The sequence below is a fragment of the Agelaius phoeniceus genome, chromosome 30, assembly GCF_051311805.1.
Source record: "Agelaius phoeniceus isolate bAgePho1 chromosome 30, bAgePho1.hap1, whole genome shotgun sequence".
NCBI lineage: Eukaryota > Metazoa > Chordata > Aves > Passeriformes > Icteridae > Agelaius > Agelaius phoeniceus.
Window position 1 is genome coordinate 4,915,682 of NC_135294.1, and position 107,054 is coordinate 5,022,735.

General features: G+C 49.5%; 2 protein-coding genes across 2 annotated transcripts; both read right to left on the bottom strand.

Annotated features, from left to right (window-relative positions):
- Positions 1-320: 320 nt before the first annotated feature.
- On the bottom strand, positions 321-52,970 carry ZMAT4 (zinc finger matrin-type 4). The gene is made up of 7 exons (XM_054650620.2): positions 52,797-52,970; positions 38,355-38,456; positions 24,756-24,845; positions 19,020-19,176; positions 12,440-12,667; positions 7,397-7,493; positions 321-771 (listed from the first exon to the last, which is right to left on the bottom strand). The coding sequence occupies exons 2-7, from the start codon at positions 38,454-38,456 to the stop codon at positions 756-758; spliced, it is 690 nt and encodes a 229-aa protein (XP_054506595.1). The 5' UTR covers positions 52,797-52,970; the 3' UTR covers positions 321-755.
- A 32,623-nt stretch (positions 52,971-85,593) lies between these two features.
- SFRP1 (secreted frizzled related protein 1) lies at positions 85,594-101,136 on the bottom strand. Its single transcript, XM_054650615.2, has 3 exons — positions 100,464-101,136; positions 95,431-95,508; positions 85,594-89,539 (listed from the first exon to the last, which is right to left on the bottom strand). Exons 1-3 carry the CDS (start codon positions 100,996-100,998, stop codon positions 89,217-89,219), a joined length of 936 nt encoding a protein of 311 aa, XP_054506590.1. The 5' UTR covers positions 100,999-101,136; the 3' UTR covers positions 85,594-89,216.
- Between the last annotated feature and the right edge of the window lie 5,918 nt (positions 101,137-107,054).

Here is a 107,054-nt window from a genome sequence, read left to right on the forward strand (position 1 = left end):
TGAGCCCCTGTCCAGCCTTACCTGGGAGGGCCTGGCCAGCTCAGCCTGTGGCAAGGCTCTGGTGGCACCTGCAGCTCTCCGGTGGGCACGGCAGCGTCCGGCCTCGCAGCAAAGTCAATCCAGCAAACGGCTTCTGCTGGGCCTGCAGGAATCCTACCGGCAGGAAAAAGAATTCACACTTTCTTTTCAGTGTTCTTTACTCATGGAACCCATTTGTTTCTTTAGAGACAAAGAGGGAAGGAAGGAAGGAACTCATCCATTACACAATCCCCACGGTTCACTGCTGCTGCTCTGTATGTGTTGACACAAACCATGCTGGAGAAGGTGAAGGAAGTGTGTTTATTTCTGATTGAAGACTGATTACATCACTATCATGGATAATGTAGTAGAATAATCTTATACTCTTGGGAGGAATCTAGGAATAAATATGAAAAAGTAAAATAGTTTGTTTCCACTGTCCCTGAAGATGACTGATGAGTAAGTGCTGTATTTACAGAATAGTTATCATACTCTAGACTCTGTGCTGAATAAATATTGTCTTGAAAGGGTAAAAAAATCCATCGAAATATTTTAACTCACCACAAAATTAAAAAAAAAAAAAAATAATCCATGTACTTGTCCAAAGCAAAGGTTAGTTACATGTTAATTATTGAATCCACATAGGATCACTGTCCAAGAAAGCTTCCTCTCCTGCTGACCTGCTCCCCTCCACAGAAGCAGCATTAGTGCTTGTCCTCTTCTCCACTGATGAGCCACTATTGGTTCTTCAGGCTGCAAGAGAGAAAAGAAGCCCAAGTCATGCTCCATCCTGGTGTGTTTCATGAAAGAAAACCACCACAGCAAACTGCAAAAAGTCTCCTTTCTTTAGGTCTTAAATTTGAATTTAAGAGCCTCACAAATCCTGCCCAACTGGCCTCCTCCACGGCCCAGCAGAGCTCAGCTGATGAGGAATTCCTCATGGGAATTGGCATTGGCAAGCTCAGGTCTGTGCTTTGAGCAATTAACCCAGTGTTTGGGTTTTACATTGAAATGATTAATCTGTACACCCCAAACCACCACACAGAGCTGTACAGGCTGTTCTGGGGCTTTCAAATTATGATCAAAACAGAAGATATCAGAGATATCTTCATTTTCACTTACATTAAAAGGGAAGGGAGACAAGTCAGATCTATAATGAGGGGAAGTATTACATTCCCTTTCTTCACAGGCAGTGTAATTATTCAGCTGCTCCCTGGAACTGAAACTATGACAAATTAAAATGCCTATCAATTCCATCTACCTTTTGTAACTATTCATCTTCTGGAGTTGTTAGTGCTCTAAAGGTTCCTTTACCATAATCCACTATATACTGCAAAAAGCACATGGAAATGCTACTATTCCCAAGTGTTACTGTAGAACAAAATCACTTGGCTTGGGTGTGAAGTGCACAATACAACTCTAAATTACAGAAATTTACAGGAAATCTTCTGTCAGAGAACACCTTCATCTTGAGTGAGGATGTCTTGGGTTTCTGTGGTTGAGAAAGTCTTTTTTCTCCCAGCCCCACGACCAAAGAAAAAGCCAAGAATCGTTGGTTTTGCTTTTCAAGGCTGTTTATTTTCTCTCATCTATTCCATTCTTTCTCTGACCTGCTGAGCTCTGTCCAGCAGGTCGGGTTGTGGCACAGGCCCTGCCCTTGGGGTGGTGTTGGCTTTTTATACTAAGAACTGCCTGTGCTTTATTTACAATAACTTCCCAATACCCATCACCTGTGTTAGACAGTCTGTCTCTGCTCTAAACCAATCCAAAAGTGGCACCATCACAGCAGAAGATGGAGGAGAAGAAGGAGAAGAAGACAAAGAAGACGAAGACAAAGAAGACGAAGATGAAGAAGAAGACGAAGAAGATGGAGAGGAGGAGGAGGACAGGACACACCCAGATTCCTCCATCTTGCCTCTTGAACTCCCATTCTAAATCCCCAAAATTCTACTTTTTCACCCTGTGACAAATTCACTGTCATTCCACTCAAACTCTTGTGGCTTGTAACTCCTCACACAAAGTTGGGAATTGTTTCCATGGGCTAAAATCAAAGGCACAGGTGTTTGTGACTCTGTGCCAAGGGCTCTGAGCCCCTGCCAGGGTCTGGAGCCCTCCAGGGCAGCCAGAGCAATGTCCTGGGTTCTGACAAGGATGTGCAGAAGGAGCCCCACCCTGCTGGCACCAGGGACAGGGCTGGAAGCATCCAGGAGAAACAGAAACAGCACTTGGCACAAAATCTGACCCAGGTGGAGCCGGGCCAGGCAGCCCCAGAGCTCCCCACGTGTTGGCTGTGCCAGACACACAGACCCTGGGACAAGCTTCAGCCACAACAGGCTGTCAGTGTTTGTTCACACCTTCTTAAATAGATGGGAAAAGCGATGTAAATGCAACCACAGGAAAGGGTGACATTTCTCCAGACATGATATTAACAATATTTTGATTAGCTCATGCCTGAATAGCCAAGCAGCTTATGTTGATAAATACCCTGTTCCAATTAGACATCTGTGTTCTCAGCCTGAAAATAAAAAAAAAGGAAAGAAAAGAGGAAAGAGCCTGCCCAGGCCCAAGCCTGCTGCCTCTGCTCCTCAGCAGGACAGCAACCATCTGGGCTTCCCCAGGGTACAGCCCAAAGCCTGAGAGTTGGGCAGGAAAGGCTGCAGAGCCTCCTCCCCTACTGGACATGACCGCTCTTAACCCCTCAGAATTAATTTTGACCATTGAATTGGTTTAACACCAATGATGGCTGCAGGATTTGGTCCTCTCTCTGCAAAAATCCCACAATTAACCAGCAAGCCTGAGCCTGAAAGGGAAACCCTTCCATGTATTAGCATCTATGAAAGTGCAAATGAGCGATTATAAAAGCCTGGAATACATTTGTGAGCTCTGGATGTGGCAGAGAGGTCTGGCTGATCAAAGAGACAAAAATGAAGGCAAGAAGACAAAGTTCTTCTTTATGGAAGTGGGAATGGTTGTCCCCACACAGCCAGACTGTTAATTACCAGGGCTGGATCTCAGCCCTCCGTGGCTGCCAGCCCGAGCAGAGGAGCCCAGAGCTCAGCTCTGACTCTGGCACGTGTGACAGACCCACAGCTGGCCCAGGGCTGACACCCACCCCAAACCTGAGTCTGGGCTCTCTGCCCTGCCAAAGGCACCTCTGCTCCCTGCACCCACACACCCACGGGTGTCACAGGCATCTTCCATGGAAATTCCTTTCCTTAGGAGTTTTCCTCCTGAGAAGCTGAGAGGCCTCAGGAACAAAATGTAAGCAATGGTTATCTGCTGCTGTGGAATGCAACAGGTGCATCTGGGATTGGCCTCATGTGGATGTTTCTAATTAATGGCCAATCACAGCCCAGCTGGCTCAGACAGAGCCGAGCCACAAACCTTTGTTATCATTCTTTCTTTTTCTATTCTTAGCCAGCCTTCTGATGAAATCCTTTCTTCTATTCTTTTAGTATAGTTTTAATGTAATACATATTACATTAAATATATAATGTAATATATATGTAATAGATATCATATATATATGCATATATACATATATATATACATATATACATATATATATACATATATACATATATATAATAAAATAATAAATCAGCCTTCTGAAACATGGAGTCAGATCCTCGTCCAAGAACCCTCATCCTCGTCCCTTCCCTCATCCAAGAACCCCTGTGAGCACCATCACACCCCAACACCTGCCCTGTGCCCACAGCCAGCAGCATCACCCAAGGGAGCCTGAGCTGAGCCCTGCACTCCCCACACATCCAGTGGGGCATTTCACCTTAATTTTCAAATTGAACTCAAGTACCTGGAGAAAAAACCCAGGAGCTGGCAGATATATCTGCTTTGTGCCTGCACAGCTGGAGGGATAAGGACCAGCTCAGTATTAGCTCACTCTTCCTGCATCTTTTATTCAACACCAAAATACCAGCCAAGAAACCTCCAGCTTCCTTCCTAAGCCCTATTCCCCCCTCTTTTGGTCAAACAAATGCATTTAAAAGCACTTGGGGTAGCACCTGAGGTTCCTATGAACTGTTAATTTCTCCTGGCCACACCACTCAAGGAAGAACAGCTCAGCTGCTGGGTACAAGCCTCAAATTGTGCTGCCCATGGAGCCCCAGCCCTCAAAATGTGCTGCCCATGGAGCCCCAGGACCCCCAGCCTTCAAACTGTGCTGCCCATGGAGCCCCAGGACCCCCAACCTTCAAATTGTGCTGCCCATGGAGCCCCAGCCCTCCCCAGGGCAGTGCCAGGCTCCTGGTTAACACAGCTGCCAGCTCCTGGTGAGTGTGGTGGGTTATTTAAGGCACCTCTAACTGGGGCTCTCAGCTCTGCAGAGCTCTCAGGAGCAGTAATAAATAACCACAATGCAGCTCATGCCTCATAAAAGTTGTGAACTCCTGAAGCAGCTTTCCAGGAAACTCATCTGCCTGGCATTTTTTGGGGGGGTATCACTTCCATCCTGCAATCACTGTTCCCTGTTTTGCCTTTTGTCCCAGAGCAAAATCCCTGTGTCCCTTCACCCCAGTCCTTCACTAACTGCCCCTTTCTCCAGGTTTGTTTAGTTTTTAACTGTGAATGAAGTAGGACAGCTACAGAAAATGTTTTGTTGCCTTGGCAACTGCAGTCCAGGGGCTTCAGCCTGAGTTAGGAGGCAGAGGACAGCCTTGACATTAAGCAGCAATAATGAGAGCAGCAGAAACCAGGGGGAACACTGGCTGAGGAGTGAGCAGGGGATGATCCTCACCTGCCCCAGCACAGAGCACACCTGGGAGCCACAGTGCTGCCATGGGACACCCCAGCTCTGGGAACCCAGCAAAGGACCAGCTCTGCATCCCCAAAGTCCCTGTCTTTGTTTGGAAGAGGCAATTGCTTGGAAAAGCCAGTGAGACGTAGATGCAGCCCAGAATCTGTTGTTTGTGCTGGACCAGGCACCCTTCTGCTGTGGGGGATTGGTGACACATCTTCCTCTGCACATCTCTGTCTCCCATCCATGAGGCTGCTCTGGTTTGAGATAAACAGGCTGAGCCCAGGGCAGATGTGTCATCTGTCACTCCTACCACAGTCAAAGCACAAATAACTTCCCCAGGTGTTCATTCACAGCAGTAGAAATTAAGATTTCTTAATCTCTGCTAATTGCAGGAGAGTGCACAACAGGGCAGAAGGTGTGGGGGTAACCCAGAGGGCCAGGCACCCTTCTGGTGTGGGGGATTGGTGACACACCTTCCTCTGCACATCTCTGTCTCCCATCCATGAGGCTGCTCTGGTTTGAGATAAACTTCTTTATCCTTCACAGCAATACCAACAGCAACCACAGCAATAATCACACAGACTTGGAAGGACTGGAAAGGGAAGGATAGATGACAGCTCTGGGCCAGGGCAGCACAGCACAGATGCTGCCATTCCAGGTTTCCAAGAGGAAGAGCTCTCAGCCCTGTTTTCCAGCAGTGGGAATTTCTTGCACTGGGTGTGCCTGTCCCAGCTGCTCCCACATGACCTGGCTGGGCAGGGATTCCCCAGCAGGGAGCTGTGCTGAAGAGCAGGAGATGGAGGCAGCCAAGCTCACAGGTTGTTCATGGAACAGCCCAAATCCACACCTGGCTCACCCACCTGGCCCAGCCCCCTGCTCCACAACACACCTGCACTGCCAGCTGTGCTGCATCACTGCATCTGGAAGGCATTCAAATAAATAAATAAATAGAATAAAGCTAATGTGAATAAATACCAGGAGCCTGAGAAGGTCTGACAGCAGCTGGGGAAGGGCTGGTTTTATCCTTTGCTGGCCTAAGCAAAATGAGCAGTCATTGCTAGTTCTGCTCATCCTGCTCACTTTTCTGAGTACCCTCAAAGGTACCTGAAGCACTTCAGGTATATCCCTTTATATTCCTCTCCTAATCTGGGCAGTTCCAAGTGATTCAGCCTGAAACAGTTCCCAAAGCTCACATATAAGTGCATTAAGAGCAATTAGTTCATTAATCTAGTCCCTGGTATCATGTTTCTCCATCACTTCATTTTAATAATTTGTAGTAATTGACAGAGCAGACTCCCCCCAGTTCTCATAGCTGGGTAATGCATAATTAGTCTAAATCACAGGAAAAAAATTATTTCACTGGGAAACACCTAATCCCCTTAGGCTCATGGTGTCTCTTCTGAGGTTCCACACATGAAAGAAGCTGCACACTCAGTATCATTATCCACAAGTCAGTGGGACTCCAGCAAGCCCATGTGGGTTCAAGCCCTGTATTGGGATATCCCCAATATTGTGGATGGGATGTGCCTGAGCTTGTCTGGCCCTTGGTGCTGAACCAAACAGCAGCAACTGTGGTGTTTCACCCCACAGACACTTTGGGCTGCCTGGGTGTGTGGTGTTTCACCCACAGACACTTTGGGCTGCCTGGGTGTGTGGTGTTTCACCCACAGACACTTTTGGCTGCTGGGTGTGTGGTGTTTCACCCCACAGACACTTTGGGCTGCCTGGGTGTGTGGTGTTTGACCCCACAGACACTTTTGCCTGCCTGGGTGTGTGGTGTTTCACCCCACAGACACTTTGGGCTGCCTGGGTGTGTGGTGTTTCACCCCACAGACACTTTTGCCTGCCTGGGTGTGTGGTGTTTCACCCCACAGACACTTTGGGCTGCCTGGGTGTGTGGTGTTTCACCCCACAGACACTTTGGGCTGCCTGGGTGCTGCAGCTGGGCCCTGCAGACAAGTCCAGGCCTGCAGGAGCTCTGGTGCTGCTGGGATGGAGCTTCCCCCCATACCAGGGGCTGCCCCTCAGGTTTCCCTCTGTGGAGAAGCTTTCAGGCCATGGTGAAGGAAAGGAGTCGGTTCTGAGGGAGGCTTTGGATCCAGAGCTTTATTCTGGCCCTCAGGCCTCTGAATGCAGCACCAGCTCCCACAGAACTCCCTGAGCCCGTGGCTGCTGCTCCTTTGAAGCCCGGGGAGAGGGGCAGGGAAGGGGCAGGGAGGCACCAAGCAGGGACAGGAGGGGAGGGACAAAGGGACAAAGGACACCTGGATGGCCCAGGGCCCCCCAGGAGTAGAGGGCATCCTTTGGATCTGCCCAATCACTCGAGGCCCTTCTGGAATGCCAGGACTGACAGACAGTGCTGGGAGGGGAAGAAGAGGTGACTGACACACCTGGCAGGGAATTATCAGGGGAGGGACCCGAGGTTCTGGGGTAAACCCTGAAATCACAATGCAACAGCCCTGCCTTCCTCCACCTGGAGGTGCCTCTGGTACCTGTGCTAGCACAGGACTCCTCTGCTGGGGGGCAAAGCACTGTCCCAGAGCATCCCACCCTGACAGACAGACAGACAGACAGACAGACAGACTGCAGCCCCCTGGCAGAGAGAGGCACAGTGCCACTCACTTGGTCTGGTGTTTGGAGCCCTTCAGGTGTGCATGGTACTGCTCTATGGAGTTCAGGGTGACGTTGCAGATGTTGCAGGTGTAGCTGCGCTTCAGGCCTGTGAAGAAAGCCAAAAATTAATTAATTATTAATTAATTAAGTCTTGGCTGCACCTGTGCCACATGGTGAGGCTCAGGGGAGCACAGGCTGCACCAGAGGGAAACACTCTGGGTTACAGACTGTTCAAAATGACAGCTAGGAATTACAAGTAAGTGAAAATGACTGAAGAAAGGGGGAGAAATAGAAAAAAAAAAAAGCAGTAACCTGTGCTCCAAGCCAACTTCTAGTCAATTAGAAGGTACTTGGACCCCACATTTCATTTCCACTTTCACAGACATTTCTCTTTACAGTGACCCATCTATTGACTTTTCCAGGCCAGGCTACCCAAGCATTAGAGAAACCTAAAGGGGTATTTTTAGAACTGAGCAGAAGAAAGCCAGGTTCAAAGGCTCATTCCTCCTGAGAGTGTGGTGAATCTCTCCTGTGCTCTCCTCAGGGCATCATCACTGTGCTCACCCTAACAAGCACTCCAGGCACCATTTATCCCTCTGGTTTCTGGTAGTGCTCATAATTCAGAGCAATTCCCTGTTAGCACATTCAGCAGCCAGATCACTTAGGAGCTCTCTTTTCCCCAGAGGGATCCACTCTGATTTATCCACCCAAGTGAACCAGCCAAGCACAGATTCTGCTCTCCCAGAGCCTCTGGCTGAAGGTCAAGGCTGGCAGCCCCAAAAAGCCAAAGCAGGAGCTCTCTCACCTGCTGGGTTCTCTCTTGGCTGCAGTACAAAGGCTCTGCTTGAAAACACTGGAGATTCCTAGCAGGGATTGCTGTGCTCCTCAGCAACACTCCTAATGTTCCTTGTAATAGTCTCTTCTGGCTTTCTACATTATTATTCTTTGCCAAAATGGTTAGAACGACTCATTTAGAACAAATAACGTGTGGCATTGTCAAATTTGATCAGTCCACGCTCACCATAATTAACTGCACAGGTCATAAACACACTGACTCCTCCCCAGCTGGACCTGCCTTTCTTCTTTTCTCAAAAAATCCCTTGTCTTGTTCTGCACTAGGAACCAGCTACACCAACAGCCCCACTTTTCTCAAGCACTTCATAATATCTCCCACCCAGGAATTTGGCACAACATGAAAATCATCTTTAAATAATATTCCAAAATCATTCAGATGAGTGCTCGAAAACAACAAGCCAGCAACTGCAGAGGTATTTAAGTAGTTTCTGTATTTCTGTGTCACGACGTGGCACAGAACAAAAAATCAATTTGCAAATGTGCATATGGATTTTTCTCCTTACAGAATTTATTCTTGATGAAGAAGTGATGATTTTACAGTCATGCCCTTTGTCCTGTTGGCAGCTCCTGTTTTCATTTATTCAACCAACAGGCATCAGAAGCCACATGAACCTCCCAGAATGCAGGAGAAGGAATGGGAAGGGCAGGAATGGTGTGTCAGTACACTGCAGCAGAACTTGGACCCCACCAGGATCTCCACATCAGAGTGGGACTGGAGAGCTAAGAAACAGGTAATTCTTTAATTTAAGGTAATAAGGTTCTGCTGCTCAGCCAATTTAGCAGCACGTTAAGAGCAGCCTCAGTGAATCTTAATTACTGGTGTAGGTGGAAACGCCTTCAGCAAAGCAGCTCCTAAGTGGGGATGATGATTTTCTCCCTCAGCATGTCAAGGCTACTCACAGAGATGAACCAGGGGGAACCCTGCTCCCCCTCCCTGTGCAATCAGTGCTGCTCCCAGCTCTTCCCACAGGCTGCAACATGCAGCCCCAAGCTGGGCAGATTCCATGAACTGGGATGGAGATGGAGGAGGAAAGCAGCCTGAAATGAGCAGCAGGATGAGACCACAGGGGCAACAGCCACTTCCAGGATATAAAAATTACCACAATTTGACCTCGCTGGAGCTCATCAAAGCTGCTGCTTGGCTGAAACTGGTTTCATAAACTCCCCCAGCAGTGCTCTGGGGCTGAGCTGAGCCCTGCAGGCCATGGGGTGGTCCCAGCCTGAGCAGTCCATGCTGGCAGCTGCTGGGCTCTCCCTGTGTTCACATCCCCTCCTGCATCCTCCAGACACATCAGCACTGCCTCCCCTGCAGCGTGACACGCATTCATGTAAAACTGAATGCCCTCCTATCCCCATTAAATAAAACACTAACAAGTCAAGTTATTAATGTCATCCTGCATAAAATGAATTAAAACCCATTCCAGGGGAGTTCTTGTTAAGCTGCTTCTTACTAACCACAAGTGACAGCACAGAATGAGAGGTATTTATAAGGCATACAAAGAAATTATGAGCTGGGATGAAAAAGGAAACACAGCTCATTGCCTGATGCTGGTGCATCTGCAGCACCACCAATTTACCTGGGAACACAAAGGCTCCAAGTGACATCATCTCTGTGCCCCTGTCCATCTGTCCTGCAGAGGCTGCTGTGCTTTATTTTAGGGATTCAGAGCACTTGCTGCAGGGCTTTTTAGGGATTCAGATTTATTTTAGGGATTCAGAGCACTTGTTGCAGGGTTTTTTAAGGGATTCAGATTTATTTTAGGGATTCAGAGCACCTGTTGCAGGGTTTGGATGCAGGGTTTTTTAGGGATTCAGATTTATTTTTGGGATTTATTTCAGGGATTCAGAGCACCTGTTGCAGGGTTTGGATGGCCCCCAGCACCTTCCAAACCAGCTGCCACTGCAGAGCCCACCTGCCTGGGAGAGGGAACAGGAGAGCTGGGCCATGGGGGACACCAGCCATGAGCTACAACTGGTGAGATGTGACTTGATGGAGCAAATTGAACATTCCTCCTGTGCCTGGGACAGGCTGGGGAGGGTGAGAGCTGTCAGATGGAGCCCAGGGCTGCCTCCACCTGAGCCATGGCCCCTTTGAGCTGTGGAATCTGGGGGTTGGTACCCACCAGGTTTTGTCTTCCTATGACAAAAGCTGCAGGGGATGCAGCTCTGCAGGAAGAAACCTCTCAATTCCTTCCTCTTTCAGGGATTCCAGGTCAGCCACACAGCAGGATGGGTCCCAAAGCTGCTCTGTGCCACAGCTGGAAAGCCCCACAGAACTGCTCTGAGGGTGGGCTGGACCCTGCACCCCATCCAGCCAAGGAAAAGGGACCTGTGTGCCCTGTGCTGCAGCTTTAACTCAACACAGACTGCAGAAACAATGCTCATTTCTCCTTTTTTTCCCCCCCTCTCCTCATTCTTATTTCTGAGAAGAAAATAAGACTTCAAAATTTCAGGATGAGCACTTGGTGAGAAGATCAATGTTTTTGTTTCCTATAAATATCAATTGTCCAAAAATATATCTCTATTCTTATTTCTCCAAATATACGTTCATATTTATCAATAAATATTTTATTACAGCCATTATCAAAACATCAAAGGCTGCTGAAATGTTGTACTTCAACTGACACTGCCTATTCCAGGCTCACACAATGCATCAAATGTTCATCTCCCACACTAGTCAAAATAGAATTAATATTTAAGCTGTGATGGGAGAAGCCACCGGGGATGCAGGGGAAGGAGATGACTTTGCAATCCAGGGAAAACTGAGGCAGCAAAGACAGTGTGGGGCAGGGAGAGCGTGGGGATGGTGTCCCCAGCACGTGTCCTGCTGCCACTGCTGCCCTGGAGGCAGAGATGATGGAGGCCACTGCAGAGACTGCTTTGCTCACCTGTCAAGATCTGCTCTGATCTTGCAGGTAAATTCAGCCAGGAGAGCATCTCTAGACGGACACAGCCAGATGCTCACAATCTGGTTAGAAGAACTGAAGGATTTCCCCTCCTTGGCTGCCTGTGCACCTGGGCTGGTGCTGTGGAGCACGGGGCACTGCAGGCTGAGCCCCTGGAACACCTCCCTGAAGTGCCCATCCCTGGTCCCCTGTACCAGGCTCTGCTGTCCCCTCACCACACTGGATCCAGTGCAAACCCCAGCCATGCACAGCACCACCGTGAAGGTAAAAACCAGCAGCTGACCAGGCTGTGAAGGCCTCCAATTTCAACTCTCCTAGGAGCTAAATGAATAAAACACTTCCCAATTGATTTATTTACATTTAATGACATCCTCAGCCACTCCTGAGCTTGGCACAGCTCAAAGTACTGAGCACTTCCATGTTATTGTCCCAGGTTTTATTCCCACATATTTCCAGCAGCGGGCAGTGACTCAGCCAACATGAATCATTGATGGCACTGTGAGTCACACTAGGTAGCACAGGAGGATCAAGATAACCATTACAAGGTTTATGGGAGACCAAGAAATGCACAATATACTGTACAGTCATTAGCATCTAAAGAAAAATTATTTCATTTAGCAAGGAAGAAGACCCAGTGTATCAAAACGTTATTGCAAAGCCTCACTGCCAAACCAAAGCTCTCACAGCTCTGAATCAACCTTGTCCTTCTTCCTCAGCTCTGAATCAACCTTGTCCTTCTTCCTCAGCTGTCTGAGTCAGTCCTTGTGTGCACAGGGGATTGTGACCCTGTGCCTACAGCCCAGAGCAAGCAGGTACTTGTCACAGACATCTTGTATGAAAAATCCTTTCCTTGGGATTTCTCCTCCTGAGAAGCTGAGAGGCCTCAGGAACAAAATGTAACCAATGGTTATCTGCTGCTGTGGAATGCAACAGGTACATCTGGGATTGGCACATTTTGGATGTTTCTAATTAATGGCCAATCACAGTCCAGCTGGCTCGGACAGAGAGCCGAGCCACAAACCTTTGTTATCATTCTACTCTATTCCTAGCTGGCTTTCTGATGAAACCTTTTCTTCTATTCTTTTAGTACAGTTTTAATGTAATATATATCATAAAATAATCAATCAAGCCTTCTGAAACATGGAGTCAGATCCTCGTCTCTTCCCCAACCCAAAAACCCCTGTGAACACTGTCACAGGTACTTGTCAAGATTCAAATGTTCATCTGGACATTTGAATCAAATTACTAAATCAAACTGCACCTCTCCATCACCAGCTCAAAAGGGCCTCACCTCGCAGCTCCCCCAGGTCCAGGGTCTTCCCCAGCTGCTCCAGGAGGTCGGCCCTGGCCGCGTTCTTCTTGTGCTTTTTGCCCTCGTAGTGCTGCTGTGCCATCAGGGGGTTGTTGAACCAGGCTGTGCAGAGCTGGCAGTACCTGTCCGAGTCCCGGCGCTGCGGCGGCGGCGGCACGGCCGCGGCGCTCTCCGTGTGCGCCGGCTTCAGCGGGCCCAGAGCAGCCTCTGCAGAAGGCAAAGGGGACACATCAGCTTTGCTGGGCTCCTGAGGAGCGCCAGAGCCTGAGGCAGATCCCACAGCAGACACAGGGAATAGTCAGCTGCAGTTACAGGGTTCCTGTGGATATTTTGGATGGTGCTGTGTTCCAGATTGCAAGGTAAGATGTATTTATTACCATCTCAATGGCAGTTGGCTTTTGTCAAGTGGGCAGTTTTCCTTATCTGTTACACATCCACTCCTCCCTCCAGGGGGACATCTGCTGATAAGAGGCCATTGAATGTCCCTGCATGGCTGATAAGAACTGCAGCATCCCATTGGGAGATGTGAGCCCAGAGGGAGGAGCCAAGCATTGCTACCTGGATATAATCTGGAGATTCTGGAACACCAGCCAAGCATTCCTACCTGGATATAATCTGGAGATTCTGGAACACCAGCCAAGCATTCCTACCTGGATATAATCTGGAGATTCTGGAACACCAGCCAAGCATTCCTACCTGGATATAATCTGGAGATTCTGGGACACCAGCCAAGCATTCCTGCCTGGATAGAATCTGGAGATTCTGGAACACCAGCCAAGCATTCCTGCCTGGATATAATCTGGAGATTCTGGGACACCAGCCAAGCATTCCTGCCTGGATAGAATCTGGAGATTCTGGAACACCAGCCAAGCGTTCCTACCTGGATATAATCTGGAGATTCCTCCACTGGATTTCCCAGAGGAACAGCAGTTGCCTCTTCTTCCACTGGATAGTCAGAGGAAGACTGCACCCTTTCTACAGGATCCCTACTCCAGGAGGGCTGCAGCCACAATTCCAATGGTTCTGCTGCCCACACCCTGACCCACAGGGTGTCAGGCTGGGTTCTGACTCTGGCAGTGTTGATTTAGTTCACTGCATTGTTTATTTTATCCTTTTATTTTCTTCCCTATTAAAGAACTGTTATTTCCTGCTCCCATTTTTTTTTTTTTTTGCCTGAGAGACCCTTAATTTAAAATTTATAGCAATTCAGAGGGGGGAAGGGTTCATTTTCTCCATTTCAGGGGAGGCTCCTGCCTTCCTTAGCAGGCACCTGTCTTTCCAAACCAAGACATGCTGCTTGGAAAGCTACCATTTCTCATTAAGAAAAGCATCATGAAAGGACAGCCCAGGACTGTTCCTCAGCTTTCTGCATTTCACTAACTGGGAAGAAGGATGCTCTCAGTGCAATTACACATCTTATCACTGTTCTGACTAAATTTGCTAAACTTATCCTGCTTGAATTGCTACTCCCAGGAAAAATCATCAGTGGAGAATAAATACACCATGCAGAGCCATCTCCTTCTCAGGATAGAGAGACATATTTATCATTATCTCAGGATTCTTATTTTTCAATTTACTTGGTCTCAGAAAGAATGGGAAAGCCACAGTCACTGCAAACTGTCACAGATGAAAAAAAAAAATACTCAACAGTCAGTCCCATCCTTCAAAGACCTTCACATTGTGAACTGTCAGATAACAGCAACACACAACCTTAATTTAATTCTATTTTCCTTCAGATTCATCAAAAGCCATCCAGGAACACAAATATAACCCCCAAATCATCCCAAAGAAAAGTGAGTGATTAGTCTTTATATAATGGAATGCACTTTGTTCAACAGAGTTTCCCAACTTTGTACAATACAAGTCACAAACCCATGGAAAAAAAGAGTTTGAAGTAAAATAAAGTTCAGGTAACACTGGGATACAAAAATATACAAGGACTAGCACTTAATTATCACACTTCATTCAAAAATTCCCTTTTATGTGGCTTTCCTTTTCCTTTCTTTTCCAGATGAAATGTCTGCTCTTTAAATAATTAACAACCTGCTCTCTCCATGGTACTGGAATAGGCACATTTGGAGGTGTGTGGTGGCTGTCTTTGATCAGGAGATGATCCAGCTGAGCCCTGATGAGCGCACAGGGCAGCAAATGCCAAACCCACCTCAGTGTCTGACACCAGGAACAGCAGCTCAGGGATATATTTAGACATATAATTATGCCTGGAGCCCACTGTGATTGACTCCTTGGCTTGAGAAAGTTAATATTGTTATAAATCTTCTGCTGACCTGCTCAGTAAGGGACACCTTCAAGGAAATTCTATCTTACATATAACATTACTTACAACCTTATCAATTTCCAGGGGTTTATAACCTTCTATTGTTTTTGATGATGACTGCCAAGGTATCAGAGTTCCAGCAGTGATGACGCTGCCTCTGAAGAGCTGCTCCAGGCAGGGCCAGGCAGGGTCTGGCTGGATTTTGCTCCTAAAAAAAAGTCTTTTCTATGGTTCCAGCAGGAGAGACACGGCCCAGCCCCTCCAAGGTGCATGCAGCAGAACTGCCAGGGTGAGCAAAGAGCAAAGCCAGCAGCCAGCACAGTCATTAGGAAGAAAATTAGGGAATTGCAGTATTTCCTGGTCAAACCGGGGTTACACAGACTTTGCACTTGCTTGACTCATGAGAAGCAAGCACAGCTGGCTTCCTGCTGATGTGTTCCTGATGCTCCTGCAGGAAGGGTCCATGCCCAGAGCCCAGTGATGCCACAGGGACTTGGAACAGCCCTGGTGAGGCCAGGACAGGGCTGAGTCCAGGGAAGCAGACTGAGCTGCAGAGAAGTTTGGAGCATTATAAACAAGCAGCAATTTCAGCAGCCCAGGAGCTCTGCACCAGATCTGACTTGCTGTTCCACAAGCCCCAGGCTATAAAGTGAAATCTATCCAATCTTCTGGCCAGCTCTCTCCTTGTTTCTATGCACACTGCTGCCAGAGGGGGACCAGGCAGGCTGAAGCTCACGGAGCTGGTGATGTCCACAGGAGTTACATCTCCTGCTCGCTAAGGAAACCTGACAGAGGCATCTCTGCTGCCAGCCCCTGGCTGTGCCTCTGAGCCCCTGAGGCTGGTGCTTTGTGCTCCCCCAAACTCCATGCAGGAGGGATCTGGCAGTCCAGCTGCTGGGGATGGCAGCAGAGCCCCCTATGCCCACCCCAGCCCTCCTCCACAGCTGGCTCCCATGGGACCATGGGCTACAGCTCCACAGTAGAGTCCCTGCATCACATGGGGGCTGCCACGGGCAAGGATTTCCTCTTAGCACTCACAAAATGCCAAAATATTTTCTTTAAAGTCACATTCCTCAGGTCCCACTGACAACCCCCACCAGTCCTAAGGTGTGCTGAGCCCAGCCTGGAAATTAATGAAAGCATCCCAAGTTTACCAAATTCTCCCAAAGAGAAACAGATGAAAGTTGACTTCTCCACAAATGTGAATTTATCATTTTGATATGCACTACATAACTCCTGCAGAACAGCAAATGCCATCATTCCCTGAGCAGTGACATGAAAATTAATAATAAACACTCACAAAACGTCAAAAGTTAAAAATGTTTCTCCATCTAAAACACAAACATAAAAGCTGCGAGTTTGACTATTTCAAGTATTTCAAAATGCTAAATAGCTCATGACAGTCTGCCTTACGTTCCCTTTCGCTGTGGGAGGGAAGTGAGAAAGTCTTACTTTGCTGCAAGAGGCAAAATACAAAGTTAGAAACACTTTAGCACTCCGGCAATGAACTAATGTTTGACTTCTTTCTCACATCCAAAGCTTTTTATTCCAAGCTGGATTTAAATGGCACCCAACTTCTTCCATTGGCACACTCCAGAAACTCAGCATGAGGACAAGAAACTAAGTGAGCCACAACAAGGAGGCACTGGGAAACTCAGTTTTTTTCCAGAAGAAATCCCAGAAATCCAGGACTAAGACTCCAGCTGCTGCTGGACAGATCCTAGCACCCAAACCAAAAAGCCATTTGCTCAGTCCCTTTTGATATCCCAAAGTCTCTACCCTCAGTAATTTACGAAAAGTTGTATAGCTTTGGAATGGAGAAGAGTTGAAGCGTTCCCTTTTATCTCCACATCTGACCCTTTTTAATATCTTCCATGTCGTTGAAGTTTTCCTCTCAAAATGGCCTTGATTTAAATCCTATTGAAAACAATGGAATTCCACTTAAAATGCATGCCTATGTCTTGATTATCACAATGCGACTTTCCAAGAGGCAGCTGAAAAGAATAAACAGGGCCACCACCACTTTCCTGGAATGATGCCTGCAGGTCCTCACACTTGGATGATGAAGACAGCAGGTCTTGCCCACAATCCTTTGGTTTATAACTCGTGGTGATGATGGGATGCAAACTGACAGGGGATGCTGGAAATGACTGGAGAAATTCATCTGCAATAGTGCTGACATGAAGCCTCTGAGGGCTGCAGCCTTGTAGAGCAGAGAACAGGAAAGATGACAACTATTTCTCTGTCATGATGAGACATGGCTTTTGTGAGAAACCCAACTGTTGGGCCACTTCTTCTCCTGAAAGCACCAGCAGAGAACAGGACATCTGTGCTCCATCTGGATGGCAACTGTGAAGGAGAACGTGGATCTCCCTAAGGGGTCTAAGAATAGATGTGATTTTCTTTGGGATTGATGAGACAGAAACCCCAGAATATCCAGCAGCAGAATCTCCTCCCCAGAAGCATCCAGCACGCTCAGGGCTGTGCTTGGCTGGCTCTGAGGGCTCATGAGCAGTGGAGTCTCTGCTCTGAGAGACTTAATGCTCCCTAGTGCCAGCCACAGAGGACTGGGACAAAAACCCAGTGAAAATTGCTGGGTAGGAAGCCCAGAAAAATGCTGTGTCCAAAGGGCAGATTGCTGAGGACTCCTGGAGAGCAAGGAGGTGCTTATTAATGTATTCCTGAGCTCAGCTTCATCTTCCAGATCAAGTGTCTGTAAGAGCTGATGAGTCCTTGAGCTGCTCCTTCCCAGTGATTAGGATGGCTGAAGAGCCCATTACCCCAGAGCACACAGCATGGCTCACTTAGAGCCTTGTGAGGCTGATCTAGATGATTAAAAAGTGAGACAAAAGCCACAGTGCAAGGCTGCAGCTCTCAGCAAGCCCTGCCTTGGCCAGGCCCTGCAGCTAAAGGGTGAATCCAAGCTGTCAGTGTAACACAGGATCAGCACTGCTGTGAACATCAGCTCACCTGGAGCTCACTGGGAGTACCAGGGTTTGTGGCAGGTCCTTTGGTGCCAGGGGAGGAGCTGCTGGCAGGCTGCACCTCGAGGGATGGGGCTCCAGCAGGGCCTGACACACAAACACCAAGCCTGAGTCTGTGCCAGCTGTGTGCCAGCTGTGTGCCAGCTGTGTGCCAGCTGCAGGAACAGCCTGAGGAGCCCCACATGAGCCAGGTGTGGAGGACCATGACAGCTCAGGGAGAGCCTTCCTCCTGGCTGCCATGGCTTTACCTTCTCCTCCACAGGACACGCTGGTGCCCCAGCATGGCCAGTTAAACCAAGCCTAACACAAACAGCCTAACCTAAAGCACCACCTAACACAATTCCCCACGCTCCCTCAGGCAAAGGGGCCAACAGCTCCCATGCCCACCCTGGGAAGGCAAGCCCTTGTCTTCCCAGTCCCTGGCAAAGGACAAATCACACCCTCTGTATCAGCATCTACAGTCTGTGAAGTTAAAAAGGCCACAAAACCACACACACAGAGTGTTAACCCCCGTTATCTAATCACATCTACAGCACACACAGCTCCATTTGTATTTTGTGCTGAAGGAAGTGCCACTGGCAGCAATTCTGGGTCACATCTGTCTGCAGGACCTCAGCAATCCTTCCTGGAGAAAGGTGAGTGATTTGTTCAAGCATTTTCTGCTTCCACAACACAGAGGAATTTTTTTTTTTCACAGATTATTAGTGGTTTTCAAGGACTTTATGGTTAAGCAAACAATAAGATGGTTAAATTGTCCAATTTCAACATTTGACTTTTTAAATGTGAAAGTTAATAGGCTGCATTACTAGAACCACTGTGGAGGAAAGCACAAAACCCATCTGGGCAAAAATCAAGAGACAATCAATCCAAGGGTTTTTAAAGCCTGGCTTTCCCTCTGTGGTAAGAGCAGACGATGCTCTGTACTGTACAGTAACACCAAAGGTTTATTAAACATATTAGCTGGGCTGATAATTAAACTGCTGATAATTAAAGCCAGGCTTGGCTATCTGCACCCAGTGGAGACATTGCCCTCCACTGAGAAAACACTTTGGAAGTGTGGAGCTGGAGATAGGGCTCTGGCACCAGGGCCAGTCCCAGCTGATAAACCCTAATCTACATAAACAAAGCAGACAGTAATGAGCATCAGGAGTTTCTAAAGGTTGTTATGACAGCAACACAAATTAATAGCTGCTTCTGCCAGCCCAGCTTTCCACCTTGTTCCCATTTTCTGCCTGCACACACCGAGCCAGCCCCTTGGCCAAGCCCCCACACCCCTCTGCACCAGCCCCTCTGCACCTACCTGTGGCCTTCAGTGCTGGTTGTTCCCCTAGCAACAGTTTTAACCTTTTGGCATGGATTTTCCCTTGGTAATGCGATTCTGCCACCACTGCTGAGGTAAAGGACATGTTACATAGTGTGCAGCATTTGTTCTTGTCCACTGAGTCACCATCACTGCCCTGCGTGGAGACAAAAACACAGACAAAACAAAGAGGTGTGTGAGCACAGCCCCAGAGAGAAGGGAAGAGAAGAACATGAGGGAGGAATCGAGGCTGTCATGCCAAGGGGTTTCCCTTCCTCATCTCTCCAAGCCTTGTTCCTGCCTCATCCCAGCTGTGTCCAGCTTGGGGACACCTCCAGCTGCCCAGCACCTCCACCCTGCTCTGCACTGGGAGCTCAGCCTGTCCCCATGGCCCCCAGCCTGTCCCTCACCCTGTCCCCATGGCCCCCAGCCTGTCCCCATGGCCCCCAGCCTGTCCCTCACCCTGTCCCTGTGTCCCTCACCCTGTCCCTGTGTCCCTCAGCTTGTCCCCATGTCCCTCAGCCTGTCCCCGTGTCCCTCAGCCCGTCCCCGTGTCCCTCAGCCTGTCCCCGTGTCCCTCAGCCTGTCCCTCTGTCCCTCAGCCTGTCCCCGTGTCCCTCAGCCTGTCCCTCAGCCTGTCCCTCAGCCTGTCCCCATGTCCCCCAGCCTGTCCCTCAGTCCCTCAGCCTGTCCCCGTGTCCCTCAGCCTGTCCCCATGTCCCTCACCCTGTCCCCATGTCCCTCACCCTGTCCCCATGTCCCACGTGGCCCTGGAGCTCCTGGCACACCCCGAGCCTCCCTTCCCTCAGCCTCTGCTCCTCCTCTCTGGCTGATGGGGTCACACAGGCCCAGAGCTTTCCCTGCCATCCAACACTGGTGCTTCCTCCTGGAGCACTTTTTAAGAGACCCCAAAACATCTGGGGGGACACATCTGGAGGGCACAACCCACTCTGCAGGTGGGAGAAATAAATGAACTGTCTGAAAGCTCTCAGGTCCCTCCAGCAGGATCCAATACAGAGTGGACACCTGACCCACCAATGAAGGTCATTTCCTCCCCCCCCAAAAAATCCACTTTAAGAAAAATGACTGATTTTCATCACTTTTTTGTTGTTGATAACTGTAAATCAAACCTTAGGGAGGAATCTCAAGAGGTGTTTAGTACTGTTCTGAGTGTAATTTGCACTTCTTTTAAATAGCTTTCTCTCATGATATTTTATGCCTTCAAAGGGAAATCACTTGAAAGTTAAGAGCAGAGTAGAAAATTTCCAGTATCTATTGATCATCAGTGGCAACACATAAAGAGCCTCCAACAGAGCTCGTTTGAAAAGCTGATACACTTCAGTGTTAATGCACCAGGGTCTCTTCCTCTGCCAGGCCTGCTCTTCAGTGACATTTTTTCCTTTTCAACCTACTTTCTCAGCCAGACTGCAATTAAAAATAAAAAATTAAAGCCCCCTCAAAGAGCCCTCCAATACCTCACACAGAGCTCAGGGTCCCACAGACATGGACCCACAGTTGGCTGTGCAGCTCATCTGGGTACCCCCAAGTCTCTGGGCCAGCACCTCCATGTGTGGCAGCCACCAGCAGGACAGGGGTGTCCCCAAACCCTTGGTGAGCCCCTCCAGACATGCATGACAGACTAGGGAGCAGAGGTTTTATTTTCAGAGCAGTTTTATGCACCAACACGAGGAGGAATTTGGGCTGTGTTAAGAATTTCCCCAGGTCTGGATCATCCCTTAGCAGCATCGCTTCCCTTCCCTCCTCCACCACCCAAAGCCCTGCACAGAGCCAGAGGTGCTCCAGGTGATCCAGCCCTGAAGGGTAATTATGCCTTCTCATTTGTCAGGGGCTGTTTTACCTGAAACCCAAGAGGCCCGGGGGAAGCTGATCCGGGTGTCTTTTGTCACCTGCTGAATGACACGGTGACAAAAGACACCCAGGGCTGTGCAGGTGCTGCAACCACACGGCTCAGCTGGGCCACAGGGCTCTCCAAGGGGCAGCTGGCTGCTCCCTGGGGTGTTCTGCACCCCAGCCCACTCCTGTGGCATTCACATTCTCTGGAAATTCCCTTCACCCAGGATTTTTCTCCTGGGAAGCTGAGAAGCCTCAGAGAAAAAGGAAAACAATTCTTATCTCATTTGCTTCTCCTGTGTTTTGCTCGTCTGGAATGTGTTTGGAGATTGTTTACCCACAGGTGATTGTTTCATTGGATTCTGGTTGTTTTGACTCTTTGGACAATTGGTGCCAAGCTGTGTTGGAACTCTGGAAGAGTCATGAGTTTACATTATTATCTTTTTAGCACTGTGTAAGCATCCATTCTGTATTCTTTAGTATAGTTTAGTATTCTTTAATATAATATAGTATCATAAAATAATAAATTAAGACTTCTGAGAACATGGAGTCATATTCATCATTCCTCTCTGCCATGGGGCACCCCACAAATACAAAACAGTGACCAGTCACTGACAGCTCTGGTCTGTAAATCCACCAGCAGCTCCTTAACCCCCTGCTGCCAGACCCAGCCAAGGGATATTTCTACATTCTGCTTCTGCAGCTTCCTCCAGCCCCTCCTGCCTGGCAAACCTTCACTACAATGCAGCACAGAAGCCACTGGCTTCACACAAACTGAAGCACAACAGAACACATCACTAGATGTTGGGGAAGATGAAACAGGAAAGCCTTATAAATATGATTGCCTGGCAAAAGATTTTGAGAATATGGAAACTGTGAGTGAGATTGAAATGAAAGCAAGCTTTGAGATTCCTCAGTTACTGAACAACTGGAAAACAATGGTGTGGCTGGCTGAAGGTGATCCCCTTTTGATGGAACAACACCCTCTGCCTGCAGACAGCTCCAAGGGGCAGAGCAGACCCTGCCAGCTTGGCAGAAGGGGCCCAAAGAGGAGTTTGTAGGGTTTAAAATGGAACACAGGATGGTGATGTAATGATTCTTATAGGCTGTATGGAAATGCTGTAGGATTTGTATCTTGTACTGGATTGGTTAGTGAGAATCAGAATATTCAACACAGAAGAAGATTTATGGTATTTGAACGGGAACCTCGCTTTTTTCCCTGTTGCTTTTATTCTTCTCTCTCTCTCTTTTGGGCTCCCCTCTCAGTCCTGCTCTGAGCTGTGCCTGGCAGCTCCCAGTAGGTCCCCTGCACTCAGGCCCTTTGCAATAAACCCCAAATTCCAAGCCCTGGCTGCAGAGATCTCTCCTCTCCATCCGTCCTACCCCCATCACTCCTACACCTGGAGTTACAGCATCTATCTCCCAGCACTGACATCTCCACTCTTTCCATGCTCCAGCCTCATTTACAGAGCCTCTTTTTGTAATATTAGGAACTTCAGTCTCATATATCCAACAGAATTAACCTCGGTTATTTGGCTGCCTGTTAACAAGCTGCTAAAGGACGTAATCCTCACACAGGCCATTCCTTAAGCAATCCACAGGAAAAGCAAGGATTTTCATTCCACAGACACAAATCTGCTGTCTTCATTTCCCAAGTTTTACTAAGAAGAAAAGATTATACAAACCCTAGAACACGGCAGTAAAAACCACAGCACTAAAGTGCTGTAAAGTAACTTTGAAATTTGAATTCATTTTTGGTGCATGAAGGTGCTGCTGTAAAGAGCTGCTTTCTGTGCTGCTCCATAGGAAATTCAGGTCATTTCTGTTCTGGAGCCTGTTTTTGTCATGGTACCAGCAAAAAGCAAGTACTAGTTCATGGAAGGTCAAGACATGAGGGTTTTCCCCTCCTCCACACCAAATCAAACCAATAATGAAGAGCACAATAATTGAGTAATCCATGGGAAGGTTACTTGTATAAGGCTTCTACTTCAGGGGTGTTTTGGAAATACAGGTTTTTTTGCAATCCTCAAACAGCAGCCAACCCCTCCCTTGGCCTCACAGAAAGGTCAGGAAGCAAATTCTGTCTCCAACCCCATTGCACTGAGTACCCACAGCTGCAGCCACCTCACCCTCCTGCTGCCACCTGGCAGAAGGACAGGGTGTTAGTTCTGTGGTCAGCAGAACACAAACCCAATGGCACTCAGCCATCTAACAGTTTTGATGAAAAAAAAAAGGCTAATATTCCCTTTTTAGCTGCAGCTGCCTCTACACAAATTTAATTGGTTTTCATGGATTGTTTCTAATTCTCATTAAAGTCTCTGTGCCATGGCCTGAGTGACACTGCTGGGGTTGGGCACTGCACTGCATGTGCACGTGGTAGGGATCTCATTGTGCAGCATTTGAGACATCCTGAATAGTTCTGCTCACTCTAAATGCAAAGGCTTGTATAATATCTGATCAGCAACAGGCCTACTCTGAGCTGCAAATGTTGGCAGATTTTCCCTGCTATATTTTTACAACACAAATAATTTTAGCATTTAGGTCTGGCCTAGCCTGGCATTCACCTAGAACATGAGGACACGTTAATCCACCCCCACTAGGGCTGCCCTTGGGAAAAGCATCAGCAAACACAGAATTACATTCCTTCTCCACGTTGCCTTTCACAAAAGCAGTGGGAAATGGTTCAACTTTGACTTATTTGAGGTTTGATTGGTTCCCTGTCCTCCACATCCCATGCTGAGGTGCCCATTCAGTATGGGGCTCCTTGTTAGTCATAATCCCCTTAGAGGACCCTGTTCCCCATCTCCATGTACCTGTCCATTGTAGTGCCCACACTGTTATTAATGACAGCAAAAATAATATATTTTAAAATATATTTATATATTTTAAATATATATAAATATAAAAAATATATAAATATACATATTTTTAATATATAAATACATCAATATATAAATTAATATATAAATTTAAAATATATAAATATATAAAATATGTATAAATATATGAAAATAGAATTTTTAATATATTTTCATTTTTATATATTATACACAATAATATATTTTATTTTGTTAATAAAATCACTGCAAGGTCCTGCTGTGGAGGGGCAGATTGCATCTGCAATTGGCCTGTGTGCAACAGAAAAGTTTCAATTTTCTGTGTGCAACAGAAAAGTTCACTAGAGTTTCAATTACTACGTAAATCAGCTTTCAGATTCCTTGGGCAAAACTTGCATGATTCTCCCTTTAATTACAAGATATCACACTGAATATCAACAGCACTCAGCCCCAGTCACACTGAACTGGTTTGGGAACCTCACTGCAGCAGAACGTGGGAAGGAGCCAAATGAATAATTCCCCATGAAGCCATCTCTTAAAAATTCAGCCTCCTCCTATCCATTGCCTGACAAATGGCTCTGAGCTGGTCCAATTCCTCACCTCCCTTTGTTTATTAGAACACAGCAGAAGAAGCCAATGGCCAATCTTTAAACTTGCAGACTGAGAGCAAAGGTGAGTGAGGAGCCTTTGGATAAAGCACATCAGCCTGGAGGCACTGCCCCTGTCACCTGCCCCAGCTGCTCACCAGCAGACTCAGCCTGGTCTGGGAGAATTGGAAGAAATGGAGCAAGCCCTGAGTATTTGCCATTAGCACATTTTTTCCTATGAAAGAACATTCAAATAACTAAAAACACAATTACTGCTGCCGAGGCGCATAATAATTCTTGTGCAGTTTATTGAAAATTATTTCCAGTTACTTTGCGTTTCAGCTAATCTAAATGTTACCTCTGGGCACCTGATCAGCTGTGGTTGCAAGAGAGACAATGTTGTAGGCCAGAGTCAATGATGCACAAAGAAAGTGAACAAACAGGGCTGGGATTGTACCCACGTTTTCTGAGCGCAGCTTTTTGGCCGGGCAGCCTCCATCCACGGGGTGAAGCATGTAGTACAGGCGGACTTTGCTGGCATGCTTCCGACTCTGGAATGCAAAAAAAACACCAAAACTGGAGTTACAAGGAGCAAGAGGCTCTTTTGCTGTGCTCACCACACCAGCCCACAATTAGATTTCACCTCCCCCTGACACACATATGCACCACTGGGGAAGAAAAGGCAGAGGGATCCAGGTGAGGAGCACCTGCACTTCTCAGAATTTGCACAGAGCTCTGCACCCACCTGAAACAAGCTGTGGGATGAAACCTGCTATTAGCAGAAGAAAAATGGCCCATCCTGGCCCCTCTCCAAGTCCTGTAGGTCCTCCAAGACACAGAGGGAGCAGACAGCCAGGGAAGGACAGCATTTGTTACCAGAGCATTTCTATGGAGGGGCAGATTGAAAGGTGGGGGTTACTGAGCTTCAGCCAGAGACACAACAGCACCCTGCAGTGTCAGAGGCACACACACAGACCAAACCCACAGCTCCTAAGCTCCTGGAGTGATAAAACATTAGAGGGGCAAAAAAATCTGTGTGTGAGTTGCAAAGATGCCAAGAGGAATCATTTTTATGGTTCTGCTCCGTGGCACTCAGCTGGACCAGAAAGGGTGCCCAGATGTCAAGAGTTAAAAGACAGCAAAGCTTCAGCCTTCTGTAAAACACCTCTCACCTTTCTCTCACCAAGACACAGAGGGAGCAGACAGCCAGGGAAGGACAGCATTTGCTACCAGAGCATTTCCATGGGGGGGCAGATTGAAGGGTGGGGGTTACTGAGCTTCAGCCAGAGACACAACAGCACCCTGCAGTGTCAGAGGTACACACACACACACACAGACACATTTTATGGAAAATCCTTTCCTTAGGATTTTTTCTCCTGAGAAGCTGAGAGGCCTCAGAGGAAAAGAAAAACAATGATTATCTGCTGCTGTGGAATGCAACAGGAGCATCTTTGATTGGTCTCATGTGGTTGTTTTTAATTCATGGCCAATCACAGCCCAGCTGGCTTGGACTGTCTGGTCAGTCACAAGATTTTATTATCATTCCTTTCTATTCCTTGATAGCCTTCTGATGAAATCCTTTCTCCTATTCTTTTAGTATAGTTTTAATATATCATTTTTTTAATATAATATATATAATAAAATAATAAATCAGCCTTCTGAAACATGGAGTCAAGATTCTCGTCTCCTCCCTCATCCTGGGACCCCTGTGAACAGCACCACAGGCACACACACAGACCAAACCCACAACTTCTATGCCTCTAGAGTGATAAAACATTAGAAGGGCAAGAAATCTCCTGTGAGGGAGACACGAGCAGGTTTCAGAGCTGGAGCTCAGGGGCAGGTGAGGGTCAGAAGAGACAGGAGCTCCCCTGGTGACCCCAGCAGCAGCAGCCAAAGCAAATCCTTGGGACTGGCAAGACTTAAAGGAAGACTTTAAAGCTTCTACAGCAGGAGCACAGACATAAACCTTGAAAACCCTGACTTACATCAGGTCTTGTCTTCCAGCAGATGCAGGGGGGAAAAGCCTGCAGGCACAAAACAATGCACCCAGCATATGGGCAGCAGACACATGGGGAGCTGTTACCATGTAAATGTTTCCTTTGAATCACCCTTTCCAACTGCCCCAGAGAACAACAGCACTGTAATGTCATAATTCCACATCACAGAGCTGCAATTTGAAAATATTAAATTACCATTAGCATGTTCTGGAACATTCTTTTTCCTGTGGTATAAACTTGGAGCTAAATTTGCAGGGAGCTATATTTGTATTCGCATGCAGAAATGTGACTGTGCAATAATTTTTTCCACAGAGCAAATCAGTCAAGATAAATAATGTCAAATATCTGTCCCCAGCTTGTCTTCCTGCTGCATTTAGCAAATGTGACCTTCCATGGTCAGAGCTAAGTGCAGGAAACCCCAAAGCTCCAGCTCTGAGACGAGCAGCCCAGACAAGCGACTGCGTAATTAGAAAATGACCAAATAAATGTTTGAAACGCCCAGGACAGAGGTGCAAAGCCACTCCTGAAGCCATGCTTGGCCTTGCACCCCACAGGGCCAGCCAGACACGCTGTGAAGGCAGCGTGGCCAGGGTTTCTCAGTTGGATTTCTTGCACTGACACCCTGCAGAGCAGTCAGCCTCCCTCGAGTCATCCTCCCCAGAGTCACGAGGCTCTTCCCTCGCCTGGCTCCATCCAGCACGTCACCGTGCCCACGCTCACACAGCCACAGCCTGCTCTGTTTGGAGGGCAAAAAAACCTGGGAGGGGTTGCTGGGCGTGTGCAAGCTGCAAAGATGCCAGGAGGAATCATTTTTATGGCCCTGCTCCGTGGCACTCAGCTGGACCAGAAATGGTGCCCAGGTGTCAAGAGTTAAATGACAGCAAAGCTTCAGCCTTCTGTAAAACATCTCTCACCTTTCTTGGGGCAATTGCTTGGATTTGTGAAAGCCAAGGTAAAGGAATGACTTATGTTTGGCATAATTTAAAACTACACAGCTCCTTATGCAACCTTATTATCTTATGATCATAAAAGCGGAGCTTAAAATCATCCCCGGCCTCTGTGTGTATGTGCTGAGCATCTCCTTCCCTCTGCAGAGCAGAGGAAGCACAGCCCATTTGTCATCCACTTTATCTCTGGCATTTTCTACATTTACATGTGTATTTATCATCCCAACACCCCAGCAGGAGCACGGCAGGAGCACAGTGATTATTCTGAGCGTGCTGCTGGCAAACAGCACTGCGGGTTATCCTCTCCCTGCTGAAAACCTGCAGCTCCAAGGCACAAGGAGGGCAAGTGCCAGACACATGAGGGGACAGAGGAAGAATCACTAAAAGCAGCCAGAAAACTGGGATGAACTGGGATGAACTGGGATGAACTGGGATGAACTGGGATTAGGGCACCTCCAGCTCCCATTCTGACCCATCTCACAAGCTTTAGGAAAGACAAAACCTTGCCACATCTGTAAATCCACAGGATTTCCATGAAATGAGCATTCATGGCTCCAACAGCCACCACAGCCTCATTCTGGGTGCAAAAAGGGGGTTTCTGTGCCCCTGAATATTTCTTTTGTACTAAATGTTACACCAAAGGCATTCTCACTTTCCTGTCTCTAGCGGGAATAGCACCTGTGGAAGAACCACAAAAAGGAGCTTGAAAACTGGGATAAACTGGGATAAATGGCATGAACTGGGATTAGGGCACCTCCAGCTCCCATTCTGACCCATCTCATCCACAACTTTTAGGAAAGACAAAACCTTGTCACATCTGTAAATCTGTTATCCTCTCCCTGCTGAAAACCTGCAGCTCCAAGGCACAAGGAGGGCAAGTGCCAGACACATGAAGGGACAGAGGAAGAACCACAAACAGGAGCCAGAAAACTGGGATGAACTGGGATGAACTGGGATGAGGGCACCTCCAGCTCCCATTCTGACAAACTTTAGGAAAGACAAAACCTTGCCACATCTGTAAATCCACAGGATTTCCATGGAATGAGCACTCATGGCTCCAACAGCCACCACAACCTCATTTTGGGTGCAAAATTCTGTGCCCCTGAATATTTCTTTTGTAGCTGTACAAAGTGTTGTGCCCAAGGCATTCTCACTTTCCTGTCTCCAGTGGGAATAGCACCTTTTAAAGGCACTAAGTCTGGTTTAATACTGCAGGCTTGAAAACCAGCCCTGACTATGCAGGGAGCTCAGTCTGTTTTCACACAGCTGCTGCAGAGTTCTGCATTGCAAGCTCATTTGCTACTGTAAGGCTCATCAATAAAAGTAAATAAACGGATCATTTCTATCTCTATCAAATCTACTCCAGTACAGAAGATCGTGGCAGAGACAGCAAAGTTCTGGCAGTTCAACCCTAAAACATAAAAGGGCAGAGCAGAGCGAAACTGTGCTATGAAATGCAATTTGGTTTTGCATAAATTGGGTTTTGCAGCACGCTGTGCCTGGAGCAGGCAGTGAGGTCCCTGTGGGAGCAGTGGCAGCTGGCAGGACCTGGAGCTGGGGCTGGTTTGGGACACAGCCCTGATGCCCCTGTTTGATGGAGGGGCTTCTCATCCCTCATCCCACCCTGAGCAAGAACAAAATATGTTGTCAAAATTCTTTTTCCTTATTTGCATTAATGCCTTGAGCAAGCAGAGCATCTCTTAACAGAAATATGGATTTTTTTGATGTTGGAATGGACTTTATTGATCATCCAATTCCAGCCCCCCATGCTGCCCAGCCAACCTGGCCCTGGATGGAACCAGCTCCCTCTTGTAGGACAAGCAGGGTACATTCAGATTTCCTGTCATTTGGCTGCATGGCTGGAAAAGGACAAAAAGGCTGAAATTACAGATGGACCAGTGGCTCTGGGGAGGACTGACCCATCTCCCTTCACTGAGGCATTACAGCCCAGGGGTCAGCAGGCTACACAGACACACACACAGCTCTTCCCTGCTGGGGTCTGGGAGAGGAGTCCCTGCACAGCTGAGGGGCTCAGACCCCACCATGGCCCCAGAACTGCTCCCACTTTGCACCACGATTCAAGCAGATCCAGCAGTCTGAAACACTTTGCTTGTGAGAGCCCTCTTCCTGTCTCCTGCCATCAGGCTCAAATCAACTATCTCTGCAGCTTCCCTCAGGCTGTGCTAGCACATAATCTCATTTCCCTGTTCCCCATATATCCCTTCATCAATCCTTGCTCCCTCCTGTGCTGGCAGCTTGATGGTTTTGGGCAGTTTAGCTTTCTTCTCCTGCTCCTCTTCCCCAGCCAAAGGCCAGGAGCACGAGCACCAGCAGAGACACAGTCCAGAGATGAAGGAAGGAACCATGGCAGCCCCAATGGCTGCAGCTTCTCTTAGTCTGCATTAAGCTCTTTTTCAGAAGGCCATTGGTTGGGTTTTAATCCTTTTAGTGTACACTGTGTTGGTTTTTTTGTGTGCTGGCAGCTTCTTAATTAAATTGCCACGCAACACGCAGCCACGTGATTATACCAATTTTATTATCTGTATTGGCCCTACTTGTAATCTCATCAAAGGAGAGAAAGTTATTTTGGCTGGCCCACAAACCTTGTGCAGAAACCCAGCTCCATGGTCCTGCAGCCCCTTTTCCTGAGCATGCTGTGCCCAGGAGCTGTGCCAAGCTGGACTCCCTGCACGGCACCCCTGGCACTGCCATGCCTGGCCCAGTGCTTGCTTCCTCCTGGAGTCTTCCTCCTCTTTCCCATGCCCCCAGGGTCAGCAGTGACAGTGCACAGCACGTGGCCAGCACACTTCAAGCACCCACTTGTGAATTACTGGACCTGCTAACCTAAACTACATCATTCTGGAATTTGTAATCGCTGCCTAACAACCTCTTCCAAATTTCTACTGGAATGGAACCAATCTATTTCTTCCTCTATGATATAACAACATCCTCTGCGTTTTTTAAATAGACAGGAGAAGTATTTTCAGCAAATGCCTTCCCTTTTCTGCCTCTACTACCCACACAACAAACATTGTCAAGATCCCTGTGGTTCGCTGCAGAGCTGAACTCCCCGGCTGTTATTCCAGACACTGCTGGATGCCAATGTCCTTTTTCTCCCTTTGTAATTTTTGAAAAGCCTCATTTATAATTCATGGTCATTTCTATCAACCTCCCCTTTTTCCTCCACGAGTTAATTTTTTAAAAAGTGTTTGCTCATGCTTTTGCCTTCCTGGGCACACAGAAATGTGTCTGCAATTCCCGAGTGCTCAGCTGAATTTGCACCCCCATCAAACCAGCTGCTCCAAAGCAAAGAGAGACACATTACTCCTTTGGACATTGATTTGTTTACACATTAAGGCAACTACTGAGGATCTATTTAGCCAAGCAATCACTAGCTCCACTTCCTTATATCTGCTTATTCCTGATAGCATTCCACCTGGACGGCCAGGCTGACTCCAAGTGGGGATCCTACACATGAATTTTCTGTCTCAGGAATCACCATTTCAGCTGTGATCTTTACCTTTACTGCTTCCTATATTGGGTTTGACTGTAGTCAAAGTATCCCTTGTCCAACACACTGCTGGGTACCCTGTGGAGAGGAAATCACTCTCCTTAGAGGCTGTGGTCAGAGCAGCATGGCAGGAGCAGCTGGGCTCAGCACCTGGGGCCACCACAGGCACCTGCTCCTCCCTAAACCCACTGCTAGTCCCTCCTGAGCCCCTCACATTCCTTCTGCAGGTGGATCTTTACATCTACACTAATGCAACCATGCATTTAATCCGTTGGTATTATGGGATTTTTCCAGGCAATGTACCTCCCTGAGCAAACTGATTGAGCTGATGGTGTCCCTGCTCTTGGCAGAGGTTGGATTAGACCTTTAAAGGTCCCTTCCAACCCAACCCATTCCAGGATTCTCTACACATGCCAAGGGAAAGGGGATGCAGGGATAGAGTGAGCAGGCTGGGAACTTCTGATATTGTAAATCAAAGGCGACTCCGACAAAGGGGAGAGAGAATGATGCATCTGACTCCATGGATATCAGAGGGCTAATTAATGACTTCATTATACTATAATATACACATTTCATCTAAACTGAATCTGCCCTGCACTCACTCTGCACACACTGCACAGAATCTTTTGACTGTCCCCTGACAGTCCTGACACACACCTGGACCTGACAGGCCAAGGAAACAAAACATCCTCACTTTGGGCAAACAATCTCCATATTGCATTCTACTTTGGCACAAACACAGGCACAGCAAGTGATAAGAATTGTGTTTTCCCTTTCTCTGAGGTTCAGAGAATGTGAATCTCAGAAATCCTTGGGAAGAATTGTGCCTTGCTTTTCTCTGGGAAGAGAAACGTGGCAACACTTCTGATATGTGCTCCCCACAGCAAGCTCAATTCCTGCTGCTCACCTGCAGCTCGGGTCCCTCATCCTGGGTCACTCCTGGGGGCTGATATTCGAGGCGTGGGTGGATTCCACTGTGGGTACAGCCCCCCATCCCAGCAGCAGCAGGCAACAGAAGAGTTAACACAAACCCAGTGCACACGAGCTGCCCCCCAGCCCCACGGCAGCAGCGCTGCTGCTCCCATCCCATCCCCATTTGATCTGTGTGGAACAAATCCCTGCGTCAGTGCCAGTCACTCCTGAGCGCCCGAGCGCACGGGGGCGGGTCTGTCACAACACACACAGAGCTGCAGAACTGCTTCCAAACACCCAGAACCCTGATCCAAACATGGGCTGGGAGCTTCAACAATGAAGACAGGCACGAGTGAATACCTGGAACAAAGAGGTGCCCTCCTGTGCAGCAGGATCAGCTAGAGATGCTGCAGGAACTCATCTCCCAGGGATGCAGGCCAGGGTTGAGCCAGTGCAACCTTTCTTTGTTTTCATTCCATGTAGCTTTAATGTGACATCCCTTATGCCTCCCCACTACTGCTAACCCTGGGCTCCCAATTTCCCAGTGTGTTTTACTGCTGCTCTGAAGGACCTTTTAACTTCAGCTATTTTTAGACAGCAATAGGTCTCTGTGTGCAGAGGTGCCTGGGAAGGGAGCTGTGCACAGGGCTTCATCTGCTCTGCTACCACTGCTGTTTAGCAATAGATTCTGACACTGGGAGTGCATTAAAAATAATGCTCAGCCATTAATGTTGACAACAGAGCAGTAACATAGAGCCTTGTAAAGTCCCATCCTGTCTCCACTGGCTTCCAGCATGATGCAGGCAGCAGCATGCAGAGAGAAGCATGAGCCTTGTGCCCTAAAACCCTGGCACCCACCTATCTCCCTAACACACAATGGGTGGCCACGTTTTCCTCAGTATATTTTAACTGGGGCTGTCACCACTACACAAACCACCAAGGAATATCCATTCCTGCATGTGCACACAAAAAAAAAAACAACAAAACAGAGCAGCACCTTTGTCATCTCTGCAACACAAATGTGCCCCCTTTAGCTTTTTCTCCTCCAGCCAAGGTTCCTCTATCCAACACCAGCAGGATCTGCAGGGTAACAGCAGTGTCTGAGTACCCACCAAAAGCTGTGGCAGAGCAGATTCCAGCAGTGGTGGGGAAGGACATGGCAACAACAGCCACCACAGCCTCATTCTGGGTGCAAAAAGGGGGTTTCTATGCCCCTGAATATTTCTTTTGTACAAAATGTTACACCAAAGGCATTCTCACTTTCCTGTCTCTAGCGGGAATAGCACCTGTGGAAGAACCACAGCAGTGGTGGGGAAGGACATGGCAACAACAGCTGAGGTGTCCCCTCCTCCTTCATCCTCTGAAGGATTTACATGTCACTGCCACCAAAAGCAAGACAATATGGCAGGTGAGCAGCAACATACAACAGAGACCATGGGCAGCAAATGTCACGTTCCCTTCCATGATCACTGACACACAACAGCCCTGTGCAGCCCTTCCCTTCAGCTAAAGCACATCCTTTCCACTCCTCCACCCTGGAAATGCTTGCAGCATCTCACACAGGGAGCTGGGAGCAGAAACATACCCTTCCAGCTCCTTGCTTTCTAGCACAGCATTTATTTTGTTAAATAGGGTATGTGCTCCTTGCAGCACATTAATATTTCAGACACAGGATTGCCTCTCTGAGCACACACATCTTGATCCTTAAGGCACTAATGTGCCAATAGTAAACAATGTTTATTATTCCTTCAGACAAGCCACTGCTTTACACGTTTCCAGCCAAGGACAGCCCAACTGGAGGCAGATTAACCCCAGCACCACTCCAGCCCCGTGCACACAAGGAGCGCTGATGAGGCTGTCGATAGCACTCGCCTGCTTTGCTCTGGAGACAGAGTGAGAAATTCCACAGGGCACAAGCTCCAGAGAGCAGCCAAAGGGCATTGGCACTTGATTTGTTCTCCCCAGTTTCTTCTGCATTTCAATTTTCATACGCTTTGCCCTCCCCTGCTGCTCCACCACAGGCATTCAAGCAGCATTCCCCCATCCCATAAGGTGACACTTGCACGGGCCCCTCCTGGGCTGCTCTTCCTCCAGACCTGGCATCTTCCTTCATTTAAAATGGAAAAATAAAGCACTCTCTGAACACCTGAAGCAATAAAGATTATGGAGGAAATGGAGAAGAGCATTACAGCAGCTCGAGGAGCAAATGTGGTGATGAATGTGCAGCTCAGGGTGAAATCTGAGAGCAACTTCGTATATGAGGTAATTTTCCTGCAGGATTTTCAAGGGGAAACATGAAAATAAATGGTAACATCTTCCTAATGGCTGTGAACACTTCCACATAGAGATGAGGACTCAGAGCTAACTAAGAAACCTTAGCTCTCTTTGTTTCAGCTTTTTAATTTACAGAGCAGCTCACCAAAGTGATTGAAACAACCTCTCTCAAAGACAGAACTGGAAGGAAGTGTTAAATTACAGGTAATCCAGAGGGAATCCAGTGCCAAAGAGGCTGGAAGCTCCAGAGGACGGGAAAGATGCAGAGATACAGAAAAGAAAAACCTCATTTCTGCAGCACAGACTTCCAATGGCATTGCAGCAAGCGCAGCGCATTGTCACCCCTTGGACCACAGGGTGTGAAATACCCTCAGGTGTGAAATACCCTCCCTAAACCCTGCCTGGCCACCTCCTGCAGCCATCCAGCACCTGCAGCACATGCATTCTTCACCAAACAGCCACCCTGCTCCCTTTTGTTCCTCCCGAGGAGGAAAGGGCAGCCAGGGGAGCTCAGGGATACCTGGCATCCAGGGATTGTCTCAGGCATCCGTACTTCCCCGCTTTATTCCAGAAACAGAAGCGGGGAGAGAGTTTTCTGATACTTCAGGGGACAAATTAAGGCAGTAATTTGCTTGCAGGATTAAAATATGCAAATGCACACTCCGTTGGGCACCAACAGTAAGGTTTGCCTCATCCCTCACTCACAGCTGCTCAGCAGCAGCCCCTGGAGATACTCAGAGCACTGCAGAGTGAGCTGGGCTCCTTAATTTGGGAGCCAAATCAATACCCCAAGGCTCAGCTCTGTCCTGGGGTGAACCCTCGAGAGGAGGGCAGGACCTGGCACTTTGAGCAGCATGGGAAGGAGAGCCAGGGTGTATCGGACACGTCAGACACAGCCAGAAACACAGTTGCATGAGGCACATGTAATAAAGGCAGTTATTTGCTGTGTGTCAAGCTGGAAGCACAAAGTGCTGCAAACACTCTGATCCTTTTGTCATTTTTCCACTACGCTTGCCCTTGGAAATAATATCACTTAATACTGCGTGACTGACATAAAATCATTTTTTTATTCCTGGCAAAGTAGCAGAGGAGAAAAGTTATTGGTTGGTGATTTGGAGAAGGAGATGAGACAGCGATTGGAACTGACTATTCCTGTTTGGCAAGATAAAAACGTCCCCCTTTCATAGGCTGCTTCCCTCTATTTTCTTACAGAGAAATGTCTTATTTTGCATGCACAGAGAGCCAGGATTCCAGTCCCTGGCACAAGGGCTGCAGAGCTCACTTGACTGCGCTAGTGAGGCAGTGGATCAATTCCCTTTCTCTCCAGGCTCTCTCAGGAAGGATAAGGGCACTGCTGACCAAAACAAACCCAGACAGAGCCCTGCACCCATGGGTACCCAGGGTGGCCACCCCCAGGGCTCCTGGAAAATGATTTGCACAAAATTCAGTCTTCTGAAGTTGATATTTCCCCTATGAAAATAATCAGTTTTTAACTATACGGCACTTTCTAAAAGTAAGAAGAAAAAAAAAAAGAAAGGTGTGAAAATTGTGACCAGCTACTTTATAATTAGAAAGAAACAGTGAATTTTACACTCCTGCTATTAAGTAATGGCCTACAGCAAGGGCTGGCAGTCTCAGGCAGGATGGAGCCCCCAACTCCACCTCCCTGGAAAACCTCAGAGCAGGTTTTCAGCCTCTCACATGCCTGTGGGGCTCTTGGGACCAGGGTGCCAGAAAGTTACCACGAGAATGAGCATCACACTTGGGAGTGGTGACCAGAACAGCCGCCCCAAAGGGACACTGAGAACAGCAAAGTGTGGCACAGCCACAGGGCAGAGGCACTCCCAGCCTCTGGGCCACAAGAGGGGATCCTAGCTAGTCCTTACAGCTGTTCTAGATTGCAAGGCAGGATGTATTTATTACCATCTCAATGGCAGTTGTCTTTTGTCAAGTCAGCAGTTTTCCTTATCTCTCTGAGTGACCACAAACACTCCTCCCTCTGGGGAGGGGACATCTGCTGATAAGAGGCCATTGAATGTCCCTGCATGGCTGATAAGAACTGCAGCATCCCATTGGGAGATGTGAGCCCAGAGGGAGGAGCCAAGCATTCCTACCTGGATATAATCTGGAGATTCTGGAACACCAGCCAAGCATTCCTACCTGGATATAATCTGGAGATTCTGGAACACCAGCCAAGCATTCCTACCTGGATATAATCTGGAGATTCTGGAACACCAGCCAACCATTGCTACCTACATATAATCTTGAGTTTCTGGAATAACAGCACGGCTTTTCTCCACTGGATTTTCCAGAGGAGCAGCAGCTGCCCCTTCCCCTGGATCTTCAGAGGAAGAGACTCCACCCTTCTCCAGGATCCCTGCTCCAGCAGAACCAGCCCTGGCACTGCAGGAGGGCTGAGCCACAATTCCAATGGTTCTGCTGCCCACACCCTGACCCACAGGGTGTCAGGCTGGGTTCTGACTCTGGCACTGTTGGTTTAGTTCACTGCATTGTTTATTTTAGCCTTTTATTTTCTTCCCTATTAAAGAACTGTTATTTCCTGCTCCCATAGTTTTTGTTGCCTGAGAGCCCCTTAATTTAAAATTTATAGCAAGTCAGAGGGGTGGGGTGAGGGGGGCTCATTTTCTCCATTTCAGGGGAGGCTCCTGCCTTCCTTAGCAGGCACCTGTCTTTCCAAACCAAGACAACACCTCACTCACTCCAAGCCTCCTCTCTGTGTTATGTAACCCAGCAGCAAGGTTTGGGAATGACATTATTGTGCCCAACATCTCAGCGTCTGCTGGGATTTCACAGCAGATGACAAACGAGCACAACACCTCACACTAAAATATACAACAGAAAACAGTGTTGTTTTCCACATTTCAAAAACATCTGCTATGAATTAATGATTCAGCTCATACCTACAGTGACAGGCGCAGAGGAGACGAGATTGGCTGAGCACCCTGAGGCTCACCAGGAGCTGCTCCTGTGTCTGCAGCACTGCTCCTGCCTCCTGCAGGCAAAATTTGGCATCCACGCTGCCCAGTATCAGATCTGGAAGGTGTCCCTAAAACTGCAGCCTTCAACTTCACAGAGTTGCCAGGGATCTCTGCTGCACACAGAGGGCAGCCAGAGGAGCAGTTACAGAAGAGCTCCTAAGAAATTCACCAAAACAGACACGTAAAGTGCCCTACAAGCACACGTACATTCTTGTTCCCATTGTTAATTAATGCAGCACAGCATCTTCAGATCATGTACATTAAGCTTCCTGCACATCCTCTGCTGGCCACACAATTGTCTCCCTCGTATAATAACTGCAAAACACACAAGTCAGGCCTGGGGTAACTTCATCTTCCAGGTCCCTGTGCACAAATTCTGCATCTGTTGGAACTCTGCAGACACTGGGAGTCTCCATGTAACCAAAAACAGAAGCAAAGCACTCCCCTGAGTACAGAAATCCCTCATCCCCCAGCTCATCACACAGAATCACAGAACCATTTAGGTTCAGGAAGACCTCCATGACCACCAAAATCAAATTATTCCATATTATCCAAATATCTGTATTATCTCTATTTTATATATTATGAATATACAGAGTTAATATAGTTTATTCTCCATATAAAAACTATGTTTTATAGATAATGCACACATGCATCACTTCTGGAGTCCTCCAGGACAGGCTGGAGCATCTCACATGCTCCCAGGGGAGGACAATCCCTTGTGCACAGCCACCACACAGTGACCCTGCACCTCCTCTGCATTTGAACCTGAGAATCTCTGTTCAAAAAGCCCCTCACCCTGGCAGGATCTACACCCAGGCAGTGAGTTTCCTTCCCTGAAGGATTTTACAGCATCATATCCTTCCATAATTTCCTTCTGGTTTAATAGGAATGTATTTAAGTTTGTTTTGAAGATATGCAGTGCTGTTAATTGCTGTTCTAACATGTCTCTAATAATCCATCCTTTCTAATTATTCATTGCTCACTACCTCTTAAGTGCTTAAATACATTCACAAATTCTAATCTATTCTCTGCACAATCAGTGATTCCTACTCACCAAACCACAGTGCAGCACATTTAATACAACCCGAGCTTGTTTTTGCTGCACTCTTAATTGCTCTCCTTGCTAACTGTGCTTCCTTCAGTCCTGATCAAATTGCAGGCTGACTTGGCAAAAAACAGAAGAAAAAAAAAAAAGCCAGACATGCAGCAGACACCGCTGCAGTGACATCATCACTGACCGAGTAAGCGGAAAAACAGGAAAAACAGGAAAAAAAAAACCAGGAAAAACAGGGAAAAAACCCCAGGAAAAACAGGGAAAAAACCCAGGAAAAACAAACAGTAAAAACAGTTCTTCAAATGCTGAGTCTTCCAAGCAGAACTGAAACAGTGGAGTGAGACACCAAGAACATCCTACCTCATAATGGGCCACGCGCTGGGACTCGGAGATCAGCTGAGCACTGCACACCTTGCAGTAACTTTCAGTGAACAATTCTTGGTCGATGTCAGAGGATTTCATCTGTGCATGACAGAGAGAAGAGACAAGAAGCAGAATCAGTCACACAAAGCAGGCAGATGTGTCTGACAAGGCTCCTATAGAGCCAAGGGCAAGGCAACAGTTGAGCCAAAGCAGTTCTTGTCACCGTGACGGAGTGAAACCAATGTTGTGCAGGTGTAAATGTGACACACAGTCATATTTTCTGGAAAAATCCCTTCACCCAGGATTTTGCTCCTGGGGAGCTGAGAAGCCTCAGAGAAAAAGGAAAACAATAATTATCTGATTTGCTTCTCCTGTGTTTTGCTGCTTTGGAATGTGTTTGGACATTGTTTATCCAACAAGTGATTGCTTCATTGGTTTCATGTGAATTGTTTTGACTCATTGGCCAATCAAGGTCAAGCTGTGTTGAGGCTCTGGAAAGAGTCACGAGTTTTTATTATTATCTTTTTAACCTTCTGTAAGTATCCTTTCTGTATTCTTTAGTAGAGCTTAGTTTAGTATTCTTTAATATAATATAGCATCATAAAATAATAAATTAGCCCTCTAAGAACTTGGAGTCAGATTCATCACTCCTCCCTGCCACAAGGGACCCCACAAATACAAGTCCCCCCACATCCCCAGTCCCTCCCATTCGGAGTCCCCAGGTTTATGCACCAACAACCCACGTCAAGTGCTCATTCCTCACCCCAGGCAGTTCCCAGGGACCAGAGCAGGGCCCCTTTGCTGCTGCAGAGGGAGACACAGGTGTGCCCAAGCACCAACCACCCTCTGAATGCCACAGACACAGCACAGGTTCCTCAGCAGGGCTGTCCAGCCCTGACATCCACAGGTGAGCTACTGGGGAAGGGTTGCTCTTCATCACCTTTCCTGTCTAGGAGCGCCAGGCACAGAACCAGCTCTGACAGAGATCCCTCATGGCACAAAACACGCCTGACCATTTGTTATACAACAGTAAAAGAACTTATAAAAGCTTTTATAGAGAAGGCAAACAGCATCACAACCTGGAGGAAGGTGGTTTTAAGCTGGAAGAGCGCTCTGTTGTACTTCTCAATTTAGATGTGGAAGAGAATTGTTTGGATGATTTACTGGGCTGTGCTGTTCCCCAGCAGCCATTTAAATATTTATGTGCTCCCCAGAACTTTCTATGAGGACACTTGCACCTTTAAAACCAGCTTGCAGAGTGCTCTGATTCACAGGAACACATTGCTCCTCTGTCCATAACCTCCTCCTTGTGCCACTGCAGGTGCACAGATCTGAACTCACAGTCAAGGGGTGGATCAGGAAGGTTCAGGCTTAAAACAGTCTGAACCCAAGCAAGAAAGGCTTAAAACAGTCTGAACCCAAGCAGAGCCAGAAAGCAACAGAAGCAGCTGCATAGAGAGAATATTCAAAATCAACCCTCCTATGCAAAGTAAGAGGGAAAAGAGAGGCTGGTGCCTTCTCATTAATGCCAAGATAAAATCTATTAATTCACAATCATAACAAACCTGAGCATAATGAAGACTGATAATACAGGTTTTATAGAGCTCATTCCACTGACTGGGAAGAAAAATAACATGGAAATGAAGAGGCAATGAGATCTCATTAGCAGACAAAGCCAGGTGCAGAAGGGCCAGTCACTGCTGGGCTGTGCAGCACAGCTGGAGGTGCTGATGCCAAATCCCAGCTTCCTGCCACCCCCCAGTTATTGTTATTTATATTTTATGAAAACAAGCAGCTGAGCTGACACCAGAGACTGCCAGCCTGGAGAGACCAGCTGGCCCTGAGCTCCAGGAAAAGGTTTGCTCAGGTGTTCTGGTTTACCAGACAAAAACACTGATCTCAGAGCTCCTCTGCTGCTGCACTTGCTCTTTGTTTGATTCTGCAAAGACATTTCCTTGTTTTCTCTTGCTATCTGCCTAGTTTTAATCCTCATTTACTCTGTCCAGAGAGATGTTGCATTGAGAAACTTTCAAAGACACCAAAAGACCCTTTTAGGAATACAAGAAGTGTTGCAAAATTGCATCAAAGGCAAAACAAAGTGGGAGGAAGAAATCTCACTTAACTCCAACAGATTGACACAAAGCCAACCAAAGAATCTCATTAAACTTCAATCCAGCAACCAAGCCAGAGACAGGTAACACCACCTTCATTTGCATGCAGCCTGCAATGCTAGTACAAGCCCTCATTGCAAAAATCAGAGTAAATCAAAAGCTTCTCAGCATTAGTTCAGCATTCTGTGCCCTGATAACAGAGCCAAAGTCTATTTTTCTCAAATGGAATCGTGTGTCCTCCTTTATAGCAGCAGGGGCTGAACAGGCTTATCCAGGAGCTGCATCTCAGGCATTTTCTCTAAGCAGCAAGTTCTGACACAGGTGTGGGATGTGCTCCCCTCATATCACAGGCTCAGCACCAGGAGAACACGGTGGTTCTGCTGATGGGGTGACTGTTGTGCACCACGATTCATGTGTAAATATTCAAATTACCTAATAAAAGTCTCTCTGGAATGGGAGAGCCTCACATAACACACTCAGAGCAGAGTTACATGTGACAGAAGCTCCCACTCTCCTGCCTAACCCTTCTGTGGGTTAATCCAAGCAGTGATTTATTAACTTCTTCTGCCTGCAAGTGTGATAAAGGGAGTTCAGAAGCAATTAATATTTATGTATTTCTAATCACTTAATACCACTGTGACTCTCTCCCTGCCCACACTTGCCTAACTGCTCCAGGACTGACCAGCCCTCGGCTGATCTCCCCTCACAGCCCATCTGTCAAAAGGCAGCAGGGAAGGGAGGGGTTTCCCTGCCATCAGCTGTGAGGGACATTCAAGGGCAGCCACAGGTGCTGAGCAGGGTGGGACACGTCCCTGAACACCCTCAGAGACTTTTCTGGCTGAGAACTGAAGAACTAACACGGGGTCCATAACCTTGGCACTGGGACACAGACTGTCAGAAGCACTTGAGGTATAAATATCTGCAACTCCTAGCATCCTCTTCCTCAGGTGGGGCCTCTCCCAGAAACGACAATGGCTTTGTGGGGTTTATTATGGCCTCGTGTGCCACACTCCAGAGCCAAGTCCCCTCCCTGCTCCAGATCCATGGCTCTGCACATGTCAGCTCAGCGTGTCACAGGAGACCTCGTCTGCAGCACCTTGTGCCATATGGTTGCAATTCTTCTCAGCAGTTTCAGTGACTGTAACAGCTCAATGAAAAATCAATTTCATCAGACTGACGCCAGGTTTTGGCAATGTCCAAGGAAGGTGCTAACTAAGCTGCACTAAATTTTAGAGGATAGCAACTCACAGCTGACATCAGAGACATGTGCAAAGCCAAATTCCTTTCTAAGGAAATGCTTTGCACCAGCTGAATGCCTCCAGGTGGGGTCACACGCTAAATGTGTCCCTGTCACACAGGAGAGTGCTGGAAGTGCCCTGGAATTCCTGTACACATTCATTTTTTCTATTGCCCAATCGAGGACAAGGAGTGCCACAGAAAACACAGGGTTCAGCAAGAGGAGAGAAGAAAAATGTGGTCTCTTATCTGATTTACTCTTGAAGGGCTACAATCACTTTTTCCAAAATTAACAGCCTCCAAAACCTCCACCCCAGAGCACAAGAGAAGCAGCAACTGAGCATGTGCACAAATGCCAAATGCAAACAACAAGCCAAAAATCAAATGTCCTGATTTTCATGTTATGAATTATTTGTGGCTTTTGCTGCTGCCACTCTCCCATGGATTAACATCTCGTGTAACACCTCCTGTTTTTGTCTGTTGTTTAATTTGTCTTGCAATAAAAAGAAAAAAAGCCTTTACTAATAATTAATGTGCTTTGAGCAACTCTGTCACTGCACTTACATCGAGGCATCTGAAGAAATGCAAAACTGCCTTTTGAAGTGCCTGATTTCCCAGCACGACAAGACAATGGCTGAGCCTGTTCCATGAGTGCAGTTCTCCTCCTGTTTCTATTGCCTTGAGGCAGTCTGGGTGCTGGAGGCCACAGCAGCCAGGCAAAGGGCTGGGATGGGGCAGCCTGGGCCAATTCTGAGCTGCTGGTAGCCACAGACAGGACAGGACAGGAGAGGCCACCCCAAGGTGGTGACAGGGCTCTGCAGCCCACCCTGAGCTGGTGCAAGAGCCCAAATTCACAGCCATGGCATCTGCAGCCTCAGCCTGTACCAGCACCTGAATTTCCTTGCTGTCCCAGACAGGTGGAGCAGGGCAATAACAGAGCCCAGACAATCCTGTGTCCCACAGGTCATGGCACTGTGTCCCTACCCACAGAGAGCTCCCTACAAGCCACATCTCCAGAGGATGTGTGGGCTATTTTCACTTTTTCCCATTCTCCTGCCAAACCAAAGATGTTCCACGTCCCTCCAGCTGTGCTGAACATCTGCTGTCTCTACCATGCTTCACCTTCCCTGCAGTTCTTGTTTGGTTTGGGGTTTATCCCAACTCCCTCCACTCCCTAAATCCTCCACAGAGTCAATTTGCTTCACTTCTGCACTGAGCCTTTGATGCATTTGGACACGCTTTATTGGAGCCCTGAAAATCAGAACAAGATTGTGTGTGGCACGAGCTGGGGAGCAGGAGAGATCCTGCACGTGGCTGCTGCATGTGTCAGCACCGAGAGGAGAGGTTGTGGAGAACAGCAAGGGGGAGACACAGCCTCAGTGCACGCCAGGCTCAGCCTCAGCATCCCAAATGTGCCTCACCCCACATGATTTCCCCCAGTGTAAGCAGGCAAGTTGCTCATTTGCTGGGCTGCTTGATAGAAGTGCCCAAGGAGGCCAGGCTGGATGGGCCTTGGAGAAACCTGGGCTAGTGGAAGGTGTCCCTGGCCACAGAGGGGAATTGGAACAAGGTGATTTTTAAGTTCTTTTCTAACCCAAACCATTGTGGGGTTCTGTGTTTGCCAGGACTAAGAAAAGCACAGTCACACAACAATGGACAGAGATGGTGGTTTTGAAAAGAGCCTCTCAGCTTTCATGCCACTGTGGGGAGGAAATTGCCAAGGATGTCCCACTGAATCCCCAAGACTCATGAGCTCCGGGCTAGGGGAAAGCTGCCAGATGTTCCCATCTCCTCACCCAACCATCAAGGTCCCACTTATATAAACTGAACCAAGCAAGGAAAGAGCCTGATGAGCACATCAGGAGAAGGAGTGCTCTGTGGCAGGCAATACCCTACTACAAACTATGTGTACCTTATTTACAGTAATTTTCCTCCAGGCAGAGCAACAGCAGGGCCACATCTCCAGGTGTTCCTCTGCATCCCTCACCTGCACCACAGCACCCACCTGATGGGGGAGCAGAAGCAGGAAACTCGAGCTTATGGCACTAAAATCCAGCTGGTGACTTTCTGACCGGCCTGTTTGAAGGGGAACAAAAGGCAAGCAAGAGAAATTACAGGCACACAGAAGCAGAGAGCAAAGGACAGATCTGGGTGTGCAGTGGAGACGAGCCCTCCGTGCCCCAAAGTGCCTCAGGGGACATGAGGGAAGGCCACTGCCAAGTTCAGAGGGAGCCACGCTGCAGTTCTGGGAGTAGCATCATTCCCTCCCTACAAATTCATTAAGCACATGAATTTTTCTAATTATTCACACTACATCGTGTAGCAGGGTTTAATTGCAAACATGTGCTGATTTGAATAAAAATACATTTTAAAAAAGGGAGATTGATATATTGTGACTGGTTTAATACAGTTTGCAGGAACTCAAGGCAGAGCAATCAGATTTTGTGCTGCAGGACTCTGTGTCCAGCACACTTCAAGGACAGGGCTCTGTCACTCACTCCAGCATGGCCAGGTGGCACAGCTCAACCCTTAGCAGAGGGGAAAGCCCAGAAACCTCCTGAAATAAGCATTAAAACAGATCTGTGCAGGCTTTGCAAAGACTACACTTGGGGTAGAGGGGCTGCTGGAGGCAGAGGGGAGGGAATCACCTGCATTAGGATGTTTAGCAACACAGGGACCTTGACCTGGCTCCCATCTCCCTGCAGGAGCAGGTTCTCCTTGACTAAGCCCAGACCTCCCCAGGCTGGGGATGATGCCTGGTCCAGCACAGCCTGGTCCAAAACTCTCGGGTTTCTGTGGTTGAGATGACTTTTGAGATATTGGAAAATCTTTTTTCCCAGCCCCACGACCAAATAAGAAGTTGAAATTCGTCGGTTCTGCTTTTCAAAGTTATTTTCTCTCATCTATTCCATTCTTTCTCTGACCTGCTGAGCTCTGTCCAGCAGGTCGGGCTGTGGCACAGTCCCTGCCCTTGGGGTGGTGTTGGCTTTTTATACTAAGAACTGCCTGTGCTTTATTGACAATAATTTTCCAGTACCTATCACCTGTGTTAGACAGTCTGTCTCTACTCTAAACCAATCCAAAAGTGTCACCAACACAGCAGAAGATGGAGGAGAAGAAGAAGAAGGACAGAACAAGCCCAGATTCCTCCATCTTGCCTCTTGAACCCCCATTCTAAATCCCCCAAAATTCTACTTTTTCACCCTGTGACAAATTCACTATCATTCTGCTCAAACTCTTGTGCCTTGCAAATCTTCACACAAAGTTGGGAATTGTTTCCATGGGCTAAAATGGAAGGCACAGGTGGTTTTGACTCCTTGCCAGGGTCTCAAATCACCCAGAGGAATGTCCTGGGTCGCGACACAAAACCCTGGTGCCCGCTCCCACGTCCTGGTGCTCTCCCCATCACTCTTGCTCCCATCCCACCACCACCCAGGGGTGTTTTTGGCAGCTCTGGGTGCCCCTAGCCATGAGCAGGGACCCTGGCGGGTGTCAGGGCGCCTCGCGGGCTCACACACCACAGCCAGGGCTACCATGTGATGCTCACTGTTGCCATGGAAACGGTGGCTTCTCACAAAAAGACACATAAATAGCCTCAGCACTGGCTGAGCCTGGGCACAGACAGGCTGGGGCACCCCTGGAGCCGGGTCACTGCTGCCTGGCCAGGCCCAGCACAGCCCAGTCAGGAGCACACACTCATTTTTGGATGAGCAGGACCTACTTTTTCCACGGCTCCCTAATAACACAGAAAATGGCAGGAAGCGAGGCAAGCTGAATCCCATGCAGGCAGCCCGTTGCCTCTGGTACTTTGCATAATCAGGGCCTGTCAGTCCCCATCAGCTTCAGCTCAGAAATCCAAGAGGAAAAGCCATGTAAGGTGGCAACAGACTTAGAAGAAGCCTCCAGAGAACAAATCTGTCCATCGCTGATGGGGGATTATTTTAATTCTGGATCCCTGATAAAAGGCTGCATGCTTGGCTGGCTGGCTAAGCTAAAGCACCTCTTCCCAAAACCACAATCAGGCTCAGCAGCACTAACCCCAGATCAGTTTACTGTCACTGCTGACAGCTCTAAACGCTCCCTGCCCAGCTGACATCAGCGAGGTAGAGAGAGCAGAGGCAGAGATGCTCCAGGTCATCCATGAGTTTTGGTGCAGCAGGTGGGCTGAGCTCCTCTCCACTCCCCAGGATGGCTCCTCTCCCACCCTGTGCTGCCAGCCAGAGATGACTCACTGCCTGCCACCTGCTGAGGATCTACAGGAGCTCGGGTGCCACCAAGGCAGTGAGAAACTCCAGCCAGGAACCCTCCCTGCCCGCGATGAGCGATGGACTCTGCTCCCGCCAGCCACAGCACAGCTTCTTGTCATCAATGAAATTATTTAGAAACAAGGTACCAGGAATGCAAATGTGTCCAGAGTCCTCCAGTTAGCACACAGCAGCTAAACCTCTGGCCTCATTAAACTGCACATCCAAATTCCACATCCTCTAAAGGGTATCAGCAGATTTCATTAAACTCCTTCTTATTATCATGTAATCTGTCTATTAGCTTTGTGAGCACCAGCAAACAAGGAGCTTTATCTTAAGTAAAACATAAAACATTTACATCCTTCCTACAGCCCTTTCTTTATCTTTGCCCATCTTTGATTTAAAAAAAGAAAAAAACCAACCCCTCCTTTTGTTTGCATTTGCTTTCTTCTAAGAAGCAGGAACATCTCCCACTCTCAGCCACACTAAACAAAAGCGTGCTGGACTTTTATGTTTTATGAGTTTTTTGGTTTATGTTTTTTGTTTTATGAGTTTTATGTCAGACCTGTCTTCCTTGGGCTTGGGAGCATCTCAGCAAGCCACTCAGAAAACTCATGTTTTATCTTCTCCTCTGGAAAAAAAACAACCATTCTGTCCCTTACCAATGGATGAGCAATGAGAAACGGTTCATCAGTGCCCACTGCAGTGCTCCAGCCCTGCATGCCAAAGGGTCCCCAGAAATGCAAATTGTTCTATTTCTGTGAGAAATTAAACTGCCACTGCAGAAGGGCTGGAGCTGGGCACCGGCTGCTCCTTTCAGAGACCGGCTCTGACTCATAGGTTTGGAAAGGTCTCCCTTTCCCTGCATAGTCTGGGAATTCCAATTCCTACAGTATTTATTAGGCGTCCCCTGTGGTACTCAGAAGCAACAGAAAGGCATTAAACCAAATTAATGTGTTTCATATACCATTGGCTTTCCAAGTGGAGTTTGTAGATTATCCTGCGCCCGTGGCTGTCAGCCTTATGGTCTGGCTAGGAGGAAAAAGGGCTCAAAAATGCTCCTTGTATGTTCTGCAAAGCCAAAACCAGCCCAGCTGCTTTGCAACGTCCTGTCTAACCCACTGTCAGGGCAGGACACAATGAACTGGCTCCTCACATGCCTCTGTCCTCACTCTCCTGTTCCCAGATGTGGGGATCTGCTGGGACCCCCCTGTGCCTGTGGGAGCAGCCCAGCACCTCCTCAAAAAGCACAACAAGCTGTGAGTGCACTGAAGGCCTCTGATAATTAACCAGAGAAAATAATGGGTCCCCACACTCTGTGTGACTCCTGCCCCCGCCAGACTACCACGAGCTACAGCTGCGTGCTCGAAAATTAGACAGATTAATTACTGCCACAATTAGTAGTATTGTGAATCATCTCTGGTGGCAGGAAATAATATTGTCATAAACTTGTGTAATTGTACAGTATTTCCAAATGAGCAGTTGAATCCACAGTTATCATCTTGATGCTTTCACCAGTGACACTGTAGGCTGGAAAACACGGAATTGATTAATTAGTTTTCATTTTAAGGCAAACCAAACTCTGGCTTCAGTGCTGTCACTGAAGCTCAGAGGTGGCATCCCCAGTGTCCTGAGATCCAGGGTTACAGCTGAGAGCAGGGAGCTGCCAGCCTGAGCACCCTGCTCACACAGCCAGGCCACCACAGCTTCTGCCTCTAACACAATCAGCTCACATGTGCTCATTGTAGATCAAATAATAGAGGGGCTTGCACAGCATTCTGCACAGCAGCAGCTTTAACCCACTAATTTATGGTTTCAAATGCTGTGGGTGTTCAGTTCCATCCCGTTCCTGGGGGTTTCTGACAAGCCACTCCAGGTGCTGCAGATCCAGCACTCCAAGCTTTTCCCGTTTTCTTGGTGAATTTTGAAACCAGAGCATGTCTCACCTTCACAGCTCACTGCTGGGTGTCATGTCTCTGGCTGCATCCTCCAAGCTTTAAATACCAACGTCTCACTTCACCACCAGGTCCACCCACTGTTTTTAAGCGGCTGGATCAAATTTAGGAGCAGTTTTGAGTTCACAGTGCAGCTCCCCATGTTTCCTCATGGTTCCTGTCACTTTCTGAGAGCTGTGGGTGCAGCTCCATCACACCCAGCTCACGGGCAGTGGGCTCAGGTGCCCTCTGTGACACACACAAATAACATGGATGTGATATAGAAGCAAGTAGAGCAAAGCAGGAGACAAGTGACACCTCCAGGGTGCCATAAACTGGAAAGGTTTATGGATTTGTTTCACCAACAAAGATGCATTGGCAAAAAGCAGGTCTAAGCTTAACCATACCTTCTACACCACTTCCCCTTAAACAAGGCACAGTAAATATATTTCTGCTTCAGAATTAAGAGCAGCAGTATTCTTCTCCCCTATTGCTTTCTAAATGAAGCTCCTGAAAAACCCTTTTTGAAGCTTCCCAAATTCATTTCCAGACCAGCTCCCCGCCGTGCTCAGGAGAAATGGATTAAACAAGGCTTTTGAAGAGCAGCTGCCTGTAAGCTGCTCTGGGGACAGCTCAGCTTTTTCCACGTCTCCTGGAAGCAGGACAGACACCAAAACACTCAGGACCAAACCTGCATGTGTAGGCAAAATGCTGCCTTTGGGTGAGAGCTGCACCTGAGGTTTGAGTCCCAGGCAGCCAGGGCTGGCAAACTCACCCAGGCCCCCTGACAGCACAATAAAGGTCTAAAACCTGTCAAGCATTGCACAACAGGCAAGTTTTGATATTGCAAATATTCATCTCCAGCCATTTCTAGTTAATGAAACAGAGCAAACTGTCGAGGAAAATGGGAACATTACAGTAAAAACAACAACAAATTAAACTCTAATGCAATTAGAGAGTAATTAGGGATCTATCCTCTGGGAGCATTTTGGAACTCTGGGTCTTTCTCAAAAATCTGATCCCTCTGCAACTTTATTCCTTTCTAGTTAATAAGGAAGAAGTGAGTGGCACGGCTCCCCCTGGTTCCCTGCAAAAAGCCATCTTCTGCTCTGCAGGAGCAGGAGGTGCTGCCAGGTAAAGCATTCACACCTCCAGGCCCAGGAAAACGCAGGTGTCAGCAGAACAGGGTGCAAAGGGAGGAGAGAAACCACAGCAGCCTGTGCCTGCTGCAAGGTGACCAGAAACACAAAGACCCAAAGGCTCTTGTGTATGAGCCAGGCTGAGCAGGCACAAGCCAGCCTGGAAAACCCTTTGTTCTCCTGCACATAGCTCAGAAAAAGATGTAGTTAATACCTCTTGACTTTTTAAATGTACTCACAGAGGTACTCCTATACATACATGAACTAAACCTACCTTAACTATACATGTATATAAGGTATATATATAATAAGGTATGTATATAAAATAAGGTATGTATATAAAATAAGGTATGTCTATATATATAATAAGGTATGTATATAAAATAAGGTATGTATATATTAAATAAGGTATGTCTATATATATAATAGGGTATATATATAATAAGGTATGTATATAAAATAAGGTATGTATATATTAAATAAGGTATGTATATAAAATAAGGTATGTATATATTAAATAAGGTATGTATATATTAAATAAGGTGTATATATATAAAATAAGGTGTGTATATATAATAAGGTGTGTATATATATATATATATATATATAAAATAAATGTGTGTGTGTGTGTATATACACACACACCTTAACTAAACCTCTCAAGCTTGCTGCAGGACAGAGCAGGGCAGCCTTTGGGCATCAGTGGTGCCCCAAACCTGCACACTGCCTGGCCTCTCTCCCTGACACCCAGGAGGGCAGGGGATGTGGAGTGTGGTACCAACAAGGCATGCAGGAAATCACAGGAGAAGTGAAAAGGCAAGGAAGCACTGTCCCACTCAGCCATTTCTCCACCCAGGCTCATCCACACGGTGCCTGAGGGTTACAGCAAAGCCTGGTGCTGTTAAATCCTCCTCTGGGGGATGCAGACACAGTGAACTTCAGAGGGTGAGGTGGTAGGGCATGAAGAAAAGCTTTCTCTCCATTCCCCGAGGCTGCTGCTATTGCTGGGGGCAGCCCCATCTGCATTTCACAGCTCCAGTGCTTCTCAGCAAGGGGTGTTTTTCGTGCTTTGAAAGGAGCAATAAAGCTATGTCCTGCCACCTGCCCAGCAGATGTCAGGGACACAACCCCCTCTGTGTTCAGCAGAGGAAGGCACCTGTGCAAGGAAGGGAGGTGGGAACCTTGACCTTCAACTGTTTCTGTACCTAAATCTGCCCTTGGGACACCTAGAGCCCCACTCTGGCCTAGAAATTGGCCCAGTTCTGATCTCTCAAACCAGTTCTGGATCTCAAGTCACACCTCTTTCCTTGGGAGCTTAACCCACATAAAGTGAGAACCCCAGATCCCAAAGTGCCCAGGGCAGCAGTGCAAGGACCAGCCTGGACCAGCCCCAGGACCCCACAGCCATTTCCAAGATGGTTTGAAGAGCCTGCCTAATTGTGAAAGAGCACCTTGCAAGGGAAAAGGGTATGATTAGAGACTTGCAATATGCCAACTTTTGGTCTAAAGTTGCTTCTTGCAAAGGAATAATTCTCAGCAAACCCCCACTATTTTCTGCCCTTAACTACTGGCATGAGGGCTGTCTGTTGTTTGGGGATCTTCCCCTCCCTCCCTGCAGGGAGAAATTACAAATCCACCCCCAGACCCCACCAGACATCAGCATTCCCAGGTAAATCCCCAGCAAAGGGAGAGAGGTGGTGCAGGAGCCATAAATCCCCAGAGAGAGGAAGCCAGCTGTGAGCAAGGTGCTCAGTCAGCAAGGACCAACTGGCTGCACCAATTCCTCTGCAAACTGGAAGCAGCAAATGAAACAAATCCAGGCAAATATCAGCAAAAACAACTCCTTATACAGACACTTTTCAAGTGGGGGCAGTCAGCAACGCTGCCAATAGCTGGGGAGGCCTCGCAGGGTGCAGCACACCTGGAAAAGTGAAAGGCAGCAGCACTGCACCTCCTCTGTGCTGTCCAGGGCAGGAGAAGGCAGAAAAGCCCGAGGGAGGAAGGCTGGATGAAGGAGAAAAGTTGAGACTGAGCAGCTCAGAGGCAAGGGAAATGACTTCTGAAACACCCCAGCCAGGCAGGCACACGCAGAACCGTGGTGAAATGCACAGACTGGGATCAATTACTCGGAGAGACTCACAAGTGAATAAAAATGGTCAGATAAAATCAATTGTGAGGACTGGAAATCACCTCAGATTTTGAAACTGTCCCACCCCAGGATGTGACCCGACAGCAGGATCCTCCCCAGGGACAGGGATGCAGGAGGTGCTGGTACAGGGACACTTGCATCAGGAGGTTTATAACCTACAGGTCTGCACTATTCTGAGAGCAATAAAGGATTCCCAGCCTCCTGCTTCTGATAAAATCAGGGGGAGAGACCCATTTGTACTCTAGAAAGCTCCTGTGCTGCCTCTCCTTCCTGTCCCTTCCTACAGCAGATGAGTCACTGTCTAGAACCTTTAGCAAGACACCTCTTATTGTTTATCAGGTCCCTGCTCCTCGCTGCCCCACAGCACAGGGCAGTGTCAGGCAGTGCTCCAGGTCACTACTCCTTTCCTGTGGAATGATGAGGAAGCCAAAACTGAAGCTCCCTCTGTCCAGCATCCCCCTCTCTTAGCTGCTCCTGCCCAAGAGCATCCCCTGCTCACCTCTCACCTCCCTGGCTGTGTTTTGCAGAGGGACTGCACGTGCAAGAGCGAACAGCACAACCTCACGCAGAAAACGCGAACTGATGGTTTTTAACTCAACACTCTGCAAATCTTCTTCTTCACCGAATGCCACACGCTCAGGCCACTTCAGCGTCACGGGAGGTTAAGAGGAGTGTGTGGGTGTCCCAAGGACAGCCACCCAAGCACGGTTAGGGTCAGGAACCAGGGGGGCACTGCCCAAGCCTGGTGTCACTCACTGAGGAACACGAACCGCTGGCAATCTGCTCAGGGGGCAGCTCCAGAGACCCTTCCCACAGCCCGAACCAGGGCTCATTTCACTCTCGCTGTGCCGGGGACAGCTTTGGCCGGGCTCTGACCTCCGGACACCGCCAGTGCAACACGTGGGGCCCGGCAGCCCCCCGGCCTCACGGCCCGATCCCCTCAGGCGGCCGAGCCGTCCCCGGGGACGGCGGCCCCAGCCCGGCTCAGCGGCCTCCCTGCTGCTCCCCAAGCCCTGCTGCCTCGGGAAGTTCTCCCAACTTCCCAAACAACGCAGAGAACAGCCTTGTTTTCCCGCAGCTGCAGACATCCCTGCTCGTACCCCGAGAGCCCCGGGAGCTCCCGTTCCGCCGCCGGGCCGTGGGGCCGCCGGTGCGGAGCTCATCCCGGCAGAGCACCCCGAGCTGCACCCGCAGCAGCGGCACAGGGGCTGCTTCCCCAGGGTCCTGCACCCACAGGCCTGCCCGCTCCGCCCGCCGCCTCACAGGTGGATGCAGCATTCCCTACAAACTCCGCCGGGAAAGCACCCGGGGGCTCGGCGCGGGGCTGGAGCGCTGGCAGGGCGAGCGCCGGTCACCGCCGGGGCTGCGGGGTGGCACGGGGGCACAGCATCCCGGGGGCGAACCCGCAGCCCGGCTCCATCCGCAGCAGCGCTGGCATCGCCCGAACCGCGCCGGCAGTCAGTCAGTCCGTCAGTCAGTCAGTCCCAGCCGGCACCGGACCGCCTCCCACCGCCCGCACCGACACCGCTGTGAGCAGCCTCCGCTCTCTCTGCAAACTTTCCTGCAACTCCCATCAACAGATCCCCGCAGCCACCCCCGCGGAACCGGCGGGTCGCTGCCCGGTACCTTCGGGTCCGGCCGCTGCCTGCGGGGCCGATGCCCAGCGCCTCCAGGGCCGGTGCCTCGGGCGCGGCGGGGCCGCTCCAGCCGGGCGCCGGCGCCGCTGCCCCGCGCTCCGGGGCCGCCGCAGCCGCAGCTCCCGCCGCTCCGCCGAGCCCAGGCCGAGTGCGGCGGGGGGCGGCGGGCGGGGCCGGGCCGGGGCCGCGGCTCCTCCCCGGCAGCGCCATTGGCTCCGCCGAGCTCCGCAGGGCCGCCCGCCCGCCCCGCAGCCCCCGGCCCCCGGCTCCGGAGCCGCCCGGTCCGGCCGCCCCCCGGGGCACGGAGCTGAGGCGGGCAGAGAGCGATGGGACGCGAGGAAACGGAAAGAGGGGAGGATTTGAATCAGGGGTGTGAAGAGATTCCTCCCTGTGAGGATGGGGAGGCCCTGGAGGACCTGTGGCTGCCCCTGGATCCCTGGAGGTGCTCAAGGATGGGTTAGCTGGGACTTGGAACAATCTGATCTGGAGGAATGTGTCCGTGGCCGTGTCAGGGGTTGGAACTGGATGGTCTCTGCTATCCCTTCCAACCCAAGTCATTCTGTGAGTCTGTAGTTTTCCCCGCTGTGAAAATAGAAGGATGTGCGTGTCTGATTTGCAGGGGCTGCGAAGGGTATCAAAGGGAACACACTCCCAGACTCTTACTTCTGCAGATGACACACTCATTTTAACCCCCTGGATTTATGGAAGGAGCATGCCTGGCACTGCAGGCACCCACCCGGTCCAGCCGCCCCTCAGGGACAGGTCTGACGCGGGCAGGGAGTGAGGAAACGTCTGTGAATGGAAAGAGGGGAGGATTTGAATCGGGGGTGTGAAGAGATTCCTCCCTGTGAGGATGGGGAGGCCCTGGAGGACCTGTGGCTGCCCCTGAATCCCCAGGAGGTGCTCAAGGATGGGTTATCTGGGACTTGGAATAGTCTGGTCCAGGTGTCTGTGCCCATGTCAGGGGTTGGAATGGATGGTCTCTGCTATCCCTTCCAGCCCAAGTCATTCTGTGAGTCTGTAGTTTTCCCCGCTGTGAAAATAGAAGGATGTGGAGAACACACTCCCAGACTCTTACTTCTGCAGATGACACACTCATTTGAATCCCCTGGATTTCTGGAAGGAGCAGGCCTGGCACTGCCGGCGCCCACCACGCGCAGCACGCGGGGACAGTGGGAGGCAAGGCAAGCTCCTGCACGGGCAGGAACGGCTTGGAGGAGAGCAAATGCCAAAGGGAACTGGGTTCATCTCCAGTCAAAGGTTGGTCACAGCCCTAGGGGAGGCAGCGGGCGCTGAACAAGTGCCCCAGGTCAGGGTCAGAGCAGAGGAGCAAGGCAAGGACCAGAGCAGGGCAATGAAAAGGGCAAGGAGAAACCAGGGGGACACAGACTCCTGCAAAAAACATGATGGGAAGATGATCCCTAACGCAGCATGAGACACACATGCCTGGGAGTCTGTGATGCAAAGTCAGGCTCAAACCAAGCTCTCTCCCCACTCTGAAATCCAGTAATGCCTGAATCTGGAAAGAAGATGGATTTCCCTTGTCTTTGTGCACCCTATCCCCTGGCAAAGCCACTTCAGGATGCAGACTGAGAGTCCTGGAAGCATCATCCCTCTGCCAACACACACCTGCAGTGGCAATGCCATCTTGCTGCCCTCCTTTCTGCCTGTGGTGGAGAGGAGGGTGAGGAGCAGCAGCTGTCAGGGAGGTTTTCTGTCCCAGCTCTGCTGAATTGGCTGGTGCCTCATTTGCCAGCAGATGAGGTAAGGAGAGGAGGTGTGATGGAGCAGAGAGGTGCCCTACCTGAAGCCCTGTCCTTCCAGGTGTAAGGCTGTGCAAACAGCCAGGACAAAGGCAGTTTATCTGGCTCTGCTCCACCTCCCTCAGTCCCCATAATATCCCTCAGCAGGGATGAGGTGGTTGGGTCTCTGCAGGGGACAGGAGATGGCTTAAAGGCTCTGCAGCTCAAGGCAGTTGGTGGTTGCACCCCAGAGGAACTGTGGCATCCTTGCCTTGCATGTCAAGATATGGAAAGGCTCCTTTGAGCCTTCACTTCCAAAGCCAGGTGAAACTAAGCCTGCATCATTCCCCTCCTGAGCATTTGGCTCCTCAGGGTGGTTACATTCCCCCTTTTCTCATCAAACTGCTCTGCTGTCCAGGTGTCAGCTTTGCCAGGGTCTGACAGAAATGCTGCACCCTCAGCAATCCCTGTTTGTGGGGAGCAGATGTGGCACACATCAGAGACGGGCCTGGGGCCTGAGGGAGCTCTGCAGGCACCCACAGCCCAGCCAGGGCCGAGGGGCACTAATGGGATGTTGTCAGGACCTCCAAGAGCTGAGTCTGTGCAGTTTAATTGGTTTCTAATAAATGTACTTTGCAGACAGTCTCAGGGATTTTGTCTGTGCAATGCAGCAGGCTGAGCCATCCCACTCTCCTTTTGCTACCAGATACCTGGGGCCTCACCTCAGTGGTGAAATAAACTTCAAATCACCCTCTATCACACAAACATTAGAAAGAAAAGACTTCACCAGCAGATTTTCCATTTCCAGCTTAATCTGCTTGACAGCAGTTTTACAAACTATCTGAGCTTCATGATCCTGCTTGGCTCTTTAGCTGTAAAAAAAAAAAAGTGTTAAGGAGCATTTAAGCCATGCAACTAAGCCTTCAAAATTGACACAAACTCTTTAGAGGTGCCACCTGGAGTCTCAGATACTTCAGTGCTAAGAAGGGCAGATCAGACAATATTTGCAATGATGCAGCTACCATTCAGGGAAGAGCTGGTTCTTAAATCCTTTCCTCACATTTTTTTGGGGGATTGTTTAATTCCCAGGAGCATCCCATGCTCACTAGCAATAAATGGCAGCATAGGCACAAGAAATGTTGGAAATAATGTTGAAAACTCAGCTTTTGCTCTATCCCAGAACCCTGCAGGGCTCAGGAATATATTTCCTGGCCCTGCGCTGGGCTAACTTTGGAACAACCCAAAACACATCAAAACAAGGAGCTGTAAAGCAGCAGCTGTGATTGATTAATCACAGTAGTGAAGCTGAAGGGTTTGATCATTTTCATAAGCTCTTTAACATCTTATTCTCCAAAGAAGGAGGGGTTACCACAGACATGGAACAAAGCAGATCACAAAGTGGAGCTGATTCCTTCCTGGAAAGGCTCTGGAGCTGCTGTGTGCCCAGCTCCTGTGAGCACTCACAGCTCAGAGCCTGCACCTCAGAGCCCACCAAAGGCCACTGCCAAACCTGCCCAAGCTCATCAGCACCAGGAGGGGAGCAGGGCACCTGGTTTGAGAGAGGGGGATTGCTGCAAGGGGCTGCATCTTGCGCTTTAAAATTCCTACTTTCTGTCTCATCTATGTGTCAGTCAAACAAGTGACATGAGGTGTGCCACACACTCCTGGGGACACCAGGCCTTCCCCTGGAGCAATCCAGTGTCAGCCTGTCAGGGCCCAGGGATCCCTCTGGCTGTCCTGAGCAGCCCAGACCCTGCCCAGGGCTCAGAGACCCTGGCACAGAGCCCAAAATGCCCCTGTGGGTTTGATTATGACCCCTGGAGCAAGTTACCAACCTTGTATGAAGATCTGCAAGCCATGAGAAATTAAGTAGAATGATAGTGAATTTATCACAGGGTGGAAAAGTAGATTTTGAGGTTTTTAGAATGGGGATTTAGAGGGGCAAAATGGAGAGATCTGGGTGTGTCCAGCCTTTCTCCTTCTTCTTCTTCTTGGCCTCCATCTTCTGCTGTGATGGTGGCACTTTGGGATTGGTTTAGAGTAGAAGCTCACTGTCTAACATAGGTGATAGGTGTTGGAAAGTAATGGTAAATATTGTACAGGTAGTATTTAGTATAAAGACATAACCCTGCCCTGGGGGCAGGCAGAGTGCCTGGAACTGTCCTGCTGGATGGACCTCGGGCAGGAGGTGGCACCGAAGGGCAGGAGAAATTTTTTTATAAATAAGACGCAATAAACAACCTTGAGACCGAGAAATGAAGAGCCCTGACTCCTTCTTCAAGCACTGGACTGGGAAAAGAGACTTTGGAACTTTTCTTGAGGTCACTGTGAGCAGCAGAGATCCTGACATCAGCGTGTGGATTCAGAGTGAATGCTGAGGAGAGGAGAACTGATGCTTCACCAGGCCATGCAGCAACATCTGCTATTCCTGATGGCATTTTCTCTTTCCTTTCCTCCTTTGTGACAGCCACCTCACACATTCTCTCCTACTCCATGAGGCCCTTTGGACCTCTCCTTTCCTGAAATCAGAGCAGGCAGCAGCAGGTTCTTTGCAAAACAAAGTTTTCTGAGCGTGTTTGAAACCTGTGCCTCTTCAGTGAGGTTTGTGGGTCCCCCTGCCAGCTCCTGCTGCTTGAAACAACCTGAAGGAGTGGCTGACCCTGGCTCCATCACACTGCTAAATATGCCCGCAGGATGTCTCTAGATAAGTTACTTTGATTTCTTCAGCTCATCCCCAGCTGCAGTTTTTAATCCTCGGGATAACAAAAGGCTGATCCTCAGCTGCCTCCCAGGATCCCAGGCTCTGGCAAAGCATCGTTAGCTCTCTGCTAGAATTGCAGCACCCAGGGAGTTTGAACAAAGAGCCCCAGGCAGTCCCAGCCTGAAACACTGGGAACAATGCCATCGTTCCCAGAGAGGGGAAGATGTTTGGAAACGCAATTTCCGAGGTCACCTTTTATGATCCAGGCACACCACAGAGCCTGAGAGCTCCTCCTGACAGCCAAAGCCAGTGCTGGGACTTCCCACAATGCTGAAACAGTGGATTTCCAGCTGTTAACAGCCCCATTTCCAGCAGGTCCTCTCTCCCTCTCCATGCCCTACAGCAGCAGTTGCCCACCAGGCCTCTCTCAGAGGGATTTCAGTCTCGTTCCTGAGGAGAACAAGGCTTGGCCCACTAATCTCAGAGGCTAAAATAATTTTATGCTTTCTTTGAGAAATGGTTCCAGCAAAGCCCGGGAGATGCAGCGAGCCCAGACAGAAGCATATTTCCCTTGTGGTTGTGCTGCTGCCCGGCTGCCAGCACACAGACAGGCTGTTTGTGCCTCACTAGGCAGAGCCCAGTGAAGTGTTCAGCTTGAGCGTTTCTCTGAACGCTGCCACCTCAGCTGACCCCAGCTCAGCTCCACAGCTCCCCCAGCATCTCCACTTCCAGGCAGTGCTTGCTCTGCACCAGCTCCACGGGCTCCTTGCTCCTTGTCCAGCATCCAGCAGTTCTCCACTGTAGCCACATTTCTCTTCACACAGAGAAAAGCAAGGCACAATTCATTCCTCCCAAGAATATTCCTGGGTTTCACATTCTCTGAACCTCAGAGAGAGGAAAAACAGTTCTTATCTCATTTGCTGTGCCTGTGTTTGTGCCAAAGTAGAATGCAATATGGAGATGATTATTTCCCCAAAGTGATGCTGTTTTGTTTCCTTGGCCTGCCAGGGCCAAGTGTGTAACCCCATATTTCTCTTCACAGAGGAAAGCAAGGCACAATTCTTCCCAAGAATATTCTTATCTCATTTGCTGTGCCTGTGTTTGTGCCAAAGTAGAATGCAATATGGAGATTGTTCACCCAAAGTGATGGTGTTTTGTTTCCTTGGTGTGTGTGGGGACTGTTTGGGACAGTCATGACATTCTGTGCAGTTGAGTGTTTGGCAGACTCAGTTTTAGATGCAATGTAATGTAGTATAGAATAATATAGTATAATAAAGTCATTAATTAGCCTTCTGATAAGATGGAGTCAGATGCATCATTCTCTCCCCTCATTGGGGGCAAAAATATCATCAATACTCCCCTGCTTCAGAAAGTCCTGAGATCCTCCCACCTCTCACCAAGGGCAGGCACCAAGGCAAAGCCCAGGCACAGGGAAATGATTGAACCCCTCAAGCAGAAACATTGACTCCTGCACAGGAAAAACATGGACTTCAGCCCAAGCTGAGCTGTGTCCTGGAAGCCTCCTGTAAACAAGAGCTTCCCTTGCCTGTGACTCACTGAGCATCACCAGTGCCCCAGTTTCTCTGAGACCTGGGGAGCAACCCCTGCCCGTGCTGCCAGCATCAGTGTGGGGACAGAGCAGTGTCACACCCAATGAACAGCTACAGCTGCTGCTGCTGGAGCCCCCAGGTGGGAAGAGGCTCGAGTAAAGGGCTCTTAGCAGCCAAAGCATCTCAAAAGCTCCCCGGTGGCTGAGCAGGTGCCATCTGCCAGCCCTGAGCAGCAGTGCAGCCACAAAGGTGAGCTCCCAGTGTGCTCTACCTGCCCTCTGCTGCTGCCTGCACGGGGAAGGGCTGGGCCAAGCTGCCTGGTGGCTGTCACTGTTGGTTTCTGTCTGCCAGGACAGCCCACAGCAGTGGGAGATGCAGACCAGCTCTCCCCTGTGGTGGTGACAGCCTTCAGGGCATGGCAAAAGGGATTCCCCATCTCTCAGGCAGTTTGTGCTGTCTCCACAAGATCAGAAAGGGGAGTTCCCTCCTGGAAGCAAATCACCCTCTGCATCTGGGCCCCACAACACACACGGCACCAGAAGCAATTTTCATACCCTAGCCTCATGTGCAGGGCTTTCTACCTTGCTATAAATAGTTTCTAGCACTGCTGAGCAAGGATTAATGACTTTTCTAATTATACCACCATTAGCTGGTGACAGAGGAGTGATACTGTGCAGATGTCTGAGCCCACTCACCCAGCACGGCTGGATTGCTCTGTGCAGAACATACCTGTGTGGTGTCACCTCATAATTTCAGAGAGCAACAAATCACAGGAAAGTGCAGGAAGGCAAAAAGAAAAAAAAAAAAAAGTGACTTTCTCAGTATTAAATAAAAGATGTCTGGAAACCATAAGTGCTCCAAGTTCCTCAAAGGAATCCCATCAGCCTTGGGTGGCATCTCACAGAGCTGCAATTTCCATGTAAACATTACCTGTGATTTGTAGCCTCTCACAGCACCACTCTGGAGGGTACTGACCTGCTTCATATTGGCTTCCTGACTGACCCTTGATTTGAAATTGGATTGCCTCATTTACCAGGCAACTGCTTGCTTTGTCCTACTGAAAAGGGGCATTTTTCACATGGCCTGCCCTGCCAGGATGCCTGAACCATCATTCAGCCACTTGTGGCAGCCCTGGCAGACCCAAGCTGGAACCCAGCTTTGCCCAAACAGCTCTTTTCCATACGACCTGCTAATAATGCACTCAAGAATTTCTGTAGAAGGGCTCTTACTTCAGAAAATGCTAATTTTCTGGCAGGAAATCACCTCTTGCAACACCTTAGGGAGGTTTCAGCCCACCTTCTGTGTTTTCAGCTTTACCATTTATAACAGCATGAACAAGGTGCAGTTTTGGAGGGGAGCACAGTATTTCAGTGCCAAAAGAACTCTGTTTTTCTGAACAGTGGATGGATATGGCAATAAACATTTTCTCCTGAGGCTATGGCAGGTGCATCGTTTGCCTGGGAAGATTACTGGGAAACTTAACAGCCAAGGAGCACTTAGCTGAGCAATGCAGCACTGCAGCTTCCATCTGCAGGACCCCAGCAATGGGGCAGCTCCTCTCTGTAGCCCAGGCTCCAAAATCTGGATTTTCCATCCTCTCCACAGAGGCTGAGCCCCTCTCAGCAGACTTCTGACAGAGATGTTCATTGCACGGGCTCCCAGAAGGGGAGGGATCAAGCAGGTTCTTTTTGCCCAGTCATTTGGAGATAATCAAAGTCGCTCCTTGCAGCTGGCATCTGCCTGTGTGGGTTCCCATCTGTGACAATAACAATTCTGTCACTTCCACAAGGCAATGCCTGTGTGCTGCAGAGCAGGTGAAAAGAGCTGTCCTGGGTTCCTGCCATGGTCACAGGAAGCAGTCCCTGAGGTGTGTGTGCCCAGTGTCACTGTCACATTTTCTGTAAAAATCCCTTCGCCCAGGATTCTTGTCCTGGGAAGCTGAGAAGCCTCAGAGAAAAAGGAAAACAATAATGATCTGATTTGCTTCTCCTGTGTTTTGCTGCTTTGGAATGTGGTTGGACATTGTTTATCCAACAGGTGATTGTTTCATTGGTTTCATGTGAATTGTTTTTAATTAATGACCAATCAGGGCCAAGCTGTGTCGGGACTCTGGAAAGAGTCAGTATAGCATTTATAAATGCTTATAAAACAATATTACTTATAAAACAATATTATCTCATTTGCTTCTCCTGTGTTTTGCTGCTTTGGAATGTGTTTGGACATTGTTTATCCAACAGGTGATTGTTTCATTGGTTTCATGTGAATTGTTTTAACTTATTGGTCAATCAAGGTCAAGCTGTGTCGGGACTCTGGATGGAGTCACAAGTTTTCATTCTTATCTTTCTAGCCTTCTGTCTGTATCCTTTATTCTGTAGTATGGTTTAGTCTAGCATTTATAAATGCTTATAAAACAATATTACTTATAAAACAATATTATCTCATTTGCTTCTCCGGTGTTTTGCTGCTTTGGAATGTGGTTGGACATTGTTTACCACCAGGTGATTGTTTCATTGGTTTCATGTGAATTGTTTTAACTTATTGGCCAATCAAGGTCAAGCTGTGTCAGGACTCTGGATGGAGTCACGAGTTTTCATTCTTATCTTTTTAACCTTCTGTCTGTATCCTTTATTCTTTAGTATGGTTTAGTCTAGCATTTATAAATGCTTATAAAACAATATTACTTATAAAACAATATTACTTATAAAACAATATTATCTCATTTGCTTCTCCTGTGTTTTGCTGCTTTGGAATGTGTTTGGACATTGTTTACCACCAGGTGATTGTTTCATTGGTTTCATGTGAATTGTTTTTACTCATTTACCAATCAGGGCCAAGCTGTGTAGAGAACTCTGGAAGGAGTCACGAGTTTTCATTGTTATCTTTTTAGCCTTCTGTCTGTATCCTTTCTGTATTCTTTAGTATAGCATTCTTTAATATAATATAGATCATCAAATAATAAATCAGCCTTCTGAGAACAGGGAGTCAGATTCATCACTCCTCCCTTTGTCTGGGCACTGCACAAATACAATTGCCCAGCTCCTGCAGGGGTTGCCCCCAGCACGCTCAGGGTGACCCCAGGACAGTGTGGCTGCTCTGCCCTGGAGCCAAGGGGGTGCAGGGAGCCTTCCCTGCCCCCCTGCCCTGCAGCACAGCCCAGGCCCCCATGGCCATATGGCAGCTCCTGTCCTCCGGCTCCGGAGCGTCGCTTCCTTTCTGTTCCAGCGCCAGCCTTGTCAGAGTGCTCCAGAAACCACTGCTGCTATTTTTAGAGGGTTAACAAATACCTCTAGGAAAAAAATAATCCTCTGGTACGTGACTCCCTTTCAGCCCAACACTCAGCAAAGGGCCACAGCATCAGCTCAGGAGCTGTGAAGATGAAACGAGACCGATGAACTCTGTCTACCCTCACCCACCTGCCCACAGTGAGGGAACACGAGAAAACAGCCAACCTTCTCTCTGGTTGCCAAGGTTTCTCATTTTTATGTATAGTTACATATATTTATAGTGCCCCTTGCTATCAAAAATGAGCAAAGGGAACAGCAGATAAGACAGCCTAGCAGGATTGTTTCTCAACAGAATGTTTTTCACTTTTCCATGGGGCGTCAGCAGCTCTTTAAAGTCTTTTTATTACATCCTGCATTAGATGCAAAACCATATTTCAAAGACACTTTGAAAAAGAAAAATGCAGATTTTGTACTGTGCCACCTGCAAACATGGAGGCATGACCCACATTAGGGAAACTGGGGAGGGAAGAAAGCAGAGAAGGAGAGAGGGAGGGAGCTCTGTGGAGGAGACCAGGCCATTTAAAACACTTCAAAAATAAAAACTCATGGGGAAATCGCTGCCTTTCTGATTATAGCTTTTAGGGGAGCTCCTCACCCTCTCCCTAGTGAGGCTGGGGAGGTCTCAGGTACCCCACGTTCTGCATTTAAATCCATGTAGCAAAAATTAACCAGCTTGGATTTTCTGTGAAATGAAATCAACAAAGCTTCCATTATGTTTTGTTCTTCCTTAATTAGTTCGACCACAAATTACAAATCAAAAGTCTTCTCATCTCTGCTCCATCCAGCACAGAGACTGTTATCATTTCCTGAATTTTCTGGGGATTGACTTTCACTTTTTTAAAGCATGAAAAGCTTTTAACAGCCACGAGCAATTAGTGAAAGGAATGAAGCAGCAGCTCGGATGTCCAGATTAGTTATGCCACAGAGAGGCACCGACCTCATTAGGCCAGACTGGGAACCCTGACAGCTGTGCTCAATCCCAGAAACCAGGACAGGTGCAGAATTCAGCAGCTCTTTCTCACTGGCACAAATTGTGTTGTTGGTTATTACCTGGGCAGAGGAGAAGCAAAGCTCTGCTGCTGCTCTTTGGGCTTATTCTTTAAAAAATACAGGATTTAGGGCAAATGGATCTTGCCAAGACTCGTTCCAGAGTGGCATTGAAACAGAGCAGAAACAAAAATAATTAAATATATTATACAGATACTGCATATGTATATATGTGAAAAACACCAATCACTTGTGTTTAGAATTTTAAAAGTTTAATAGTAATAAAATGGTTATAAAAATAGTAATATAATTAGAGTGAAAAAAAAATTGGACATTTAGGACAATATGAGACAATAAAAACAAAGAGTTATGGACAGTCCAGGTACCTCTTTCTGGGCAAAATCAGCCCAAAAAAGGACCCACGTTAACAGAGGATTAACCCTTAAAAGCAACAGCCTGTTGCATATTCATACACCCCATCCATGATGCACAAATTCCATTCCAACACAGGATTCTGTCTGGGCAGCGTCAGCTTCTTCCTCTGAATCCTGACAGCACCTTCAGGGCTGAGCGAGGCAGGAGGAAGTTTATTTCTTTTGATAATGGAGCAATAAATTCTCTTTCTCTGAAAGATTCAGGTGTCCTCTGGCTGCTATCTCAGTGTGAGTCCTTTCTTTTAAAAAAGTATCCTACATAGCATAGTAAGATACTATTCTATTTTCACTCTTCTATTTTTCTATTATTCTGTACTATTCTATTTTTCTATTCTATTTTTCTATTATTCTATACAATTCTATTTTTCTATTCTATTCTATTTTTCTATTCTATTCTATTCTGTTCTATTCTATTCTATTCTATTCTATTCTATTCTATATTTCTGTAAAGATACTATTTCTATTTTAACATCACGTTATAACCTAAAACTATATTTAACACGCTGCTTAAGAAAATTAACACAGCACAGCTTTATAACATAATACATATAATACTTCATATTTGCGAAAAATCCTAAAATACGCGTTTTTCACAACGCAGATAATATCCAAATGAATGAGAAATTACAGAAGCGATGGAGTTGGACCAGGACAGGCGGGCGGGCTCCGGGATCCCGGGGCGCTCCGAGCGCCGTTGCCGGGACGAAGGCGCCACCGCGCGGCTTTGGGGACAAACCCCGGCACCCCCGGCCCTGCGGGGGCACAGAGACCCCCGGGCCGGCAGCAGGAGGCACCACAACCCAAGGAAGGTGGAAACCTGCGGCGTCCCGCTCCTCCTCGGGGCCGCCGGAGTGGGGAACGGGCAGGATTTCCCCCCGTTCTCGGCGCTGCTGAGACCTCGAGGGTTCTGGTCCAGTTCTGGTCCCTCGGTTTGGGAAGGATGTTGAGATGCTTGAGCGAGTCCAGAGGAGGGCAGCAAGGCTGGTGAGGGGCGGGGAACACAAACCCTACATTGCCACATTTCACAGGGAAAAGCAAGGATTCTTCCCAAGGATTTCTGAGATTCACATTCTCTGAACCTCAGAGAAAGGGAAAACACAATTCTGATCACTTGTTTGTGCCAAAGTAGAATGCAATATGGAGATTTTTTGCCCAAAGTGAGGATGTTTTGTTTCCTTGGCCTGTCAGGGCCAGGTGTGTGTGTGTGGGACTGTCAGGGGACAGCCATGAGATTCTGTGCAGTGTGTGCAGAGTGAGTGCAGGGCAGATTCAGTTCAGATCAAATGTATACAGTACAGTATAATAAAGTCATTAATTAGCCTTCTGATATCCATGGAGTCAGATGCATCATTCTATCCTTTGTTGGAGCTGCCTTTGATTTACAATAGCCCTGTGAGGAACGTTTGGAGGAGCTGGGGTTGGTTTAGCCTGGAGAAGAGGAGGCTCAGAGGTGCCCTTATTGCTCTCTACAACTGCCTGAGACAGAACCAGAGGGCACAGCCTCGAGATATGGCAGGGAAGGTGTCACAGAATCCCAGAATCCCAGAATCCCAGAATCCCAGAATCCCAGAATCCCAGGATGATGAGGTTGGAAGAGACCTCTGAGATCATCCAGTCCAACCTGTGCCCTCACACCTCACCCAGACTATAGCACCCAGTGCCATGTCCAGGCTTTTGTGAAACACACCCAGAGATGGTGATTCCACCACCTCCCTGGGAAGAGCATTCCAGTGCTTTATTATTCTTTTGGTGAGAAACTTTTTCCTAATATCCAACCTATTGGTCTCTTCCACTGGGCAGCACTGACAGAACCAGAGGACACAGTATCAAGCTACGGCAGGGAAGTGATAGGTTGGATATCAGGAAAAGTTAGGATTGGATATTAGGAAAAATTTGGATTGCTCCTGTGCAATTAGGATTGCTCCCAGTGTGCAGCTCCAGCAGCATTCACAGCTGGTTCCTCCCAGCACAGGCACTGCAGGAGGAGCTCCTCTTATTCATGAAGTAAGGTGATCTGCAGGGAATTAACTTTGGACCCCATCCCAAAGCTGAAAGAAAGAGCAGATCAAATTCAGTGCCACTCTGGAAAACACAACAGTGCTTTTCTGAGAGTGAACTGAAGAAATTTCAGTATCTGCAGGCAAACAATGAACCTCTTTCACATTCTACAGGATTATGTCTGTCTTGCTATTAATTCAGTCATCTAATTGCAGACAATCTGGTTTCTATGCTGTAATCTGATATTTGCACAAAAGTGATACAAGTATCTTGCCATTGAATCCTTTTTACTGGGAGGAAACAGTTCAGGTATTGAGAGATGCTTATCAAAGAGCAGGAGCTCTGTGTTCCCAGCTGGAGCTGAGCTGTCCTGCTTCAAGGAGAAGGAGCTTGTTGGGGAAAAGGATGTGTGCCCACCTGGATGAGCTGAGGATGCCTTTCTCCTTCCAGAAGTGCCAGCCTGTACCACACAGGTGCACCAGGAGCCAGTACAAGAGTGTCACCCTGATTTTTAAAGATTTTCTGAGCCTTCTGATGTTCACATTCTTGTAGCAAACTTTCCCACACGCTTTCTGTAAATAACTCATTGTTTTGCATTCTTTTATAGAAGAAGAGAAATTTGATGGGATGTTGGTTTGTGCAGTGTCATTGGAGAGGTGGCACTGTCACCCTCCAATCCACTGTCACTTTTGGAAAACTATAAATGCTGGAGTCAGAAAATAAACCTCCCTTTCCTTCACCTTGAGAGCAGCAGTGTGTGCAATTGTGTTGTTTCATGTCCTACAGTGACATAAGGGCACTTAGAAGGAGCCCCAGGGAAGACAGGATGACTGAAAACACCAGAGAAGGTGAACTCACAGAAAACAAGGAGCTTTCAAGGATCAGATGTGGCCTGTGAAATGTTGTATAGGGATTTTGGAAGTGACTCAGGTTCTCAGTTAGAGCAATCTGTTTGCTCCTGCTAGAGAACCGTATCACTTCCACCTCCAAGTGAACAGAAGGGGCACGGAAGGAAAACAGGGTGGGGAAATGAAACTCTGTTTCCATCCTGCCACTGTACAGACTTCTCCACATCGAAGAAGATTTTTTAAGGCAGAAAATCCCAGTTTCACAAGAAAGGGGAAATGTTTGGGACACAAAGGTCAGCAGAAACAATGCAAAACGTTAGAGCCACAAACACAGCAAGAGAGTCCTGGCCCCGCTGTGCTGGGACTCTCTCAGCCTCTCTGCCAAGACAGAAACAATGGCTTGTACCTCGCCAGCACAGCACAAATTCCAGACTGCCATCTGGGAATTCCAGAGTGCCATTCCCTGTGCTGCCAACTGAGCTGAGCACGGAGCCAGGCTGATCCTCTGGGAGCACAGGATCCATGCAGGAGAAGGAGCCCAGGATCCATGCAGGAGAAGGAGTACAGGATGATCCTCTGGGAACTCAGGATCCATGCAGGAGAAGGAGCACAGGATCCATGCAGAACAAGCACAGGATCCATGCAGGAGAACAAGCCCAGGATCCATGCAGAATAAGCACAGGATCCATGCAGGAGAATGAGCACAGGATGATCCTCTGGGAGCACAGGATCCATGCAGGAAAACAAGCACAGGATCCATGTAGAACAAGCCCAGGATCCATGTAGAACAAGCACAGGATCCATGCAGAACAAGCACAGGATCCATGCAGAATAAGCACAGGATCCATGCAGGAGAACGAGCTCAGGATCCATGCAGAACAAGCACAGGATCCATGCAGGAGAAGGAGCCCAGGCTGATCCTCTGGGAGCCCAGGATTCCTGCAGGAGAATGAGCACAGGATCCATGCAGGAGAGGATGTCAGAACCCAGGAAATCCCTCAGGCTGCCCTGGAGGACTCAAGCCCCTGCCCAGGGGGCTCAGAGACCCTGGCACAGAGCCCAAGACCCCTGTGCCTTTGATTTAGCCCTTGGAAAAAACAATTACCAACCTTATATGAAGGATTACAAGCCACGAAAGTTTAAGTAGAATGACAGTGAAGTTATCACAGGGTGAAAAATGGATTTTTTTTGGTTTTTAGAATGGGGGTTCAGGGGACAAGATGGAGGAATCTGGGTGTGTGCAGCCTTTCTCCTTCTTCTTCTTGGCCTCCATCTTCTGCTGTGATGGTGGCACTTTTAGATTGGTTTAGAGTAGAAGCTCAGTGTCTAACATAGGTGATGGGCATTGGGAAGTAATTGTAAACATTGTACAGGTAGTTTTTAGTATAAAAAGATAACACCACCCTAGGGGTAGGCAGAGTGCTCTGACTGTCCTGCTGAGCAGACCTTGGCTGGACAGGAGAAAGAATTTTATAGATAAGAAACAATGAACAACCTTGAGAATGAGAACTGAAGAGCTCTGACTCCTTTGAGAGCTGGGCTGGGAAAAGAGACTTGAACACATCTCAGGGTCACTGTGAGCAGCAGAGATCCTGAGAAGAAGGAGCCCAGGATCCATGCAGGAGAATGAGCCCAGGATCCCTGCAGGAGAATGAGCCCAGGATCCCTGCAGGAGGATGAGCCCAACTGTTTCACAGCAAGCAAAAGGGATCCAGGAAAATGTTTTTCTCTGAGTAAATGACTGCGAGGAGCTGCTGTAAACACTGCACTCAGAGTCCAAGAAACACAGAGCTGAATATTACCTGTCACAACACATTGCCAGCCCCATCCTGCCCGTTTGCCAGGAGCTGGCTGGGGCAGCAGGCACCTGGCTGCTGCTGTTTGGGCAGCTCCAGCACAGTAATGCTCCAAAGGAGGAGAGAGAGCACAGCCCTCTGCTATTTGGATTAAAAAAAAAATAAAAAACCATGCAGACAAATCACAGAGCTTTTCTTAATGCTGCCATGATACACAAATAAGAGGCTTAAATATAATTATAGGTTGTTTAATCAGTGAGAATAAAGAAATATGTAGTAATTGATGCCATATTTTATAAATATCCTAACTGTTTAAGAAACGGGAAATGTTTTCAAAAGAAATACTTTAGCATAATGATTATAAAGCCCTTTAATGTGAGAGAGCTGCTTTCTGAAGCCAGTTTTAGATTCAGGCTCATGAACATAAATAGAGTTAATTGCCCTTCTGTGTGAGCTGGATGTTAGCACATTCCAGCAGAGCGTGCATTTTCCAAAGTGCCAATTCCAACACATTCCACCCTGTGCAATTTTTGCCTTTCTGCACAGCACAGAGGACAGGCACATCTGGGCAAGGGTAAAGTGAAGATGCTTGTAGCAGTGAGCCTTGGAGATGGATTGAGACATGGACTGCTGGCCCAGATGTTAGCTGGGCATCCAAGTGAAAATGTGGGGGGTTTTTTTCTGAATTCACCCCATAAAGGAGAGCACATGGATGTGCAAATGGTGACAGGGAGAAGGGATGCTGGTGGCTTCTTCCATTTTCCTTCTCCAAAGCTGCAGTGCCAAGGGAAAAGGGGAAATCCTTCTTCAGAGGCAGCTCCTCAGCTGGCAGCCCAGAGGGGCAGGGTGGACTCACACCCATGGAAAAGTGCCAGGGTGTGCTCTGCCCTTGCCTGGGGTGGGCAGCAGGACAGGTGCCATGCATCAGGCATCCCTCAGCCCCCCCAGCTGCTCACTGAGCTCCCAGTGCCCCTGAGATCCCATGGGGGGATGTTCCTCCCCCGGAACAGCCACGCTCTCAAGCACAAAACTCAAGTTATACACGAGCAAAGCAAATGAAAATACAACACAACTCTACCCAAAGGTCTTAGAGAAACAAAACAGCCACACCCCCGAGAGTAAACACCACCTTGGATTTGGTCCTGTGGCCTGAAAACAGGGACCACTTTGTATGTAATGCTAAAAATAACAAAACCATCCCCGTTTGGACATTTGGCATTCCCAGCTGCCAGATCCCAGCGTGGAGCAGCCCAGTGCCAGTGACCCGTGTCAGGGGCTGCCTCAGGGCACCTCCTTCCCTGGGGTTTTGGGTTTCTGCCTTTAATGAGCTGGTGATGAGTGACCCTTCTTCACTCCCGGGCCTTCTGGGAGTCAGGAAGAGCCATTTTAAATCAAATTTCCTCCTAGGGATTTTCTGAGCCTGGGGGGAAAGCGCTCTGCTGAGGCAGCACCAGTCCCAGCTCCCTTCTGCAGCCTTGCTGCCTGCTCCAAGTGTCTGTCACCACATCAGATGGCCAAGCATGAGTGGCACCTCTGCTGCCATTCCAAATTCCAGCCTGTGCTGTCTGTGAGGGTCCCCAGGACGAGGGGAGAGATGAATCTGAGTCCATGTTCTCAGAAGGCTGATTTATTATTTGATGGTATTATATTATTTAAAAGATACTAAATATATATATGATATTATATTATATAAATATAACATTATATAATATATAAATAATATAAATATAAATATAAATATAAATATAAATATAAATATAAATATAAATATAAATATATATTTTATTATATTATATAAAAGATACTAAATATATATGATATTATCTTATATAAATATAACATTATATAATATATATAAATAATATAAATATAAATATATGTTTTATTATATTATATAAAAGATACTAAATATATATTATATATATCATATATATTTAGTATATTTTATATAATATATATGATATATAATATATATCATATATAGCATTTATGATATATTTATTATATATTTATGAGATATATATGATATATATTAATATGTATGTATGATATATATATCATATATATATAAATGCTATACTAAAACTCTACTAAAGAAAGAGAAAGGATACATCAGAAAGCTTAACAAAAATGAACAATAAAAACCTGTGACTGACACAGAGAGCCTGACACAGCTGGACTGGGATTGGCCATTAATTAAAAACAATTCACATGGAACCAATCAAACATTCACCTGTTGGTCAACAATGTCCAAGCCACATTCCAAAGCAGCAAACACAGGAGCAGCAATCAGATAATTCTTGTTTTCATTCCTCTCTGAGGCTTCTCAGCTTCCCAGGAGAAAATCCTGGGCAAAGAGGATTTTTCAGGCAATATCATGGTGCCACCAGCCCCACAACTGCTCCAGCATCTGCCTGGGGGGATGCTGAAAATGCAGAAAAATCTGCACTGTGGGCTCTGTGGGATCAGCTATTGGGTTAAAAGGGGAAATAATCCAGGTGTCAGTTCTTAATTGAATAGTTTAGCTGTAAAAGACCTTGCAATGAAAGATTGTTGGCCATTTTTGCAGTGCTTTTCCAGCGTGCTGAGCCTGGTGTGCACAGAGTGCAAAACTCCAGATAAGATAACAAAAAACAAGAACCTGAAGACCGAAAAAATCCAGTGCATCTCTCTTTCCTGACACATGACCCCTCCAGGAGGGCGTCCCCCAACAGGGGAGGGCCCAGCCAGAGTCCCAGGAGTTGGGGGATCTGCTGCAGGTACTGCAGCTGAAATGCTGGGATGCAGCTCGAGCTCCAGCTGGATCAGCTCTGTCCAGGGCCAGGCTCTTCTGGAGCCTTCCAAGGCTCTGTGCTCTTGGTCATCAGCAAACCTTTACACTGCTGAGAGCACTCTTCTGTCTTGGAGCCCTACACTGCAAAAGACTTTTTATGTGTGCTGCAGGATCTGATCACCTGAATATTTCCTCAGTGCATGGGGTCGACCCCACTGCACAGATCTTGTGTGTGTCACAGGCATCTTGTATGGAAAATCCTTTCCTTAGGATTTTTCCTCCTGAGAAGGAGGGCTCTGTCCAGGGCCAGGCTCTTCTGGCCCCTTCCAAGGCTCTGTGCTCTTGGTCATCAGCAAACCTGCACTTTGGGAAGCAGAGCAGAGCATTTGGCTCCGTGCCTGAGCTAAACACAGCCCCATCCATCAGCAGCTTGGCTTCTCATTCCCATGATGGGCTTGATCTTGAAACCATCTGTTTTCCCTCAGCTTGCATCCAGCTCTCACTTGGACAGCAGGGCCCTTTGCAGCCACAGCCCCGGGCCATGGGGGTGGGTGGGGAGGCTGCTTCCCTGCCTGCTCTCTGTGGCCAGGAAAAGGGAATTTGGCTGGAGACACACAGCAGTGACCCTTCTCCTGCAGGCAGAGGTAGGACTGGCAGGACTTGCTCAGGAGAACAGCCAGAGCAGGAGCCCTGGGACAGCTCAGAGGGTGCCATTGGGGCTGCTCATGTGTGACCGTGTCCACAGGGCTACGAGGATGAGGGAAGAGAGAGGATCTGACTCCATGTTTCAGAAGGCTGATTTATTATTTTATGATATATATTCCATTAAAACTATACTAAAAGAATAGAAGAAAGGATTTCATCAGAAGGCTGGCTAAGAATAGAATAGGAAGGAATGATAACAAAGGCTTTGTCTTGGACTTTCTGTCCGAGCCAGCTGGGCTGTGATTGGCCATTAATTAGAAACATCCAACATGAGCCCAATCCCAGATGCACCTGTTGCATTCCACAGCAGCAGATAACCATTGTTTGCATTTTGTTCCTGAGGCCTCTCAGCTTCTCAGGAGGAAAAATCCCAAGGAAAGGATTTTCCATACAAGATGCCTGTGACACACGCAAGATCTGTGCAGTGGGGTCGACCCCATGCACTTAGGAAATATTCAGGTGATCAGATCCTGCAGCACACAACAAAAGTCTTTTGCAGTGTAGGACTCCAAGACAGAAGAGTGCTCTCAGCAGTGTAAAGAAACCCTCAGCAGTCTGAGAGTCTGTGATGAGTACTTTCATTCTGGCAATACTTTTTTTAACCTCTCTGTAGGTTTTCTCCTCCAAATGAAAGTGATCTGGAGTCTGTCACCAAGAGCCTCTGAGTGCCCTGGTTGTGGCTTGGGGCTTTGTTTCTTTTCCAGGCAGTAGAACCAACCTGTTCACTGAAGGGGTTCTTTTCTTCCCTCCTTGGGATTGCTTTTGCTTTATCTCAAAGGGCTCTTATTAACTGACAGCTTGGTGTAAACACACATTTGGAAAAGTGCAAACAGGCAGCAGTGCCTGTGTCCTGCACACACAGCTCCACAGTGATCACAGCCAGGATTCCTCTGTGTGCCCAGGACAGCCCCAGCACCTGCCTGGGGGGAAAAGCAGAGCTCTGGGCTGCTCTTGTGTCCCTAAAACACCTCCAGCATCTGCCTGGGGGGAAAAGCAGAGCTCTGGACTGCAGTGACCCCACAACATCTCCAGCATTTACCTGGGGGAAAAAGCAGAGCTCTGGACTGCTCTTGTGTCCCCAAAACACCTCCAGCATCTGCCTGGGGGGAAAAAGCAGAACTCTGGACTGCACTCCTGTCCCCACAAAACCTCCACAATCTGCCTGTGGGGAAAAGCAAAGCTCTGGACTGCTCTTGTGTCCCCAAAACACCTCCAGCATCTGCCTGGGGGGAAAAAAGCAGAGCTCCGGGCTGCAGTGACCCCACAACATCTCCAGCATTTACCTGGGGGAAAAAGCAGAGCTCTGGGCTGCTCTTGTGTCCCCAAAACAGCCCCAGAATCTGCCTGGGGGGAAAAGCAGAGCTCTGGGCTGCTCTTGTGTCCCCATGACAGCTCCAGCATCTGAGTGGGGGAAAAGCAAAGCTCTGAAAAGCAGAGCTCTGGGCTGCACTGTGGGGAGAAAAGCAGAGTTCTGGACTGCTCTTTTCCCCCAGTATCTGGCTGTGGGAAAAGCAGAGCTCTGAAAAGCAGAGCTCTGGGCTGCACTGTGTCTCAGATGGGCTCACCTGGGGAAAAGTGGCCTCTGGCCTGCAGAAAGCACCTGGCCAGTTGTGCCTCCTGCCCTGCAGCAGCCAAGGGATGGAGGGAAGGTGAGGCAGAGGGACAGAGCTCTGTGTGCCCACCAGGCCTTTCCCTGCCTCGAGTGAAGCAGAGTCCTGCCCAGCTGAGCAGCACAAGCAGCTCCAAAACCCACAAGAGCGAACTGTGCACTTGTAGTGCTGCAGAAGGCAAAGAGAACATTTCCTGCAGGTGTTTCTCCTGCCCTGGGCCAAACCTGGACCTGGCACAAGTCAAAGCAATGCCCAGAGGGGCTGATGAGAGTGAGCCTGCCATGCTGCCAGCCTGGGCAGTAGCTCCTGGGGACACCATGGGATGCTCTGTCAGCCTCTCAGCAGCTCGTGGTGCCAAGTCTGCAGGAGCAGGTGAGGTACCACAGAGGGAGGGTAATGAAAACCAACTGCCAAGGAAATGTCTGGGGACAGCAGCAAAGTGTCAGGCTCAGGATAAGGCCTGCTCCTGCAGCATGCACACAGATAGCTCCGTGTATCTCTGGGAGGGCCCTGCAGAGGTCATTTCCAAGGAATGGATACGGAGGAGATTTTTGTATTAACCCTTTGCTTGTCTTGGCATTGCAGGTAAAATCCTAACAGATTATTATTTTGTTGTTATTTTCTTGCTGTTGCCGCGCCATTTAGAAGATCAGCTGCTGTCAGCCAAGCTCTCCCCTCACTCCAGGATCCCTGGGGCTTACATCCACAGACATCCCTCCATTGCTGTAGGGCACATCTCCACCCTCGAGCGACAATCGTGGATGCCCCATGGCTGGAGGTGTTCCAGGTAAGGATTATGAGCAACCTGATCCAGCAGCAGGTGTGGTCTTTAGGGCCCCTTTCAGCCCAGATTTTGTGGCCATTTGTTGGGAGGCCACGGAGAGTTGGGGTCGGGGGAGAACCGGAGGTGGCAGCAGAGCTGGGGCAGGGCAGCCCCTGGGGCGAGGGCAGCGCTTGGGGTCTGTCCCCGCTCCCGGCCCGCTCCCCTCCGCCACCGTGAGGTGGCACTGGCCCCTCGGGCATCCCCTGGGCATGGGCATCGCCTCCTGGGCATGGGCATTTCCCCCTGGGCATGGGCATCGCCCCCTGGGCATGGGCATCGCCCCCTGGGCATCTCCCCGGGCATTCCCCCGGGCATCCCTCCCTGACCATCCCCCTGGGCATTCCCCCCCGGGCATCTCTCCCCAGGTATCGCCCCTCGGGTATCACCCCGGCCCCTGGGGCATCACCCCCTGGGCATGGGCATCGCCCCCCGCGCATCGCCCCGGCCCCGACTCCTCGGGCATTTCCCCCCGGGTATCGCCCCCACCCTGGCCCCCCGGGCATTGCCCCGGCCTCTCGGGCATCGCCCTCGGGCATCCCCTCACCCCCGGGTATCGCCCCCGCCCCGCTGCCCCCAGGCCCTCCCTTCTGCTCCACATTCCCGGTGCTGTCTCAGCCCGGCCTCCCCGCAGCCCCCCTGTCCCACACGCAGCCCCCCGGTGCCTCTGTTCATTGTTCCTCTGCCTCCGGCCAGCGGGAGCTGCGTGTTCTGGCTCCTGGATGGGCTCTCCACACAAAGCTCTGCACAAAGCTCCTCTCTGCTCTGCTGGAGTCGCCATTGACACCCAAGCCTTTCACTGAATCTGTCTCTGCATCTTTGTCTCACACAGAAATGCCATGTGTGCACAGCCCAGCATCCTGTGCCCTGAAAGGACAACCCTGACTGTGCAGGGAGCATCCCAGCATCTGCTGTGGGGTGGAAGAGCCATCAGAGCTCACCATGACATGAGAGACTGGGCCTGACAGGAACTGTCCCCTCCTCACTCATTGCATCTAATAGGAACAGCCCTTGGTCAGCACAAATTCTTTCATGTTCACTTACAACATCTATTTATAATATCAACAGAACCACAGGACATAACAGCCTCAGCAAGCTCAGAAGCTTCCAAGAGCTGGAGACAGAAGAGAGTTTCCATCAGCAGCAATTCCCCAGCAAAAGCAAGAGAGCTTTGTGGCTGAGGCTGTGGATGGAGGCACAGGAGACCTGGCTGAGCCCTGCCACCACCATGGTGGCCTCAGCTGTGCTGGGCTGTGAGGACTCCCAGGACATGGCCCTGTGTTGAAGATTGCAATGCAAGATGTTTTCAATTCCCATCTGGATGGCAGATTACCTTTGTCAAGTGGGCAGTTTGCCTTATCTCTCTCTTTGAGTGACCACAATCACTCCTCCCTCGGGAGGGGACACTGCTGATAACAGCCATGGAATGTCCCTGCATGGCTGATAAGAACTACAGCATCCCATTGGCAGATGTGAGCCCAGGGGGAGGAGCCAAGCATTCCTACCTGGATATAATCTGGAGATTCTGGAACACCAGCCAAGCATTCCTACCTGGATATAATCTGGAGATTCTGGGACACCAGCCAAGCATTCCTACCTGGATATAATCTGGAGATTCTGGAACACCAGCACGGCTTCTCCACGGGATTCCCCAGAGGAGCAGCAGCTGCCTCTCCTTCCCCTGGATCTTCAGAGGCAGAATCCACCCTTCTCTCCAGGATCCCTGCTCCAGCAGAACCAGCCCTGGCACTGCAGGAGGGCTGAGCCACAATTCCAATGGTTCTGCTGCCCACACCCTGACCCACAGGGTGTCAGGCTGGGTTCTGACTCTGGCACTGTTGGTTTAGTTCACTGCATTGTTTATTTTATCCTTTATTTTTTTTCCTATTAAAGAACTGTTACTTCCTGCTCCCACATTTTCTGCCTGAGAGTCCCTTAATTTAAAATTTGCAGCAATTCAGAGGGGTGGGGAGGGTTTACATTCTCCATCTCAGGGGAGGCTCCTGCCTTCCTTAGCAGACCCCTGGCTTTCCAAACCAAGACACCCTGGCACAGGGACACAGCTCTGGTGTCTGCAGAGCTGGCCAGGAGGGAGCCAGGGCACTGCCCAGGTGAAACACAGCCCAGCTCAGTCCTCACCAGGGCCTCCTTGGTCTGTTTCTACTGGAAACACCAACAGCTTTTCCCTGTCTCCCTCCCCCATCACTTTTCTTCTTTACAAATCAAGTGGAAATAATTTTAAAATATCTCTTTGTCCCTGGAGCCAGAGGTCCCTGACTGATGTCTGGGTTAGAAGCAGCTCCTGTAACTGCCAGACCCTGTGGAGCACCCAAGTTCTTCAAGAGCCCTACCAAAACCAGGACACATAAAAGCCAGTTTAGTCACAGAAATGAATCTTTCCTTGGGATCCCTGAGCCCAGACACAACCAAGTTCCTTGAGGGCTTTAGGCCTGGCAGGACTCCTTCCTGCAGCTCACATTTTTGAATAATCACATCCCATTGTTTTGATACATCCCCAGATTTTTTTGGTGTCTGCTGGAGCCACGAGTGTTCCCTGCCATTTCTCCTCCAGCTTTGCAGCACTCACTGACTTTCCCAGCCCAGCAGCCTGAATCCCCATCACAGCTGGGCTTTGTCTTGTCCACAAAGCAAGCACAGCTCTCCTGAATGAGGAGTGAGGAGCACAACTCCAGGGCTGGAGGCCCAGCCCCTCTCTCGTGTCTGGCACACTCAGCCCAAGTTGTGGCAGCTGCCCTTGACCCCGGGCACATCTCAGTCTGTACTGGCAGGGCAGCAGAGCTGAGCTTGCCCAGAAACATTTCTTAGCCCCCAAATGCATTTGGGATCATCCAGGGGCTGCTGTTGGCACAGAGTTGGGTGGTTTGGCAGACGTGGCTCTAAAGAAAAAGAGGGGGGGGAAAAACTGGAGGAAAAATGTCCCCTCTAGCCCTCTTGTTGAATTAAACCACATGTATATTTTTAAAATACAGCGGAAAGGAACAACTCTCCAGCACATGTTCAAGAGCAGAGTCTTATTTCAGAGATTTCAAAAAATTAGTGGCTGAAAGCTGAAACAATATCGCCCTTAGACAGGGACATTTGGAAGTGATTAACGAGCCTGAACTCATGCCTTCAAAATAAAAAGTTAGTGCCTCACGCTGGTAACAACTGTCAGCTACTAAAAATCTGGGGAGAGGGGAAGAGATCAAACTCAATCCTGCATAGCCCAATGCTCCAAATCAGCAGGAGATGACGAGCAAGCCCTCCAGCCTGCCCCTTCCCTGGGTGCATCACCTGCAGAGCTCAGGTGGAGGCTCCAGCCCAGGGTCCAGGGAGTCCAGAGCACCTCCAGCATCTGCCTGGGGGGAAAAGCAGAGCTCAGGACTGAATCCTGTCCCCACAACTCCTCCAGCATCTGCCTGGGGGGAAAGCAGAGCTCTGGACTGCACTGTGTCCCCACAACAGCTTCAGAATCTGCCTGGGGGGAAAAGCAGAGCTCTGGACTGAATCCTGTCCCCACAACATCTCCAGAATCTGCCTGGGGGGAAACAGAGCTCTGGACTGCATTGTGTCCCCACAACTCCTCCAGAATCTGTCTGAGGGGAAAAGCAGAGCTCTGGACTGAACTCCTGTCCCCACAACATCTCCAGCATCTGCCTGGGGGAAAACAGAGCTCTGGACTGCATTGTGTCCCCACAACAGCCCCAGAATCTGCCTGGGGGGAAAAGCAGAGCTCTTGACTGAACTCCTGTCCCCACAACTCCTCCAGGATCTGTCTGATGGGAAAAGCAGAGCTCTGGACTGCACTGTGTCCCCACAACATCTCCAGAATCTGTCTGAGGGGAAAAGCAGAGCTCTGGACTGCATTGTGTCCCCACAGCTTCAGAATCTGCAGCTTCCCTGGGTGCATCACCTGCAGAGCTCAGGTGGAGGCTGCCAGCCCAGGGCACAGGGAGTCCAAAGCACTCTGGGGGCTCTGGAAGATTCTCCTGAGCCTCTGTGAGCAGCAGCATCCCCAGAACAGCAACAAGATGCAAAGTCCAGAGCTCTTGGGATGTTTTCCCACTGTATGAGGCAGGAGAATTCCCATGAGAGCAGTGCAGGTGACAGGGGCCCAGCAGTGCCACAGCAGTGTCATCCCACAGGGCTTCTCCTCCCACTCCTGGGGCTGCTGGAGGGCAGCTGATGGACAGAGACGATGGGGGGACCCTGCAGCCTGGGAACACCTCCAGATACATCCAGACCCTGCTTGCAAGGCAAGCTCCAAGCTGCAGGTCCACACTGGCAGCCTGGTCCCCAGGGAATTTTTTTATATATATATATATATAAAATAAATAAAAAATAAATATAATAATAAATAAATATATTTTAAAAATATATACATATTATATATATATATATATATAGGGAATTTATATATATAGATATATATATATAGATATATCTATATATAATAAATAAAAATAAATATAATAATAAATAAATATATTTTAAAAATATATACATATTATATACACACACACATATATATATAAATAAAAAATAAATATATATTATATATAATATATATATCCCCATGGGCGTATTTGGGGAGCTGCACACTGGGGAGCATGGCTGTCTGGGTATTTATATATGTATATAAATATATATAAATATAGATATAAATATATATAAATATATATATGTGTGTATATATACATATAATAAATAAATTAAAATATAGATATAGAAAGGAAAGAAAGGAAAGAAAGGAAAGAAAGGAAAGAAAGGAAAGAAATCCATCCCCATGGGGGTATTTGGGGAGCTGCATGGCTGTCTGGGTATTTATATATGTATATAAATATATATATATATATATATATACAGATAATAAATAAATAAATAAATACATACATACATACATACTTATCATACATAACTAACTAACTACTAAATAAATAAATGAATTAAAATCCCCATGGGGGTATTTGGGGAGCTGCACACTGGGGGCATGGCTGTCTGGGTATTTATATAGGTATATATATATATAAATATATATATATATATATATATATATATATATGTGTGTGTGTGTGTGTGTGTGTGTATATACAAATAATAAATAATCAATAAATCAATCAATCAATGAAAATCCCCATGGGGGTATTTGGGGAGCTGCACACTGGGGGCATGGCTGTCTGGGTATTTATATATGTATATATATATATATATATAAATATATATATATATATATATGTGTGTGTGTGTATACAAATAATAAATAAATCAATCAATAAATGAAAATCCCCATGGGGGTATTTGGGGAGCTGCACACTGGGGCCATGTCTGTCCATCTCTTCTCCACCAGGCCAGGGCTCAGCCGGGAGCTGCAGAGAAACAAACCTCCCCACGTCTCACGTCTGAGAACTTAAAGATGAATTTAGTTCGGGTTTGCTTCAGTGAAAAGAAATGCTGGTGAGGCATCAAACATCTGGGTGTTTAAAATTAAACCAGACTGTCTGTCCCCTGCAAGGAACAGGCACGTCCTGAGGCTGGGCAGCCAGCAGCCCCTGGCACACACAGCTGGGCCCAGGGCTGAGCAGACAACGGGAGCCCCAACACAGCTCCTGCTGTAGGACCCTGCTTCCCTGGCCAGATGTCTCCTCCTTGCCCTAACAAAGATTTGGCCATTCAAGCTGCCCCCAGAAATTCGTGGCATTTTAGAAATTAGCTCCAGAATTTTCTCCACCCTCCTTATTGCTTTGTTTTGTTCTCAAGTCTGTCTGAATTCCATGGTGCTTCTGTGGATTTCCCTGGGCTGGAGAATGGTCAGGGGCTGGTGGCAGCCTGTGCATGCCTCACACACTCGTGTACGGGCAGTGCCACTAGCCCAGGAGCTCAGGATATGTTTCCCACCCCCAAAGCAGATCAGTTGTGGTGGCAGAAACCAAACCTTGGTGATCTTGTGACAAGGGAGAGCATCTCCATATCAGCAAGGAGGCAGCTGGCAGAACCTGGACCTCTCTGGACAACGGGCATCTGTCCACCTTCACTGGGGAAATGTCTGTCTGCACTTCTCAGCCCCTCCCCAGGGGTGAAGCTCCACATCCAAGCACAGAAGTGTAGAGTAGGGAACAGGAATTGGACAGGAATTGTGCAGAAGTGTACAGCAGGGAACAGGAATTGGACAGGAATTGGACAGGAATTGGACAGGAATTGGACAGCAGGGAACAGGAATTGGACAGGAATTGGACAGGAATTGTGCAGAAGTGTACAGCAGGGAACAGGAATTGAACAGGAATTGGACAGGAATTGGACAGGAATTGGACACAAGTGTACAGCAGGGAACAGGAATTGGACACAAGTGTACAGCAGGGAACAGGAATTGGACAGGAATTGTACAGAAGTGTACAGCAGGGAACAGGAATTGGACAGGAATTGGACAGGAATTGGACAGGAATTGGACAGCAGGGAACAGGAATTGTGCAGAAGTGTACAGCAGGGAACAGGACTTGGACAGGAATTGGACAGGAATTGGACAGGAGTGTACAGCAGGGAACAGGAATTGGACACAAGTGTACAGCAGGGAACAGGACTTGGTGCTGAAGGAAAAAAAAGAGCACAGAAAGTCCCCAGAGCCGGGGATGCTGTCCCTGTGAATCTGCCAATGCTGAGGCATAAGGAGCTTTCTTAGCTGAAAGGCACTGAATGCAATTCCAGCTACTCCTGGGAGTATTCCTGAGCACAGATCATTACTGTTATTATTTTCTTGTTTCTTTAATGATATTGAGCATGCTCTAAGACCCTTAATCACAGAGGAAATCACAGCAGGCTCTCAGTGGGCTGACAAATGGGGCTGAGCACATCCCAGAACAGCCACAGTGTGTCCTGCCAGGAGCAGGACAAGGGCACATGGAGGGATTGGGGCAGGGAGCAGGGGGAGCCTCTTCCAGCCCACTGGGCAGCCCTTGCTGTGACCACAAACCTGTCCCAGAGTTTCCCCAGGCACAAAGGCTGCACTCCCTGGGCACAGCCAGGCAGGGAGGGAGCACCTCCACTGCTGGCACTGGTTATTCTGGGGTGGGAGAAGGTGAGAGCAGAGGGGTTTGGGCTCAAGGCTGTTCCTGCAGCCACTGGGATGCTGGAATGTGCTGGATTGTGCTGCTTCTGCAGCCACAGGGGCTCCCCAGCAGCTCAGCGTGTGCCAGTGCAGCTCCTCTGCAGCCACCTGCCCCATCCAGGAGATCCCAAGGCTTGGGGCACCATTTTCCTGTTTCAGACCATGCTGCAAAGGCAACAGCAAATAATTTCCACAAGGATTTGCCCCTGTGGGCATGGTGCAGAGGGGAGGGCAGCCAAGGACCAGCAGCAGAGCCCACTCCCTCCCCAGCCTGGCCCTTTTGCATGGGAAACCCAGGACTCACTCTTCATTCTTCCCTTGATATCAATCTCATGTTTTATCCTGTGATTTTCTAAAACAAAAGGTGAAAATTTTAAATGAAACGTATTCCTTTCTTTGACACCAGGAATTATGAATTGATAAAGATTTCCTATTACCTTATAAAATCTACCAGGCCAATCCTTCAGCAAGGCCATGCCCATAATTGCAAGCAGATGTTTTTCTCTGCTGACACATTAAATGGAAGCAGAAAGACCCGCTGCTATCTCCCATCAACAATTTGCACTTAAGCAGAGAACAGATTTTCACAGAGCAGGGCTGCTGGAGGAGGAGGAGGAGGAGGAGGAGGAGGACGGGGATTAGGTTCCTGCAGCCCAGGCGTCTCAGCATTACAGCAAAACAAGGCAGCTCAGGAAAACAATGAACTCCAAACAGTCCCTAATTCCAAAGTAACCAAAAGCTTTTGTGCAGGAAAATGAATTTGTGAAACTAATACTGCCAGGAGCCCGTGGAGAGCACAGGGGCTGAGAAATGCAGGGGGGAGATGATCCAGCTGACAAGCACCCACTGTGGTGGTGCTCACAGGGGTCCTAGGATGAGGGAAGAGATGAGAATCTTGACTCCCATGTTTCAGAAGGCTGATTTGTTATTTTATGATATATATTATATTAAAAGATAATTATTTATGATATATATTATATTAAATTATTTATGATATATTAATTATTAATTAAATTATTTATGATATATATTATATTAAAAGAAAATTTCTTAAAACTATGCTAAAAGAATAGAAGAAAGGATTCCATCAGAAGGCTTGAAAGGAAAGAAAAGGAATGATAATAAAATCCTGTGACTCTCAGAGTGTCTGAGCCAGCTGGACTGTGATTGGCCATTAATTAGAAACAACCACATGAGACCAATCCCAGATGCACCTGTTGCATTCCACAGCAGCAGATAATCATTGCTTTGCTTTTCCTCTGAGGCTTCTCAGCAGAAAAACCCTGGTAAAAGGGATTTTTCAGAAACTATCCTGGTGACACACCCACCTCAGCTCCCTCAGGCCCTGCAGGGCTGCCCTGGCTCTGCAGATCTGTGTTAGCACAGGGGCTGCAATTATCAATACAAGTGGAAGTGACAGGCTGTTTAGCAAACATTAAACCCAGGAAGCTTAAAAGGTCTTCCAGGAGTATTAAATAAACATTTAGGATGAATGAAAGGCTGTGAAATGGTGAAGAAATTGCAAACACTCTGGAGCAGGCAGTTGGGGCTGCAGAGGTTCAGCTGTGCAGGACAGTGTTTAATCATTTATGAAGTGTCACACACAGCCATGGCCTCAACTCTTGGCAAGTGTTAATCCAGGAGTGGGACTTTGATAAAACTTTAGCCTGATACGAACATTTTCTTAAAGATTTAACATCCAAATCTGAACATCCTAGCCAGCACCATCAGTTTGGCCAGGCCAATGCCACCACCACTGTTTCACAAGCCCTGCAAGAAGACACATGGTTAAATGGCCTCAGAGCTTTCCCAAATAGCTCAGTCTTCTCCAAATCCGTGTTTCCCCTTGCTGTACAGTGACTGGGGAGGTTCTCTGGGCTGGGTGTGCTCACCCCCACTTGAGGATGGCCAATCTAAAGATGTCACATCTGTCTCAAGGGGCTGCAGTTTCTTATTTTCAGGGTTTCGTGTACATCATACAGGAGAGGCTGCACTCATGCTCATGGGTAAATGCCCTGATCTCATTTCTTTCCAAGTAACAGCAGAGATACTCACACTCCACCATCCTCCTGGGGCCACAATTTATTCATATACAATACCACACCTCCCTGTAAATTAGCCTGTGTGCCACACCAGTAACTCCAGAGTTTGGAGAAAGCCGGGTTGAGGCAGTGAAGTGCCAATAGCACAACAAGCCCCAGCCTGAGCTAAAGAAAAAGTTCTGGTGGCAGCCCCATGGAGCTGTCCCTGCAGCCCAGAACAAGAGCAGAGAGCTGCATGCCAAAGGATTCTGTACTGAGAGCATCAGCTGTGGATCCCTCCAGCCTCCTCCTCTCCGTGGAACAGCCTGGCAAATCCCTCCTGCTTGTCTCTGAAGGAAAAACGTTCCAGACAGCAGTGAATTCCCCACCCTAGCACGCTTCTTCAGCAAAGAGGGGCTGTTTGCTGGCTGCTGGTGGCCGTGGGGATGCTGGCAGGCTGTGAGAGGAGCCTGCTGTGCTGCAGCGTGCCCGTGCCCTCACGCTGGCAAGTGGAGACAGATTCATCACTCTGACGTGCCTGCAGGAGACACAGCCAGGGCTCCCTGGTGCTGCCAGCCTCGGTGCCAATGCCTGAGCACAGCTCCAGCCATGCAGGCAGCATTCCCGTGGCAGGCTGCTGCCCCAGAGGAGATTCCAGCCTCTGATGGGAAGCTCTGGAAACAAAGCCCTCAGTTGTTTCAAGGCTGTGAGGCCACCCTGGCAGGTTGACCCACACTCCCTCCCTCCAGGCTCTCCAGGATGGGGCTTTGCTTTGGGAATTTGTGAGCTGCAGAGCTCCTGGACCCCGCACGTGGGCCTGTCTGCACTGAGAAGCTCCCAAAAGCAGAGGAGCCCCCAGCTTACCCCACTCCCCTTGCAAGGAATAAATCCAAGCATGGCTTGGATACCTACAGACTGCCCAAAGAGAGAAGCTTTTCCAACAGGCTGCACACTCAGAGGCTCAGATGGGATCACTGGGGAAGAAACAGTGATAAAAAAAAATGTCTGTTCCTTTGGAAAAGAGGGATTTTAAAAGCACTTGCTTGTAGCCATGATATTTTCTGAAAAATCCTCTCCTTAGGATTTTTTCTTCCTGAGAAGCTGAGAGGCCTCAGGAACAAAATGTAACCAATGGTTATCTGCTGCTGTGGAATGCAACAGGTGCATCTGGGATTGGGCTCATGTGGTTGTTTCTAATTAATGGCCAATCACAGTCCGACTGTCTCGGACAGAGAGTCCGAGCCACAAACCTTTGTCATCATTCTATTCTATTCTATTCTATTCTATTCTATTCTATTTTTAGCTAAGCTTCTGATGAAACCCTTTTCTTCTATTCTTTTAGTATAGTTTTAATGTAATATATATCATAAAATAATAAATCAGCCTTCTGAAATATAGAGTCAGATCCTCGTCTCTTCCCTCATCCTCAGACCCCTGTGAACACGGCCACCCTTGCTAAAGGCACTGGAAGATGCTTTTCCTCATGTCTGAGGGAGCTCTTTCTCCTTGGCAGTGCCACTGCAGCACCCAGAGCCTGGCTGGGATGGAAAGCAGAGCCCCTGAGCCAGGGAACAGCAGTTTCCCAACCCAGCTCTGGCCCTGGGGTGCAGGGTGGCTTTAATTAGGGCTGTATGTGTGTCCTTTTTCGGGGGCATCCAGCATGATGCAGTGAGGAAGCAGGAGCAGCCTCTGGAACGCTGGAGCATTTTCTCTGCAAGGTTTCCAGTGCTGGGGAGGGGAAAGGAGAATTTCACTGTGCCTTTAGAGAACGTTTCAGCTGAGACCCTGCATGTTCAGCCAGCAACCTCTCACTGCTGGGCCCATCTGTAGCCCCAGGGAGCTCAGGGGTCCATCCCTGCTTCCCCTGGCCCTGCACAGAGCAGGGAGCTCAGTCAGGGCAGCTCCACCTGCCCACAGAGGGAAGGAGTTTTGTTATTTCCGTTCTTGCTCTGTTATTTTTCAGTTCTTTGTGCTACACTCACAGCACAAATACACCTGGGCTGCCTGTTTATGGCAGAGCTGATTGAAGCAGGAGATGTTTAGCTGATGACCCCAGAGCTGCTGGCTCAGTGATGAGGCAGCTCCAGGCTGGCACAGCTGCATCACCCCCTCATCCTGCACAGCATCCAGAGAGCTCCACACCAGCCTGGAGTGGAACCATCCTCTCTTCTCCAGAAATAAAACACCCCCCAAGCTGCTCAGGTGTTCTTCCCAGCAGCAGTCAAAGCAGAACACAGCCTGCCAGCAATATAAAAAATAATATAATAATCTATTGAGGGATGGAAGATGAATTTTTGTATAGCATGAAAGAAAACTGCATTCAGTTTGTAATTGAACTCCAAACTGGAGGCCAGACAGGTGGAAGTCTACAGAAGGAAAGCTGGAGCAAAGAAGATAAACATTATTGGGAGGATAAAGTGAGTCACAAAAGGATGATATTTTATTTTAGGGTTTCAGGTTCATACTTCAGACAAGCCCAGGCTGTAGCAAGCCTGAGTGTCCCAGAGGTGGCACATCAGTGTCCCACAGACACCCACAGCAGGGCAAAACTGAGGGTGTCCCCCAGCACAAAGTATGACTGAGCACTTTTACACATGCTTGTAACTTAAACCAGACTCATTAGAACAATCTGACATTTTAAAATGCAAAGTGTATCCATGAACTGCACAAACACCCATCTCTCTGTCTGGGAACACTGTGCCAGACACATGGTGCCTGATTTAAGGAGATTTTGTGCTTTCTCATTTCAGTAAACATCTGTTTGCTCCACATGACTCCACACAAGCACAATCCAGGATCTTGGGCACTTTCTTCATAGTTTATACTTAGCCCACTTCAGGTTTTAATAAACTTTTCTTGCTGGGGAGCAATATAGGAAATCTAAAGACAGCAAAGGCACCCACATGCAGCATTTTGACTGCAAGTCTCATTTTTTACATGACCAAAAATTACTTCAGGAGTTGCCAGTTACAAGAAGGCAGTAAAGGAACAGATTCTGCAGATTTCCAGCAAACACTGCCTGGCTTCCTGCACCTCTCCAAAGTGACCTGATGCTCTCACTTTGTTGAATGACCACAGATGAAGCAGCAGTGGAAATGCAGGTACACACAAAGCAGAGGCAGATTCAGCCCTGACTGCCCCAAGGCAGCTCTCAGACTGCTTCTGAGCTGGGAAAAGGAGATCCCAAGCACTGACCTTACCTGGTCTTGTGGTGGCAACACCTCTGCAGCTGATGTCTCAGGTGCCTCCAAGGGCATTGCAGGAAGAATTGTTGCTTACCCCAAGCTCTTAAACCTTCCCTGCACTAAAAACCCAGCTGGGGCTGCAGCACATTCTGAGTTGGGTAAAAAAATCACTTTGATTAAAAAGCACCTGAGAGCTGCAGCCAGGGCTGGCTGAAGCAGCAGGAGCTTCCCAGGAAGGGCACCTGCTCCCCCTGCTCCAGCTGCTGCATGGCATCACAGAACCATGGGATCAATGAGGCTGGAAAAGACCTCCAAGATCATCGAGTCCAAGCCTTGGCTGAACAGCACCATGTCAGCTAAACCAACGTGCCACATCCAGTCATTTCTTGAATCATGCCAGGGATGGAGACTCCAGCACTTCCCTGCACAGCCTCCAGGCCAGGCTCCCACAGCCAGCCCCAAAAGGGTTAGGAAACAGCATCTATAAAAAGGGAGCTTGGGGGAATTCTATTTAATGGATGAATTTGGCAATTTCAGCAGCAGTGTTCTCTCTGCCACAGGCAGCCCTGTGCTGTGCTCAGGAGGGTGAGGCAGAGGGGACAGAGGGTCCCTGCCCCATCCCAGTGGGGCTTTTAGGGGCACTGTGGGCACTCACAGAGAACCACACCTTCAACTCATCACATCCTGACTCCATTCCCCACGTGGCTGGATTTGTCAGCCCTCTCCATCATTTCACCTCATCAATCTGTGATGTTAAAGCCCATGGTTTATTTATTTCTTTACTTCACTAATAAAGCACATTATCTACAATGATTAATTTTGCAATAAAGAAACAACACTACTACAAATGGTGGTCTAAGACAACCTAAGGGACTCTACAAAGTTCACATCCTAAATCCATCTCTGTTAGCTGTGAAACATCATTCCTCAGAGTACTTGGCTTGTTAATGGAATTCTTCTACAACCAAGTCCATGGCTCTGTCCCCATGTGGGAAATACACCACTCCCAAGCTAAGGAATAATTAATTTACCAGTTTTGAGGGGGTTTGGTTCAAACCTCAAAAATGAGGATTTGTTATTTCACTTAACTGTGATACAACAGGATTATCTCAGACATCAGATATTCATTCTCTTAGAGTATTGGTGATGGATGAGAATACTAAATGGAAGGAGGAAGGATAATGAATACAGAGTGGTATGGGTCTGAAAAAGAGAACTAGTCCAATTAACAGAATAATGAATTTCAGCTTGGTCGATAAATGTAATCATTTGGGTAAGATATTCTTTGTCTTTCATAAACTATTTGAAATCATACAAACATGACATTTCAATTAGGGCAAAAAAGACATAATGATAGAGAGCCAAGTTGTCATAGATCAAACAGACAAAACCCCAGACTGATGGGTCCCACAGCAAAGAGGGGAAGACAGAGATGATCCATTCCCTGCAGTGCTCCACAGGGAAAAGTCCTTGGCCTTCTGCTCTCTGGTACTTTGCCAGCAGCCTAAAGGAGCTATAAAAACATCCCTGCTAAAGTGAGGGAGTGTCACAAGCTGGAGGGGCTGGCCATGAGCTCCCCCCAGCCAAAGCCCCAGGCAGGCCAGCAACTGAACCTTTGCTTGGGCTTAAAATGGAGTGACAGGTCTGGGCTCCAGCAGCTCAGCCAGCTGGGCAGGGAACTGCCACAGCCAGGAAGGGATCTCAGCCCAGGAAGGGATCTCAATCTCAGCCCAGGAAGGGAATCTCAGCCCAGGAAGGGATCTCAATCTCAGCCCAGGAAGGGAATCTCAGCCCAGCAAGGGAATCTCAGCCCAGGAGGGGATCTCAGCCCAGAAAGGGATCTCAATCTCAGCCCAGCAAGGGATCTCAGCCCAGCAAGGGATCTCAGCCCAGCAAGGGAATCTCAGCCCAGGAGGGGATCTCAGCCCAGGAAGGGAATCTCAGCCCAGGAAGGGATCTCAATCTCAGCCCAGGAAGGGAATCTCAGCCCAGCTAGGGGATCTCAGCCAGGAAGGGATCTCAATCTCAGCCCAGGAAGGGATCTATCTCAGCTGGACACTGCTGAGACGGGGGCCTGCTCAAGGCCAAAGGCACAGGTGGAGGCAGAGAACCCCCTCTGCCCCTGCTCCCCATGCCAGTGCACCAACACACTGCACACAGTGAGGAGGCTCAGAGGCTGCCTGGGTGCAGCACAGGGGCTCAGCTGGCACAGCAGATGCCAGGGCAGGCACCCAGGGAGACATCACAAGAGATGCTGGTAAGGGAGGGCTCCAGCCCAACAAGGCACCACAAGGAACCAGGGTCAAGGCTTAAACTAAGCAGGTTAAGACTATAATGGGATATTTTTACAGTGAGGGCAATTAGCTATTAGGAATTCTTATCAGAGGTTGTAATGGGTTCTCCACTACTCATTTATTAACTTTGATCATGAAGATAGGATCTCTGTCTAATCAGCCAGCTCTGGTTCCTACAGGAATTCAGGGCAGTCCTGCAGCCATGAAGACAGGAGTGATGTGGTCCACAAGGGTCCTTTCTGCAAGCATGCAAGCTCTGAGCATCACCTCCCAGCCCTCTGCTTGCCCTCTTTACCTGACAGCTGCTATTTCAATATCTGTACAATAACAGGTCTTTAGACAATGCAGACATAAATCTTGTGTGACCTCAGCCACTGCTTGGAGCACGTGCCCAGGCCATCAGGCCAAGGCTTGGGAGGGCTGAGGGAGCTGTGAGGAGCAGGATGGAGGAGCAGGAGGGCTGGGCTCCAGCATCCCTGCTGCAGAGCAGCGAGATGGAGCCGCTGTGCCCTCCTGAGCAGGTCCAGGGAGCGGCTCTCCCTCCCTCCCACCAGCCAGAGCATCACTTGAACACGGACGGGAACGTGGGGCAGTCGGGCGATTTCATCTTCTTCATGAACTTCTTGAACTCTTTGTTCTTCTTGTCCCACTTGTAGATGGCTGTCAACAGGTACTGGGTCTTCACCTGGCGGCCCATGATGAGGAAGTAGTGGCTGAGGTTGTCCAGCTGGTGGCAGGGACAGTCTGCCCCGTTCTTTAGGAACAGCACCAGCTTCTTCAGGTTCTTCTTCCGGATGGGCCCCAGCTTCAGTGCCTTCCTCTTCCGTGGAATGATCATCTTGTCCCCATTCTCCTTCTTCACTTCCTTTATGGTCATCTTAAGAGCTGCAAAACAAGATGGGAGAGGGGAAAACCAAAACTCCTAAGCAGCCTTCACTGCTGCTGCCCCCTCTGCTCCGTGAGGCTGAGGCAACAACGTCCCTGTCCCTGTCCCTGTGCAGACACACAGTGCCCTGCTGCTCCACTCCTGCATTCCCCTTCTCCCTGCTCTGCTCCTGAATTCTCCACCCTGGCCATGACTTGGCCCAGTGTGACACCCACAGCCTTGCACCTGGTGGGGAGTGTCACAGACACCTTTGATGAAAAATCCTTTCCTTAGGATCTTTTCTCCTGAGAAGCTGCAGCTTTTCCATGTTTTGCTGCTTTGGAATGTGATTTGGAGAACTTTTTACCCAGCATGTGAAATTGTTTTTACTTGATGACCAATGTCAGCCACCTGTGTCGAGGCTGTGAGCACTCACAAGATTTCATTTTCATTCCATTCTTGCCCTTCCTTGCTAGACTTCTGATGAAATCCTTTCTTCTGCTCTTTAGTATAGTTTTAATATATCATTTTCTTTTAATATAATATATATCATAAAATAATAAATCAGCCTTCTGAAACATGGAGTCAAGATTCTCATCTCTTCCCTTGTCAGGATTGCCTGCAAATTCCACAGGGGAGCTGCCCCATGCCCAGGAGAGCACCAAGGTAAAACACTGAAATCTTTGTTCCCCTTCCTGAAGCAAAGCACCCAGCACTTCCCATTTGAGAGGGGACTTGTTCAGCTGCCAAGCACAAATGTTAACTGAGTAAATTAGGTGACTTCCCTGCTCTAGAGGCATGGAGAGACTCTTGAAAGGATCATTTAAAAGGTCAATTTGGCTTCTCAAGCGTTTGTTTGCAGTCACACCGGCCCTCAGGTGCCTGTGAAACAAATTTTCAAGCACTGAACGTCCCTGGATCAGAGCTGTGGAGATCCCAGCATGCAGTCATGTGCCTGCACCTTCCCTGGGAGAAGGGAAGTTGGTCTGACACAGCTGCCATGGAAAATACTCTCCCCTCTTTGGGTTCAGCATTTTCCTGAGTTAATCACAATACCCCCCACCCCAAAAAAAAAAGAAAAAAAAGGTTTTTTGCCATGACCATGAAGAGGAATTTTGCATACATGGGAAAAATGATGAAAATGTGTTGTACATTAAAACATCATTTCAGTGCCATTTGGCTCTGCCTCGTTTTTGGGGAAAAGCACATATGGACCAAAATTGCTAACATATTTTCATCATTTGGGAGTTTACTTCAGAGCTGCAGATAACCAGTGCTCAGAGAGGTGATTGGTTGGCTGCTGTCCCTTCTCATTAGAGTCTCAGGGCAGTTGCAGGCAGTCCACAAGAAGCTCTGGCTCTGGCAGGGAGATGGCTCCTCACAGCATCATTCCTTGAAGCCCTGCTCTGCTGGAACACTCAGCAGTGAACATGTGTTGCTTCCTGGACAGGAGCACTGCTCACTGCTCCAGACACAGCTGGCAGCAGGACAGCACAATGACAACCCTGAGCAGGCAGCAGAGGCTCAGTGTCACCACCCTGACAACAGCAGCAATGGTGTTTGTCTGCCCCTGTGCCAGAAAGATCCCTTAGGTTTGCCAAGATCCTTGTCATGTTACACTGCTATTGTACAAGAAAGTAATCTAGGACTGGAAACCCAAGTGAAATCTTCATTCCATCTGTTTTCCAAATTCAGGAGCTAAAGGAACTCCAGTCTTAAGGAGCTAAAGATGCTGAACCAGATCAGTTTGCAAGAGATCTGGAAAATGAAGCAAGGAGTTTTCAAGCAGCTCTAAGCTCCATGACATCAACTGGGCAGCAGTAGCAGCAACACCCCTCAATGTCAGCCTCATTTCCTTTATTCATGCTGACTGGAGCCCTTGCACTGAGCACAGAGGTGCCCAGGGCAGGAGGGATAAAACAGGGAGGGGTGTAAAACACCATTACAACAATAATAAATAAAACAATTACAGCACAATAAGAGATTTTTGCAAAATGGCTTTTTTGCTTTGCTGAGATGACTGCAAAATTTGATCTTTTTTGCTAAAGGAAGAAAAGGATCTGCCAGCTAGTGGAGGAGCTGATCTAGTCCAAGTATCACACAGCATGGAAGACAAAGAAGGTCTGGTGATCCTGGGCTGTGGGAGCTCACAGCTGCTCCCTTCCCTGCACACAGCAGTTTGTGAGCCAGCAATGCAGGTTCATGGGAGCTGCCCAGGGGAACCATAAATCCAGATGTAAACCAAAACCTCATCCAAACCTTGCTCGTGCAGAGCAGCACACAGAGCCAAGATGGGATAAGGCCAAGGGGGGTGAAGGAGGAGGCTGCCCAGGGGTGCAAATAGTTTGTGGCAGGCTCTGTTCTTCCCAGCAGCAATGTCCTTGTAAGCAGCAAGAGCCTGCAGTGCTGCCCAGGTAAGCACATGGAGCACCAAGCTTGCCCTGCCTTTGGTGCTGCAGGCTGAGCAGTCACACAGGCACAGTGATCTCTGCTCAGCCCTCATTCCTCTCTCTGCCTCCCCAAATTTCCCTCGCTCACTTAATTGGGCCACATTTCCTAAGTTCCAGCTCACATTCCAGGTGAGATTCCCGGGTGTGGGAGCTGGGTTCCACAGTGGCAGCCCAGACACACAGCTCTGGCAAACACCAGAGAAGGGGTGCCTGAGGGTGCCCTCATTCCAGGGCTCATCCCACTCCAAGAGCTCAGCCCCATGCAGTGGGAGGCAGCCTCACACTTCTGGGCTTTCCTAGAACATTTAGGGGGGGCCTGGTGCTGCAGCAGCTCTCCTGGTGTCCCCCCTGCCCTTTTTGCCAGGCAAAAGGCTGGAGCAGGATGCTTTGAGTGCTGGCTCCAGGCCCCAGCTGAGCTGTCAAAGCTTCCTCACTGGGAGCCCTGGCCCTCCCACTGCCCCCATGCCACACCAAATGTGTCTCAGCAGCAAGTGGGAGAAGGGCCAGGATCACTCTGAGATCCCAGGACAGGCTTGCTCAGTCAGATTTCATCTTCAGCTGTGGCTGCCAGGCAGGAGCTGACCCTAGGAGAGGTCTCCACTGCAGATGTGCCACCTTTCCAGGCCAGCAGCTGCACTGTGACCACAGGCTGCTGCAGCATCAGCTGTGGCACTGGTGGCAGCACCAGGAGCCCAAGAGGGCTGCAGGATCAACATCCCACCCACAAGCCCTTCTTAGCATTTAGTTTCATGGGACATCCACAGTTCCAGCACAACCTTCTCCAAGGACAGCACTGTAGCAGGGTAGTCACCAGCTGAGAGCAGAACCCCTGAGCCCTGTTCTCAAACCACCACCATGCACCATTCCTGCTCCTCACCCCTCTTTTTCAGCACATAACCAGGATGCTGTCTCTGCTGGGGCCCCACTCCAGCACCTCATGTGCAGGAAAGGGAATGTGAGAGAAGGGAAAGCTCCACTGTTCCTTCAGCCTCGTTTTTCCTTCCTTTAGAAATCACTGAGAAGGAAGAAACCTGCCAGAAGACACATTAGGGCTGTAACAGGAGAAGGCTGCAGGCAAGGACCTGCCAGTCAGAGAGCAAAAATAAACAGCATGTATTGATTGTTCTGCAGTCCCCAGTGCCACAGAGCCCGTTCAGCAGGATCCCCTCAGACCCCAGAGAAAGGGCAGAAACAATAAATAAAATCACTAAGAGAAACAGAGCGTGGAATGAACTCCTGGAGTAAGAAACAAGCGCTGGCTGCAGCCCAGGGCAGCTGGGGGAGGTGGCTGTGGGGGCTCTGGAGCCCCATCTCCTGCTTCCTCTTGCTTCCAGTGCTGCCTCAGCACACCAGCACCACTGAGATCTACCCTGCAGTCACCCCATGAGCCTGAGCCAGCCCCTGTGCTGCTCTGTGCTCTGGCACCCCTCACTGACATCCACCCCAAAGCTGTTTTGTTCTCAGAGGAGCAGCCCAGCTGCCTCAAAGCAGCATCCCAGAGTCCACACTGATCCTTGCTCAAAGGTGAGCCCAGAATTGTGCTGCACCACGAGGCTGGAGGTCTCCTGGCACCCCTCTGACCCCCAGCACCTTGTCCATGATCCTTTCCTGCCTTGTCTTTGCAGTTTGTGTTCACAGCTCACTGCAGCTCTGTTCCTGCACTGCTGGGAACAACAGAGCCTGACACAAACTATTTGCACCCCTGGTCAGCCTCCTCCTTCATCCCCCTCGGTGTTATCCCCTCTTGGCTCTGTGCTCTAGGCTACAGAGGCTCTTCCTAACTGGCACAGCCACACATCTCTGGTGGGCAGAGTGCTTCTCACCTCTTTTCTGTACCAAGCTGCTGAGATGTAAGAGAAAATCTGCAGTAACAGCAGGAATCAGTGCAAGACCTACCAACAGCTGCCCCATGCAGCACATGTTAGTTTAAACATTTATTGTACATGTCTGGCTGTGATGAGGATCTGTAACCTGTCAGCTGCCAGTGTTTACCTTGGTGGACGTGCATGAGAAACCTCAGTGTGAAGGTTTGGGAGTTTCTAATAGTGCCAGATAAACAGCTTTCCTCAGAAATCACCCCTTGACAGTAACCCCCAAGACTAAACAAAGAGCCAAGGGCCATACACTGTGCTTTGGGAAAACTTCCTGAAGATGATGCCTCCTCCACCAGCCTCTCCCTCCTCTGAGACATCCTCCTCACCCCTGCATTGCCTTCCCTTCCCTCACAGGGCACAGGTAGGACCATCCTACCCCGTGTTCCTGCTCCCCAGCTGGCCACATCTGCCAGGAAATAATTCCATCCTTTGGACAGTGTCCCCACTGCCTTTCCCAGTAACAACTTAACACTGTGGGCAAGTCACTGACCCGAGCTGCTCTGCTGAGGCAGGGAATTCCTCTGGTTTGGCCTCTGCTCCCTGCTGTCCAACTGTCCCAGAGCACAGGAGGATATTTAGCAGCAGCAGCTGATGACAAGCATGCAGTTAAGTTTGTATTTCCCTTCCCAGCAGGAAGGACACCCCCCTGGCTCCCCTCTGGTGAGGGGACAGGTACTGCAGTGACCCCAGCACCACATCCCTGCTGCCACTGGCCAGTGCCCCTCTCTCCTCCTCTGGGACTAAGGTGCCCCAGGCCCTGGACTGGGGCAGTGCCTCTGCACCTCTGCAGGCCCAGGCAGGGAGCCCCTGGTCCCAGAGGCTGTTTCTCCCTCCCTGTAGGTGCAGTGAGGCCAGGGGCAGCTCTGATTCAGCTCCCATGGCCTGCCCAGAACTGAGCTCTGAGCACTCAGCACCTCCCACTCCCCAGCCAGGCCAAGCACTGAATGTCTGCTTCCATTCCCCAGCCAAGCCAGAAGTATGCACATTCCTGGGGAACTATTACATGGGTGTTCCTGTTGGTGCTTTTCCCTGTTAGAAAAAGTCTGTGCTGAACTTAAGACTTCTGGCATACCAAATCTGCAGGACAGTTGAGAATTCATTTCCAGCAGAGAGGGTAGCACACCAGCATGCAGAGCAGGTTTGGGTTTGCATAAGCACGCTCTGGTACAGGGCACATTCAAGTGCTAATCCCCCAGGAATGCACACCTTGTTCAATATGCCTTTAATAATCTTCCAGGAAGGTTACATACACCAGCAAGGATGTCAAAAGCAGTTAATTCTGGGTTTGATCTGAGAAAGCCAATATATTTCCTCGTGATAATCTTTTTTTCTAAACGAAGTTCAGTTTACCACTGATTGTCTCACTCACTCACTCATTTAGGACAAAGCCTCGGAGCAGTTTTGCATTTTTTAACAACGTCCACCTCTGCATACCCACAGTGACATCTAGAGGCACACGTGCCTTGGGGACACACTGCAGGACACACAGCACCAGGGTGGGCAGGGAAATGTGGCAGCTGCAGCCCAGCCACACAGGAGTCATGCTGTCCATGACCAGCTGGGAGTGCCCAGGGTGCTCCTTCTTACCAAACTCGCTGGCACACAGGTGCTCCACGATGGCCTCTGACTTCATCTCATTGTCACAAGGGGGACACACGGTCGTTCCTGGCAAGAGAAAAGAAGTGAAGACAATTGAGAGGTGGCAGGAAGCCAGCAGAAGCAGCACCACGGAGCCAGACTGGCCATGCTGTCACACTGTCACCCTCGAGGGGGATCCATGCCCACGGGCTCCCAGCTCCCAGAAGTGTGGGCCAACACCCTGCTGGGTGTAAGGAGCCATGCACTGGCTTACAGGGCAGCCCTGGCCACAGGCAGCCTGTGCCAGCCCCACTCCAATGCTGTCAGTGGCCCCAAGGGCAGGCACAGGCAGCTGCTAAGAGCAGAAGGACAGCACTGGCAAAGAAAGGAGTTCTCAGGGCCAGGCACTCAGCTGAGGGGAGAGCTTGCCAAGGGGCATGGCCCATGGCCTCTGACATTCCCTCCCCACTGCATGCCAAGGCAGGCACACAGTGCCCCAACCCCAGCACAGCAGCAGGATGCTGCCCAGAGATGCCTCAAGTGTGCCAAGGTGGTGCCAGGCAAGGGGTTCAGGACTGGCACAGCCCAGTCCAGCGCTCCCCTCACTACTGGGGACCATGGCACAGACTGCCCAGGCAGACCCTCACCCTGTCCCAGAGCAGCACTGGCTGGGGCTGGACCAGCACAGCTCTTGTGGATGCTGCCACCACCAAGGGCGATCATCCTCTCTTTTGTTTTGAGCCCAGGGCAGCCCCGTGGCTCCAGCAGAGCAGAGCCACCTCTGCTTGGCAGTTGCTGGCAGTGGTCAACAACTGCCCCTTGGGAAATGCCAGCCCAGGGGATTTCACTGGGATCTGTCCTGGGAGGAAATCTCACTTCACCCAAAGAATAAGAATCTGTTTCCAAGTCCTCATCTGCAGTTGGGGCAGACCACCCAGCAGCACAGACATAGATTTGAGCTACTGGCAGATTAATTTATTGAGCTGGGAGATGCTGCTTGTTCCTGGTCCAGCAGGACGGAGGGCTCTTCCCACACAAGGGAGTTATTCTCAGGGACAACACTGCAGCAAAACATCTGCCAGTAAACAGAGCACTCATGGCCTTCCAGCCCTCAGCCAGGCCAGCAAACCCACAGCATTGCTGGCCTGAAAAGCAGAGAGGTGTCTCAGAAAGAGGGGTGCAGAGCCAGGCAGGCACAGCCATGACCGTGCTGTTGTGTCTCCTCAGATGCCCCACGGGGATTCAGGCCAGACTTTTGTTTTCTGTGGCTTGTTCTTTCCCTGTCACCACCCCCAAATCTCTTCTGTGCCAAATGCTGATTCCTGGGGACGTGCACCATGGCTTTATTAATCACACATGCAGAGCAACGGCCTTCTGCTCACTCCTATGTGCAAGTCACGAGTCAGCCTTCACAGCACCAACATCCACACTCTCTGTACCTCTGAGAGCTGCCCATCCCCTGGGGAACCCCTTCTTCCAGAACCCTGACATGCAAGTGCCACTATCAGCATCTCAGGGTGACACAGGCAGGAGCCAGCCTTTGGAGATATGATGATACCCACAGTCAGAATATTCCTTTCCAGGCTGCACATTGAGTGTGCTCATGACAAGGGAGAGAGGGTGCTCACAGGGAGGTGACACAGGCCCAGCCCATCTGCTGCAGAGCCATGAGTTCATCACCGTGCTGGGGAACAAGCTGGGGACCCTGCCATGCCAAGCACTTCCATCTGCCTCAGCAGCCCAAGAGCACGTGAGGCTGGCAAAGCCTACACCAGCCTCAGACAAACATGAAAGCCACCACTGCATCCACTCTCTGAGCTTTCCAGGCAACCAATTAAAATAGGAAAAAAAGCAAACAAAAATGGAAAATAAGACTCATTGTTCCCTGGTGCAAATACAGGCTTTGTTCTAGCTCTGCTCCAGCAGCCCCTGAACAGGCTGTAGCACACCCAAGGTGGCAGAGACCCCTGCCCTGCTGCACCAGGAGCCACCAGCCATCCTGTGGGCTGGACCTGGGACCCCTGGACAGCCCCTTCCACAGGCAGCAGCTTCACTTATGCACAATCCCCCTGCCCTAATCAACAACCTTGATCAGGCTGCTCAGAGTCCTTGACCATGAATGTTTCCAAGGATGGGGCACCCACCCTGTTTCTAGGGTGTCTTTGCCAGCATTTTACAACCCTCATTGCAAAAAACTTCCTCCTTATATCCAATCTAAATCAACTCATCCTCCACTCCTGCCTCCTGCAGCCCTTTCACAGCACAACAGGACTACTGGCAATGGGAAGAAAAATTGTCCTCTGCTCTGGATCAGCACATCACACCAGAGTCAGGAACACAAATGCTGGGGCCCAGCCAGCTCCTGCCCAGCTCTGTGCTTCAGGAAAGCTGCTGTTCTGTGGAGCCACAGCCACCCCAGAGCTGCAAGCCCTCCCATCCCTCCTGAGGCACTGGAGCAGACATCCCAGCCCACCCTCGGGGCCCACTGCAGCTCGGCTGGGGCCCATCTGCACACTCCAAGCACAATCTCAGCTGCCTCCAGCTCACTTGTTCCCTGCTGACCATTTTCCAATGCCTGGCTGCAGAGCCAGCTTACTCCAGGGGCAAGAGAAGGAATGTGTAATGCTGTATTAATCTGCAACTCCCCTGATGCATCCTGTGGGCCTGCAGGCTTTACTGCCTGTGCTTAAGGAGAAAGGAATTCAGCAGGTCAGCTCTTTGAGAGGCAGAAACAAATTCCAATTTCAAGGTGTTAATGGGGGAAAATACTGAAAGGGTTTGTTCTTATTAGTACCAAGAGAAAAGGGGGGACACTGCTTGGTTCTGACTCTCTTTGAATCAACAGGAAACACCCCTGTGCCCAAGAGCAAAGGGACTCCAGGAGTTGGTGCTGACAGAAAACACAGACAAACCATGGACAGGGTGCACATAGCAGAACCCAGGCAGACAAGTACCCAGCAGCACAGGGACAAGGACTGAGCTGCAGGTCACCCAGGATGACATGACATCTGCAGGAGGTGGCAGGACTGAGCTGCAGGTCACCCAGGATGACATGACATCTGCAGGAGGTGGCAGGACTGAGCTGCAGGTCACCCAGGATGTCACTTGACATCTGCAGGAGGTGGCAGTACCAGAGCTGAAGCAATGGGTGCCTTATGGGCCACTAAGAGAGCTTCTGTGGCCTGCAGGACATCCAGCAGTGCTGGCTCACATCACACCAGTGGTTGCAATTCACTTGGAGTTTGCTTTTTTTTTTCCACTCCAAACTGTTTGAGGCACCACAAGAAAGCAGCAGTGTCCCACCCCACTGCTGCCTTCAAGACAGGCCCAAAAGGTGAAGACAAAAGTCATTAAACTACTCAGTGGAAAACCTGGCAGATGCTGCTCCTTTAGGAGACTGCTCCCAAGCCTTGGCTCATTAATGTCTGTAAAATGAATGACCTGCACACAGCTCAGTCTCTCTTTCAGACCCAGGAAGGGGCTGCTCACACCCAGCTGTCCCAGGAGCATGCTTGGCTGCAAGTCCCTGGGGAAATAAAAGCAACCTTTGTACCTGCAACACAGAACACGGCTGTGGTCGTGACCAAGGGTCCAGGTTCACATAAGAAATATTAATTTAGAGCATTCCTGGAAAACAAGGAGGTTTCCCAGCAGGAAGGGCAAGCCATGACAAGGAAGCCAGTATGGCTGTGCTGCCATCACTGTGGGGAGAGGCTGGTCCCTGGCAAGGAGCTCAGGCCCCCAGCTCCCCCCTGGCACTGGAACAAACTTCACATTGCACCTGCCTCTGGATGTCACTGAGATGGGACAGGGGCTCCTGCACACAGCTCCTCTGGGTGTCCCCCGTGCCTGCCAGGCCACAGTCCCCGTGGCACTGCTCTGCACTGCCCTCCACAGCTGCTGGACACTCCTGAGGGTGTCACCCCTCTGCTGCAGGGTGCACTCCTCTCCTGTCCTCTACCAGAGGGGCTCTCTGAAGTCGAGTCCTTCCAAGAGGGGCATGATGACACTGCACAGCCCCCCGTCGGCTGGGTTACTTCTCCCAGTCGAGCACCACGCACAGCTTTTATCTGTACAGGTGACTGCAAAGGGCAGGCGAGCTCTGACACAACACAGAAGCCACGGAAAGCACTGAGCCCCCTCCCTGCTTGTGCTGAGCTCCTCCCGAGCACCGGCACTATGCCCCCGTGGGATCAGGAGTGACAATTCCCTTCAATTCCCTTAAGCACTGCACTCTCTTAGAGCCCTCTGCCATCTCCCTCGACAAACATTCCTCCTGCCAGCCTTTCACAGCGCTCCAATAGCAAACACCCAAGTGACACCGGGATATTTATTTATTTTCAAGTTTCCAGCAACAAGCCAGACTCACTGCAACTTGAACAAGCCAGTCTGGCACCACAGAAACGTGCTGCACGCAACGGAAACAAACACGAACCACGTTCACTTTCCCCAGCCGTTTCTGGGCAGGTCCTTGCTCCCTCTCCAGCCCACAGCCCACCCGAGGGCAGGGCTGGATCTCCATGCATGCCCAGCCTCTTGCCCTAGGACTGCAGTGGACACAGGGACAGCCAGGACTGCTGTCACTGTTGGCTCCAGTCAGCCAACACTTTCTGCTGTGGACACCACACATCCTCCTGCTGCCCAGAGCAGCCCTGCAGGAGCCTGGCTCGGGAGCAGAGCCAGGACCGTGCAGTATCTGGGGATGGAGGGTCACACCTTGCTCCATCAGGGCTGGAGCCCAGCCCCAGTGCCTGTGCAGGCATCAGAACAGGCACAACCCCACCACGTTCCAAAGAGCCTCTCCCAAGGCTCTGGGATAGGGATGAGGAGCTGGCAGGGCATCCCACTTCCTTTGGGACAGGAGGGCACAGAGAGTGCTCAGGGGCTAGAGGAGGGCTGCTGGCAAGAAGAAGAGTTCAGGTGAGCCTCCTCCTACCACAAGAACCCCTTCAGTCCCGTGGGGGCCCTCCTGGGCTAACACCTGCCCTGCCAGCTCAGAGAGGAGCGCCAGGAGCAAGGCTGCAGCACGAGCCATGCCTTACCTTTGGGCCTGGAGACCTCGGTGGCATTGGGAGCTGTCATAGCAATGCAGACGTCATCCTGGGGAAACTGGTCACACTTGAGCATCTCTGGCCAGAAGAAGCCAAAGAACTGCATGACAGGCTCACAGGAGTCACGCACGGCCTCGCAGAGCCAGCGGCAGGGGTAGACCGGCCGGTCCAGGCAGACGGGGGCAAAGAGGGAGCAGAGGAAGACCTGGGTACCCATATGGCAATTCTTGTTGAGCAGCGGCACCCAGCTGCTCGCCTGGTGCTTCACCTCGGCCATGGTCTCGTGGTCCAGCAGGTTGGGCAGCACCATCTTGTCGTAGCCCACGCTGTGGCACAGCCGCAGGTCGGCGGGGATGGCCACGCACTGGTGGGGTTTGGCGTAGAAGCGCCCGCCAGGGTAAGGGCCCAGGTCTGACTGGTAGCTGACATAGTCGTACTCGCTGGCCACGCCGCAGGCCAGCAGCCCGGCGGCCACCGACAGCACCGCACGCAGGGCGGCCCCACCGGGCCCCCTCACGCTGCCCATCGCCGCCACCCGCCGACGGTGGCCACCGACAGCACCGCACGCCGCTCCCCGCCGGGCGCCCAGCTGCCGGCGGCCGCCCCCGGGGACTCTCCTCGCGGCCCCTCCGCCGCCCCGAGCTCGCTGCCCGCCGAGCCCCGCCGAGCCCCTCACAGCCCCGCCGCCCTCCCGCCACCCCGGCCCCGGCCCCGCTCTGGCCGCGCTCCGGCCGCGCCGCGGGTTTGTGAGCCCGCGGCAGCCAATCAGCGCCGCGCCGCCCGCCGCGCGCTGGCCCGCCGCTGTCAATCAGCGACTGCAGGAGCCAATCCCGCCCCGCCCCGCCCCGCCCTGCCCAGCGCGGCCCCGACGGCCCCACAGCCCGGCCCGGCTCGGCTCGGCCCGGCCCGACTCGGCTTGGCCCGGCCCGGCTCGGCTCGGCCCGGCCTGGCCCGGCCCGGCTCTGGTCGGCTCCACGGTTCGGCTGGGCTCGGCTCAGCTCAGCTCGGTCCGGTCCGGCTCGGCTCGGCCCGGCCCGGCGTCACCTGCAGTGGCTGAGGGCCCGTCCCACCCGGCTCGGCCCGGCCCGGCCCGGCCCGGCGGAGTGCAGCCGGGGCAGCTCGGGGGTACCCAGACCCCCCCGGGCCGGAGTTCGCCCGTAGCTCCGCTCTGCCGCAGCCCCGGTGCGCGGCCCGAACCCCCCGGAGCCCTTCCCGGTCTCTGAAGCCGGGGCGGCTCTGGGGGGTGCCGGCGCTCCTGAGCGGCTGTTCCGAGGTTGCAGATATTTCTGTGAACCTGTACTGGACCGTGCAGAACAAATCCCAACAAAAGTATGACATTCAAAGAAGAAAAAAACCCAAAAAAACATCAACAACCAAACAAAACAAAAATCAGGAGAGAGCAAGGGGCCCTGTTGTGTAAAGGGTGCCCTGTTCCAGATGTGCTGGAGGAGCAGGAGCTGCATTCCCCATTCCTCCACCCTTACCTTGCTGTGCTCCTCGGGGCTTGCAAGGACTCGCTGCCCTCCACAGCCGGGAGGAGGAGGAGGATGGAGGCCGTGGGGCTGCCCAGATGCCAGGAGGGTGTCCCGGGGTGCATTCCAGGCAGGAGAAGCTGTCTCATCCTTGTGCACCACATCTGGCCATCGAGCAGCTCTACCCCTGCGTGCCTACAGGGCACTGAGCTCTCTCCTCTGGGATCCTCCAAAGCTCCCCTTCCTGCTGCTGCCTTCGGCTCGAACAACTTGTGCCACTTAAAACAGGAACTACACCTCATTGAGAGGTAAATGGAAGAGGCTCTGCAGCCTTGAAGGCTGAAAGAGCCACTTTCACCTGAGGGCCAGCAGAACAGAGCAGCCAGTTAGCAGCACTAATGAAGTGAAGAATTTAGCGGTAAACGAGGGACCCGGAGCAAAAGAGGCATTTGGATGGAGCAGGCTCTCTCCTGCTACTCGGGCTCAGGAAATGATGGCAAAGCACTGATCACTGCTTGTACCAAGAAACAGCTGCAAAATGGACTTCTCATTCCTTGAGAAATCCTGACACAATCTGCTTTTACCAAAAGTAGTTTAGAAACTCTGAAACATCTCGTTTTGAGAATTTAGAAAACAGTGCTGCATCCCAGGAAACAAGTGTAATTCAGGCATCCTGATTTGCACCCAGGTGTTAGATCCATGGGCACAAGTCTCTGGTTGGGGAACCAAACTGTGCCAGTTCCTCTTCATTTTCCATGGCAAGATCATGGGAAAGTCTCAGGGCCTCTCTGTTTGCAGAGCAGCAATTGGGTGTGTTTGACTTTGGCAGTGCTGTGATCCAGGATGGATGCAATGGGAATATCACAGGCAGGCAAGGTGAGCTCTTGGGAAACTCTTGTTCAAAAGCTGGAGAGCTCTCCAAAGGCACCAGCAGTAACACTGCAACAACTAAAAATTAGAGTCAGGGTTCCACTTATTGCAGGTCAGCAATTAGCACGTGGCACCAGGTAAATGTGATGTCAGGCCCACCCCAGGGACGTGTATCCTGGAGCATCCCACACTGATTAGTGGCTTTCACTGCACAGTAGCTGCTGAGCCTGCCACAGTTCACAGCTCTTGATCCAAGCAGGGAAGCTCACAGTTCAGCACGCCTTGGCTGCTAAATCTGACCACATGCATGGTCTGGACAGTTCCTGAACTTGGCTCAGGGAAGGTCTTTGCTGGCTGCCTCCTCTCTTCTGTGGCTGACATCCACATTCATGACATCAACGCCTGAATGGGAAACCAAGAGTAAATTTTAAACTGAAATACAATTGAGCAGCAAATACAATTGCTGGCAAACCATTTTTTATTTTAAAAATATAAGAAATCAGGGAGAAGGAGGAAAAAAACTAAACCAAATGAAAACGCCAACTCTAGTCTAGGCCACTAAATTGCTTAATACATGATATTAGACGTCTGAGAAAGCAGCTGCCCAAGAAGGGCTGCTCTTCCAACAGACCTCTTCCAGACTGCACATGAACTTTTCTGAGTAAAGCCTGTGCAGCCATTTCCCTTCATAATTATGTAGCCCACTGCTTCTTAAATCTCTGCCTTGTCTCTAATGTCATAGCCATTTATTGCTGCCTTTCCCACAGGGGCTAACATTTTCTCCTTGAATAACGAGACGCTTTGCACCGCAGACCATTCTGGCTGTCCCAAGACCTCTCCTGCCCTGTGAAAAGCCCAGCCCAATTAACCGTGCCTATTTCTGGCTCCATTGTTCATCCCAGCAGCCTGTGCAGGACCAGGCTCTCTGCCCTCATCTGCAGCTCAGCATCCCACTCTGCTCCGTGTCCACTGCCCTGTGTGCTCAGGGGTGACAGGGCAGGTGGCAGGGGACACGTCCCCGTGCTGCTGGCAGTGGTGTTGTCCCACCTGTCCCCTCCTCCCTGCCCACACTGGGCACACTCTGCCCTGGCCACCTGCTGCTGGAATGCGCCTTTCCCTGCATGCTGCCCTGGGGAAACAGGCAGGCACCGATGGGATAATAGAATATATTAGCCCTGAGTCCATTCAGGCCCTGGCTCTTTATGAACAAAGCCTGCTAACTGAGCTGATTTTTGCCAAATGACTGGCTTTCGTGCATGAGCAGCAAAGTGGAGCCCCCAAAGACTCCCATGCAAGGAGCGCTGTTGCCCAGGGCTCATTGTTTTACGCCTGCACTTGAGGGCATGGAGGAGTCACGGCCTTGCCTGCCCTGGCATTTCTTCTCCAGTTTCCCACCACCATTGCATTAGGCCCATCTCAGCCCCAACAGAGGCAGCAGGGATGGGGGAGATGAGACAAACTCAGGGACAGGGCCAGGGATCCCTGCAGTCCCTGTCTCAGAGCTCACATTGTCAGATGGGATGCACCAGCAGAGGCAGCCCACCTACCATGTCCCTACATGGAGAGCCCACCATGCCACCCCTGCAGCAGGACAGCTCCTGGACACCCCCAGGGAATATTTGCTTTAGGTTAGACCTCCCTCAGCCCACCAAGACCTGCCAGGGTCAGTCCCTGAGGAGGATGTTGGTTTTGCCATTTTGTTTTCCAGTTTTCTCAGCAGATTGCTCCAAGACTCCAATAACACTGATGCAGCCAGGAGCACTCCCTCACCCCATGATAAGGGCAACCCCCATGATAACCTCCTGCACAAGGAGGTTCTGCAGCTGTGGGGACCCAGTCCAATGCCTCAGCCAGGTGCCCAGTGCCCCTGGGGCTGCAGGAGACACCTTCACCAAAAGCTCCCCAGCAGCAGAGCCAGGATCAAGGCATGCAACAATTCCAGCTGATGTCTCCTTTTTTGTGTTAAATTAGCACCAATAAATGCTATAACTGCACAAGACCAACAACAGATTTACTAGCTGACATATAAAGGACTGCAAGAGCAAATGCCTTCAGCACTGGTGAAACTCTTGACCGTCTGCCCCGAGTCCCAGGAGGGAACTGATGGCAAATGTTTACAGGGGCTTATAAATATTTATCCTGTAATAACTTGCTGCATTACAGCACATTCTTCTCCACAAGGCTCAGCTTTGCCCTGGACCAGGTGCAGGCTGCTGAGAGGGTCTGTGGCACATATAAAGTTTGCCTGAATAACATACAGCAAGTGCTGGTGTTCAATAAAACAGCAGCAGCCAAGCTGCACGCGTGAAAGGCACCGCAAGTCATTCCTCACCCAACAAAAGAAAAATGTGGCTGGGGAGCACAGGTGTGCAGGCACGTTGGTGTGGGTGCAAACCCCTTCTGGCTTGCCAGAGTAACCTGGGGAAGTGCTGCAAGTCACTGGGGAGGTACAAATCACACTGCTGGGCTGGCCTGAGGGAAGTTTTGGCCCAAGAGTGGCCCCGTGCTGCCTGAGAACGTGGGGACCCTCAGCTGCTTTTGTGAGGACCCCAAAGGAAGGGAACAGGAGCCCACCATGAGGAAACATCTCCTCGTGCTTCTTGCTCTTCAGCAATCCTATCTGCTCGCTTCCCTCTAAAATTTTTTGAGCCATTTATTTATTTATCCATCTGTCCATGTATTTATTTATCCTTCTCATGCTAAATGATTTGCAAGAGCATAAGATACCCATGGTTTGGAAACCATGGGATAGTCTCCAAGATGGACCAGAGACAGAGTTCAGAACTACTTTCTAACAGGAGTAAATAAGCAGATTGGAAAGGCTCCATTGTGTACATTCTAGGTTGCTATTTTCTTAACCCTGTCTCATTAAGATGGATGGAGTTTCTGCTTATTAGTAATTTGGCAAGTTCCTCTTTGTGTACACTCTGCACTTCTCCCTAATGACGCTGTGCTTCAGTGATTAACAAAAGGGACTTCCAGCACAGTCAGTGAAAACACAGCCATGCACTTGGGGCACTGGGACAGAAACCCAACGTTCTGGAGATGCCCTCTGTGGAAGACTGCAGGGAACCCAGCAAAGGAGGAGTTGCTGGTCATAAAACCTTTCATGTCACTCAAATAATTTTTGACCTGAGGACATTGGTTCTTTTATTTACATGCATAACTGCAGAGCTGACAGAGCCTGCCATAAACTGATTCAGAGCCCTTCCTCTGCTGTTCTTAAGACACATCTGATGGGGATGAAGCTGCCACTGCTACTGCCTGGATTTACAGCTGGCCATTAAAGTATGTTTACAAGTCTTTAGTACAGTGTACACATCTGGTAAATCATTGACTGAGCCAAAAGCTCCTCCTGCCATGCTCCCTCTCTCAGCTTTCCCTACTGCTCTGGTAGCCAGCCTGGAGCCTGTGTCCAGTGGTGGTGTGGCTGTGGTACCCAAGCAGGCAGAGGAGTGTTCCTTGCTGGGACACTCAGGAGGAAAGAGAAGGAAGTCAGGGGCCTTTCCTAACCTGTCAGCTGCCCTCAGTGGGCCAGCTGCCTGGCATGGGCCATGCCCAGCTCCTCAGCACTGACCAGAGGCCTGCCTGCCTGCAGGCTGGCTCCCCCCAGCACCAGGGGGAAAGCCAGGGCTGGCAGGGCTTGGGTTTGCTGCACAGGTACAGTGAAAGAAAAGCAGAATGGAAACAGGGCACAGCTCCAAATACACAAAAAACAAAGACCCTTTTCCCTGGCACCAGGAAGCATTGAACACAGCCCACACAATGGACTGCACTGGAGCCTTCCCTGCAGCAGGAATCCCAGAATCCCAGGATGATGAGGTTGGAAGAGACCTCTGAGATCATCCAGTCCAACCTGTGCCCTCACACCTCACCCAGACTATAGCACCAAGGGCCATGTCCAGGCTTTTTTAAACACATCCAGAGATGGTGATTCCACCACCTCCCTGGGAAGAGCATTCCAGTGCTTTATTATTCTTTTGGTGACAAACTTATTCCTAATATCCAACCTATCCCTTCCCTGATGTAGCTTGAGACTGTGTCCTCTGGTTCTGTCAGTGTTGCCCAGTGGATATTAAGAAGAACTTTTTCACTGAAAGAATAATAAAGCACTGGAATGCTCTTCCCAGGGAGGTGGTGGAATCACCATCTCTGGATGTGTTTAAAAAAAGCCTGGACATGGCCCTTGGTGCTATAGTCTGGGTGAGGTGTGAGGGCACAGGTTGGACTGGATGATCTT

Bases quoted from the DNA above. Each gene is read 5' to 3' on its own strand.
- ZMAT4 (XM_054650620.2), bottom strand. From the start codon at position 38,456: ATGAAATCCTCTGACATCGACCAAGAATTGTTCACTGAAAGTTACTGC. The intron at 24,846-38,354 runs GTAGGATGTTCT...TTTGCATTCCAG, and splicing joins AGCGCGTGGCCCATTATGAG to AGTCGGAAGCATGCCAGCAA. The intron at 12,668-19,019 runs GTAGGTGCAGAG...TGCCTTCTGCAG, and splicing joins ACCAGCACTGAAGGCCACAG to AGGCTGCTCTGGGCCCGCTG.
- SFRP1 (XM_054650615.2), bottom strand. From the start codon at position 100,998: ATGGGCAGCGTGAGGGGGCCCGGTGGGGCCGCCCTGCGTGCGGTGCTG. The intron at 95,509-100,463 runs GTAAGGCATGGC...TTCTCTTGCCAG, and splicing joins CGAGGTCTCCAGGCCCAAAG to GAACGACCGTGTGTCCCCCT. The intron at 89,540-95,430 runs GTAAGAAGGAGC...CTTGTTTTGCAG, and splicing joins CCTGTGTGCCAGCGAGTTTG to CTCTTAAGATGACCATAAAG.